This window comes from Lissotriton vulgaris, chromosome 4_1, assembly GCF_964263255.1.
Source record: "Lissotriton vulgaris chromosome 4_1, aLisVul1.2, whole genome shotgun sequence".
Classification (NCBI taxonomy): Eukaryota; Metazoa; Chordata; class Amphibia; order Caudata; family Salamandridae; genus Lissotriton; species Lissotriton vulgaris.
In genome coordinates, this window is record NC_141691.1 from 592,479,986 (window position 1) to 592,624,164 (window position 144,179).

Genomic DNA, 144,179 nt, shown 5'->3' on the forward strand with positions numbered 1-144,179 from the left:
ATCTTGATAAATCCAGGGATAGATCTGTATAAATGATTAATGTTTCAATGTTAGCCAAAAAATCGGGAACCAGGCATAAATGTAAAATGATACCATGGTATCACAAGACAACATGTAGAGATATCACGACAAAATCAGGCTTTACAGAGTCTAATTATGTGTTGTAAAGCCATGGAATAAAGTGGATCAAAAAATACGTTATTGCTACCTCATGAAACACACTATTCTAAATATTTTGGAATAGGGTGCTCACACATGTTGTATAGACGAGTTGTTCATGTGCGTGATAATGGTATCTAGGGGGAGAGGTGATTCCATCGTTTTAACTCCGATTTATTCACACGGATATAATAAAGCATCCAAAATTTGTGCAATGAAGCGTGCTACACTGTTTTGCATATACGACTATAATTTGTTAGCGCAGTATCCAGAACCTTACATACGATAGAGATTATCTATCAAGTCGGGATATCCCGCCGGACATCGCCCGAGAATGAAAAAACGTCCTGACAGCGACATAAGCCTTAGCCACGGCATGCACACATATTTCGGATGCGCCCCCCGTCTCCTCTTACCTCTTTCACAGCAACCAGGGCAGTGTATCGCGCCCAAGTGAAATCCAATACAAAAACGCAATGCCTGTTCCTGGCCCCAGTATAAGTACGTCATAATGTTACGTCCTAGCTATCGTCGACACAGAGGAAGGACTAGCTCGTATACATACCACGAGCGATTCAATGTAAATAGCCGCCATTGTTGAACGTGTATTTTAGAAGAAAGAATGTGTGATATAAGCTACCTGTTTGAGATATATACCAATTTAAAAAGAAGATAAGTGAGAAGGATAAGTATTAATTATTAACAGCTCCCTCCCGTTAATTTTGCAAAGGAAAATTGCTAAATTTGATTAGGTCACGTAAGAAGGGAATGTGGGTTAGATTAATTAATTCTACTCTTGGAGTTTAGAACCAATTGTGAAATAAGTTATAAAAATCTTTCTCACCATTGTATGTCGATCCTCAGGGATATTTTTCCACCAGCACAGAGGACGGAACCTGGGACTTCCTGTTCACCATTACAATCTATGTCTAAGTTGAAAAACAATTCTTTTTGACAAAACAAAGGACTCGAAGGAGAAAACATAGAAATAAGAGACATATCATACTAGCATATCTTCCCGACCTTGTCATCATTAATTCAAGTCCAATATGGTATACTACATGTGAATCATTTCCTTTGTATGTGTACATGTCACATCTACTCATATGTGATCCATAATTGTTGTTACACACCTGGAATACATACACTCCTAATCCATTATAATCACGTTTGACACTGATGCATATTCTTTGTTGCCAGAAATCCTGTTGGCATGAGTTCCAAACCATAGAGCCCTAATAGTTTTTGTTGTTTACAAGAATTCATATGTAATCCATGATTGTTGTTACACACCTGGAATATATATACTCCTAATCCATTATAATCACGTTTGACACTGATGCATATTCTTTGTTGCCAGAAATCCTGTTGGCATGAATTCCAAACCATAGAGCCCTAATAGTTTTTGTTGTTTACAAGAATTCATATGTAATCCATGATTGTTGTTACACACCTGGAATATATACACTCCTAATCCATTATACTCATGTTTGACACTGATACATATTCTTTTGTTGCCAGATATCCTGTTACCATGAATTCAAAACCCTAGAGCCCTAGTAGTTTTTGTTGTTTACAAGAATTCATGTAAATCCTTCACAATATTTACCCCACATTCCACTGCTCGTAGCTTAATGATCCATAAGCTCTCTTTTTTACGCAGGCATGCCAATTTGTCTCCACCTCTTGGACCCAAATTCGTGCTCTCAATTCCATGAAAGGTTACCTTGTGTAACTCATTTGAGCTGTGCGTTTGGTTGAAGTGTACTGCAAAAGGATATACAGTGTTGTTATTTCTAATTGCACGAATATGTTCTTGAATTCGTTCCTTAAGGGGTCTGATGGTACTCCCTATGTATATTTTCCCACATATACATATTAAACAGTACACCACATATTTTGTATTACAGTTTATGAAGCTGTTAATGGTGTACGTTTTTGCTGTGTTATATTTGAATTGACTTTTTCTATGTAATCCAAAACAGCAGATGTTACATTTTCCACAGCAGAAGAAGCCTTTCTGTGAGCAACGTGGCCAACCTTCATTACCAATGGGGGGTATGTAACTGGGGCATAGATGCTGTCTCAGTGTCCTACCTCTGGCATGAGTAATGACAGGATTGTTCCCTATCAACGATTTGATATCAGTGTCATGTATAAGCAGGTGCCAGTGTTTCTTTAAGATTTTATATACATCAGTACTGGCACTTGAGAAAGGTGTAACAAAATTAATATTTTTAAAGGTCTTCTTGTTCTTCTTGTCTTTCTTATTGATTAGAAGGGAAGATCGCTTGATTTGTTTCACTTTGTTTCTAGCCTGTTTTATAATGGCTAGTGGGTAACCCCTTTGAGTGAATCTATATTCCACATTATCAAGCTCCTCTTTTAAGACAGATTCCACACTGCAATTCCGTTTGATTCGAAGCATCTCACCAAACGGAATTGCATTAATCTGAGATTTGGGATGTGCACTACTTCCATGCAGTATGGCATTACATGCAGTTTCTTTTCTATATGGAGTAGTAACCAGTTTGTCCATATCCACACCGATTGTGATATCAAGAAAGTTAATTTGTTTCATACTGGACTCCATTGTAAATGATAGGTTAAATTCATTATCATTTAAAAATTCATAAAATGTGTCCAGATCTGATTTGGATTCTGCCCAGAACAAAAGAACATCGTCAATGTAGCGTCCAAAATAAAGAATGTGTTGTAAAAGGTGACCTGGGCAATTCTGCCAGATATGCAGCAGTTCGAAAAATCCCATATAGAGATTTGCATACGATGGAGAAAATTTTGCCCCCATCGCCACACCTCTTTTTTGGCGAAACCATTGGCCATTATGTAAAAAAACATTGTTATTCAGGACCAGATTGATAAGGTCCAATATCATTAGTGCGTGTTCATAACACTCAATTGGACGACAGTCCATGAAATGTTCTATTGCTTTGAGACCCATTGTTCCCGGTATACACGTATACAATGAACAAACGTCCATTGTTACTAAGAGATGGCCTTCAATCCATTCCACATCAGAGATCTTACTCAGCACATCCCGAGTGTCCCTGATGTAGGACGGAAGATTTATTACGTGTGGTTGTAGATACATATCAATGTATTCTGATATTTTCTCAGTAGGGGAATTAATACCAGAGATGATAGGTCTCCCTGGTGGAAATCTGCTTTGCTTGTGTACCTTGGGGAGGATGTAAATACAAGGATTAGTTGGCGTATCATTGAAGAGGTACTTAAATTCTGTGTCTGAGATTATACCTTTGCTTCTCCAATGTTTGAGATGTGTTTCAATAAGGGTTACCGTAGATCTGATAGGATTGCCTGGCAATAGTGTGTAAGTAGTCTCATCCGTTAGTTGTCTATTTATCTCACCCATATAATCAGTCTTATTCATTACTACAATGTTTCCTCCCTTGTCAGCCTCTCGTATGACAAGGGAGTTATTGTCGACAAGATTTTTCAAGGCAGCCTGTTCTTCCCGAGACAGGTTGTATTTATCTTTGTGATGTGAAAGTTTAAATCTATCCTCCAATTTGTATAAGTCCTCATAAACCAATTCCTGAAAGATGTCTATGCAGTTGTTGCTCGGTAGGTGTGGTGTGAAACGTGATCTAGGTCTGAGCCCACTGTCTGAGCCATCATACGTGTCCAGATTGAGTTCAGCTGCCAGACTCTCTAGTGATATGGAAGAATCTTGGTCGCCCATAGTCAATAATAAGTGTGTGGCTTTGATGTCTTTGATGGTCTGGGTTTGTCCTGATGCGTTGATTACAGACATGTGGGGTGCAGCTTGTGTTTGATCTTTAAAACATTTCTGTAACTTCAATTTCCTAGTGAATTTGAAGCAGCTTATGTGTAGTGATGTGAAATTAGGATATACAAATGGACAAAATCCCAGACCTCTGCTCAAAAGGTTTATTTCATTTTCGGACAAATCAAAGTCAGATAAATTGATCACATTCACACTGTCTTTCTCTTTGTCGACAGAGGTACATTTCATGGTTGTTGATTGCGTGTGGTTGATCTGGTTGTCATCCCTGTCCTTGGGTTTGCATTTCTGTCTACATTTCCCCCTCCTTGTTTTCTTGTGACTCGATCTTGTTGTAGAGCTTGCTTGTTCCCTTTGCGGAATCTTTGAAGCTCTAAAAAAAAGGGGTCATTACTGGTGCTAGGTGTAGGTTCAGACAAACTGGTTGACTCTACACTGGTGAAACTACTAACACTTGACTCTGCCGATAAACTTGGAGTTTCAATCGTAGCTGATCTAGCATCGTTGTTCACAGGTCCTGAAGTTCTAATATTATCGAACTTTTTTGCATAGGTATAAACTCTTCCGGTTTGATAATCCCTTTCATCTCGTCTTATTTTCTGCAATTTTTTCTCCTTCAAATATAGCTGATGTTTTTGTATCTCATCTTTGAGTATAACCAAATTCTTTTGTACTACCTCTGGAAGATTCATGTCATCAATTTCCTTCTCTAACACTGCAATTTCTGCTAAAAGTGTTTCTCTTTTCAGTTCTGCATCCCTAATTAGGATGTCTATCATACCCGCAGAGGAATTGGAAAGTAACTTCTCCCACTCTTTGAGATGCCCTCTATCTAGATCCTCAAATGATGGAAAAATCTGAATCCGTAACCCTCTCGGCACCTGTCCTTTAGCTATGTATTTGCGAAGTACACTTGCGTCCCACCATCTGGTTTTTAAGCCTCTCCAGACGTAGAAATTTTTGCTTCATTCCTTCATTACTACTTGTCCTAACATTGTCCATATTGGATGCAGGATTAGTATTAAATAGGTCATCCATAAGGGCATTCCTATTATCATCAAAGGAGGCCATGGTCCAAAATTTGGTTAACTCAAATAGGTGAGACAACCTCCCAAGTCTTCCACGTGATTTCAATGCACGGGATCTAATAATAAAGGACAATAGGGCTTGAGTCAATCACTGTGAGGGCGTCTGGAGCAGGGAGCCTGGTACATGGATTTGGTGGGAGGAGGCTAGTGGCTGGAACTTTCCACTAGGGGAGAGCATTCCATATTAGCGAAGTGCAGAGAGGCAGAGTGTTCAGTTGGTTTTTGGAATGGTAGAGTTCAGATGGTTGCTGGAGCTGGAGAGAGCAGTCAGATGATTTTGGAGCTGAAGAAAGCAGTCAGAAGCAGTTGTGGGCAGAAGCAGTTACTTGTCAGAAGTAGTTGTGATCAGTTGGAGCAGGCAGTTAACAGCTGGAGTTTGGAGTGATACCTTTTGGAAGAGACTGAAGTTATATTGTGGATTAGTCTGTGGGAGAAGCTTGAGTGAGTTGGACATTGGAGCTGGAACAATCAGACAGAGTGAAGAAGCTAGTGAAGCAGACGGTTATCAGAGCGGCAGAAACTGTATCATTAGACTGAAGTTGGAAGGTGAAGACAGTTCGTGGGAGAGAGGAATCCAGTGCAGAGTGATCAGCGCAGATGTGTGTCCAAGAGTGCAGGGGAGAATCTGAGATGAGCCAAGGCACAGACGAGAGAGGAACCCAGATGACAGCTAGAACAAGACTTCATAATAATCAGGTGACATCTGTCCTGTTATATTAGTGCCAGGGCCGGACTGGGAAGTGAAAGCAGCCCTGGCAAATTTTGCCAGACCAGCCCCCGTCCGGCGCGTAGCGAGCCGGCCCCCGTCTGGCGCTTAGCGAGCGAGCGTAGCGAGCGAGCCCGACGGCCACTAGGGGGGTTTGGGGGGAAAATTTTCAAAAACGACAGACCAAAATGGTGAATTTTACAGCACATTTTTCATTACATATTCAAATTGTATCAACTTTCAAAGCGCAGTAAACAGTAGATGATGACCTTAAAGAACATCAGGTTACCCACCCAGTCATATGTATCCATAGGCATTCTTTCAGAGAGCACCATAAATAGACACAAGTAGTGAATCAGAGAGAACAAAGTAAAAGTGAGACAAACCCCCACATGGTGTGTAGCGAGCAAGCGCCGTGAGCAACCACTAGGGTGAGTTTGGGGGGTTGAACTTCTACCCCCCAAGAAAATTTGGGAGACAAAAAATCCAAAACAAAGCGAGAGAGAGAGAGAGAGAGGGGGAGAGAGACAAAGAGCTAAGAGAGAGAGAGAGAGATAAAGAGTTGAGAGAGAGAGAGATAAGGAGCTGAGAGAGAGATAAAGAGCTGAGAGAGAGAGAGAGAGAGAGAGAGAGAGAGAGAGAGAGAGAGAGAGAGAGAGAGAGAGAGAGAGAGAGAGGAGAGAGAGAGGAGAGAGAGAGAAGAGAGAGAGGAGAGAGAGAGAAAAGAGAGAGAAGAGAGAGAGAAGAGAGAGAGGAGAGAGAGGAGAGAGGAGAGAGGGAGATAAAGAGCTAAGAGAGAGAGAGAGAGAGAGGGAGATAAAGAGCTAAGAGAGAGAGAGGGAGATAAAGAGCTAAAGACTTAAGAGAGAGAGAGAGATAAAGAGCTAAGAGAGAGAGAGAGATAAAGAGCTAAGAGAGAGAGAGAGATAAAGAGCTAAGAGAGAGAGAGAGATAAAGAGCTAAGAGAGAGAGAGAGAGAGATAAAGAGCTAAGAGAGAGAGAGAGGGAAAGATAAAGAGCTAAGAGAGACAGAGAGATAGATAAAGAGCTAAGAGAGAGAGAGAGAGAGAGATAGATAAAGAGCTAAGAGAGAGAGAAAGAGATAAAGATCTAAGAGAGAGAGAAAGAGAGATAAAGAGGAGAGAGAGAGAGATAAAGAGCTAAGAGATATATATATATATATATATATATATATATATATATATATATATATATATATATATATATATATATGTATATATATGTATATATATATATATATATATATATACATACATACATACATATATATATATATATATATATATATATATATATATATATATATATATATATATATATATATATATATATATATATATATATATATATATATATATATATAGAGAGAGAGAGAGAGAGAGAGGGAGATATAGAGATAGAGCTATATAGAGAGAGAGATAGAGATATAGAGAGAGGGAGATAGAGATATAGAGAGAGGGAGATATATATAGATATAGAGAGAGAGATAGAGGTCACCAAACCAGCAGCTTGATTATAACTTTAGAACTAACATGAAAACTCTCAACAATGCCTTCAAACCCATACACCTCACACGCCCACTTTTATAAGCATTCCAATAACACATAGGAAAGAACAGACACCCCCCATATTAACAAGATCTTCCAAGAACCCAAGCAGGTGGATCAGCAGACTCTACTAAAACAGGTTAGGTGGAAGATCAAATTATCCACACTCTACTGTGATATGTCTACAAGTACTAGAAGTGGGCGAGCAAAGAAATTAACAGGGAGAGCCGAGACAGAGCCAAGCCAAGGGTGGGCTCTGGCTGAAAAAGCTCATGCGCGAACTGAGCCCTGAAAATCATGCAAGAAACAACATATTAGAATATAGGTGGTCTTTAAAATTAAAAAAAGTGTTTCTTTAATATAGAGTGTTTAACCTTAGTCCATCAGATTGTATCTCTTCATCGAGAAGTATTTATTGCAAGCGAAAGGTTTTAAACAGAAATTCACAAATATTCCTGCCCACGCCATGCTAAAAATGCTATTAGTGAACTAAGAAGCAAGTGAGTTGTCATTTCTACCCTATATGTGGCCTAAATTCTTATCATACAGAGAGTAACATTAAATCAATCACAAAATAGGTTTTTGTACTGCACACAACCCAAACACACTTATTTGAAGGTGCTCTGATATGTGATAATGATGAAAAAGGAGGCTCTGAGGCAAAATATTGGCTCAGGATTACACTGTTTGGTCAACCACGGAAGCCTGGGTTGATAGCAGATTTTCGAGTTTCACACTGTGCAGTTCAGCCACTTGATGGGTATCTCTTTCTGACATCAATGATTAATGGTTTGTCCTTAATTCTTGGAAGAGGAGATTAGCGTGTGGGTGACAGTCACAATCCACATTTTATTTTCTGCGGTTTTAGATAGTGCGCACTTGTGAAAGCTTAACAACAGACAAAGACCACCTTGCATGCTGTTTTTTAAATGTTGCAGGTAGATTTGTCAGATTTACAGAATGCGGAGCTGAGGCCAGGATTTAAACCTTGTCCCCCCCCCCCATGTTACATGGTTGACAGCTGTAGCCACTAGGACACATAAACTTCATTCTTTTTGGGCTCAAGATGCTAAGATGAACCCGAGCTGAGCCAGAGCGGGCATTTACCTCAAGCCTGGTTTGAGCTTTCAGTGACTTGCTCCTGTCTAGCAAGTACAACCGTTAGGTAACAGAACATAAAATAACATTTGATCTCTAATTGAGTCATACCCTTCCATCAGTTGAGCGCTTGCTTTTTTTCAATTCAGATCCTTCTGCCACGGTTTTCTATGATCGACCCACCTCCACTGGTGTGAGTCATTCCTTGCTTGACTTGAATCTCATTTGCCGGTAGTTTGAGGTCTATACTTCCTCCGAGGAGTTTAATTCTCTCCTGGATTGAGTCCTATCTTCCTTCTTTTTAATTTTTATTTTTTTTATTTTATATAGCACAAACTCTACCCGAAGGTATAAGCCAAGTTACTTGAGCACCAGTTGTGTTACAGATGGACACATTCATTTTCTCAGGCAAAGGGAGATTAAGTGGTTTGCCCAGAACCACAGGATGTTGAGCGTCCCTGCTGAGACTCTAACCCAGTTTCCCAGCTTCGAAGTCGACTGCTCTAGCCGTTAGGCCACAACCTTGGTGGGGAGTTATACCATCTATAGACTAGTTGAATCTTATAAATTAAGTCGTCTCATGGTTAGAGTTCTATACCTCCACTAATTGAGGCCTATAATCCAAGGGGTCGAGTCCAAACCTTCATTGGTGGGAGTCCTACAGTCCCATGGCCTATCCTAGTCAAAGAATATAACCAGGATCTTGTCTCATGTCCTAGCAACAATAACCCTGGTGATGTACTCCTGAGGAGAAATGACCAGAAACCTTTACAATATGTGGCAAAGCAGCAAACCTCAGCCAGGCTTTAAAGATCACTGTGTATAAAACAGCATGTGTAAAGAGCTCTCAGGAATATTCATCATGTGCCTCGTGTCTGAGCCCAACCACTCCAGTAAGGTAGGGTTGTGAACTGGGAGCGTCAGCTACTGGGATCCATGTACAAAATAATTTATGGATGGAATAGATGGTGAACTGGGTCAACTCCCCGGTTCAGCTCTTCAATGTCTTTAAGAGAGAGTTGTTGTTGTGTATTAATGACATATAATTAAAGTTCCCATTCTGGTGAGCGCTATATGATGTAGACTTGGGCAAGCCACTGAAGCTCCAGCCAGGCTCGAGTCGAGACAGATGCCTGTCTCTGGATCAGCTCGAGGTCCTCTGGACCCCTCAAGACAAGAGGGAGCAGAGCTCTGCTCTGCCGGCCAAAGCAGAAGGGATACCAATACTGTGGCTTAGTTGTACAATGTGATACGTGGCATCAATCCCGGCTGAACACATTTTGTGGCGCTAGGCAATATTTTATTTCACCAAGCACCTTTTTCTTCATTATCACATCGAAAGTGCCTACAAACGCGCGAGCTCAGGCTGTGGACTGTACAAAAATATGATTTAATGGAATATGAAGTTGCTTAATTTCTGATATATGTTGCTGTCATCTTGCGAGAAAAACGTCAGTCATCATAAGTTCAGTGCGGCGATAATGTTAACGCCGTGCTTGATAATATGCCCCATAATTCCTGTTGTTTTGTCCCCTCCTAAAGGAACCGCTGGCCCATATACTATGCACCTGTCCATCTTTTGAATCAGAAAGATACTTTTCGCTAAAGCCACTATTTAGAGAACTGCAGGTGAGGTGGGTGGCTGTCAAGAGGCAGTTAACCAATGCTTCCAGGGTATGGATAGGAGGCTCACTGCCCGCTTTGTCAAATTTATTAACCAGTTTAAAGCAATACTGGAACACCTAATATCTATATAGGAAGTGAATTGCATTCCATAATTTTAAATTGTGTATGTGTCAAAAGAGCTGCATTGAACAATTTTTTTGTGCCTGTGCCTAATTTAAAAAAACTCTTTACTATAAATTAGGACAGGTAATGCTGAAGATTAGCATCCATTTTCTAATGATCATAAATATAATATTGTCATGTCGAGAGGGACCAAATTATTTTAATCAGAGCATTTTATTAAATCTCTTTAATCATTTTTCAGGAGCATTTTTATAAATGTTTTATTCTTTTAGGACTGCTCTAGGATGAATTTTATTGTATTGCTAGGCAATGGTTTTTATTAACTAAGCATATTATTTAAATACATATTTAATATTTCTTTTGTAAACACTGACAACCATGGGCAGTGCTGGACATGGGGACAGACTGCGTGTAGAAGTGTGTAGGAGCATGGTCAATGAGCAGAATATAATCTCCTCCATTACTAGCCTAGTATCTGGGAATAGTGAATGGGCACGCAGACCATCTCATCTGGGGGTTTCCCCTCTTCAGTGATATATGGCTGTGACCTTTGGAATTTCTCCAACTTTCATTAGTTTGTTCAAAGGGTCAATCTCCTCTGCACTGATCTCTTTGCACTATTGGATAATGTAGACATTCTACTGTATTCTTCGGGTACTGTCTTGGAAAGCAAGGACAATATATACAGAACAACCATCCCATAAATACAAAGACATCTGTTATTTTATATTTGGTCACTCATGGGTTTTACAGCATAGTACAACATTCTGGTTTAGCATATTTTTTGTTTGCATTTCCTGTGCATGTGCTCAGCCAACACGTGTTTCACCCTGCATGGAAAAATGTTTACAGCTTTCTCTAAGCTGAAAGTTATTGTTCACATACATCACGTTTAGGCTGTGAAGAGTGTAGCAGTGCTTAATTTGTGCCGGTGGTTTCCGGTGCTTGTCACTTAATTGTCAGCAATGGCTCTAGTTACAGTTCAGGTGTCAAGTTGGCACTGACATTGGCAGGGTATGTGTGGTGCATGCTTCAGTGGTCTTCTGAGAACTGGCCCTGGCACTTAATGTTTTACAAATTCGGCACTGGAGTGTATAAAACTCTTTTTGTTGTAAGGTTGTGCCATACAGTCCCCATAAGAAAGTCACCCGCCGGACCGCGAAGACTACGGGAAAACTATGTACAGGAGTGCTACCAACAGTTCTCAAGACTAGTCCTGCTAGGTTATAATTGAGCTCACAATGAGGTGCTCTGATGATCATGCCGTACAAAGTAATGACCGGTTACTCACCGGTAATATTCATTACTCCGAGTCGTAGCCCTCCCCGTCCCAGTCCTAACTACATGAGCATAGCTCCTCCCACCAGAAACTCCCAAGCAACTTGAAACCCATCCCTTCCCTCCAGGCCACACCCATACCCTGAGGCATATAACCCTGTGACCTGCCAATCAACAACCTGTACCCAACAAGCACAAGAAGCCGAAACAGGGAGGGAGGGATGGGAACCTGGACTGGGACGGGGAGGGCTACGACTCGGAGTAATGAATATTACCGGTGAGTAACCGGTCATTACCTCCTCGTCAGCCCTCCCCGTCCCAGTCCTAACTACATGAGCAGATACCAAAGCAATAATCGGCTTCACTCAGTAGCAAAAAACAGACTTTATTAAAGCACAGAAAGTCACACCACCGGAGTAGAACGCAACACAGCGTCCCCAAACCCAGCAAAATCAGTCCCCCCAACCACCAAACGATAATGGGACATAAAGGTGTGCGGAGAGCTCCAGGTAGCAGCCCTGCAGATTTCAGCCATGGAAGCCCCCTGAAAACAAGCCCAGGAAGCCGCCACCCCACGAGTCGACCTTCCCTGAACAGACCCTGGAGCCAACACACCACAGGCCTCATACGCAGCACCCACAGCCCATCGTAGCCAACGACTGAGGGTAGCCCCAGATGGCGTAAGACCCTGACCAGCCAGGCCAAAGGTCACAAAAAGGGATTCCACCTTACGAAACGGCCCAGTACGCAACAAATAGATCTCAAGAGCCCTCCGAACATCCAAACAGTGCAGCCGCACCTCAACCTCTGAAAGAGGATCAGGACATAAAACAGGCAAAACCAGATCCGCAGAGCAGTGAAAAGAGGAAGGGACCTTGGGAACAAAGGAAGGATCAGGCCGCAGTACCACCCGATCAGGAAAGAAACGTAAAAAAGGGGCCGAACGAAGCAAGGAGCCCAACTCCCCAATCCGCCTAGCCGACGTAATAGCCACCAGGAACAGCACCTTGATCGTCAGAAACCTCAAAGACACCTCCAGTAGAGGCTCAAAGGGAGCCCCCTGCAAAGCCCCCAAAACCAGAGGCAGATCCCAACTAGGAGCAAAGGACCGAATGACAGGCTTCTGAAGGAAGCAACTCCGCAACAAACGGGACACCAGGGGAACCACCGGGTCACAGACCGAACCCCGAAAGGCCCGAACAGAAGCCCACTGAGCCCTCAGGGAGGACACAGCCAGACCCAAGTCAAAGCCGTCCTTCAAAAAGTCCAAGACCAGTACCGGATCCACCTCCAATGCAGACCACCCACGCGCCGTACACCAAGACTGAAAAGAAACCCAATGCCGGGCATAGGATTTGAGAGTCGAAGGGCGCCTGGACCTCTGAATAAATTCCGCCACAGAAGGAGAACACCCCAACGCCACAAGGTTTATCCTCTCAACAGCCAACCCGCCAGTCTCAGGCGGACCAGACACTCCAGAGACAGAGGGGGAAATGACAAGGGACAAGGGACCACCGGCAACCTCCAGCAAGGCCCCGCTGCCAACTTCAACAACAGAGGGAACCAAGGCCGCCTGGACCAATCGGAGCCACAAGGATCACCGAAGCCCGATCCAATTTGACCTTCAGCAGAACACGCGGCAGCAGGGCAATAGGGGGAAAGGCATACATCAGGCCCCCCTCCCACCGGAAGGACAGGGCATCCACCCTCCAAACCTCGGCAGAGCGAACCAGAGAACAAAACGTCTCCCTCAAGGCGTTCCCCGGGGCCGCAAACAGGTCCACCACCGGGACCCCGAACCGGGCCATCGGGCAACGAAAGACTTCCTGAGACAGGCACATGTCCGACAGGGAGGGAAACACCCTGCTCAGGCGATCCGCCTCCGAGTTCAAAATCCCAGGCAGATGTAAAGCCCTCAGAGACAACAAGTGAGACTCCGCCCACAGGCCCATCCTCTGAGCCAACAAATTGAGGGAAGCCACCCTCGCGCTCCCCTGGCGGTTGATATAACACACCACCACCGTGTTGTCCGACCGCACCATCACATCCCTCTGGAGGACCCAAGGCAGAAAATGAGACAACGCCAACTGAACCGCCTTCAATTCCCGCCAATTTGAGGACATCTCCGCCTCCGGCACAGACCAAAGACCCTGCACAGACTCCTGACCCAAGACCGCACCCCAACCCAGTTCGCTGGCGTCGGTCGTCAGGACCAACCTCACTTGGGACACAAAGGGCGAGCCCTGTAAGAGGTTCCGATCCACCAGCCACCAGGACAACTCCCGGGCGATGGACACACTCCCCGGAACCAACAGCTCGTAATTCAGAGATGCCGGATCCCAATGCTCCAGAAGATGATTCACAAGGGGGTATAAGTGTAAGCGGGCCCAAGGAACAATCATCACAGTTGCTGACATCAGCCCCTGAACACGCAACCACTGGCGAGCTATGGAAGACCGAGCCCCCAACACCTTCTTCAGTTCGTGCACAAGAGTCAGTCTGCGGGGCTCCGACAGGAAGACCTTCCCCAACCTGGTGTTGAACACCCCCCAATGAACAACAGTTCCTGAGTGGGGTGAAGATGGGATTTTTCCAAGTTCAGAATCCATCCGAACCGTTGAAGGAGACTGCAAACCTCCCGGGAATGTGACTGAGCCTGAAGGAAAGAAGAGGAAGAAATCAGCCAATCGTCCAAGTAAGGGAAAACCTGTATACCCTTAGCATGCAACAAACCCACCAAGGGCGCCAACACTTTAGTAAACACCCTCGGAGAGGCAGACAGGCCAAAGGGCAATACCTGGAACTGGTAGTGATCCACCCCTACACAGAAACGCAGGAACCTCTGGGAATCTGCGTGCACTGGCACATGAAAATAGGCGTCCCGTAGATCGAGAGAAGCCAGGAAATCTCCCACCGACAGGAAGGGAAGAATCAACTGCAGAGTCACCATTTTGAAGGACCGATGAGGGATACACAAGTTCACCGCCTTCAGATCCAGGACCGGACGGAAGTCCCCATTTGGCTTTTGGATCAAAAACAGGATTGAGTAAACCCCCCGACCCTGTTGACTCACAGGCACCCTCACCACAGCACCCTTTGACACCAAGTCCCGAACTCCGTCCAATAGAGCACGACATCTTGCCAGAGACCTGGGAACAGGGGTAGCTTTGAACACATCCACTGGAGGAGTCCCAAATTCTATTCTGTAGCCCAGCCGTACCACCTGTAGAACCCACAGATCCCGAACGAACTCCTCCCAGACAGGTAAAAAAGAGTGAGGCGACCCCCAACCGGCACCTCCAAGGAATCCATCACATAGTCACGACTTGGAGGGACCTGCAGAAGAGGAAGCACCTTGTTGACCCCGGGACTTGTGGAAGGAAGGGACACCCCGGCCACGCCCCTACCACGAAAGGGCTGAGCAGCCATCTTAGATTGAAACGCCTGCCCAAAAGCCCGCTTATAACCCGCAAACTTCCCTTTCTGAGAAGAGCGGACCGGAGCCAACAATTTTTTGTCCTCAGCTGTCTTTTTAATCAAAGCTTCCAACGGCTCCCCAAACAGCTTAGAGCCCGTGAAGGGAATCTTCATCACGGCCGCCTTCTGAGCAGCTTCCGCCTTCCAAGACTCAAGCCACAACTGCCTCCTAGCAGCAACCGAGGCCCCAGCAGCCGCCGCCGCAGCACTAAGGGAGTCGAAGGACAAGTCAGCCATGAAACGCAACTGCTGTTCCAACATGGACAAAGTCTCAGAGGGATCCTCTTCCTGCATGAGCTGCGCAGAAATACCCTGACAGTCCTTAAGAAGCGACTGAACAAGATAGCTGGTGTAAGCAGCAGACCGAACAGCCAGATTGGAGGCTGCAAAGGACCGCTTCAAGGCCACCTCGACACGCTTGTCCCCAGGATCAGAAGGCACCGCATCTTCAGACACCACCAGGCTCTGAGACACCATACCAGCCAGCAGTGAATCCACTTTCACCATAGCCGGAAACTCCTCCGCGAAGCCCTGCAAGGGATACCTCTTAGCCAGAAACCGGGGAAAGGCATGCCTGTCAACATCCTTCCACTCCCCCTCCAGCACCTTCCTCACAGACGTATGAATGGGGAGGCTTTCCGGATCTTTCTTCAGGTAATTGGCGAAGAAGTCTTCAGACTCTCCACCCTCCACAGGATCAGGGAATCCCAGATTGTCTCGAACATGCTGCATAACACAGCGAAGGTCAGCCCCTTGGACAAAACGACCCCTCACTTCCTCATCAGAGTCAACGTCCGGATCTACCTCAGCCGAGGCATCCAATTTCGGTCTCTTAGGCCCCTTGGGATCATGAGCCACAAAGGCCGCCGCCACAGCAGCCTCAATCATTTTTTGAATATTCGCCATGGAAGGAGCAGTGGAAGAACCTGCGACCACCTCCCCATCCTCACAGCCGAGCTCACGCACGTCTGCACCTCTACCCTCCATGTTGTAAACAGGAGAACAGAAATCCAGACCCCAAGATATACCCAGACCAATCAAAGCAAAAATCCCCAAGGGCCAACCAGGGAAAGCCACCTAGACCTGGAGCCAATCCCTACACAGGACCGAAGGCCGGCCTTCAAACCGCCCTATCAGAGAAGACTACCAAACTACAAAAGGAAAAGACTGAACAGGGCCCAACTGTAAGGACACGAAGAAACCCAGAAGACCCTGTCCCAGGAACCAGTGAACCCAGAGGTAAGAACTCCCCAACGCCCCAGCAGAACTGCAGGAGAGCAGAGCCACCAAACCCCACATGACCCCCACAGACAACAGAAACAGGCCAAGGACAGGGAAAAACACCCTAGGGCCCCTCCACAGCAGAGCAGCAAGAGGCCAAGACACGAAATCAAGCCCCATGCAAATCCCTCCAGCAAAAAAGAAAAATGGACCGCCAGTAGAGGGAGCTCCAACAACAGAAACGCGGGGAAGAGAACACTAACCCAGGAAACAATCATCAAAGTCGGACTGAACCTAAATATCGGGCCCCCACGGACCAAACAAAGGCAGTCCCCCCCCCCCCCCCTCCCCGCAACCCCAGACTCCACCAAGGATTGCAGGAAGCATAAATAAAAAGGGGGAAAACACGGGCTCGAAGAAACGAGCACCGAGAGTATGTACAGACGAAGAAGCCAATCCGGCACGCCCTCGGCGCGCTGAAAAAGCCAGCCACACACCCCCCCTCCCTCCCCGGGTGTACCGGCTAGAGCAGGGAACGAACCCGGAAGAAGGGAGGCTGCAGCAGGGAGTCACCACCCCACAGCAGGCAGTCCGGACCCCCAACCCCACGGTCCCGCTACAGCAGGGACTCAAAGCAAATGCCTACAAGGTAAAAGAAAAACAGGCACAATAGGGGTTAAAAACGGGCGCTTAGCATCCCGTTCCACACTTACCAGATAGGAGGCCAATTCCAGTGCCCCCCTCGACGAAGACTATTCGGAAGTGATTCCGCAGAAAAAACAAACAGGTTGTTGATTGGCAGGTCACAGGGTTATATGCCTCAGGGTATGGGTGTGGCCTGGAGGGAAGGGATGGGTTTCAAGTTGCTTGGGAGTTTCTGGTGGGAGGAGCTATGCTCATGTAGTTAGGACTGGGACGGGGAGGGCTGACGAGGAGGTAATGGCTAAGTATCCTCCTCGCCTGTAATTGTGTGCGAGTCCTGGGTGCTACTACACACTGGGTAAAGCAATTTTTTAGACCTTCCAGGTGACTAGAATATTGCACTCCCTTGTATTTTGTGGTGAGGAGGAAAGAGTATTGTAATCCGAAATGCGTCCACTGTTAAGGAGCGAGGGTTGCATAAAAAAAAAGAAGTTGAAGAACAAACTGCATGAAGAGATAAGACATTAAAGTGAAATTGGCCTATACTGTGTAACTGGTTGGAATATTCTCACTCACGGTCAATCCGTCACGGACCACGGGTCAGGCTGTTGGTGGCAGACACAGGACAGGAGGGCTGCCTACTTCCAGGGGCGGGCAGCGTGCCAGCAGCCCCGGGCCTAGAATAGCCACCCCACCACAGTACAATAAATTAAATTATGGTGGCCGCTCGGCGCTCCGGTCCTCTCCTGGCTCTGGCTGGCTCTCGTGATCAGGGCCTGCAACCTGCTGTATGTAGTAGGGCGCACTGACAGTGCAGTTTTAATTGCCCCTATTGAATGCACATGCGCGAAAGACAGCACCCTAGGCGGCGCGCAGACGCGCCGGAGGAGGCAGGGCATAACTGCAAGCTGCGCACAGTCAGGCACCTCTCCCTCTCCTCCAACGTTACGCTTCCGCTTTTTTTTTAGGTTTTTTTTTTTAGGTTGCACCGCACGTCAGTGCAGAGGTCGACAATCAGGCTTCTTGCTGCCTGCTGCAGTGTATGGGCGGCGCAGCACTCTAAGACGTAGTGATTACAGTACTGTCTGGGTGGGGGGCCGGTTTTGGATCAGGGGGCCGGTTTTGTGAGTGGGGGCCGATTTTCGGTCCGACCCGACCGGTACAGCGTGTCAGTGTCAGACTGTCTGACACTGACAAGCTGTACCGGTCGGGTCGGACCGAAAATCGGCCCCCACTCACAAAACCGGCCCCCTGATCCAAAACCGGCCCCCCACCCCCTCCAGCCTAGCGGGGGATTGCCCGGTGCCCGAAAGCACCAGTCCGGCCCTGATTAGTGCCCATATATATATATATATATATACATTAATCTTGTCCTTTATTTCCTAAGCTACATTCCCTACTGCATTGTTACACTGAATAATCCCTTTTCTTTCAGTGGTGTGCAGTTTGTTATAATCAATTTCCCTTTTTAGCTATCTACAGTTCCTGCCAGCTATATGTGGATGTGTTAGTAATAAAGCTTTATGTATTGCTTAGATGTGTCTATTCCCCTTCACTTTTCAGGCTATGTCCAGATTGCTAGTTATTGTGATGTTATAATTTGCTATTGTGTAATAAAGGGACCCCAGTTCTTAGTGAACAGCTGTGCAAGTGTTATTATTCATGATAAGACTAACCTTTCTTCTAGCCAGATGCTGTAATGGTAACTAATGGATCAAAAGGGAGAAGGAGCGCCTAAATCAGAGAATAACCTTTGCATATAGTAATTACATTTGGTTGTTATCTTCTAGGACAGAGCTAACCCTTCTTTTTACCCATATGCTGACAGGAGAAGGATGTGACATTCCCTTCCCTGCAGATAATTGAGCATGGACGATTGTGTGTAGATCAGGTCGGGGATAACCTTTAAATGCTATAATTTGGCCATTCTTGTGTGAGAGGATTGAACTGTCTATCTACCACATAAAATATAACAATTGTGTATGAGATATTCCCAGTAGATATTAGATATATAGAGAAACTTCCCAACAGAGAGAGAGAGAGAGCTGAAGGTATTCATAGGACAGAGATTGCCGCTAGAGAGAGTGGCATTAGTGAGAGCATTGATTATGGTCAATGTGTATACCCACAGGATTGTGGCTAGTGTGAGAGAGTGAGAGCATTGATTGTGATCAATGTGTATACCCACAGGATTGTGGCTTGTGTGAGAGAGTAGGAGCATTGATTGTGATCAATGTGTATACCCACAGGATTGTGGCTTGTGTGAGCACTGATTGTGGTCATTGTGTAATGGTAAGTAATCAGAACTGCCCCCTTCACTATTAGTAGGAGGGTAGCATAGTCTGGGTCTGAGTTGCCGCGAGACTATAAGGTATGAGTGAGGTATAGAATATGGAATTCCTTAGTAAAAAGTGAGTATTCCTAGTAATCCTATAGATTTAGTGGTGTTTTTGATGATATGAGCTTGTATATTGCTAATTCCCCATCCTCAGGTGGGTACCCAGGTGCCTTGGTAAGTAGGTCCTGAGGAGGGAGGTGGTTACATTTCGGCTGGGTTGGTGGTGTCTTGGTGAGCTGATTCTATCTGGTCCGAAAATCCGGTCGTTACACACGCTCACTCGGGTGTCTGCAGTTTCCACTTGAATGTATTCATTTGTGTCCACTGTCTCCAGAAGAACTATGCTCACTTCTGATGCGCTGTCTAGCATTGTCTCGGCCAACTCTCTGTTTTTCAGTTGTGTCCTCAGGATTCTCTGCATGTTTTATTTTAATACTGGCTACCTTCTTTTTTGGGAAATTGTTTATTATTTTGATGAGCAGGTTCCTTGTCTTTGGACTTGACACGCTCTTCTTTGTGTTCTGACCGTCCTCTTCTTTCCGATTTCTTTGATGAAGTCTTAAAAGATCGAGAGGGGCGTGTATCAATATCTTGATATCTGTCAGGTTTTCTCAAATTGTCCCTATTTCTAAGGTTGTATATTTTTTCAGAGGGCTCCTTTTGGGGAGACTTGCCCCCTCCTTCTGGAGATCTATTTCTCCGTTGGGGAGACCTTCCTCTGGACTGATATTGTTTTTCTCTGGGAGTGGTTTGTTTATTACCCTCCCACTTCTTCTTTTGAGAACTGAGATTGTTTTTAATAAACGTTTTTTCAGGATTTTCAATTAGTTGGGGTTTTAGTCGGTAGGTTGTACTGTCAATTGTTAATTGAACTAAATCCCTAAATGCTCTTGTTAATTTTTTTATATTAACTAAGAGTTCTTCACTTGACATTTTTTCAATTTCGGGATCTGATGTGTAGCTGGCTTGAACCGTCCAAGAGGCTTCTGGTCCACCTAGTGGACCGAGCCTGGTAATGTGATTTTGATGTTTTAGGGCGCCATTAAATAAGAGCAGGTGCTCTTTGTATGTTAGTGGAATTTCAACTTCCTTGAAAGGAAAGTATTCCTCTGGAGATTCTGCTATTTTATAGTAGTGGAACTCACGTGTCACAGCATGTGCTGCTGGAAAAGTTATCCAGGAATAGAATACCTCTGTCTGCCGATATTCATGGGCCTCTACCACAAATACAACTGTACCACCTCTCGATGATACCCCATTTTCCATAAGTTTTATAGTTATGGTTTTTCTTATATTGACCGGGAAGAATATTGCATTCGGGTCATCATTTTCGATAACTGTGTCATCCGCTAAAAGTTGAGCTGCCAAAGCCTCTCTGTCTCTTTCCTCTTCACTTTCCGTCATTTTTACTGACCAAATGTTTGCAGATCAAGTTTCAAGGAAACAAAGATTAGGTGCACAATACTTTGGAACACTGTATCCTTCAACGTTGACTATACCGTAAACTAAGACATAGGATTCTCATCCTACTAAGTTTCGGCGGATATTACCCTTTCACCCACTCCAGACGTCTATTGGAGTTTTTACGGGAAAAGGGGTCTGTGTGAAAAAGCACAACTGAGTTACTCTAGTATCTTGCGTTAGATTATCGCCTTACCAAACGTTGGGCGCCATGTAGTGTAGTTCCTATTTTCCCAATAGGCTCTGCGCATTAGAATAACATAAACAATAGTTTAGACGTAGGACTGAGGTCGACTAAGTCTCTATTGAATATGTTAGACTTAATTTAGGTTTGCCAGCTAGCTCAGAGGTCACTAGAAACTTTCTCGAATGAACAGGGAGGAGTGAACTTCCTTTTTTAGACAAGAAGGGGTTCAGCTTCTGACAACCCCATAAACATGACAACTTTGCATCCCCAGAATAAGAAGTATATCTCCAGAGAATCGTGTGAAAACAATAGATAGATATTTCACTCAGTCAACTGTGCATACTTAGTTTCACCAGAGTGCAGAGAAATAGAGAGATGGGCGTTTTCAATAAAAGGTGTTATTTATTGAGCAGTCTTCTTTCTCATGCAAGAGAAATTAATTGCCACAATAGCAATACTTGTTATAAAGTAAAGTGCGTACAGAAAAAGGAGTATTATGAAATAATACTATAAAAGCATTGATATGGTTTCTGAGCCATATGATACTTAAAAGGTATAAAATATATACATTTACATACAATGATAAAAGTTTGACTAAACGTAATCAACTGGTGCTTCTAAATACGCCTACTCCGGTGTACCTAACCTAAGCCTAGTACGTGGGGAGGCGTAAATGAGCTGCAGTCTAAGTTAAGTTAGTTTTTGCCAAGAATCTTACTCAAGAATTCTCTAAGGATCTAATCAGCTCCGTACCTTGGTCTTAGAATGGAGGAGGTCTTGTATCTCGCTCTCAGGACTCGATCTCCCAGTAACCCGCGAGGGTGACTGGAAACACTGGAGCTGGATTTTCTCGGCAGGAGAAAAAGACAGCGTCTTTCTCAGTGTGTCAAATGGGAGGGACGGCTTCCTTCGGCACTCGCATCAGCTGGGCTTCGGATAAGTAGATAGCCGCTCTGCTCCACACCACTGTGTGTTGCTTAAGGCAAACGCTGGTATATTTATACCTGGAAGGTGCCGTGTTTGACGTAAGGTTTGACATAAGATGTCAATAAAAGATGTCACTAAGAACTGGCCATTCTTTTAGTGCTCGCAGGAGTTCGAGGACAAATCAAAACAAAAGCTTGGGGAATTCCCAGGTTGCTGGAGGTTTGGTTTGTTGAAAGAACTCGTTGTGCTCTCTAGGAGTCTAAGGAAGTAGCCTTGCCGTATTTGGTTTGCATTGGCTATTACTAAATATGGATTTGATTCTTATGCCTTTATTAGGGTATGATTTGTTATAACCACATAAGGGCATAAATCGGGAATATTTAATTAAGGTCTTAGATAAGATCACAACACGCTGTCACCCCAGCGGTACCCCCCCCAGAATGTCTCCCAGCCAAAGAACAATGCTTCCTGGATTAACTTCAGTCCTATTTCTGAAAGTGATATCCTTAGCATCATCTCCAAGTTAATACCAGAGATCCTATCCCAGCCCATCATGGTCAAGATCTAAAACACACCATCGCCCCATATTGGACCTCCATCATCAACTCCTCCCTAGCCACCGGTATGGTTCCTGCATCCCTCCAACTAGGTCAAATTACCCCCATTATTTAAAACGCATCAGCCGATCAAAACAACTTACCTACGCCCTATCTCTAACCTTTCTTTGTTATGCAGGGCCCTGGAATAATGCGCCCTGCGCCAGCTGGATAATCACATCAATGCATTCAACCTCTTAGATGCCTCTCAATCAGGTTTCCGAAAGGGCTGTGGCACTGAAACAGCCATGCTCAACATCCCTGACGACATCACTGACGACATCCATTGTTCCCTAGACAAAGATGAAGCCTCCCTTGTCATTCTTCTTGATCTCTCCACTGCCTTTGATACTGTTAACCATGCTGCCCTACTCAACACTTGCTGCCAGACTTATCACTGGCTGCAAACGATTTGACCACATCTCCCCTGTTCTCAAGGAGCTCAAATGGCTCCCGATTGAAGGCAGAACCACCTATAAAACTGCTTGCATTACCCACAAAGCCCTCCGTCAAAATTCCCCATCTTGTCTCTCCGACAAACTCCACAAAGCGGGCTGCACCAGACCACTGAGGAGCACTAACGCTCTTATCCCTCCTCTACTAAAAAAGAAAACTACACAATCTCACTCTTTCTCTGGAAATGCACCCTCTGTCTAGAATGCTCTCCCTAAAGAGCTACGCTGTAACCCCTTCTACCCCTGCTCCTTCTTAACAAATACTGGGGCTCTTAATTTTACTCTGACACTAATCCTCTACTCCCACTCTGCCTTACACTGCTCTACCCCATTCCATCACTCCCTCTCTACTATCTTCAATCTGCTGATTTAACCTTGATCTCCATGTTTTGCACCTTCCAAGTTCTGCACCACATGTGCAAATTACTGTTTTTATTATTCCAAGTACTCAATGCTATTTTTAAATGTATCTAATATGTATCTTGTAAAGCGCTCTGATACTCTTGGGTCCAGCCAGTGCTATATAAAACCATTAAAATAAATAAATAAAATAAAGATGTGGAAAATATTTTGGACAGAAATACAAATCAAAGGAAACATTTTATACAAAATGGCATTTTGGATTTCCATGTCCAGTAATTTCAAAAGGAAGAGTGAACAGTTTCATGTCAGTAGTAACACATACCATAACTCAAAAATCTCCAAAGAATACTTACAACATAAAAAGAACTGAAGATTCAAAGTATAATAATGACTATAATCCAGTGATTTTGACAATGTGGAATGTAAACATGGATACTCAGTATGCTGCAGATAGTTTGATTACTGTTGCTCGCTACGTTATGTGATATATATACCCAAATCTGAAAAGAGGGAGTTGAAAAAAATTTCACAAGAGAAGACTCATATTAACAAATTGTACAGCTTTAGTTTAAAGATGCTTTCCCGTCAAGAGTTTGGATTTGATGAATGTTTGGTTCGGTTTACAAACTGCAAACTGCAAGTTTATATTCTGTCTACAGCACGCATTATTGTTGGCTGTGCACATGCTGAATGCTTTTGATGTGGTTATGTGAATGCACTAGAACTGATGGAGCGTTTATGATATAATCTTTTTGTGTATTATTTCAGATCCATTGATTATGTGTCAGTATACCATAAGTTGTTGTTCTTTTACAATGGAATTATTTTTGTATTATTTCACATCTACTGTCCCTACCTTACTGCAGCATAAATTATTGAATCTTTTAACATTGAAGTACTGTGTGTGATCCAATGATTGCTGTGGTAGTTGATGCTACCAGCAATGATTCCCTGAAGTCTGGTTTACACTTACCACACACACATCCAGCACAGACGGCACTGGATATGTCACCATGGTAATAAAAAGGAGTCGAGTGTACGTGCCCTGATCCACTTCCACAATCTGTGTCGGTGTGTTAATTATGTATGCATGATACTGTCTCTGGGCCGTACTATATGACGTTTTGTTGTGGAGAGCGTATGCAACCATGTTACCTGTGGTATTGGAGAAAATGTCGATATTGTGACTTTTCGGTGTATGGCCATCATAGGTGGAAGGCGTCTTTACAGAACATGAATATTGATGAAAATGATGGTTCCATGTTGTGTAAGATATGTGTAAATTGCAAAAAGGTTAGCACAAAACTCTCTAAGCAGAAGAGGTGTGTCTTATGAAATGCAGTACAGATATTGACTAAAATGGGTGGCGTTTTTGAACTGTTACAATGGGAAATGTTATGAACTAATGAAATTTTTTTTTCAATGGTCCAATGGCAATCGGACAACCAGTGCGTAATGAGATCGCACCCGATGTGATTTTGAGAAAATATATTTACTATATTATAAGTTTATTAGAGTTAGAAATTTATAACTGTTTAAAATATTTTTAATTATCGCTTGCTCTCGTATAAACTTTAAAGTTTTTTAGATGTAGTTTTGAGACAAATAAAAGAGGAAATGGCATATGCGGCGCAACATCATACGTCTATGACGTAACACAGGGCATGGCAGTGTCCATTCGTCGCATTTGGAACGCGCAGAGGGGGGCCACCCCATACGTATATGACGTAACACGCTGCTTGGTAGTGCGTACCGGTCGAATACCACAGTAGCAGCTGGCGCGACCTCATACGTACCTGTTGTTAAGTGTGACACAATGTCACAAACCCGTCGGATACGAAATGCGCATCATTTCAATGTGGTAGATAGGATTCGCGAGTTGATCCAGCTTTGTAGACTACCGGTATGGGACTGTAGTTTTCTCAACAACAAAAAAAAGATAAACATATTTTGTGGGGAAGATATAAAAGATTGCATAGTTTGTAAAGTTTGAAAAAATGATGATTTAGCTACAAAATATTAAAAAACAATTTGAAAAAGTATAGGTTTTATAAATATTAAAGTATGAAATTAACATTCAAAAAACCTTAGAAATTCACTGAAAAAACCATAGGTTTCAGGGACGTTATAGTTAGTTGGACATTTGACTCATATAAAACCAGAGAAATTCGTCTGTTATAGTTAGTTGAGCTAACTATAACTCGCGCTCCTGCAATGCACTGCGGATGACGTCACATAATACATCACTTATGACATGGTCAGTGACATCACTCATGACATCTCAAATGACATCACTGATGACATCACTGATGACATCATCCAGTGAATGTGTGTTTCTGTAAAGTTTAAATAATTTTCATATATATCTATGCCAAGGACTATTCAAGAATAAGTCGATGTAAAAGTGCCTGAATACATTATTTAGTAGATACATGACTGACTCTATAAGTCACGGATTAAATGTATGGCACTGAATGCATGGATTAGAGAGTAGACTGTGTGAATATCTCTCTTAGTCTCTCACTTGGTGTGTAAGCAGGTGCATGGGTTGGTGAGTAGCTAGATCAGTGTGTATATGTGTTTTTCATTGATTGTATGAGTATCTGTATGAGGGTCTGAGTGTCTATGTGGGTGAAAGATCTTTTATGATACAGAGGAATAGTATGGAGAATCAAAAAGATTTCAAAAGAAGACAGAGAGAACTTTGATGAGAGTTGTAGTTCCCTCCTGTCTTCCAATATTAGAGTCTAATGTTACTTTTTTTCATTGTCTCTGGGGACGATTACGAGTCTGGCGGTCCTCCGACCCCCAGACTCGGGGTGGTGTGGAGGTCCAGCCACCACTACATCAGTGATCTAACTGCCCCATTATGACTTTGATGGTTTGACCACCATGGGACCACCTCTCCCACCATGAAACCAATGTTTCCTGACAGTGGTGCGGTGGTACTGAGGCCACAATATGCTTGCCAGCATATTATGAGTTTCCACTATGCCATAGTTTCATAGCGGTTCCACCAAGGAGGGCCCTGTGGTGCCTCACACCATGTGAGCGAACGCAGGGGGGCAAAAGATGTGACCCCCTATATGCAGGCATACCTGTTCCAGCACAGCATAGAATTTACAATCCATGCCATGCAGGAACTGTTTTTGGCATTCCCATTGCGGTATCCATTTTTTGAGGCTCAGCCATGGGAACACCAAAAATCAGCCTGCCACACAGGAGGAAACTCCTCATCTGGTGGATGGCCAGACCACGGCTTTGGTGTAGCGGAAGTGTGCTGGTGGCGTACTGCCCGCCCGCTCCTGCTGCACCAAAAGTCGTAATATTACCACTATCCTTCTTATAATGTGGTTCTGGCCAGACATACAAGAAATCTAAAGTCATTGAAAAGCAAAAGTGAGGCTTCTCAAGCTGATATTAATACTAATAGTGTACTTGGAGGATTACTGTAAATCCTCAGTCTATCTGTGCTAATATTGCTAAGTCAGTAATAGTTGTCTTTTTCTGCAAACAAATCTGCTAATAAATAGTACCCTTTAAATGTTTAAAAACATCTCAAAATATTTTGTAAAAGTTCCCTCTTGTCACTGATTACTTCATCTAACATTGATTTTTGGGATTTTGTAAGGAAGATCAATATAGTTTAAGCTATATAGGTGAAGTGTAACTCTTGTTAAGTGAAATCCATGGTCCCACAGGCATTGGTGAGTTCCTGGCCCCTCCTCAAGTGTCCCACTGTTGCTTGTAGAATCACATGGGGTGGGGCCTTACCAGGTGATTTTTATGGATGACCACTTTAGGATGTCAAATTGTTGGACAGTAATTTATTAGTAGGGGTAATTATGTTTCTTACCACTAGTAATAAGGCCAAAATCACAGTAAAATGTCCAGTCAAGGTCTCAGTAAATTATTCTCTTATCAACCCTTGGTAGCTGGCAATGAGCAGAAAGGCTTAAATTAGTAGGCAGGTGAGTAAAGCATTTAAAACACCAATACATTGATTCAATAAGACACAACACACAATTTATTCAAATAAGTTATATTTGTATGTACAAAAAGACACTGAAACAATAAAAATCCAAAGTAAGACACCAGAGATATACATTTTTGACAGAATAAAAGTAAAGCTAGAGATTAGAAGCACATGCACTCAAATAGTTAAAAAGGTTGTGCTGGGCCAGGAGAAAATCAGGAGTTCTTTACACTTACTTCCAGAATTGCTTCCTGATGCAGGAAATTGGTCTACAGCATAAGTCAAGGATTCAGAAACTCTAGTTTGCCTCTTTGGGTCTAAGACTACACCTCCCACAATGCACCAGGTCAACTTATGGAGCTTTTCAAAAAGGTGGCTCCAAAGCTCTCCAAACAACTGGAAGTTCTTCCTGAAGTTTCTCTTGTGGGTACAAAGTTTCCAAAACACCAATCCAAGGGTCTAGAAGCTCTGAGATGGTCCTTGGGATGTTTAGGGTACAATTCACACAACACACCTATCCAAATCCTCTAAAGTTCACTGGATGCAGTCCAGGCTGGGGACTTCCTGGGGGAGATAGTACAGGGGTGGAATGTTAACCTGTTGCTGTCAGGGAGTCCAATTCCTTAATCCTTTTGAAGTCAGACAAAGTCCTTAGGGCAGGTGCCGTCCTTCGGAGTGCAATCATTTGGCTGCTGATCAGGGTTCCAGCATGGAAGTCCTTCTCCTTCCTGTTGTTTCAGGCAGCAGATCACTTGTATCTCTTTTGTACCTGTTGCTTTCAGGGAGTCCTTGATTATCAACACAGCCAAAAGAATCACTGATGACATGCATAATCAAATTCACCCTAGTAAGAACAATTTGAACCCCACAGTTCTCATTACGGTATGCATAAAAAGACTTGATGAAATCAATAAAGACATAACACATGAGAAAGAATTCCTCACACAATCTAAGATAAACAAACTACAGAAGGACAATAAAAGTTCAGTCATGAAACCATTTACCCTTATGTGACAGATGAATACTACACAGAAGACCCTACTGATACACAACAGAAAAAGACCTGCAAAAGGAGCTATACATCACAAAACTGGTCCTTTAACTCTGTGAGTTAGACTAGTAATGATAACAGTGAGTATCCAACACCACAGATGGCAACACCACAAATGGGCCCAACAAATCCAGGCTTTCTGATGGGATTTTGGTCTCAAGCTTACCCTCAATTCCACCAAGGATTTCCCTTCCAGTGTGGTAGGCATTTTTTAGAGAGAAACTGCATGCAAGGCAAGAAGGACAAAGATTAAGAGGGTTGCCAAACATTCAATGGTTGGAACCCGACGTAAGAGTGACAAGGAGTATGTCCACAGATAACAATCAGGTGGGTCCGAGCACGAAGGCACCCCAATAGAGGTAGTGGATTTGTTGGTGGAGATTTAATGTTTCATTGTTTGCGACCCATTGGGGAAAATGTGAGTACCGTCATCGCGATCTCTGGAGCCACCGCAAAAAGATAAAATAGGTTTTAGGGATGGTTTTTATAGAAACTCTCCACAAAACATGACTTTAGAGAATAATGTAAGAAACTCCTAGTGTGTAAAATACTGAGGTATGTGTGGATACATGTGTTTTAGTCTTTATGGTAAAGGTGTCATCAGTGTGCTTAGCAACATCAATGTGATATCCTGAATATCAGTGGAAAAGGAAAATAGGTCTTAAAGATGGATTATGAAGCAACTTAGTAAAATAATTTGTCTAAACCTTTTTTATGAATTATGTACATGATAATATGTAAAGGGTAATGTTCCAAATAGATTTTTTTACATATTGTTTTTTGATGTGTTGGTGTTCATTGAAAGCCTGCTTTTGTTTTCCATTTTCACGACATGTCTACCGGGATCGCAACATCGTCAAGAAGGTCCCTAAAAACGAAAGTAAAAAAACACTTTAGAAAAAACTTCACAATATCACGGGTACTAGGGTGGCTCGGACAAGAGCCATTGCATTGGTTTTTTGTGTATTTGGCTGCTATACTGCAGAGTCTCAGGTTACTTAGAAACACCATGTTGCCTTCCTCTGTAAAGTGCTCTCCATCCTTTCTATAATTTTAATTCATGTCAAAACGCAGATTGTTGTTATAAATACAGCCTATGCGTTTGTCTCTGAGTAATGCAGAAAAAGTTTTATTAACATGTTGCCAGGCTTTGTCAATCTGTGAACCAAATTGATTTGATCACTTCCATATCTGTCTTTGGCATATATTATAATACAACAAGACAGGTGAGGGAAAAGCAACATCAGTTCTGCAGAGGTTTATTTTGTTAGGATTTCCAGCCCTCCACCAGTCAATGTGCCTAGGTTATTGAGAATCCATAATGGATTTGAGCAAAGCCAACAGCTGATGAAACTGTAACCCTTTCTTGCCAAAACTAAGTAATCTGCACATTTGGCAAACCCAAGTCCCTCAAAAATGCCTCTCTTTTTTGCAACCTCTTAAGCCCAATATTTTTGCTGTGGCCTACAATCCATACTCTAAGCATTTTGAATTGAAGGTGCAATAGTAGTCAGGAGAAGGCTGGAGCGTAATGAGGTAGTTTTCCAAAGGAAAAGCAATTAAAATGAAGGTGTTAATATATATATTTTTTAAATATATTTCATTGGATGCTGTCAGCATCAAAGTGATTAACATTAGGTACTGTGTTGAAGTACCTGCTGTATCTCATTTGGAAAAACAACAGGTGATGGACCGAATGTGGATCAATGTCACACATTCACCCCAGTCCAAAGATCTGGGCCCAAATCCATCGTTTTTTTGCACTCCACACCACCCTGGGTTAGACAATGGCGATATGCAAATCAGCTCTGACCCTGTGCTCCATGGGAACAGTCCAGTCCGAACTACAAAAGCCATGTCCTTCCGAGAACGGAATCAAGCATCCGAGGACCAGACCGGTTTCGAGGTAACACCTCTCATCAGTCCGGCTAGCTTGACTCCAAGTGGTGTGGAGTGCCTGGGACCCACGTCTGGGTATCTCATTTGGAAGCAGCATGTTCCTTCTAGAATGTGCTGTGAGTTTATTGGGGAAGGGTGTTAAGGAGATAAAATAATTTTTTTTTAAAGTTGAGGAGCAGTGACTCAATTTAAGTAAAGGTAAGCATTTATTTTAAAACACAGTACTATCAGCCAGATTCATCAAATTAAAATCGGCTCGCAAAGGGCCAGATTCTGAGAATCTGGCCCTTTGCGAGTGCTATTTTTGCATTATGGATTCATCATCCCAAATGCAAAAATTGCAATTCTAGAAATCGCTGAATTGCGATTAATTGCATTTAAGGAATCTCAATTTGAGATTCCTTACATGCAATTCATGAACCATGTTAAAATTGCGAATTCACAATCTGGGGCCTTTGGACATGTGTGTGCGCAACACCAGTGTACATTACCATTTCAGGAGTGCTACAGGGTGTCCTTTGGACACCCTGGCACCCTTGAAATTGCTTCCTTATTTGCGATTCGCTAATTGCTAATCGCAAATAAGGAATGACTCAACATTCATTCCTATGGGCCTTTAGATACTTACCATTCACAAGCAAGTGGAGATAGTGTAGTCTAAAATGAAATACATGATGTATTATGCTACCTTCCTCATGATCACAGCAAGTAAAGTTGAAGACGTTGCCATTTTATGGTTGCTTTGTATAAGAGTGGTGTACCATTCTTGTGCTTAGTTTTTATAAATCCTACAAGTGTCAAAACTATCCACAAAGAACTAAAACAACCATATAATGTACAAACTGAAATGTACAGAATGTTTTAATCAGCTGTGGCAACTGCAGGTAAAGTTGTGGGGCCGGCTGGAGGGGGGATTTCGAGAGACGACCACAAAGGAAAATTAAATAAATAATTAATTTTCCCTCTTGGTCGTCTCTCGAAATCCCCCCAGCTGCCCCATCACCCCACTACTCTTACCTGCAGCGGCCGTGGCTGGTTTTAACCCTCTATAAAAATTATGTTCCAAATGTACACATCCATTCAATCAGGCATTACCCATACACTTATCCAATCGCCCAGGTACTACCCATGCACTAATCCAATCACCCAGGCACAACCCATGCACTCATCCAATCACCCAGGAAGTACCCATGCGCTCATTCAATCACTTGGGCACTGCCCTTGCACTCATACATTCACTTAGAAACTACTCATGTACTCATCCAATCACTCAGGCAGTACCCATGCACTCATTCATTGACTCAGACACTACCCATGAACTCATCCATCACCCAGGCACTACCCATGCACTCATCCAATCACACAGGCACAACCCATGCACTCATGCAATCACCCAAGTACTAACTATGCAGTCATACATTCACTCAGGTACTACCCATGCAGTCATGCAATCTACCAGGTACTACCCATGCACTCATCAATCACTCAGGCACTGCCCTTGAACTCATCCATTCACGTAGACACTACTTATACACTCACCCAATCACTAAGGAAGTACTCATGCACTCATCCAATCACCCAGGCACTATCCATGTACTCACCCAGTCACCCAGGCACTACCCATGCATTCATACAACCAGCCAGGTACCATACATAAACTCATCCAATTACCCATGCACTACCCTTGCACTTATCCATTCAATGAGGTGCTACCCATGCACTTATCCAATCACCCAGGTGCTACTCTTGCACTCATCCACTCACACCGGCACTAACGACCCTATTCACAAAGGTAAACTGAGACAAACGTCTAAATTTAAGACTTTTGTTATTCAGAACGGACATTTATGTGTAGTAAAATTAGTCTTTTTTCTCTCAGTTTAACTGACGTTTGCAATTAGTTAGACTTAAGACCAAAACTTAAGTTAAACTGAGACAAAAGTCTAACTTACCGGCTTTTGGTATTCACAAAGGGCATTTACGAGTAGTAAAGTTAGACTTTTGTCTCATTTTACCTTTGTGAATCAAGCCCTACATATGCACTCATCCAATCCATTGGGTACTAACCTTCTATGCATCCATTCACTGATGGACTACCCAAGCAATCATCCAATTACCAGTGCATTACTCATGCACTCATCCAATCACCCAGGCACTACCCATGGACAGATGCAATCACCAAGGCACCATCCATGCATAACCCAATAACCCAGGTATTAACAATGCACACATTCAATCATCCAGGCTCTACCCTTGCACTCATCCATTCTTTCAGGTACTACCCTTGCACTCATCCATTCACTCAGGCATTACCCATGCACTCATCTATTCACCCAGGCACTACCCAGGCACACTTCCAATCACCAAGGAACTACCCAATCACTCATCAAAATACCCATGCACTATCCATGCATTCACTCAATCACACAGGCAATATCCTTGCACTAATCATTTCACTCAGGCACTACCCATGTACTCATCCATTTACACAGGCACTACTCATGCAGACATCAAATCACCCATGTACTTTCCATGCAATCTCCCACACACTATCTATGCACTCACCCATCACCCAGTCACTACCCTTGCACTCAGCCAATTACTCAGGTATTACCCTTACACTCATTCATTCACTCAGACAGTGCTAGTGCATGCATCCATTCAATGAGGCACTACCCATGTACTCATCCAATCACCCAGGCACTACCCATGCACTCATCCAATCACCCATGTACTATCCATGCATTCACCCAATCACCCAGGCACTATCCATGCACTCCCTCAGCCACACAGGCAGCAGCCTTGCTCTCATTCATTTACTCAGGCACTAATCTTGCACTCATCCATTTACTCAGGCACTACCCATGCACTCATCCATTTGCCCAGGCACTACCCCATGCACACATCCAATCACCCACTCACTACCCTTTCACTCATGTATTCACTCAGACACTATGCATGAGCTGGGAACTGTTGGGAATTGTTTGAGGGAACAATTGTTTTAACTATACTTCAGTTGTTTTAATGATTGCACCCACAATTTCCTGAACTGCTCTTTTAAAAAATGTTAGTCTTCAAAATCTTCAGCATATGAATGTGTTTTTAACTTTTGCGTGTTTGGCTGTTACTTTCTGCCTTCAGCTGTGCTCACAAGCTGATTGGTCGGCTGCCAGACAATCAATGAGCAGCCCGGTTGGAGCCTGTTGAGCCCCTGTGGCATTTAAAGATTGCCGCTGCGAGGACGCACGGCTAGGCTAAGCTGGGAACTGTTGGGAATTGTTTGGGGGAACGATTGTTTTAACTATACTTTAGTTGTTTTAATGATTGCACCCACAATTACCTGAAATGCTCTTTTAAAAAATGTTAGTATTCGAAATCTTCTGCATCTGAATTTGTTTTTATCTTTCGCTTGTGCCGCTTTTACTTCCTGTCTTCAGCATTGCTCGCAAGCTGATTGGTCAGCTCCCAGTCAATCAGTGCGCAGCTCGGGTGGAGCTTGTTGAGCCCAGTGGCATTTAATGATTGCCACGACTAGGACTTGCAGCGGACGTGCTGCTGGCATGCCGAAGGCACGCCTAAGGCAAGCCCTTCTGTGCCCGTCAGCTCCTGGTCGCCGCCTGGAGCCAGGGTCCCTACCTCTCCTAAGGCATTAAGATTAGATTATTCACGCAAACCCTTACTTGACCTACAAAAAGATGATGCTTGCGGGACTCATAACTGGGTCCCAGAGGAGTGCCCCACCCTCTGTGGACAGTGTAGCCTTAAGCTAATTCCACCTGGGCACCCTATATCCTTAGGTCCCAGGATTTTGATACACTCCATCCTGAGTATCAACTGCCGATTACTGCCCAAACACCATGCCGAGTGTTGGACTTGGCCCTTTTGGCATGTTCACCCCTGAAGTTTTTGCCTTGAACTCTGACATGATGTTGGTTGATTTCTGGTCTCTGCGCACTTTAGCACTGTGGCCCAGTGTGAAGTGCGTGCGCTCTCTGAGTGTGTGTGGTGAGATTGGCCTGCCCTCTCATAGGAATGCATGGGGGATATGTGTGTCCATGGTAGTTCCTGATGCATGGGGAGTGAAGGGTTGAGTTTGGTATGTGCGAACGCGTGAGAATAAATGCTGCGTGATGATTTGCGCAGATTTATTGTGTCTAGTGGGGAAGTGCCACAAAAAAAAACTTTTAGAAGTTGGCATGTCTGTGCAGTGAATGTGAATTTACTGGTTTGTGTTTGGCTGGAGCTGGCTGGTGTGCTGGACTCCAGGAGTCAGGATGGGTCTGCCTGGTAGTGAATGGAGAGATCTGCATGTTGATGGGAGGGAGGAGTTGTACCTGGGACCTAATTAGGGCTGGGCCTTCCCTCCACAATGCTATATCCGTCCCCTGTGGTGTGTCTGATGTCCCTGGCCTGTCCTGTGAATAGGGAGAGGAACTGAGCAAAACAAAGTGCTCAAGAACCAGTTGCATCTAGTTCGCCCCTTGCCGGCACCTTTGGAGACAAAGGAAATGTCTGTATAAAAGAGGGGCTGTGACCCCATGATTTTGGTTCTTGTGTTCAACTCGAATCCACTAGAGGTGTGCCTCCGTGGGCCCTGCCCAGCCCCTGGATGCCCTGGAGGACTTCTTTCTGGGACCCTTCTGCCTTGCCTAGGATAACCGGGGGACTTGCTTTGCAGGGAGCTGCCTGCTCCATTTCCTTGCCCTAGAAACCCTGAACTTTATTTTCGTTTAGCCCTGGGAGCACTGTGCTCCTTTTCCCTATGGCCCTGTAAGAGGGAATCCCCAGCATGGGGATTCCCCCCTTTAGCAGGTGCCAATGTTTATTTCAATCGCGCAAGTGCCCACCCCGCGACTATGCCCGTATTCCTATTTTTCAATCCAAGCGGTTGCCCACCCCATGTTTCACCGCAGCGGCCCGAGCTGCGCTCTAAACTGCCACCGAGCTGCCGGTGCTGCACTGGCCCGACCCGGAAGCCAGGCAGCCTTGCCTGACTGGGGGCGGGCCTAGTACGCATCATTTCCACTTCCCCCCTGGCTGGGGAGAAGCCACACCGAACCGGGAGGGCTCCATGACCAAGTCCTGGTCCCGAGACGAAGGACTGGGTGAAGATGCGCCTCTGCCCCTAGCGAGGCATTGTGTGTGGCCGAGAGTAGAGCGCCGTGCACAGCCCCAGGAAGCTCCGGTGAGTGGGGCTCCATGTGATGGTGCCTTTGAGGCACAGGACGAGTGGGATATTTTGAGCTGCCCCGTCTTGCAGCGGGCCACTATGACAGTGATGCCTCCTATCCTTTGCCAGAGCCCAGATGGCTCCAATGAGGCCCCCAGTTATTTTTAGAGTCCCCATGAGGTACTTGGGACACATTTAATTTAGAGCCCGTCTTGGCTCCAACCTGTGTCTTTCAAGAGCCTAGATGGCTCCAGCAGTTGGCCCTAAGTGTTTAAGGTGTCCAGAGGGGGCCCATGTTCTTGCCCACATTCTCGCCTCATGTTTCCAGAGCCATATGGCCCCCACATGCGCAGCATGTACCGTCAGAGCCCCGTGTGGCTCCAAAGTTGGGCACAATTTTTTCTGAGGGCCAGTGAGAGCCCATGCCGCAGATTTGACTTCACAGCTGCCCAGCAAGTCCCTCAGGACTCGGCGCTGAGCCCCACACTCTTCAATATATATATATATGAGTCCTCCGGCACGGCTGGTCAAAGCAAGGGGATTCTCCCTGGTGTCATACACTGACGACACCCAACTGGTGATCACCCTGTCCAACAATACCAGCCAGGACAGAGCAAAATTCAAAGAAGACATACTGGCCATATCAGAGTGGATGACAGCTAACTTCTTGCAACTGAACTCAGCAAAATCTGAGAACCTTCTGATTGGCAAAGACTCCCATCTCTGGAACAATCAATGGTGACCTCCAGCTTTTGGAGCCCCCTGTCCCCCAAACCTGCAGTGAAAAACCTGGGCATTATGCTTGACAAAGATCTTACCTTCGAGACACATGCCAAATCTGTGGCAGGGAAATGCTTTAGGCTGCTTCGCGGCCTCAAACCAATACTTGGTTTATTTAATGCCCACATGCAGCAGCTGATCATCCAAGCTTCCATACTGGCCCATTAGGATTACTGTAATGTGCTTCTCCTTGGCTCTAATAAATCTGTGCTGAACCGACTGCAATGGGTCCTGAACGCTGCAGCACACACCATTTTCTCCCTCCCCAAGTACAGCCATGTTACTAACCTCCTTTTCCGCATCCAGGGGCTGCCCCTTGAACACCATGCAAAGGGGCAGCCTTGCACCATGCACAAGATCCTGACAAGCACCTACCAACGCATTCTGATCGACATGTACTCCCTCTACTCCCCGCCACGTGCGCTGCGCTCGGCTAATCTTATCCTGGCACGAATCCCACGCTTTCAAAGGTCCAGATCTGGGGGCTGCTCCTTTAGGTGACTGGCCCCTACCTTATGGAATTCCCTTCCTCTACACATCTGCTGCATCGCTGATCACCAGGTCTTCAGACGCCTTGTGAAGACTTGGCTGTACTCTCAACTCTAATCCCTCCTCTGTCCTTCACTTTGCCTTGCATCAGCGCTGGGACGCCAATCACACAGGTACTACCGTTGCACTCATCCATTCTGTCTAGCAGTTCCCATGCACTCATCCAATCACCCACGCACTACCCATGCACATATCCAATCACCCAGTTACTACCTTTGCACTCATCCATTCTGTCCGGCAGTTCTCGTGCTGCTCGACCTCACTGCCGCATTCGACACCCTATCCCCCTCCATCTTAGTCGAACGTCTCAAGGAGATAGGAGTGGACAGACCGGCACTTAGCCTGCTGAAATCTTTCCTGGATGGCCGTGGACAGAGGGTCAAGCTGGGTGACTTTCTTTCCCCAGCCAAACCTGTGCAGTGCGGGGTGCCTCAGGGCTCGTCCCTGAGCCCCACGCTCTTCAACATTTATGTTACAGCCCTTGCCAGCCTTGTAAGATCATTTGGGCTGGAAGTTCTCTCCTACTCTGATGACACCTAGAGTATAGTCTCTCTTTCCCAAACTGCCGATATTACAGCCCGAAACTTCAAGAACTGCATGGAAGCGGTTTCAAATTGGATGGTGAGGAATTCCCTCAAACTGAATGGGGAAAAACGGAGGTGCTGATCTTCGGAGGCAAGGAGGAGATTTGGTCAATGGACTGGTGGCCTCCCGCCCTTGGAGCCTGTCCTTCACCCTCCCAGTCCGCTCGGAACTTGGGTGTTATTTTTGACACCAAGCTCTCCTTTGAAAAACAAGTTAGCAGGATGACCTCTACCTGCTGTGGGGTCCTTAGAACCTTCAGGAAATTAGCACACTATCTTTCCACCGATGCCCGTAAACAGGTTACAGTGGCCCTAATTTCCTCAACGTTAGATTACTGTAACGCGCTGTACCTTGGAATTAATAAATCGCAGATACAGCGTCTACAAACAGTACAAAACCCAGCAGCTCAGTTTGTTTCTGATGCCTCGAGGGTCGCCTCAGGCACCTCTATCAGGAAGGACCCTCACTGGCTTCCCATCCAAGCCAGCATAGAGTTTAAGGTCCTGTGTCTCACCCATCGTGCATTGCACGGGCTTGGCTCTGATGACATTTAACCCCTGGTGACCCCTTATGTCCCTGGCAGGACACTTCGCTCAGCCAACAAATATCTTTTGTCTGTTCCTAAAACCAACAAAGTCAGATGGGGCGACAGAGCCTTCAGCTCCCGTGCTCCTAAAATTTAGAATACTCTTCCGGCTGAGATCAAGGAACTCACCTCTCACTCTCCTTTCCGAAAGGCTCTGAAGACCTGGCTTTTTAGGGAAGCCTACCATTAACCAGCCTCCCCGCTCTCCCCTCACGCAGCTGCTTTTTCCATCCTCAGCGCCTTGACGCCTAAGGGCAAAGTAGCGCTATATAAATTTTCTCTCAACTCAACTCACTCATCCATTCACTCAGGCACTACCAATGCAACCATCCATTTACCCAGTCACTACCCTTGTACTCATCCATTGACTCATGCACTACACATGCGCTCATTCATTCACCCAGGCACTATTTATTCACTCATCCAATCACCCAGGCACTACACTTACACTCATCCATTCATCCAGGCACTAACCATGCACTCATCGACTTACCCAGACACTACCCATGCACTAATCCATTCAATGAGGGACTGTTCATGCATTTATACGATCACTCAGGCAACATACATGCACTCATCCAATTACCCAAACAGTACCCTTGCACTCATCCATTCAATGAGGTGCTACCCATGAATTCATCCAATCACCCAGGTGTTACTCTTGCACTCATCCACTCAAGCAGGCAATACGGACCCAATTCACAAAGGTAAACTGAGACGAAAGTCTAACTTTACGACTTTCAGTATTCAGAAAGGGCATTTACAAGTAGTAAAGTTAGACTTTTCTCTCAGTTTAATGTAAGTTTGCACTCAGTTAGACTTAAGACCAAAACTTAAGTTAAACTGAGACAAAAGTCTACCATTAAGACTTTTGATATTCACGAAGGGCATTTACGAGCAGTAAAGTTAGACTTTTTTCTCAGTTTAACATAAGTTTGCACTCAATTAGACGTAAGACCAAAGCTTAAGTTAAAGTGAGACAAAAGTCTTGCTTTAATACTCATAAATCCCATTTGTGAATCATAAAGTTAGACTTTTGTCTCACTTACATTTGTGAATCAGGCCCTACATAGGCACTACCTATACACTCATCTAATCACCCAGGCACTACCCATGGACAGATGCAATCACCCATGCACCATCCATGCATTCACCCAATCACCCAGACACTACCCATGCACACATCTAAACATCCAAGCACTACACTTGCACTCATCCATTCTTTTAGGATCAACCCTTGCACGCATCCATTCACTCAGGTACTACCCATGCACTCATCCATTCACCCAGGCAGTACCCATGCACACTTCCAATCACCCAGCCACGTTCCATGCACTCACCCAATCACCTGGCACTGTCCATGCACTCACTCATCACTCAGGCACTAACCTTGCACTTATCTAATCACTCATCCATGCACTCATTAATCACCCACACACGATCCATGCATTCACCCAATCACTAAGGCAATATCCATGCACTCGTCCATTTACTCAGGCACTACCCCTGCACTTATCCATTATACCCATGCACAAATCCAATCACCATCCACTTCCCATGCACTCACCTAATCACCCACGCATTACCCTTCAACTCATCCAATTACCCAGACACTACCTTGCACTTCTCCAATCACTCAGACATTACCCTTACACTCGTTCGATCACTCTGGCAGTACTCTTGTATGAATCCATTCAATGAAGCACTACCTGTGCACTCATCCAATCACCCTGGCACTACCCATGAAGTCATCCACCCAGTCACCCAGGCTAAACCATGCACTCATCCAATCACCCATGCACTATTAATGCAGTCATCCAGTCACCCAGGCACTTTCCATGCACTCACCCAACCACACAGGCAGCACCATGTCCCTCATTCATTTACTGAGGCACTATTCTTGCATCCATATATTCACTCAGGCACTACCCATGAGCTCATTCAATCACCCAGGCACTATCCATGCACTCATCCAATCACCCATGCACTACTTATGCACTCATCCAATCACTCAGGCACTGTCCATGCACTCAAACAATCACCCAGGCATTACCCTTGCACTCATCCATTCAATGACATGCTACCCATACACTCATCCAATCATCCAGGTACCACTGTTGTACTCATCCAGTCACCCAGGCTCTACCCGTACACTTATCCAATTACCCAAGTACTATCTATGCACTCACCCAATCACCCAGCCACTACCCGTGCACTCGTTCGTTCACTGTGATACTACTCTTGCCCTAATCCATTCACTCAGACACTACCTTTGCAGTCATCCAATCACTCAGGCACTACCCATAAATTCATTCAGCTTATCTTTTCTTAACCATCATAGGAAGATCTAAAAAGAGCCATTTTATGTTTTTTTTAAAAAAATTTATTTTGTTGTTTTTTTTTCAAAGAAATAGTAAAGATGGCATAAAAAACTAAAATAAGCTGCAGAAACAAGCTGCACAAATGAACGTTTGAAGAAATAAATGTACGTTTTCACTGACTTTGGTGTAAGTCTCATAGCTGCAACTAACTGCTCTCTTGCAGTGACTATGGTGGTACAGTCCATGCAATACTTTGTCATACAACGGAATTCTGGAACCTGATCTGCATGACGGCTCCCAATTTCAGATGGGAATTTTTGCCCTGGTACATGTGGTGCAGCTGAAGATGCTGATGCTCCTGTAGCTTCTATGTCTTTCTTTGCCCTTTTTAAAGCATTATTAATGAACGCTTCAAGATGACACAACATTGAAGTTTTACCACAGGAGTATTTCTTCTTTGAACATCTTGATAATGCTTTCTCACAAAGAGAGCACTTTACAAACTACAAACTGTCTTAGACTACCTAGATGGGATAGTGAAAAATTCCCAAGCTATAATGCTATTCTTCAGCTTGGGCTCTTCATCTTCTTCTTCTCTTCCTTCCACTCACTCAATATCCTGTTCTGTCTCCTGTTGGAGCTGGATCTCATTTGCACCTCCTGCTGACATTTTCTCTTAACAAATGAAAAAGGTGCCAACCTCCATAATGAGTTCCCCACTGCACTCACGCCTGCTCAGAATGATTCCTCAATGAATGGAACATTCAAGAAACAAATATGGATGGGGAATTCCTATTAATATAATTTGAAAACTGTTTTATCAAATCATAATCATTTCACATTCTTTCCAGGTGAAGTGATATTCACGACTTTGTACGTAATCTTGAACAGAAATAGAATATAAAAGTAGGTTTGAATAATGTAAATATAAAAGCATATTTTAAAAGCTGTGGTATATAAGCACCTACTGTCACACTTACTCTAAAATATGTGTATATATTTTTTTAATTTTAAAAAACACACCATTGTTGTGATTACAGACATAATCGCAAAGACCGGCGTAACCGCAAAATTAGAAAAATGGATTTCAACATTAGTTTTAAGCTAAATTACTACAACAATATATGTTTAAACGATATAGAAGTACACCTCAACTGTTAAACATACTGTAGAATGTGTCTATATATATGTTTTTTAACTTTGTACAAAACATGCACTCTTCACAACTACAGACGTCGGCGTGATGCATGGCATAATGACGAAAATGGAAACAGTCTTTGAAAACGATTTTTCTGGATATTCACTTCAAAAATATGAGTTCCAAAAGTACACTAATAAAGTTCTACAGCTAACAATAATGTAGAATGTGTTTATATATATGTTTTACACTTTGTACAAAACATGAGTTCTTCACGACTGCCGATGTCATTGCGATGCCGGTCATCACCACAAAAAACAGAAAATATTCTTCAAGAAGATTTTTCTGGAAACTCACTACAAAAATATGATTTTGAAAAGTACGCTAATGAAAATATACTGTTAAATATACTGTACAATATGTCTATATATTTATTTGACACTTTGTACAAACCACATGCTCTTCACAACTCCTATGTCCTTGCGATGACATCTACAAACGCGAATATTACATTTTTTTTGTAATGGTAGTTTTCTCCTTATTGAATACAGAAAGAAAAGTTAAAACAATATTGAACTAAACATCTAGACTTAAGCATTGGTTAAAAAATAACTTTAAGTGTATTTTTCAGTATGTGAAATGCATTTGCTGATCACACATTCTCCACAGTAATACAGTAATGTTATGTCAACTCAAGTAATTCTTAAAATGTATATTCTGATAAACACATACTAAATAAAAATGTGTGGTATATATATTTATAATGTAGAATATCTAATTATAGAAAGAAAATATGAAAATCTTAGAAGCTGACAAAAAAAATTGATGTTAATTTTAAAAAACCTTAAAAATTCACTGGAAAAAACAAAGGTTACAGGGACGTTATAGTTAAGAAACCTTAGAAATTCACCAAAAAAAACAAAAGGTAACAGGGCCAATATAGTTAGGAAATAGAGAAAAACCCAAGATATTCACTGAAAAAGACCAAGGTTACAGGGACGTTATAGTTAGGCTCTGAAATTCACCTGTACAAATTCAGCAGTTATAGTTAGCTGAGCTAACTATAACATATGCCCAGTGCTTAATTTGAGAAGGTGCTTTCAGGTGCTCAGCACCGGCACTTCTTTTACAGGGCTGGGGATACGATTTCTGGTCCTGCAGGTGCTGGTGTCAATATTAATTGCCCAATTTAAAATAAAAAGAACCACATACCTAGCATGGTGACGGGTTGGTATGTTTTCATAGGCAGACATACATCTGTTCAGGCAGGCATGATTGTGTATCATCACTTTAGTGATAATGTTGTCACGTCCGTCATGAAACTAAGAAGTCATCATTAACAAATGGCTTGCATTCTATTCCCCGAGTCTGCTGCACCCTGCCACTGACTGAGCCTAAGCCTCCCATTGGATACTTGTAGTGGGGGCCTGCAGCCCTGCATTGCTACTGTCCTCAACGTGCTTTATGTGACTGTGGCCCACCGCAACCTTTGTGCGCTATGGAGACACCTGCAGTTTCCGTGCGCTGCCTCCAAGCATGCTAATTGCTGAGTGTGCTTGAGACCATAAGTGCAACAGCCATACTCACATCTCACAGGTATTGCAGCATCGCGGCTGGGGGCAGTGCTTGTGATGTAGCAGGCAGGGCCCCAGCAAGCTGAGCAGTGGATGCCTATGCCGTCGTCATAACTGGACCATACTAATTACAGGCAGCACTAGCAGTGACATGACCTGCTGTGCTCAAGCAGCCTCCTGACCTGCAACAAACCCAGTCAGACGGCACTGATTAATATGTTAAAAATAAATCATTTTTATTTATTTTGTTTTCGCACTCATCTGTCGGTGTAGGTAAAGAAGTAAAACGCATGTCTTCGGGGACAGACAGTAGAGCATGGCTACAGGATAGAGACTGAGGCAGTGTGGGTGTTGAAAGTTGGGCACACCGGAGGTTGAAGCGAGCTGTAGCCTCCTTGGCAGCATTTTCAGCCCTGGCACTTCATTTTTTACAAGTTAAGCACTGCATACGCCTGCAATGCATTGCTTATGATCTCACATATTATATCACTCATGACATGGTCAGTGACTTCACTGATGACATCTTCAAGTGACTGTAAGTGAGTGTATGGGTTTTAAACTTATATACTAACCTACTACATAAGTTACATTAGTATACTAGGTACACTACTACTGAGTGGTACTACTTCTAACACATATTATATGAGTGGCTGTATGAATCCTTGTGTGTATGGGTGTGTAAGTGGCTGTATGGGTGTATACGTAGGTGTGGTCAATGAGATCACTGATGACATCTCAAATGACAACTTTGATGACATCACTTATAACATCATCCATAGAACCACTCATACACCCACTCACAACCCACAGAACCTCTTGTATGCCCATTCACACACCCAAACAACCACTCACCCATCCACAGATCCATACCGGTACTCTCACAATTACTCACTCTACCCTAGAGGCACTCACATTCCCACTCACTCACTCATACAGTCACTCACAAAACCATTTACTCACCGACATAGCCACTCATACAACCAGTCACTCAACCACACATCCAGTCACTTAGTCACACAGTCACACACCCACTTATTTACCTATACAATCAATCAAACACACACTCACTTACCCACACAGCCTCTCAACACAGCCACAAACTGACCCATACAAGCACTCATACACTCACAAACCCACACAACCACTTATATCCCATTATACATCCATACAGCCATTCAAAAAGACACTTAGGGGCTCATTATGATGTTGGTGGGTCCCTGATTGTAGTTAGAATAGTAAATCTGCCCCAAAGCCAACTGTCCAGCACCTGCCCTGAGGTTAGTCCTGACTGGAGTTAGAATGTTAAATCTGGCCCATTGCACAATGCCCAGCACCTGCCCTGAGGTTTGCCTTGACTGGAAGCAGAAAAGTAAATCTGCCCAATTCCCACTGTCAAGCACCTGTCCTGAGGATTTAACTGACCGGAAAATGAGTAGCAAATCATCCCAAAGCTCACTGTCCAGCCCCTGCCCTGAGGTTTGCTCTGACTGGAGTTAAAATAGTAAGTCAGCAGCACTTTTGGATACTACTGCTTTTGAAAAACTACTTCCCAGTCCACTGTTCAGCAACTCCAATAAAGTTTCTTGTTATTAACGTTAGTATGTATATGTATTTTGCTAATACACAGTTTTTCCGCGGTTTCTATTTATGTTAAACAGATGCTTAACAGTTTATTTCTTAAATAGCAAAGAAGAAAAATTATATATAATTGTCTGTGGAATAATATTGCTAGGGATGATTATCTTTTTTGGAATGTTGATTTTTAAAAGAGATGGTTTTGTTTTGTTTCTAAATGTGGAGCAGACAGAATGAGTTTGTCAAGTTTCTTTAACAACCAGAGTTAACTTCCGATCTGACAACAATACCAGAAATTAATATATGTATGCTCTTTGTCTCGATTAAAAGTTAGACCCATGTAGCAAAGCAGCTTATTTCTTACATTGTCTTCACAAATAACATTTCCAGCTGTGACTTTTGGCACATATTTGCATGCATGAAAATGTTGGATAAGTTTCTCTGAAATTAAACTTGTTTTTACATCTAGCTTCGCACATTATCACAATGTCCTGAACTTCATGTACAAGGTCTTGTTTCACACTATGGACAAATGTCATCACTCTCTTCATCCAGGGGGTGACAGAGCTATCTATATATCCATAACATCACTAATCTATGCGTACATCGCAAGGCTACTTTCTATTATAAAAGATGAGCATCCTGATAGATTAGTAGAGGAGATACTCCCGTTGACACAGAAGGCCCTTGCATGCTGAGAAATCACCACGCATCGGTCTGACATCTTGTGAGGGGGTGTCAAGTTCATGACCACCACGGAGCTCTTCTCTCTATCCCAACAGGTAATGAAGTTTAACCGTCCCTTGAGGGGATTCTTGCCTCTACAATTAAGGACACTATGGGTACACTTTGAGTAGGGTTCGCATCATAGGAGCACACTAGATTACTGCCTTGTTTATATGCCTGCATATATACATGTTTTAGCACCATGGTAGAACTATATCTACTATTTACTGTTTTGGTGCTTGTAATCACGTTTTTCTACTTCTGTCTTCTATTTATTGCAGCACACATATTTTATGCAAGAATAACGTTGGTTCAATAAATATTATTGAAAAACATCCCACAGTGTATATTTCTCTGAAAATAAGTGAGCATGAATAACTGAGCAAAAGGTTCTGTATTGTTTCTATGATCCCTGAGGTGTCGGAGTTGTCATGTACAGTGGTTGCCAGAAACCATTCAATCCCTGGTAGATTAGGGGGGCTTATGGCGGCTCTGTGAGATCTATAGGCCAACATATCCTGCAGGGGTGTCCAGAATCAGTCTTGACACCAAGCCTTTAGTTTATGTTGTCAAAACAATGCACAGGTCCTACAGATTGGTAGGAACAACACAGCATGGGGACGCCAACATTGTTTAGGCTCTTATTTAAGGGTCTACTCTGAGAGGTTCTGTCATGCATTCTCAGAGACCCCTACATTAATTTTTGCCAAGGGACATCCAAAGTGGAAAGGGCAACAAATCTGCCTCTGCTGAGTAGGTATACCCAATGTAATGGCTGTAGGTTAATCAAGCTTGCAGGATACAAAATTCTCACATTGTACAAAGACAATTTCCACAAAAATATCAGTTAAATACTACTGTTGTGAGACTGACCAATCAAGGTAAAAACATTGGAGAACAGATGGCAGGTCTAAATATTCAGAAAATTGCAGACAGGCAGCTACCATGACATTGTTACAACAAGGCCTCCTGGCAATGGGTGGAGATTTTACCTTCGTAGTTGAGGCACATGAAGCATTCAGAACAGAGGTATTCTATTCTTAGCTTAAAATCCCACCTACAGATGCACAAACATAGTTATTGCATGAAAACAGTGAAGATGAACTACCTGATGAGTATTTTCCATATGTGGACATAGAAGTTCTGTTAACCTACCAAGAGCACTTTAATTGGGCTGCCGCGGGGGAACATGACGGCCGGAAGCTAACGGCCATGACGGAGCTCCTCCCACTGTGAATGGCGCTCAAACTCCGCTAGCGGATTGCGGTATGCTGCGGATGTGGTGGCGTTGACTGCTCCCAGCCTTTTCTCTTCTGCCTCCCAAGCCTATCTTTTCTGAGTCAGTTATACGGCTCCCGGCTCTACTCGATATCGGCATCAGCATTTTTACCACAACACGGATGGTCTGTAAGGGAGAGGGCGGCGTGCTGACGGAGCCGGCGTGGTTCCGGGAGCTTGGTGCAGTGAGAGAGTGGCGGCGGAACCCCGAAAGACTGGTTCAGCATCTAGGAGGACGGACGATATACTCGTGTGTTAGTGTGGTAAGGCTGGTCCCCGGTAAGACGCCTGTAGCTGCGGGGCACTTTCGTTGTGGGGGCTGTAATAAGGAGTCCTTGATTGCTGTAGCTATTCCCACCCCCACAAACTCAAGGGGGGTAAGCCATTCCGGGAAACAGGACTGGGGGGAGCTTGTAAATGGTGGGGCTTCAGAGGAGACAGAAGCGCTTCAGAATTAGCCCTGATTGATGCTGCACAGGATTTTGGTGGTGAGGAGTGGGAGCCCTGTATGGAGAAAAGGGGTCACAACGCTGGTAGCCTACATCCTAGTGTCCACCCAAGTTATCTGGGCTGTCCTTCGATAATATCTTCTTCTGAGGTGGGGGTTAGTCGCTATACATTGCGAAACCGGGTTGCTAGCATAGCACCAGTGCCTCCTGAACAATCTATTTCCCCACCAGTTATACAAATTAAAGCTACCTCTCGGAAAGAGAAGGGGAACCATAGTGGCGCAGATACCCCCCCAGGGAAAGGTAGGAAAAAAGCAAAGTGTGGTGTATCTGTCGCACCAAGAGTTACTCCATCATTGAAGTCTTTCTATAAGGTTCTCTCCTTAGCCACTTCAGACAGAGCTAAAAGGATGGCCACAAATAGTATCACAAATAGTACGGTTGTTGAAGATATTACTTTGGTCGAGGCTCTTCCTGTGGCGTCAGTGACCAGTACCTCTCTCCCCTCCCAGCCCTGCCCGCTTCCTCAGCCTTTTTCGCCCCCTGAGCTAGATATGGTGCATCCTTCAGTAGAACTTTCAAACAGTTTTTCAGCTTTAGAAATTCAAGACACTGAGCAGGCTGAATTGAGAGATTTGAAGGATGATGCAAGTTGCTCTAGAGAAGAAGGTGCCCACCTAACCAACAACGGTACACCTACAGACAATATGATATCAACATTGTCTGTCCCGGGGACTTTGGCGGATATTTTGCTGGGGTAAAGGAGATATTGGGAAGCGATTTACAATATCGGAGACAAATCAGGTAGCCATCCAGGCATCAGGTGAGGCATTGGCCCTAAAAGTTGAGGAGGTTTCACTAAGGACTGATGCACTGCAAGTAAAACTACCTAAGATCAAGGTAGCATTAAGTACCTCCGTGGTCGCTATGGATAAGCTGGTTCAGCAGAATCGGGAGATGAAGGATGACATCGAGAGGCTTGAAAACCACTCAAGGAAGAATAACTTAAACATTTTTAACGTCCCATAAAGATCTTGAAGGGAACGACATTAAGGCATTCATGGTTGCGCTTCTTAAAACGACAATCCTGAAGGACTCTTCTGATGTCGATCTGGACCTATTAGGGGAAATCCAGAGGGTCCATTGTGACCCATATAGGAGGAACCCAGGGAAGGAGCACCCCAGGAAGATTTTGGTGAACTTCCTTACGTATGCTACCAAAGAAAGGATTTTGTCCCTGGCCCTAAAAACAGGCTCCATAAAGTCAACTTCCTTCTCCAGTCCCTTTGCCTTTACAACTCGCTCAGACCTTTCCCATATAACTGTCACAAGACAATGGGAGATGGGCAAGAGATTGGCAATATTTAATTCCTTGGAGGCCGTGCCCAGTTGAAATTTACTGCATCACTTCGCGAAATGTGGAACAATCACATGCATAATATACGCCAGATTGAGGAGGCAGATAGCCTGATTGAAAAGATCAGGGTAGGCCGCAAGGGGGGAAGTGGAGAGGGGATGCAAGTAGCTGGGCGGTAAGGATAGGTGAGGTACATGTTTAAAGAAACAACAGGGTTAGCAACTTGTTATATATAATATATAGTCTATACTACACAACCATCCACTATGCAGTAGCCATCACTGGCAAAGGCAATCTAGTGTTGTATTAACCATGCACTACACTTGATCATACACAGAAGGGAGGGTATCCATCCAAGAGCATATGCTCAGGAAGGAAGGGAGGGTTCCCCAGGGAGGAAGGGGTTTTCTGGGGTTACGGGGGGGCTGGAAGGGGGGCAAAGTGTGGTCGCAAGGGGAGAAAAGAAAAAATGGAGTCCTAATTTTTCTTCAATCCATAAGAATTTCCTACTGAACAGATGGGCGTATGGGCGTTTAGTTAAGGAGAGGGGGGATGGAGGTCACTTAATAAGATAAGATATTATTTATTTCCTGGAATGTTAATGGGCTTCGGTGTCCCCGGAGACGTAGATTGATATTGAAGTATCTGGAACAATCTCAGGCCCAAGTTATTCTTCTTCAAGAGACCCACTTAGTGAGAGTAAGGAGATTTTTGGGAAGCTCAGATGGATAGGATCATGTTGCTGTTCTGGGCAGGCAGTGGCTACTAAGGGGGTTGCAATTCTGATTAAGATTGGGACTGGAGGATCCATAAAGTCAATATCAACAGATCAGTCAGGAAGATGGGTCTTGGCGCAGGTTGACTTTAATGGAAGTCAACAGGCAATTGTATTTATTACGGGCCCAATACAGATGATCCTGCTTGTCTGCTCAGAGTCAAATTGGTGGAGGTCACTTCTCCTGTGGTTATAGGGGGTGACTTCAATGTCCTTCTTGACCCTCAAAAATATCGATCTAATTATAGTCAGCATATTGCTGCTCCACGATCCGGTCACGCCATGATCAATATGATTCATGAGCTAGGCCTAATAGATGCTTGGGAGGCCAAGAGGGGGGCGGTCCTGGCCTTTACCTATTTTTGTAAAAAACATGGGCATGCGTCAAGATTGGACTATATCCTAGTGGATAGGACATGTTCAGAGACTCTGGTCAATATTAAAATACTTCCAGGTATCTTATCAGATCACGCCCCTATTACGTTTACACTTTTGATTGGCAGGGCTCGGGGTATTTTAACATCTAGATGGACTCTGAAAAGGGCTATGCTATATAATCAGGACATAGTCACTTCGGTCAGCACATCTATTGATAACTATTTTTATGATAACATCGGTTCAGCTCCACCTGAGTTTGTTTGGGACGCTTATAAGGCCCATACTCGAGGACAGTTCCATAGCCTGACAAGCTCAAATAATAGGTAGGAGGCACTGAAATTTAGAAAACAGGAAGATAAAATCTCTTCTCTAGAGACCACAAGACTGAGCACTCATTTGGATAACTTGCCGCAGGTGCTAGCCGATCTGGAACGCCACCGCTCAGAATATAGAGCGATGTTAGACCTAAAAATCAAGGCGCAATGGGCTGTACATGGCATTGAGAACTATGAATATGGCAAAAAAGCCGGGGCAATTCTGGCTCCTAAGATCAGAGCAGACCGGGTGAGGAACAATATAAATAGTTTAATCATAGATGATCAGGGAACCATATCCTGTGACCAGGAGGATATGGAAAAACATTTGCTTTCCCTGTTCTCTAAACTATACGAGGAGGAGCCGTCTCCAAGCTCTGTTAATACCTTGAAATGGCTGGAGAGCAAGGCTCTACCTAGTTTAACAGATGAATGCCGAGATATGCTGAATAGCCCCTTTACGGAGAAAGAAATTAAATCTCATATTAAAAAAATAAAGAACAACAAAGCGGCAGGGCCAGATGCTCTTCCTGGTGAGGTATATAAAGTGTTTCAGGATGTGTTGACCCCAAGGCTTTGTGAACTCTTTAATTATGTTTACAGCCCGCCATCGTGGAAGTAGTCCATAATAGTGCTTATATTAAAACCATGGAAGGACCCTCTTAAGGCAGATTCCTTTAGGCCTATCTCCCTGTTAAACTCGGATTATAAGATCTTTACCAGCGTTTTGGCAGGGAGATTAGCTAAGCTTGCCCCACAACTCAATAATTCAGACCAGAAAGGCTTTGTACCTGGAAGATATATTCAAGAGTTGACTCTGCAATTGATTTGTAGCATAGATTTAGCGGTGGCACGGTCGGAGCCCTTGGCAGTGGCTACATATGACGCTGCGAAGGCCTTCGACCGTGTCAACTGGGACTTTCTATGGGAAGTATTGAGAACTATGGGTTTTGACACAACTTTTATCCAAACTTTGAGAGGGTGTTATGAGGGCGCTTCCGCTGCGGTACTAGTAAATTGTTCCCTGACACCGCCTTTCAACATAAAAAGGGGAACTAGGCAGGGGTGCCCTATTTCGCCCCTCCTGTTCGATCTTTATATCGAGCCTTTGGTGCAGGCGCTGAGGATCGACGATCTGATCACACCCTTTAGAGTTAAGGACTACAGCTTTAAGTTGGCCTTATATGCTGATGATTTGCTGGTTTACACCAGTAATCCAGCCGAGGTGTTCCCTAGAGTGGAGGAGGTAATGACTGATTTTGGCTTGTATTCTGGCTATCTGATCAACAATTCCAAAACCAAAGTAATGTGCTGGGGGGTTCATAACTGGGAGGGAGTTAGAAGCAGTCAGTTTAGGTATCTGGGGATAATAATAACACAAGATCTTAACAGCATAGCGCAGACTAACATAAACAAGGTAGTTAAGGATATTGCTCATCTTTTTTCGAGGTGGCAGAACCTCCCTCTGACAAAATATGGCCGCGTCAACTTGGTCAAGATGGTAATTTTGCCTAAGTTGACATACTTGTGCAGTACGATACCTCTGATTTTTCCTGATAAAATCTTGGGGAAAATCCAGGGGAAAATCGTCAGTTTCATCTGGGCAAAAAAAAACTCCAGGCTATCCTGGAAAAAGCTAAAAAGAAAATTGTAAAAGGTGTGACTTGCGCTTCCGGATGTCCTAAGGTATGTATTTTCCCTTCAGCTGAAAAATATCGGATGCCTCCTTTCCAGCCCCGACGATTCCAAATGGGGACAGATTTTGAATATATTGGTTGACCAAGAGGGGGGCGGTACTGGCTTTCTGTATAAGTTTGGGGCACCAAAATTCTACATAAAGGTACGTGTCATGGTATTAAAACTCGCTCTCTTAGTATGGAATAGAGTCAAAGGAAGATGGGGTATAAAATACTACTCCGACTTCGCCCCAATTTTGGAGTCTCCGGGCTTACCGATATGCCTTAGGGATAGTCTTTCTCTTCCCATTAGGAGAGCAGGGATAACAGTATGGTCGGACCTAGTGACATCAGAGGGGGTCCTCCCCTGGGAGGTGCTGAGATCAAAGATTGGGGACTCTTTCTCCAGATTCAAATATATCCAACTCTGTTCCTGGTTTTTAGCTGAGAAGGAGAACATCGGCGGTAATTGGGACATGGAGTTTGCTCTCCAATCCCCTGGCTCTAGGAAGAGAGAAGCAGGATTGTGGTATAGAAATATGCTTGAGGGGGAGGAACTACAGTCCCCCATTACATCAAGTCTGGAATTCCTCTAGGCTGGAGGGTGCCTCAGTTACTCTTTACGATACATCTCTCCAAATTTTGTATAAATTTGTTAGGTCTTTTAGGTCTGCCTCTCTTAAGAAAAAACACTTCTATGTTATTAATAGGCTCTACTATACACCAAAAGCAAAGTTTGTGAGCCCCTCCCCTTTGTGCCCTAGATGTGGACTTGTTGAGGCGGATGACATCCACATCTTCTATAATTGTCCTATCTTGGGTCCCTTTTGGGTTAATGTAGAGAAAGCTATGGAAAGTATTTTTAAAGCTAAATTAAGCCTGAATGTAGTTAGAGTTTTTTTTGGTTTGGATACTCATCTTATAAGTGGGTTAAGGGTGACACAAGTGGCTTTATTTTTTAGTTTAATTCTTATTGCCCACAGAGAGATCTACAAGTTATGGAAGGATGCTAGTCCTCCTCTCTACGAAAACTGGCTGCGAGCAGCATTGGGTACTGCACGTTTAGAATCTGGTATGGCACATAATGTAAACAGCACGGTTTGGGAACCTCTGATAAAATGGGGTAGAGAAATGAGGCTGGTCTAAGGCCCCGAAAGGTCCTATGATTACACCATGCCTCGGACAAGGGGCAGGCCAGGCCGGCTCCAGGTGAAAGCAAGAACATCAGCCCTGGGCGCCCAGGATGGAATTGGGTTGTAAGTGTTCATTTGCAGATGCCAATGGTGAAATGAGGACTATAAAAAATAAAATAAAAAAAGCACATTAATTGGTTTAAAGGAACCCTACCCGAGATACAGAATACAATAGACTTGGGCGGCTCAGCAGAGAAGGAGTTACTTGGTTGGTCCTAGCATCATACACTCCGCTTCCAGACATGTTTCCTTAACAGCAGCAGGAATGCGCAAACTTTACAGAGATCTATTAAAATTGTACAGAAATCTTACTCAGTAGGTAATAAGAACCTTTACAGTCCAATATGATGGGTCTGCTCAGGCTACACAACCACACATGGCTACTACAGGTATTACAGAATTTGATGCGGGTGGTGCACAACAATATGTATTCTGTAGTTTTAACTGTTTGCCGTGCTCCCCGGGCTCACTTCCCGCTCAGGAGTGTAGGTGAAAATACTGCAAGTTGCACCAGCACTAGGTTGTGTGGGTGTCCCCTGGGCACAGGCTCAATGTGCAGTTCTCACACTACCAAAAGAATTCTTCTTATGAAATAACGTTTTTAATCCATTTTCTTCAATAATGCTTTTTATTGAAATTCTTTGATTTTAATAATCAATTCATTATTCAACCAAAATATAAGATCCAAATTAGGTTCCTATTCGTGTATATCCATTAACTCAATCCCAATGCATTTTGGCAGTTTGCCTTTATCAGGGGTAATCTGTCAAGAAATAATATATTTCACTTCTAAACGTATCACTCTCTACCATTCATCATTAGAGACAATGCTTAAATGAATTAATAAACGCTAGTACATGAAACATTAAATTCAACAATGCATGATAAAATGTAGCAGCATAATGTGACATTCATAATAAATTCATTTGTGTAACATCATTGTGAACTTTAATCAAATGATTAAGGCCCTGTATTACATGTGAAGATAACAATGTGGCTCGCTTGTATTATGTAACAGCATTCAAACTATCAGAAACGGCGGGTCATGGACACAAATTACATCTGAATGCTGAACAACTATACACACAAGGCTTTAGATCGCGCTATATGTTAATGCAATTCCATGAAGATCATTAGGAATTCTTCACCTTAGTGTAATCGATGTTTTCTGTAACGTGTTTCGAAAACGCCGTAAAGGGGCAAGTGGGTCCCTGTATAGCGTCTATCATTACCTATGCAATTGTTTGGAGTTCGCATTAGCTAACACGCTAAGTTTATCTAATCGCGGGTATCGTGAATCGACTAACAAGGTTTACAAGCGCCGCTTACCATTAATCCGGACTCAACTATCTCGCATACACCATTTTGGGACTTTCCGCCATTGCTTGAGTCGGTGGCGTGTAATGCATATAGTCACGTGTATATGGGGCGGGGTTACATCTAGGTTCACGAGTGCTTGAAGCCACAGGTTATAATTGTGAACTAAGGGATGGTTGAATAAAGTTACATTCAAAATTAATACCACACTTTGCTCACGGGCTAACTAATAGCGATAAATTTTGTTATTTACAGTGTTGTGTAAATCACGAAAACCATATATCCAACAGACAGAATCTTCGACCTTACAGTATCCAACGTTCATACAAGGTTAAATAAAGTACAGCTAATGAAATTAACATCCAAATTCAGTACGATCATTAATCCCGTGGGGCTTGAGTGTCTGTAAAAAGTAACTCCAGTGATTTTCACGTTTCAGCAATAGTTTCTTATTGTCTTTTTCGTCATTTTTTTCTACTTTTTCCAAAACACACGCCTTAATTTGACTGATTTGATGTTTTGCTTCAATGAAGTGAGCCGCTACTACTTGTAGTATTTTTATCTAGGAACCTCAATCAAAATTACCATTTTATGCCCTTACACGGCTATAATCAATAAATACCCCTATAATGGCATAAGAAACAGATCCATATTTCATTAAATCGCCCTTGCAGCCCAAGGCATGGCAAAAGCTACTTCCTTAGATTCCTAGAAAGCACAACGAGTTCTTTCAACACACCAAACCTCCAGCAACCTGGGAAATCCCTGCTTGCTTTGTTTTGATTTGTAATAGAACTCCTGCGAGCACTGTAAGAACGGCCAGTTCTTAGTGACATCTTTATTGACGTCTTATGTCCAAACCTTACGTCAAACTCAGCACCTTTCAGGTATAAATATACCAACGTTGCCTTAAGCAAACACACGGTGGTGGTTCTGGAGCAGAGAAGCTAATCTACTTGCCGAAAGCCCAGCAGACGCAGGGAGCCCACGGACGCTGCCCCTCCTCTTTGACGCGCTGAGAAAGACGCTGTCTTTTCTCCTGCCGAGAAAATCCAGCTCCGGCATTTCTAGCCTACCCTTGCGGGTGACTGGGATATCGAGTACTGAGAGAGAGATACCAGACCTCCTACATTCTATTCCCAAGGTACCGTGCTGACTAAAACCTTAGAGAGAATTCTTCAGTCAGATTCTTGGCAAAAACCTACTTAACTCCAACTGCTACTTACTTACTCCTTCCCACGTATTAGGCTTAGGTCAGGTAAACCCGGGGTAGGCGTATTTTAGAAGCACCAGTTGAGCATGTTAGCCTATGTATATATGTATATATATTTTATCCATTTTAAAGTGTGTTATGGCTAAGAAACCATATCAATGCTTTTACAGTATTATTTCATAATACTCCTTTTACTGTACGTACTGTACTTTGCATTAAGTGTTGCAATTGTGGCAATGCATTTCTCTTGCATGAGAAGGAAGACTGCTCAATAAATAATACCTTTTATTGAAAACGCCCGTCTCTCTATTCTCTGCACTCTGGTGAAACTAAGAATGCACATCTGACTGAGTGAAATAACTTTCTATTGTTTCACACGACTCTAGAGATTGACTCCTATTTTGAGGGAGCAAAGTTGTCATGTTTATGCGGTTGTCGGAAGCTGAATCCCTTCTTGTCTGAGCCAGGGAAGCTGATCCCTTCCTATTCAGTCAAGAAAGTTTCCAGTGACCTCTGAGCTAGCTGGTGCAAACCTAAATTAGGTTTAACATAGTCAGTAGAGACCTAGATGACCTCAGTCCTCAGTCCTACGTCTACACTGCTGTTTATGTTATTCCAATGCGCAGGGCCTATAGGGAAAATAGGAACTACACTACATGGCGCCCAACGTTTGGTAAGGCGATAAAACTAACGCAAGACGTCAGAGTAACTCAGTCGTGCTTTTTCACGCAGACCCTTTCTCCCGTAAATACTCCAATAGACGCCTGGAGTGGGTGAAAGGTTAAAATCCGCCGGAACTTAGTAGGAAGAGATTCCTATGTAGAGTTTCTGGTTTAGTCAACGTTGAAGGATACAGTGTTCCAAAATATTGTGCACCTAATCTTTTGTTTCCTTGGAAACCTGCTCTGCAAACTTTCATTAAAACAATGTCAGAAAACGGCGATAACAATGAAACCGATGAAGCCGCAGTAGATGCGAATCAACGGGGTTTCGATGTTACAGGGTTTAATGAACCGGGTGCAATTATCATCCCGGCAAACATAAGACAAACTATAACTCTAAAGCGGCCTGACATCACGAGGTGGTACAGTCATTTTCGTGATAGAGGTACACAAATATCGGCAGACAGAGGTATTCTATTCATGGATAAACTTTCCAGCGGCAAACACTACAACACACAAATTCCACTATTACAAAATAGAGGAACCTCCGGAAGAATATACTCCTTTCGAGGATATTGAAATCCCACTAAATTACCAAGAGCACCTGCTCTGGTTGAAAGGCGCCCTAAAACATAATGATCACATCACCAGGCCCGGTCCACTAGGTAGACCAGGAGCAACGTGGCCGGTTCTAGCCAGCTACACACCACATTCTGACATTGATAAAATGTCAGACAAGGAACTTTTAGCCCAGCTAAAAGTACTAATTAAAATTCACAGACAGTTAGTCCAATATGTAATGTGGACTGCAACAGTCCAACCAGCTGTTAATATTCCACAGCTGACCCCTCATCAGGGGAACACAAATAAAATTACACCACAGAACATACAATCATGTCTGGGAAAAACACCCGCAAAACGAGAACAAATTCCATTCTGGCTAGCACAGAAAATAACTCAAATAGAGGCAGTATTCCCAAATACTACCCCTACTGAGAAACACAGAATTCTGACCATCTGCCTTCCAATGGGGGGTCGCACCACATGTGGAGGACTGTGACACTTGGGGTACAGTCTTTGTTTCCATTTACACAAAAACACATGGTGTTCCATCTCTGGCAGTAATACCAGATGTGCTAAAACAAATTCAGAATGAATACGGTCCAGAACCTGCTTCAACCCTTGGTATGAAATTACTTAAAGACTTCAAGCAGGTCTCGGCTATATTATTAGCCAACATAAAAGGAGAAGCAGCATTTGTGGCGATCCGCCAAAAATTGAAAGAAACAGATATAAAAGATCAACCAATTGAGCTTGCCAGAATCATAGAAATATCCTATGAAGAACTAGGTAGAGGTAGTTTGGGTGGGAAACCGGTAAAACCCCAACTACTTGAAAATCCTGAAAAGATATTTATTAAAAATAATCTAAACATTCCAAAAAAGAGCTGGGATGGAAATAAACCATCCACTCCCAAAGAAAAAGGTTTCCAGTCCAGAGGAAGGTCTCCTCAGCGGAGAGAAAGAGCTCCGAGCTGAGAACACCAGTCTCCCCAAAGGGAGCCCTCTGAAAAAGATAAACCTTAGAAATAGGGATAATTTGAAAAAGCCTGATAGATATCAAGATATTGATACACGTCCCTCTTGATCTTTTTCGCAGAAATCGGAAAGAAGAGGACGGTCAGAACACAGGGAAGAGCACGTCAAGTCCAAAGACAAGGAACCTGCTCAAAGTAAAAAATTACAATTTCCAAAAAAGAAGGTAGTCAGTATTAAAATAATCGAACATGCCGAGGATACTGAGGACACAGCTGAAAAACGGAGAGTGGGCACAGACAATTCTAGACAGCGCAGCAGAAATCACCATAGCTCGCAAGATCCTGATGAATCATCTGGAGGCAGTGGACACGAATGAATACATTCAGGTGGAAACTGCAGATACCAGAATTAGCGAACCTCATAAAATATACGAAATAACATTGCGTATAGAGGGAGATAAGACTAGGAAGGTAAGGGGTCTGTTTTGGGATAACCTCTCAAAAGGCTACGACATCCTGTTAGCCGAGAAAGATTGGCCCCCAGAGTTTGTCCGGGAGTGCCCTCATGGCGAAGAAATGATTATGCCTGCCTTCTCAAATCATATTCCAATACATAGAGAATATATATATGCCAGAAAATGGGCAGTAGCTCAAGCACCTGCATTATATAAGAATCATGTAGGATGGGATGAGGACTCTCCTCCTCACAAAATCCAATTAAAAAGTCAACCAACTGCACAAAGGCAGTACCCAATTAAGCAAGAAGCTAAAAAACAGGTCACGGAGATCTTAGATCAACTTGAATACCAAGGGGTGATTGAAACATGCACCTCTCAAATGAACAATGCTTTGTTTCCTGTCTCCAAACCAGACGATTCATATCGTCTAGTCTTGGACTACAGACACCTTAACTCATGTTGCAAAACATTTGCGGTACAAAATTATCACAGTGCAGCACTAATGAATAACATAGTTCGCAAAAAAATACCAAACAACATTAGACATCTCTAATGGATTCTTTTGTCAAAATATCGCACCAGAAAGCAGGTATTTAACCGCTTTCTCAATAATGGGGTCACAGAAAAATTTCTGTCAACTCCCACAGGGTTTCAAGAATAGCCCAGGATTATTCTCAGCAAGAGTAACAGAGTTACTACAAATGTATGATGATGAGGCATTATCTTATGTCGATGACATCTATCTCACAGACGACAATTTGGATACTCACTTGAAAAGAGTGAACACCATAATACTTGGGTTTGCAGCAGAGGGTTACAAATTCAACTTTAAAAAGTCACGAATTGCCCATCTAACTGTCCTTTTTTTAGGATACGAATTATCAAGTGAAGGCAAAAGCCTAGCGGACAACTTCTTAGAGAAGTGGGCTGTACTCCAAGCACCAAAAACGCTGAAGAACTTACAATCGATACTAGGCTTCCTGAATTTCGGAAGAACTTACATTCTAAATTATGCAGAGAGGGTTAAACCTCTCTACGAATTAATAAAACCTGATTTCAAACCAATAAATTGGACTCAAAAACACACAGAAATTTTGAGATCACTGCAAACAGACATTTTAGCTAACACAAAATTAGTAACACGCGACAATACACGCAATCTTGTAATCCGAGTCATCCCAGGAAGATGCGGATTCACGTACCTGACCTCTAATGAGGGAGAAACGGTACCCATAGCTTACAAATCACACTTGTACACAAAATCTGAAATAAAATTCAGTTCAACGGAAAAAATTCTAACTGCGGTTCAGACTGCTGTAGCAAAAGATTGGGCCCTAGCACAAGGTAAACGAATAATATTCGTTACACCGATTCCAGCCCTAGAAGCGGTAACAAAAGCAAGCATTCCAAATGCTCAAGCTATGCATACGAGATGGATCCAATGGGTTAATTATCTTGCTGCAACAGACGTAGTATATGAATTTGATCCTAATCTTACAACACAAGAATTTCTACAATATGAATATGAATGTCCTCTGCCAACCGAAATCCTGCCTCTCGAACACTACGGATGTAATATACAGACGGATTAGCACAACCAGCAGTTGTGGGTAAACAAGCTTACAGTGCTGCGTGTGCGATTGTTAAAGGTCGTTGGCACAAAGGAAAATTTAGACCACTGGTCACTAAAACACAATCTCTAGGAGATTGTACAGCTCAGCAAGCTGAACTACTAGCATTCAAGATGGCGCTTGAAAATACCGATCGCGAATTCCCCACACTTATAGTGTGCGATTCATATTATTGCGTTCAATCTCATAATGAATACTTGCAGAATTGGGTTGGAAACGGGTTCAAAGATGCAAAAGGTGGCACAATAAAGCATAAAATGCTTTGGGAACAAGTAGTTCTTTTACAGAAAGAACTACAAAAGACTCACGTGATACAGACATTGAGTCATCAACGTGATGGCGTTCACGTTGCGGGGAATTCATTGGCTGATGAAGCCGCGAAGGCAGCTGTGCAAATGGCTTCCGTAGCTGCTATCACCCGGTCAAAAACAAAAATAGACAGTGACATACTACAAGCTGTCAGTGCGTCAGTAAAAGATGACAGAAAAACACTCCCAAAAGGCTTTCCAGAAAAGTACTCATACATAACCAATGTGAATAATGTTCCTTTTGCTCGAATCCCTGGAGTGGGGGATAGAGTAATTCCAAACATGGAACACAGGTTAGGACTAATTACAGCGGCACACGAAGGGCTCGCTTCTGCACATGCCGGTGTTTCCGCCACAATATCATTATTAAAAAAGAGATATTGGTGGCCACGAATGAGAATACAAACTAAGAAATATGTGCTAGAATATGAAATATGCCAAAGAATGAAAGTATCAACAGTGAAACGACCGGTGCAGACACCCCTTCTAATCTCAGATAAACCATTAGCATGTATTTACCTGGACCACTGCGGACCCTTACAAAGGGATGGCAACTATAAATATATCATGGTTGCAGTGGATTCCTGTACGAGATTCATTTGGATGTGGCCCCAGCGCTCGGCTGACGCCAGAACTGTTATAAAAGTTTTGCGAGTCTTTATCGGCACATACGCAATTGCCATGCTACATTCTGACCAGGGTCCTTTTAGCTTTTAGCTCTCGAGCTTATAAGGAGGCCATGACCAGTATGGGCATTGGGTTGCGGTACTCTTGTCCCCTCCATCCTGAGGGAAACAGGATTGTGGAAAGAAAAAACCGAGACATAAAGCAATCTATAACGGCAAAGGTACTAGGTTCGGGTGATGGGTGGGTCCAGCATTTAATAAGTGTCCAACGTAGTCTTAACAATCTGCCAAGAAATTCTCTAAAAGGTTTCAGCCCGTACGAACTATTGTTCGGAACTAGAATGTATATTCAGGATTTAGATAGTCTAACTTCAGTGGTAGAAGATAAGAAAAAATGCTTTGACATCAAAGATCGTTTGGCTGTTTTACAGGACTGAAAGGAAACAAGAAAAGCCCTGAGCAACATAAAGTTAAAACAGCTGCCAACAACCACTGAAGACACACCACCTGTCCCAGCAAAACCTGTCTGGATTCCAAACCAAAGATGGGGGATCTGGTCAGAGAGAAAATAGCGGTGAAGAAGGAATTTGGGCCTTCTTACAGAAAAGCAGTACCTGTCTTAGCAGTCAACGGAACAAGATCAGTTGTACTACAGCCCCTTGCTGGTAAAAAGGAGAACCGAGTTGTATCCATCGACCTGGTAAAACCACAATCATGTGGCCAATAATAAATAGTAGGCCAAGTGGACTTCCAAGAAGTAGCAGAATACCAAAATTTGCTACTGTCCAAGAGGTTCAAACTGAGAGACTAATCACATTTGATAAACCTGCAGTGAATTCAAAAGGACTGTGCAACAATGTCATGGAACTTGTGCCTCTTGAAACCCAAATTGATACAGTTCGTCAAGAAACACCAGTCTATAACGATGTAGCCTCAGACTGTGCTAATGAAAGACAAATTGAAAAAACAATCCCAACAATTGACAGAACTGCATCTGGCTACTTCATCAATTTCGATAACTTTTCTGAAGATCAAAGTGACCCTGAAGTAACGCTAGCAACAAAAACATTTAAAGACAAAGTAACAGAACTCTTTCATCAACTCAAAGAAACTTATCTTGTTTCTCCATGGTTAGAATTTTGGATTGTGCTAGGTGTACTTTTCCTCCTACTTTGGCTCATCATGGTACTTTGTTTGGGAAAATTCATTGAGGGAAAATGCAGTACAATGGACCCAGCAAGTCAGAATATCAACTTGGTCCTAAAGCCATACAAGTCATCTCACATCGAGAAAAGAGAACTGTCATCAGTGAATGTAACAGTCATTCCAATATCCGGCGCGGTAGTTTGGGACAAAACGGATTACGAAATATATGGACCGGTCGAACTCTTGAAATATCCTCATCAGTTTAAGGTTTCATTAAGTGACTTTGTAAAACCAAGTACATTCTCTGATGATTGGGACTTTGAAAGCATAAATCATATGATGTCAGATTTAGTAATGTCAGCAAAATTTACAGAATATGATTATTTACAAGGTTCGTCGGATTATGAACAGATGTATTGCTATAACCACTATGCAGACCACTATTTGCATAAATCTGCTCAACCTAGAAATGTTTTTAAATACAATCAATGGGAACCTTGTGCTACTCCACCTAAATGCAGTTCAAAAACATTCTATGAGAAATTCCCATACTTCTCAGGGTTTAACACAAGTGATGCAGAAACATTTTATTACAAACTGTTAGATAAAACAGGGAAAAAACCATGCTGACAAATACTAAATTGATCTATTCAGAAACATTTTATGAAAAAATGACTACATTTGGTTTTGATTTTTGGAAAAACAACATTGAAACAAAAACCATCTGGGGTACAAAAGAATGGCAGGTACAAGGCCTAGACGCATTATTTTGAGCCTGCATGATCCCAGAACAAATATTGTTCTTGAATGACACCATTCAACAAACTACCTGTTTTGGCCTAGCCAAGATCAAAGACTTAAACAAACCGTCTATTCCAAAACCAATACCTGATAACACAAGCACAGATATTGAGATAGACGTATCCCAAATTTTACATCAAAATAGAACACATCCTGATTGGAAAAAGTGGTTAATCTGGCCAACAGACACAAATAAATGTCAAGATAGATTCCTGAACAAAATACAGGGGTTAAAAATGACCAGACCAGACCCTAGATACTCCCAGAGACAATATCCAGGGATAGTAACAACATACAGTGTAGGGAAACTATGCCTTGAATGGCTACAAACATCGACACTGTCAGAAATTAAGCAACTGACTTTACTTAAAGACAGTGCTGACTTGCGCGATTTCATAATGGGACCACGCAAACAGCGTCAAAAACGTTTCATAGTGGCCAGTATATACGCTGCATACAACGAAGCAGGGAAAGTGACTCAAATTGAGACAGCAGAGAAAATACGAGAAATTGATCGTATTAATTTGGAAAAATCACTTTCTGTTGTGGACAATGGGTTAATGACTCTGTCCTCCAGAATATATTCACTGGACAGTATTGTATCATCTGCTATAGATTTAATAGATCAGGACTTGCTAATGTTATAACATGGTCAGTCCCAATTACGTTCTATTGTACAGCTAGGCTGGACGTTGCAAAATCTGCATTCAGGCTATGTGCCTTGGCGTTTAATCAACACAACGTCATTGTTCTCTATCTTTAACCTTACTGATAAACAAATCAGTTTGGCACAAAAAGGAGCAGACTATACGATTCTGAGCATTGAAAAACTTGAGAGATTACCATTGACAATGTCAGAAAGACCTGTCATTGAATGGATAATACACGGAATTATCACAATTCCGATAAAAACTTTCCAATTTAAAAAATGCCAAGAGTATATACCAGCAGGCAAGTATGAAAGGTTGGGTAAAGGGTACATTAAGTCATCATAGAAATTACCTTATACACACACATGTTATAGTGACAAAAACCAGAATGTATTTCTTAGTGGTAATAATTGTAAACAATCACTAAGCGGTATACTTCTGAGCCAAGGTATTAATTTACATGGGGCCTGTGAGGGGACTTCAAATAACCTTTCATGCCACCAGCACGGCACACCTGCAACACAAATAGAGCCATTCTTTAGACAACTTTCTAATGGGAGATACGTTCTAATAACGGACCACAGCTGTTGTGGCATGGTGCCAGGGAAAGCATATCTTGTAAGCGTTAGTTCCATGGTCACTTGCTGTATGCAAGCATTGTATCCAACCATCCCTACTGATACCAAGGTGACGATTTGGCCTCCGTTGAATATCTCTTCTATACAAATTGATGCTTTAAGCAGAATGAAGTCTGTGCTTTTACAGACAACAGTGCCTATTTCGTCATCAAAAGAAACGTATGATCTTCAAGTTGCAAGGACAACGTCAGAGATACATACACTTTTATCAACTAATTGCCCGGTGCATTTCGTAGAAATGCTAAGCCAAATCCTAAATATGTCAGATGCCAGTGGTATCGCACATGTATTTAAGACAATTTTTTCGGGACTGTTAACACCCTTCGAAGCAGTCCTGGGCATCTTTCCCAATTTTGTCCATTCGGTCTTTGGCGGCCTACCACTACTTTTGGGACTCATGGCAAGAATCCTATTTTTGACCCTTCTGCTCCGATATGGAAAGCCAAAACGCAGACATGACTCCAGCAAGAATGGAAGAAACGATCTTAGCAAAACCGTATAACTAAAGTCCTTGGATTAGCCCTACTAAGAGATCTGAATATGACCTGGTTTCTTTCGTTCAGACCTATATGGCAGAACTGCATCTTACCTGTGCTTCGATGTATGCTATGCGGAGAAGAATGCATGTTGGACACCTGTCTTACACTACAATCAGCAGTACCAATGGATATCGATACATTGCTAAGTCCTGTAACGGCTCATGCATCGTGTTGTCCCCAGCGGTTACCAATCTTGATGACGGCATTCGTTGAGACTTCTCCACTACGATTAGGTGGTGGCAGTGAAGCAAGAAATGAGAGCAACATCACCCAGGTACGACCTTCTGTGAGCATTGCTGATCCCGACACCGATGATAGCAAACATTCTCACGACTGCCCAGTTACAGCATTATCATCCTTGGTCGAACTTTCACCTGAAGCTATAGACTGTTTTTTTGCACATCTATCTGAAGTAATGTTCTCCCCTGAACCAAAAGAATAACTTTTAAGCAAACCGGCACACAGCGTTCCCATGAACTCTGAATTCGGCCTTCAGCTTTGAAAAACAAAAGCTACTGAAAACATTTGGAACTATTTTTTTTCCTCAAAACGAAATTATTTTTTCTAAATTCCAAAATATTTACCTTTTTTTGGCACATGTACTCTGCTTACCGTAGAACTATTCATAAAGAACAGAGCTTCTATTTTTAGCAAATCTAGAGACAATATGTTACCGCAGCCTCTAGCACACTCACAAGCAATTTCATTTATATGTGATGAAATAGTCTCGACCTTCTTTTCTGTAATTAAGAGACATTTCATGTGAAATTTTCGCAAATCGTTCAGCTAAAGATATATGCAATTTTTTTGAATGATTACACTGCTTAAAAACGTACAGTACCTATAACGTTCCGTGTATTTTGCATGCACCATTTCAAATGCAAAATGTATTTTGGGGTGGGTTGGAATACACATGCATCTTTATTGCTTAGTTTTTAGTAATTGATGGACATAAAATCGTGGAGTGGGTGTAGTGTTTTTATCTAGGAACCTGAATCAATATTACCATTTTATGCCCTTACACGGCTATAATCAATAAATACCCCTATAATGGCATAAGAAACAGATACATATTTCAGTAAATCACCCTTGCAGCCCAAGGCATGGCAAAAGCTACTTCCTTAGATTCCTAGAAAGCACAACGAGTTCTTTCAACACGCCAAACCTCCAGTAACCTGGGAAATCCCCGCTTGCTTTGTTTTGATTTGTAATAGAACTCTGGTGAGCACTGTAAAAATGGCCAGTTCTTAGTGACATGTTTATTGACGTCTTATGTCCAAACCTTACGTCAAACTCGGCACCTTTCAGGTATAAATATACCAACGTTGCCTTAAGCAAACACACAGTGGTGGTTCTGGAGCAGAGCAGCTAATCTACTTGCCGAGAGCCCAGCAGACGCAGAGAGCCCACGGACGCTGCCCCTCCTCTTTGACGTGCTGAGAAAGACGCTGTCTTTTCTCCTGCCGAGAAAATCCAGCTCCGGCGTTTCCAGCCTACCCTTGCGGGTGACTGGGATATCGAGTCCTGAGAGAGAGATACCAGACCTCCTACATTCTATTCCCAAGGTACAGTGCTGCCAAAACCCTTAGAGAGAATTCTTGAGTCAGATTCTTGGCAAAAACTACTTAACTCAAACTGCTACTTACTTACTCCTTCCCACGTATTAGGCTTAGGTCAGGTACACCGGGGTAGGCGTATTTTAGAAGCACCAGTTGAGCACGTTAGCCTATGTATATATGTATATATATTTTATCCATTTTAAAGTGTCTTATGGCTAAGAAACCATATCAATGCTTTTACAGTATTAGTTCATAATACTCCTTTTACTGTACGTACTTTACTTTGCATTAAGTATTGCAATTGTGGCAATTCATGTCTCTTGCATGAGAAGGAAGCCTGCTCAATAAATAATACCTTTTATTGAAAACGCCTGTCTCTCTATTCTCTGCACTCTGGTGAAACTAAGAATGCACATCTGACTGAGTGAAATAACTGTCTATTGTTTCACACGACTCTAGAGATTGACTCTTATTCTGAGGGAGCAAAGTAGTCATATTTATGCGGTTGTCGGAAGCTGAATCCCTTCTTGTCTGAGCCAGGGAAGCTGATCCCTACCTATTCAGTCAAGAAAGTTTCCAGTGACCTCTGAGCTAGCTGGCGCAAACCTAAATTAAGTCTAACATAGTCAGTAGAGACCTAGATGACCTCAGTCCTACGTCTACACTGCTGTTTATGTTATTCCAATGCGCAGGGCCTATAGGGAAAATAGGAACTACACTACATACTGATTTGATGACTTTTGTCCTGATGTTACTCTTGTGTTCATTAAGTCTTGTTTTCAATTTCCTCTCTGTTTGTCCTATGTATAGTTTACCACAGGAACATTTGATCATGTATATTATGTTGGTAGAATCACACGTAGCATTCACTCTTAATTTAATTCGGTGACCTCTCATTGGATGGGTAATCCTGTTACCCTGTTGTATATTGTTACAATTGTTACAATTTCAACATGGAATAGTGCCTTTATAGAGCTCAACTGGTGATGTCTTGGAAGGAGTTTTAATGATTTCACCTACATTTTTTGCTCTGTTAAATGCAAAGATGGGAACTTGTTGAAAAGTTTTATTGAAATCAGGTTCAACTTGTAGTAACGGCCAGTGTTTTTAATGATGGTTTTAAATTGTTTAGAAGCTGTAGAATATTTACTCACACATGTGATTTTGTACTCTTTATTTATTCTTGTGGCTTGTAATAGTTGTTTTCTATCTTTCTCTTTGACTCGATTATGGGCTTGTTGAATAATGGTGCTTGGGTACCCTCTGTCCTTGAATTTTTAAACCATCTTTTGTGTTTGATTTTTGTATTCCATCGGGTCTGAGACGATCCTTTTAACCCTTAACAGTTGGTAATAAGGTAAATGTTGTCTTAGTGCCAATGGATGGAAACTTTGGTAGGTTAACATGTTGTTCCGATCCGTTGATTTTATGAACAGTGTAGTCTCAAATTTGTTGTCTTTTTTGACAATCGTTACATCCAGGTAATTGATACTCTCACGTTGGGTTTCAAAAGTGAATTGAATGCGTTCATCAATGTCATTAAGCTCCTGCATATTGTTTACAAATTCATCTTCTCCACCTTTCCATATGATAAAAATGTCATCAATATAACAAAGGTTTGAACCCAAGTGATTCTGCCATTTAGAGGTTTTCATAATGTGGGTATTCTCAAATTCATGCATGAAAATGTTCGCGTTGGTGGGCGCCATGCAATTGCCCATAGAAGTTCCACTCTTCTGTAAAAACCATTGGTCTTCCCATCTAAAATAGCTGTGCATTAATGTGAATGTGAGGAGTTCTAGCAAAAATACCTTCATGTGCTCTTCGTAATCTATTTCAAGCAGCGCTTTTTCTACTGCTTCAATACCCAAAGAGTGTGGTATTGAGGTGTACAAGGCCTTTACATCAATGCTACACATTAGTATGCTTTGACCTTCTTCACATTTCCAATCAGCCAATTTCGTGAGAAAATCAGCAGTGTCTTTAGTGAATGATCCCATTTTCTGGACGAATGGTTGTAGGTATTTGTCAAGTAGTTTACCTACTGGCTCATGCAGACTTCCACATGTAGATACTATTGGGCGAAAGGGAGGCTTACTGAGGTTCTTATGAACTTTAGGTGTCATATACAAATGCGGACTCTTGACATATTGGGTTGTTAAGAATTTCTTAACTTTGATGTCTATCGTGACATTTTGTACAGCATTCTCCACTATTTTGAGCAATGTTTGTTGAATCTCCATTGTAGTGGTATTTTCTAGCCGCATGTAGATGTTTTCATCCTGAAGGTGTAACAATGTTTGTTCTCTGTAGTAAGACCTATTCAAAATTACCAGGGCTCCACCCTTATCGGCTTTTTGGCATATTATCCTCGTGTCGTTGGCTATATTTTGTAAGGCTGCAAATTCTTTGTGTGTTAAATTCTGTTCTTTCTTGAACATAGAATGATTGATCTTTGATAAGTCTTGTTTTACTAGCTGTTCAAACAAATCAAGCATTTCATGGCTCACTGGGGCCATATATGTACTGGTAGTAGGTAATCCTTTCAATGCATCACGTTCGTTAATCCTAGGTTCAGTCATTATGTTTTCAAAAAAATGTTTCAATCGCAACTTTCTCATTAGTTTAAAGAAACTGATGTTTAACTCCAAGTTGTTTGTCCCCAACGCACATACAAACAACTTGGAGTTAAACATCAGTTTCTTTAAACTAATGAGAAAGTTTATTTCATAAGAAGAATTATTTTGGCAGTGTGAGAACTGCACATTGAGCCTGTGCCCAGGGGACACCCACACAACCTAGTGCTGGTGCAACTTGCAGTACTACAGGTATTACCCCATAAACACTAAATGCCATTATGGGAAAGGTTCCCACTAGCAGGAAGCAAATTCAGTTCTGGGTAGCAGAAAAAATAGCACAACTTGAAGCATTTTCCCCATACAGGCCTACAGGAAAAACACAGAATACTGGTAATTTGCTTGCCAATGGGGATGGCTCCCCTGTGAGAAGACTGTCATTTGGGGTACAATTTTCACTGCTTTATATAACCCTCTGAAAGCAGTCATACCAGATGTACTGCAGGAAATACGGAATGAGTACAGGGCAGAGTCTGATTTAGATCTAGCGATGAAGCTGATGGGTAATTTTGCCCAGGCATCAGCCATTATGTTGAGTAACATAAAAGGGGAGACAGCAGTGGTAGCTATACGGCAACGCCTGATGGAATTCACTCCTGCAAAGATGGAGCAAGAATTGCCTAAGATTATCGAGGATACATATACTTTGCTTGGTAGAGATAATCTGGGAGGCAGACCTGGGAAACCAATAGTTAAGAGTAATTCGGAAAAGGATAACTCTAAGCAAGTACCTGATTCTTCAAATAAGAAATGGGATAATAAACAAAAAAATAAAACAAAACATAGTCACAGGGTGGGTCTCCTCAAAAGGAACACTCCGAATGAAAATGGAATCTGAAAAATCGTGACAATATTAGAAAACCTGACTTGTATAAGGATACTGATACACGTTCATCTTGTTCCTTTCAGGAGACATACAAAAAACGTACAGAGAGACCTGGATGGTCAGAGTACAGATCAGATGAGTGAGTCAAGTCAAAATGGGAGACTCATCACACTTAGGACTACATCATTAAACAGGAAGACAAACAAAAGACCTCATTTAAAAAGAAGAAGGTAGCTGGGATTAAAGTTAGACATGCCCAGGCTACCGAGGACTCTGCTTCTGAACGGGGATTGGGCAGTGACGATGCTGGCAAGCACGGTAGAAGTCACAATAGCTCACAAGAAGCTGATGAATTATCTGGCGGTAGTAGTGCTGAGTGAACATATCACAGTGGAAACACCTGATACAAAGGTATGTGTCCCACATCGTGTATATAAAATAATGCTCCAAATGGAGGGGGACATACCCAGGAAGGTAAAGGGTCTGTTTTAGGAGAACCTGACATACAGTTTTCTGACTTGGTACAAGAATCAGTTAAAACTTCATACTCGCAGAAGTGGGCTTTAGCGCTAGCTCCCGCACTTAACTGCAATCATGTTGGGTGGCATGATGGGTCATCTCATCACGAAATCCCATTAAAATTAATTCCTCAACCATACAGACAATACCTGATTAAACATGAGGCAAAGAAACATGTCAGGGAGATATTAGATCAACTTGAGTATCAGGGTGTGATTGAGAATTGCACTTCACATATGAAGAATTCTTTGTTTCCGGTATTTAAATCCCAAAATTCATATTGTCTGGTCTTAGATTACAGACATTTAAATGCATTCGTATTCACATTTGCAGTACAGAAGGCACACAGTACAGCACTAATGAATAACATTGCGTGGAAACAAAACAAAGAATTTCTGCCAAAATATAGCACCTGGGATCAGATACTCGACACCATTCTCAGCGCTAGGCTCTCAATGTCAATTTTTGTCAATTACCCCAGGGGTATAGGAATAGCCTCAGGCTGTATTCAGCCAGGACAACAGAGTTACTTCAAAATTTTGATGAGGAGGCACTGTCCAATGTAGATGATTTTTATCTGACGGACGATGAATTAATGTCTAGGGTGAACCACATAAAACCTTGGGTTCACCCACCTGGGATAAAAAATGTATTTAAAAAAATCTAAAATTGCCCATCTCAGTTCTATTTTTAGGACACAAATTGCCAAGTGAAGGCAAAAGCCTGCGGCACAATTTTTTTACAAATATGCACTGCTCCAAGCTTCAATGACTACAATCCTTTCTAGGATTCTTGAATTTTGACAGGACATACATTTCAGATTACGCAGGAAGGGTGAAACCTTTATACAACTTCAAAACCTGATTCTTCAGTGCATTATTAGACACAGGAACATACTGATATCCTACGTTCCATACAAGCTGACACAATAGCTTCTGAACCTTTACATACATGTGTCAACACAATTAACCTGGTGATCTACGTGGTCGCTAGACCTACTGGGTACACCTACATCACTTCTAATGAAGGCAATACAGTACCTATTGCTTACAAATCACATTTCTACACAAACACTGAGATGGGTTTTGCGCCAACAGAAAAAATACTCACACCAGTACAGACTACTGCAGTGAGAGAGAGAGAGCACCAGCACAGGGGAATCGCATAATTGTTGAGAACCCAGTACCATCCGTAGAGACTGTTACAAAGGATGGAATCTGAATGCTAAAGCATTACATGCAAGATTGTTTCAATGGGCTAACTCTCTCACTACTAAAGATGTAGATTACCGATTTGATTCTACATTACAAACACAAGCATTCCTGCAGTGCGAACAAGAATTTCCACTGCCGAAAGAAACAATGCCTCAAGATCGATATGAATCTATCATTTGTCTGAAAGGCTGGCATGGAAACCCTGCAGGAAACCGTGCATTGTAATCCAGATGGCATAAACAGCCGTCCATATTGATTACAGGCCAGTCTCCGACCGCAGACGGGCTCCTTGAATCCCACCAGAAACAAGGCGGAATGACCAGCCAGTTTCAATTCTGATTGGCTGTATCGTAATCAGACGGTCGGAGGTGATTCTCTAGGAGACTGTACAGCGCAGCTGGGGGAACTAAAAGCCCTGAAACTGGCACTATAAAATGTGGATCATGAATAACCTATACTCATAGTGTGTGATTCATTTTACTATGTCCAGTCCTACAACCAATATTTACAATATTGGGGCCAGAATGGATTTAGGGATTCCAAAGGTTGCACAGTCAAGCACAAGTTGCTGAAAGAAGGCCTGCCCCATGCTCATGTTATACATACATTGAGTCATCAACGTGTTGCCGTTCACGTTGATCAGAATTCAATGGCCAATGATGCCGCCAAGGCTACAGTGCATACTGCTGCCGTTGCTGCAATGACTTGCTCTAGCACAAGGATAGACGGAACAACTATGATAGCTGTCAATGCCACATGCAACAGCTCAGGCCTGCCCAAAGTCTTTCTTCTAATGTATTCCTACAAGTTAAATGCACAAAACATTCTGTACGCTAGATTCCTGGAGTGGGGGATAAAGTAGTCCCAAACACTGATTGCAGATTGGGATTGATACTAGCTGCACACAAAGGTTGGGTTAAGATCATGCAGGGATTTCTGCTGCAGTTTCGCTACTAAAGCAGCGCTATTGGTAACCAGGTCTTACTAAACAGACGAAGGACTTTGTCCTCAAATGCAGCATCTGCCAGCATATGACCTGGCTGCATGTGCAGTAACGCCCCTTTCACAGACCTCGGCAGCAGCGCTTGAAGCTGAAATACATATCGAGGAAGTCATCTTCGCGATCTCGCAGTTGAAACTGGCCCAATCCCCGGTACCGGACGTCTTCTCTGCCATTTTTTATAAGAAGTTTTGTGTGTAGTTGGCACCCTTTTTAACTCGCCTTTTTAATGCCTTCCTGGAAACAGGAGAGTTGACCCCTTCCATGTCGGAGGCCTTGATTATAGTTATCCCCAAGGCAGGGAAGGACCCCATGGAGTGTGGATCATATCGCCCGATCTTTCTCCTCAATATCGACGCAAAGCTTTTCGCTAGCATTCTGGCTGCCCGTCTCAGCCCACTCATGGAGGGCATCATAGAACAGGACCAGGTGGGGTTCATACCGACGCGGCAAGGGGGGGAAAACACGAAGAGACTTCTGCACCTCATGGACTCTGTGCATCGCTCTCGCACACAGGCCCTCTTCTTATCAATAGACGCGGATAAGGCCATCGACCGCGTTGACTGGACGTATTTGTTTGCGGTCTTGAAAGCTTTCGGACTGGGGGATAACTTCTTAGGATGGGTGCGCTGCCTTTACGTGGCACCGACAGTGGTGGTCCGGGTGAACGGCTGCAGATCTGCCCCTTTCCCCATCACCCGTGGGACGAGGCAGGGATGTCTCCTATCGCCGCTGCTCTACGCGCTCTATATGGAGCCTTTTGCTCAGAGAGTGCGGTCCAATGGAGGCATTGAGGGGATCCGGTTTGGCGCAGACGACCACAAAATAAGCCTCTACGCCGATGACGTGATCCTCTCGCTTACGTGCCCTCACACCTCCTTGCAGCACTCGTCCATGGAATTGCGCGATTTTGGTGACGTTGCCGGTTTTAAGGTTAAATTCTCTAAGTCCCAGGTCCTCAACGTGTCGGTCCCAGCTACTGACGTGCAAGACCTTCAAAAGGACTTTGCCTTCCAGTGGGTTCACTCCAACATCCCGTACCTGTGGATCCGCCTTGACCCCACTATAGCACAGATAGTCTCTCTTAACTACAAGATCTTAGTTGAGCAAACAACCAAATCGCTGTCTGACTGGTCCCGTTTACAACTCACCTTGTTTGGTAGGCTGGCTGCAGTCAAAATGACGATCCTTCCGCGCATTTTATACCTTTTCCAAATGTTGCCTCTGAGCCCCCCGCCGGGTGCCATACAGAAGCTCCAGGGTCTGCTTTCCAAATTCCTATGGAATCACAAACGTCCACGGCTTACCTCCTCGTTGATTACGGCCCCTAGGGCCAGCGGTGGACTGGGCTTTCCCTCACTGTACGCGTATTACCAGGCGACTTGTCTGCGATTTATTCTTGAATGTGTTTATGGATCAGGCGGTGGCGGGCTGCAATATTTGGCGCGAGTTATGGCTCCCTCGAAAACATAGAGCATGGGGTCTATATTCGTCCCCGGTGACGTCGCCGACTATCAAGGCGTGGGATAACTTGGCACAGCGTAAGGGCTGGAGCACTTTCCCCTCACCCATGATGCCCATTGTCGATAACCCGGACTTCCCGCCTGGCTGCTCATCCCCGGTCTTCCAGCGCTGGAGGGAGGAGGGCTGCAAGAGGGTGGGCCACCTATTTGACCTTGAAGGCTCAATCTTGTTCTCCTCACTCTGCCGGGACCACTTTTTCCTCTCCAAATCCAATGCCTTTGCCTATTTGCGCACTGGGTCACTCAAAATCCAAATATCGCTGATATGTCTTGCCCTCTGACGACCCTAGAACGCTGGGTGGTTTGCAAAAAAGATGACTGCAAACTTATATCTTACCTATATGCCTTGATCATTGCGCGCCCTAAAGCGCCGCGTACTACAGCGCAAGTTCGTTGGGAGACGGAGCTGAGCCGCCTGCTGTCGCATAAGGAGTGGGAGAAGGTGTTCTATTGAGCGCAGCACACCGCGGCCAATGTGGCAGGCGCTGAATCGGGCTACAAGGCGGTGTCATACTGGTACCATACCCCAGCACGTATTAAGGCTTGGGATCCAAAATGCTCAGGTGTATGCTGGCAGGGCTGTGGTGCTCCAAGCACCTTGACGCACCTGCTCTGGCACTGCCCGAAACTAGAGTGCTACTGGAAGGCGGTCCTTGATGATATAGATGAGGCATTTCCCAGGGTTCCTGAGTATGTGCTGCTAGGGCTCCCGTATCCAAAAGCGTTCCCTTTGCGCTCCATGAGGGGTAAGCAATTAGCTCTGGCCTTGCTAGCAGCGCGCTTAGTTATCCTAACGCAATGGCGATCCACTGATTCCCCTGACACAAGGGACTTGATTAGGCGGCTGTGGCAGTTGTTGGCAATGGAACAACTCTCTTTGTGTGTGGAGGGCAGGGGAGCGGATAATGCAGAGCTGGTGGAACAATTTATCCATCTCTTATCGTATGACCTGCGCAAGGTAATGTGTCCAAAGTACCTGCAGATCCTGCAACTTATCCCGGTGGTCCTCCAGGAGGGTCGGAGTGTGCTGGGAGGCGGGTGGGACTTAGCGTGCACACGGGGAGTAGATGAGACTGATACGGAGGAGGGAGGTGGGAGGGGGGTGGGGTGGTGGTGGGGGGTGGGGTGGTGGGTGGGGCTTCTATTTTGTTTCACTGTTCCTGTTCTTATTCGTAAACGCAGTAAAAGCTAAAAGTTATGGCTGTTCCTCCTGGCATTTCATGTGTCCTCGCCGGGTCGCCCCCCGGGGTGTAGACCCAAAGGCTATGTTTTATATTGCTGGATCGTGCTCTGCCGGCCGGTGGATGTAGGCAGCTGAGCCGTGTTATGTGATGTTATACTGCTCAATAAAAACGATTGATTCTAAACTTGTATGCTGGCTTTTTAGATCGTTTTTAGATATTGACCCTTAGTATGAGAAGTGGGTAATTATATTCCTGAGTTAGGCCCATTTAGCAAAGCAGCTTATTTCTTACATTGTCCTCACAGATAAAAATTCCACTGTGACCTTTGGCACACATTTGCTCGCACAACAATGTTGGATTAGTTTCTCTGAAACTAAACTTGTTTTTACATCAAGTTTGCACAACATTATCACATCATCTTCCACGTCTTGTTTCGCATTACGTACAAATATCATCACTATTTTCATCCATGGGGTGACAGGGCTATCTATATATCCATAACATCACTAATCAATGCGTTTATCACAAGGTTGTGTTCTATTATGAAAGATGAGCATCCTGATAGAATAGTAGAGCAGGTACTTCTGCTGACACCAAGGATCCTTTCATGCTGAGAAATCCCAAAGCAGCAAATTGACATCTTGAGAAGGCCGTCCAGTTCATGACCACAACAGGGTCCTTCAATCTATCCCAACAGGTACTGGGGTTGGGTTGTCTCTTTGGGGATTTCTTGGCTCTATTCCTACACACACTCTGGGTACACTTAGAATAGGGTTTGAATTGTAGGAGTATACTAGATTACTACCATGTTACCTGCATATATACATTGTTTAGCACCATGGTAGAACTATATCTACTATTCACGCTTTTGGTCCTTGTAATCACGTTTACCTGCTTCTGTCTTCTAATTATTGCAGCACACTTATTTTATGCTAGAATAACGTTGGTTCAATAAGTATTATGTAAAAACGTCCCACTTTGTATTCTATGTATATTTCTCTGAGAATAAGTGAGCACGAGTGACTGAGCGAAATGTTCTGTACTATTTCCATATCCCTGAGGGTTAGGGTTGTCATGTACAGTGATTGCCAAAAACCATTCGCTCCTTGGTAAATAAGGGGGGCTTACAGTGGCACAGTGAGCTAGATAGCCTATAGGCCAACATATCCCACGGTGGTGTCCGTAATCACTCTTGACACCAAGCCCATAGTTTATGTTGTCCAAACAATGTGCAGGTCCTATTGATTGGTAGGAACTACACGACAGAACCGTTGTTTAGGTTAGTATTTATTGAAGTTCGATTATTACATTTGCCATCTTCCCGTTCTCCTGTAGCTGTCTCGAAATGTCCTTTTATTGCAGTTAGTGTAGAAATGCTGCACTCTTTTCAATTTCCTGCACCTTACATAAAATTAGTCCACACTGAACAATAATAATAGTGTACCTTATCTTCCATAAATCCCAATATCTAGCACCTTCCCAGAGGATATCTATGACTGCAGTATGAACAGTGCATGTTTACATGTTCCACTGTCTAGCACAATTTTTGATGTTAGCCCCAACTGAAGTAACATTAGTAAATTTTCCGGAAAAATAACACTGTTTATCACCTTATCTCTGTTTAGTCATGAGTGGATTGAGAACAGTAAATCAGCACTTATTTACATTGTCTCAAATTTTCTTTTTTGTGATCTCCCTTTGAACTTAGCGTAGTGAGACAGCCTTTGCATTTCTTACAAGATACTTTTTTGGAAGTTGTTTTTAAACCTAATTTGAACTAAATCTTTGTTCAGATGGTTTGTTTTTGTAAAATATTGAGCAATGTTTACATTTTTTTAGTCTTTCTTTTTGTAAGATGCTTTTCCTTTTGAATCTACAGCAAGGTGAAGCTTTATTTAATGTGGTGAAACACTGTGGGCCCTGTGTTGATCTGGAAAGAACAAGAAAATTACTTATTTTTCCAATTTTCCTCTGGTAATTTCGCATTATGTTTTATTTTTTTTTACTTTCAGCTTTCCTAAGGATAGACTGGACTAAAGATTAAAATAGTTAGCCCCGACGACCATTTTCTACTGCACTTTTACTGAAATGAGGCTAGTCTATAATCATGATAGATTTTTCCCACTGTCCACATTGTATACTTTTTCCTAGGGTCACCAGTAATATTATTTACTTTATTTGTTATTTTTATCTTTTGAATTCTTTCTATGTGAATTTTCTGTACTTATTTTTTAAATAGAATAAACTTGTAAGCAAAATAAATGTCATTTAAAAAAATATATCTATATATAAATATATATACATATATATAAAAAAAAAGAAATATATATATATAAATATATTACCTACTCGCGGTCGCCAGTAGGTAGTTATAGTTAGGATTGTTTTCTATAGGAAATCCGCAACATTCTATTGGGAATAACTTTGGCGCCGGTTGAGGAATCTGCCTGTAATTTTCTTTAAATTTGCCTCGCTGCGCTCCGCTCTTTCCCTGAAAGATTGGGAGGATTCGTCAAGCGGGGGCCGAGATAAAAGGTGGGCCCCAAAACGTGTTTTCCCCATGTTAATTTCCATAGGGCGGTTGGACTCACATTTAGCCCGAACGGCTGAATGGATTTCCACAAAACTTGGCAAAGTTGTAGGGACTGGTAGCCCGATGTGCCTTTGCTATGTCTCAAGATATGTGCTCCAGTGGATTTTGAGTAATTTAGGTTCAAAAAAAATATATGTATCTGGGCGGAGCCTAACCACAGATCTGATCTGATTGGCTGTCAGCACTTCATCCGAGAAGTGTTGGCAGCCATCTTTGGACCAATATACATGATAGCACCTCATTAAAAAGCATTGTAGTTAATAGAGGGTTTTAGGACGTTAGTTACATTATAAATCATTTGTTAATGGTACCATACTCATTTTAGGAATTGTGGTGTGTTCTAAGGTGATTTTACCATGTGAAAAAGCCTTCTGATGGGATATCATGAATCATGTTTGAAAGAAAACTAATCTCATGATTTTCCCACAGTGGTTTGGAAGGGGATCTATAAGCTAAACTGAAAGCATATTTTCTGTAAATTCACATTATCTCGCTCAGTCATGTGAGAATGAAGTCTGACATTCTCAGTAAAACATGTACATCCAACAAGGACAGAGACTGTCAGTTGATTCCTTTGTGTTGTACTGCAGCCTCCTAGAGTGTTCTAAAGAACAACTAGAGCGCTAGCAGTCCTACTTATTACAAAGGTATAGCACACCTGAAGCCATTGTGATGGGAATAAAGTGGTAACTCTTAAAACATTTAATTTAAAAAGGAACAAAATGAGGGGGTATATTATGCCATATAAAGTATTATTAGTGCTGCAGAAAGAAAAATTAGGACACATTTTGAGTGACTTCTCAAATCCTCTTCTATTTCATTTAAAAATTCTGACATGCAGTCTCCCAAGATGGCCACCAGAGACAAAAGAGCCAAATGTAGCCCAAATATCACCCAGATGTAGCCCAAGCATAGCCCAATGACAGAACGTCCCAGAGTGTTCTAAAGAAAAACTAGAGCGCTAACAGTCCTACTTATTACAAAGGTATGGCACACCTGAAGCCATCTTGATTGGAATGAAGTGGTAACTCTTAAAACATTTAATTTAAAAAGGAACAAAATTAGGGGTAAGCATGGGCGAATTTTGCGAATCTCGCGTTCGCGAATTTTGCGGATTTGCGGACTCGCAATTCGCAAAATCCGCGAATTCTCGCGAATTTGCGGATTTTTTTTTTGGTGTGTTCGCGCGGGTTTCTGCCAATTCGCGAGGGTTTTGTACAATTTCGCAAACGCGAACTTACCTGTCGGCTCGCAAGTTTTGCGAACTTGTTGTTTCTACGTGTCCAGCCTGTTTGGGACACTTCTTCATCACTGCCACTCTCTGTCACCACTGCCACTCTCTGACTACTCATGCCACCCTCTGGCCCACCCATGCCACCCTCTGTTTCATCACAGCACCCTCTGGTTGTCCAGTCAGTGTACATTATTGTGGCAAAGCAAAGCACACCTTCCCTGCCTCAAGTGACCTGAATTAATTTGGGGCTGATTAATGTGTCACAGAATATTTTTTTAGCTGGCACCTGCTTCCTTAGTGCTTCCTGATTAGTGATCTTTTGCACTTGCTAAGTGCTTTCATTGTTGCAAAATTAGTTACAACACCTGCCCTGCCACAACTGACAATAATGAATTAGGGGCTGATTAATGGATTTGAACTTCCAGCCTGGCTCCTGCTTGTCTCCCTTAGCTGTAATTCAGGACCTTTGTGGCATATGTGTAACTATTCTGAGGTTCAGAGCAGGGTTACATAATAGTTGCAAGTAGGCAACTGAACTCTGGAGGGGCCCCTCAGGAAGCACTACAGGAAATGGCTACTAATGATGAGCCTGAACTTTTGAACCTGGTAAGTAGTTTCAGTTTTGCTAAGATCGTATTTCTGCAATTTAGCGCTTATTCGCGGGGCGTGAAGTTGTACTGGGAAGCCGCGAACTCACGCAAACAGTGCGAGCAAAATCCGCTGCTCGCGGATTTGCGGATTTTGCGGGAGATTCGCGAATCTCGCGGATTGCGAATTTACCGAAAATCCGCAAAATCCGCGAGCGAAACGGATTTTCCGCCCATGCTTAATTAGGGGGTATATTTTGCCATAGAAAGTATGATTAGTGCTGCAGAAAGAAAAATTAGGGCACATTTTGAGTGACTTCTCAAATCCTCTTCAATTTCATTAACAAATTCTGACATACAGTCTCCCAAGATGGCCACCAGAGACAAAAGAGCCTAAATGTAGCCCAAATATCACCCAGATGTAGCCCAAGTATAGCCCAATGACAGAATGTCCCAGAGTGTTCTAAAGAACAACTAGAGCGCTAACAGTCTTACTTATGACAAAAGTATGGCACACCAGAAGCCATCTTGATTGGAATGAAGTGGTAAGTCGGAAAACATTTAATTTAAAAAGGAACAAAATGAGGGGGTTCATTTTGCCATAGAAAGTATGATTAGTGCATCAGAAAGAAAAATTAGGGATCATTTTGAGTGACTTCTCAAATCCTCTTCTATTTCATAAAAAAAATTCTGACATGCAGACTGAAACATGCACTTTGAATACCAGCAGCAGACTTCCTGGTGAGCAGTAGCTTTACTGCAGTGATCTAATGAGCAACTAGAGGGCCAACATTCAGAATTTATGGCAAATGTGTGACACATCTGAATGCCTTCTTGATGGAACCAAAGTAAACAAGCATTGAAAATGCAATAGATCTCACCCTCGTTTAAGTTAAAGCCATTCTGTTTGTAATGAGGTGGCGTTTTAGCTTTGCTTTTATTAGTGTTTTTTAAACTTTCATGTAAATAACATGCATCTGTATGCAGATATGTATATGCATGCATGCATTTATATATGTATTTATATAGATATACAGATTATATATGTTTATATATGTATGTATATATATATATATATACATACACATACATATATATATATATAAATGCATATGCATATATATGCATATATATATATGTGTATATGTGTGCGTGTAGAGAGAGGTAGAGAGGTAGAGGTAGAGAGGTAGAGGTAGAGAGGTAGCGGTAGAGAGGTAGAGACTAGCAGAGAGAGCAGTAGAGAGAGGTAGAGAGGTAGAGAGTAGAGAGTGAGTAGTAGAAAATAGTAGAGAGCAGTAGAGAGAGTAGCAGAGAGTGAATAGTAGAGAGTAGTAGAGTGAATAGTAGAGTGAATAGTAGAGTAAATAGTAGAGTGAGTAGTAGAGAGTAGTAGAGAGTGAGTAGTACAGAGTGAGTAGTACAGAGTGAGTAGTAGAGAGTAGTAGAGAGTGAGTAGTAGAGAGTAGTAGAGAGTGAGTAGTAGAGAGTAGTAGAGAGTAAGTAGTAGAGTGAGTAGTAGAGAGCAGTAAAGAGTGAGTAGTAGAGAGTAGTAAAGAGTGAGTAGTAGAGAGTAGTAGAGAGTGAGTAGTAGAGAGTGAGTAGTAAAGAGTGAGTAGCAGAGAGTGAGTAGCAGAGAATGAGCAGCATAGAGAGAGATTAGTAGAGTGAGTAGTAGTGTGCGTAGTAGAGAGTGAGTAGTAGAGAGTAGTAGAGAGTGAGTAGTAGAGAGTGAGTAGTAGAAAGAGAGTAGTAGAGAGAGTAGTAGAGAGTGAGTAGTAGAGAGTAGTAGAGAGTGAGAAGTAGAGAGTGAGTATTAGAGAGTAGTAAAGAGTGAGTAGTAGAGATTGAGTAGTAAAGAGTGAGTAGTAGAGAGTGAGTAGTAGAAAGTGAGTAGTAGAGAGTAGTAGATAGTGAGTAGTAGGGAGTGAGTAGTAGAGAGAGAGTAGTAGAGAGTAGTAGAGTAGGAGAGAGTAAGTAGTAGAGAGTAGTGGAGAATATTCCAAAGTTTGGCACAGCACCACTTGCACAATGGGTCCAATCAAATCATATCACTTAGAGTCCTTATTGAAGCGCTGAATCTTGGTGTATATTCAAATGCTTTTATTTTCCTTAAGTTTATGTACCACAGCCAGCCAAAACGTTTTGTTCTGTACAACAGAACTTCTTCAGGGCGTTCTTATTTCCTTCAAGTTATGTCGGTATCCTGTTGTCATATACCTAGATATTTCTTCCAAATGTTAGACGAGACATAAGTACATTCTTATTCAAAGTGACTAGGTATCACTTTTACCCACACAATTCGGGCAGACTTGAGTAATTTATAGCATCCTCAAAGTCAGTCTTTCAAAAATTCCAAAGTATAGGACATGATAATCCAAATCCAAATGTTTCTCAAGAAAAGTCATTTTCAATCGTTCGGAATATCGGTGTTTGGGCAGATATAACCCAGGGACCCCCAGTATGCAAGGGGAATTAGTCCCCCCCTCTGCAAACGCGCCAGTGGCCTGCGTTGCAGAGAGGTGTAAAAAGGGGCATAGCCTCATTACACCTCTGTGCAATGCAGCCCCCTGGTGCAAACTGAAGGTTCCAGGTGGAGTAGTTGGCCCCCAGGGACCCCTAGTATGCAAGGGAATTTTGTTCCCCCTCTTCAGACATGCACGGGGGCTGCGTTGCAGAGAGGTGTACAAAAGGGTGTGGCCTCATTACACCTCTCTGCAATTTATTCATTTATTTATTTATTTATTTCGATTTATATATCGCGTTATAACCCAGGGTCCTCTAAGCGCTTTGTCAGGTATGCACAACAGACATTCAGAGGGTCATTCGGGAATTTACAGCCCCATCCAGGCTTGTTTGAAAAGCACAGTTTTTAACTTCTTCCGGAAGCACCGCAATGCAGCCCCCTGTCGCATACTGGAGGCTCCTGGTGGGCTAGTTGGCCCTCAGGGACCCCCAGTATGCAAGGGGAATTAGTTCCCCCTCTGCAAACGCGGCAGGGGGCTGCGTTGCAGAGAGGTGTAACAAGGGGCATAGCCTCGTTACACTTCTGCAATGCAGCCCCCTAGCGCATACTGGAGTTTCCTGGTGGGCTTTCAGTCTTATATAGTTAGGAATTAGCATTAAAAAAACCTCTGAAATTCACTGAAAAAAACATAGGTTTCAGGCCTTATATAGTTAGGAATTAGCATTTAAAAAACCTATGAAATTCACTGAAAAAACCATAAGTTTCACACCAGTTATAGTTAGGAATTAGCATTTAAAAAACCTATTAAATTCACTGAAAAAACCATAGGTTTCACACCAGTTATAGTTAGCTGGAAATTTTACTGACATAAAACCATTGAAATTCCCACGTTATAGTTAGTTGGACTCACTATAACATGCGCGCCTGCAATGCACTGCTGATGACGTCACATATTACATCTCTCATGACATGGTCAGTGACATCACTCATGACATCACTGATGACACCATCCTTGTGACAGTGACAGACTTCCTTTCAGTGTAATGTAACCCTTGAAACACATATTCAAAAATAGAAACTAAAATTTAAAAAAAAATAGAGATACCCATAGCAGTTACAACAACCAATTCAGTAATACCACCGTCTATATACACATCCACTCATTCACCAACAGTTTTATATAGTCACTCATACATATATTCACTCATCATATGTAGTGAAACACCTATACATCCTGTTACACACCGACAGTCATCCAAAAGTTACTCACACACATAATCACACATGCAAATAAACTATTGAACATCCATTTATTTGCATATACAGCTATACACACACTACCACCTTACTTCTAAGGAAACTTACACATACTTACTCTCTTAAACAATCACTTATAGAAACACATACTTATTTAAACAAGAACTCTTTCAATCTCTCACTCTCACATATACTCACTTATATACATCAATACTCACATATACTAGATTAAAACATATGTAGTTACTGATGAAGACACTAGTGGGACAGTCATTCACTCACTAACACACACATATACACACTCATCCACCCATACAGTCCTGCACATATGCTGTCTTCAAAACACATACAAACAGTGAGTCAGTCATTGATGCATCTATGTGCTAAGTAACACCCCCACCAAACCATACAGACACTCATACTGATACTAAAAAAACATCTAATAACCCATATACACACACATGTAGCTACTCACCAACCCATGCAGCCACTTATACACAAAGTGAAACACTGATACAAACATTTAAATATTTAAACAATACTCGCTAATATATGTATTCACTAAGATACACTTAATAAGCCAGTTAACCAATCAATTTTTTTTTTAAAAAACATCCATTAAGACACTTATTTAAACATTTATTTTTCCATCGACCTTTACATATACACATATAAAACATATTTATTTTTCAGAAAGACACACATTCACTGGATGGTGTCATCAGTGAAGTCATGAGTGATGTCACTGACCATGTCATGAGTGATGTAATATGTGACGTCATCAGCAGTGCATTTCAGGCGCGCAAGTTATAGTGAGTCCAACTAACTATAACGTGGGAATTTCAATGGTTTTATGTCAGTAAAATTATATATATATATATATATATATATATATATATATATATATATATATATATATATATATATATATATATATATATATATATATATATATATATATATATATATATATATATATATATATATATTCAATGAAAAAACCATTGGTTTTAGGCCATATATAGTTAGGGATTTGCATTTACAAAACCTTATTTTACTCGCATAAAACCATTGAAATTCCATATATAGTTATAAGCGCTAACTATATATCGCGCACCCGCAATCCACTGCTGATGATGTCACATATTACATCATTCATGACATGGTTAGTGACATCACTGATGACATCACTGATGACATCTCAAATGACATCACTGATGACATCACTGATGACAACATGCAGTGACTGTATGTTTCTGTAAAGTTAAAATATCTCTTACATATTGAAGAATGAGTGGATATATAAGTGTCTGGATGAAGGATTTAGTAGGTGCATGACTGACTGTATGAGTGAGTGATTAAATGTGTCTCACTGAGTGAATGGTTAGTGACTAAACTGTCTTAATTTGTGCATCATTATGTCTGTTGTTCTGTAAACTGTTGCATGTGTTGATAAGTAGCTATATGAGTAACTATATGGGTTATTGATTGGTTGCCCAAGTATTTGTATGGGATACTGAGTGTGTGTGTAGGTGGCTGGGAGGTGTATGACTCTGTGCATAGATGTGTGAGCAGTTGATTCACTAGATGTATGGTTTCAAAAGTGCATGTGGAAACAGCTGTATGGGCGGTTGACTGTGTGCATGAGTGCATTGGTGAGTGAATGGATATCTCAGTGCTACATGTCAAAGTAAGTACATATGTAAAACACAGCACATGTGAGAGTTGACATATATAAATAACTGTGCATAAGAGCCAGTGAATGTGTGAGTGGCTGTATGGATTATTGTGAACTTGTATCAGGGATTGTATAAGAGAGTAAATATGTGTTAGTATATGTTTGAATAAGTAAAGTTTGTATAACTGTATAGTTGAGGAAATGGAGGTGTGATTGATTCTTTGCATGACTGACTAGGTGTGTGAGTAACTCCATGGATGAGTGACAGTCTGTGAGTCTCTGTTTACACTGATTGTATCTAAGGTTATATTAGAGTCTGAAGAGGTTCATCGTATTATCACATGAATGATATCATCAGTGATGTTATCAGTCATGTCAAATGAGATGTTTTCAGTGATGTCATCAGTGATGTCATTTGAGATGTCATCAGTGATGTCATCAGTGATGTCACTAACCATGTCATGAATGATGTAATATGTGACATCATCAGCAGTGGATTGCGGGTGCGCGATATATAGTTAGCGCTTATAACTATATATGGAATTTCAATGGTTTTATGTGAGTAAAATAAGGTTTTGTAAATGCAAATCCCTAACTATATATGGCCTAAAACCAATGGTTTTTTCATTGAATTTTCAAGGTTTTGTAAATGCAAATTCCTAACTATATATCCACTATAACCTATGGTTTTTTCTGTGAATTTCATTGGTTTTTTAATAGCAAATATGAAAAGCTTTAAAATGTCAAGTACGTGATAGATAAAAACATTTTCGTATTTATGCACGCTGATGTGCTTTGAACGCTGCACCCTCCCCCCTCCCCTCTTTTGTCTTAGTAGTACTCTCTCTTTGCAGATAGTGAACGGTAGTTAACGCAAGCCTTTGCCCCCGTTGTAATCCGTCGTGCCTGCTTGTCTCTCCATTTGATTGATTGTTGTCCAAGCATTTACTGTTTTAGAATTGGTTCTCTTTGTATCATTCTCTATTTACAAACAAGCACAAAGTCGCAATACTCTGTTTAGTCTTTGCAGATAGTGAAAAATCGTGTAAAAAAAATAAAAGTAATCGAGCAAAATCAGTAGGCCACTAATTGGATCTCTTTTTGACCTCGCTAAAATAGAAATATTAGGAACAACCCTTCATGAGAAATACGAAAATAGTGAGATGAACTGAGCTCCACACCATGAGGGCTGCAAGACAGCTCGGCTCCATCACCCATCCCGCACAAAATAACGACAAACCCTATGCAAATATTAAAAATATAGACAACACACCAGCAAAGAAACAGGGTAAAACATTTTATTAAAAAACTATTTACATAACGTTGGTTTATAAGATGATGTCAGTAGTGGACCGATGTGTGAATAGATCGAAAGCAGCACAAGGCTCCAAGATCCGGATGGCAAGCTCCTGGATGTTGGGTGCCATAGTTTAGAGTTCTGAATTTGACCCTTTTTAAATTCCTGTGCTTTGTTGAATCAAAATGGCGGCTTGACACAAAGCTGACTCAAGCGTTGCTACTGATGCTATGCAGACCAAAACTGGTTTTCAGTTTGTACATTTTTCTAGATTTTTCAATCCAAGTTTGGTTGACTTTGTAGAACGATGGCTTCAAATTTTCAACATACGGTGTGGTGGCGCTGACTGGGAGGGGGCGCTTCGCTCCTGCCCCCTCCCCAAGTAAGATTTTCATACGTGAAAGTACGTTAATGGTTTTGGTCCCTGAGATGCTTCGATGTCACTGCCATTCTCAAATAGCATAAGTTCTGGATGTTGGGTGCCATAGTTAAGAGTTCTGAGCAGTGCTTGTAACACTGTCTGAAGCTTATTTCCACCTACTGCAGCTTCACTATTCTCAAAGTAAGTGAGTGTCGTTTGTGGATCTGACTGCATTAGAAAACAATGTGATATGTTAGCTTCCTAAACAGCTTGACGGAGGCCCCTGAGGGGCGGTGTGATGGCCATGGACTCGGAGAAGACGCTTGGCTCCGACACCCTCCCCAAGTCTTATAGCACTGGTGTAGCCTGAGATCGCCCCCGACATAGGCGGCCGGCTCCCGGGGTCCGGCGGAACTTTTTGCCTTTTGATGACTCTTCAATTCTGGACCTTGTCCCACAATCTGTTTGACCTGAAGACAAGCTGTAGTGGGGCGCCCCTTTACCGTTTTAGTTGCCATTCCGCCCGCTTTTGCTACACTGTGCCTCTTCCGCCATTCAGCTGTTTACCGCCCGCTCTTGCGACTACAGCGTCTCGCTCATCATGTAGTTGAGTTGCTCCCGCTCTTGCGGTGCAGCGATAGGCGGCTGCCACAGGACTCTCAAAATGGCGGCCGGCTCTTCGGTTTTGGGCCTGGTCCACTAAAATGGCCCTGGGACACCTTGGAACTCGGACGCTTCCCTGATAGGGCTTGGGTCCCATTCTCGAAAAGCGTCCCCTCAGCCGTGAAGATTCTACAAAAGTCTTGGGGGCCTCCGACTCCCGCAGGCTTCTGGTGGGGAGCGGCTGCCTTGATTGCTCGTGGAATGGCCACGACGGAGCTACGAGATGGTAGTGGTCTCATGCTGACGCCAGCTTTAGTCTGAAACATCCAGAAACACTGTAGACTACCAATTCGATCAGTTCCGGTAGCGCCCCAACATGACCCGGAAGAGAAGAACTTGCCCTCCCCTCTTTGACTGATGGTTCTTGTTGCCTGTCCCCTCTGTTGTCATTTAACATAACTTTTTGGACTGCTGAAAGGGGTTGTGTTCTGAACGCTGGTTGGTGGAGACATTTTGACTATATTCTTGACCTACGTTGTCGCGTAATGCGTTGTATGACACGCCGCGTTAGCGCACCCGGAAGTGATCCGAGGCGCGGCGCGCAGCGCGTAACGTAAGCATAACAAGTCATGTGACTTGTTAATAAAACTTTTCATTGGTTCATTTTACTTTTGTTAATTTAATGATGAAAAGCTTGGTCATATGACCTAAAAATTACGCTTTTTATTGTTTTCGAACAATATATTTTTTTCAAACATATGTTATAATATTCCAGGCTAATGTACTTTCCCGGAAAATTTACAACTGTCTTGCAAGTAAAATATATTCCTTTTTCGAGAAAAAGGGCGTTTCTTCCTTCCATGACGGAGCCGTTGAGTAAAAGAGATTCGGCCTGCTGTCTTAGTCGCCGATACGCCTGATTATCAGATTCTTATCGATCACTTTATGTTGCAGACATGAAAAACACAACTGCCCTTGACCATTTATCTTTACTGCGTTCCTACATATTATACCTTTTATCCGTCATGTAATTGGACTGCTTTATTTCACTTGCCTTTTACTGATTCGAAAACAGTGACTAAAAGTAAAAACTTTACCAATGTAAATACTACTACCGTGTTTTGTTTTAAAAACCTTTATTGTGAAAATGTCAGTATACAAATACGGGCCTATAACCACGTGGGCCGGCCACGGAGCAAACTGAAATCGTATATGATGAGGAGACATTTACACTGTAGAGGAACGTAACGAGCGGGCCATTAGGTTGCAAGAACTAAGGTGTCTAACAGTTGCGGAATCGGTGGACATACATTTTGTAATTAAAATAGGACAGGGCCACTTACAATAACATTTTCTAGATATACATTTGCGGGCAAGGAGTTACGAGTCCCATTTATACCGGCGCCATTTTGGGCGAGGCCGGGCAGGTCCAAGATATAGTCAAAATGTCTCCACCAACCATCGGCCAGACCAGAACCCCTTTCGGCCCTTTCTGCTACAAGATGGTGTCTTCCATTCAGAAAATATTGTTGGCAGCATTTTGAAAGGAAACAGAAACAGCCGTTCTCCTAGTGAGTTTCACATTGTTACATTTAGGAAGAATGTTGAAGAGTAGTATGTGGAAAATCTGAAGCCATTTTTCTACAAACTCTGAATCAGACTTGGATGGAAAAATAAACCTGAAGAATGTACAAACTGAAAACCAATTTTTGTCTGTATAGCATCAACAGTAACGCTTGAGTCAGCTTTGTATCAAGCCGCCATTTTCATTCAATCAATAGCGTCCCCCTGCACACATTCAGGGACCTGGTCGTGTCTTCAGATGAAACGGATTGTAGGAAAAGAAGCAGAAAGGAAAAGGAAAAAAGTTCCGCCGGACCTAGTGAAGCTGCAGCAGGTGCAAATAAGCTTCAGACAGTCTTACAAGCACTGCTCAGAACTCTCAACTGAGGCACTCAACATCCAGGACTTGCCATTCGGATCTTGGCGCCTTGTGCTGGTTCCGACCTATTCACACATCGGTCCACTACTGACATCACCTCATAAGCCAACGGGGCACCCCACGCCGACTTTCGGCGCAGCATTGTAGGATGGCCACACCAGTGCGGCAACTTGCTGGACACAACATCGGGGCCATCCAGATCTCGGCGCGTTCGACTCACTGTACCGCAACAGTGACCGCAACTCAGCTGGACACGCCATCTTTCGGCGCAGCATTGTAGGATGGCCACACCAGTGCGGCAATTTGCTGGACACCACCTCGGTGCCATCCGGATCTCGGCGCGTTCGAGTCACTGTACCGCAACAGTGACCGCAATTCAGCTGGACACGCCGTCTTTCGGCGCAGCATTGTAGGATGGCCACACCAGTGCGGCAATTTGCTGGACACCACCTCGGTGCCATCCGGATCTCGGCACGTTCGAGTCACTGTACCGCAACAGTGACCGCAACTCAGCTGGACACGCCGTCTTTCGGCGCAGCATTGTAGGATGGCCACACCAGTGCGGCAATTTGCTGGACACCACCTCGGTGCCATCCGGATCTCGGCGCGTTCGAGTCACTGTACCGCAACAGTGACCGCAACTCAGCTGGACACGCCGTCTTTCGGCGCAGCATTGTAGGATGGCCACACCAGTGCGGCAATTTGCTGGACACCACCTCGGTACCATCCGGATCTCGGCCCGTTGTGCTGCCTTCGGCCTATTCGCACATCGGTCCGCTACTGACGCCGCCTCACGTGCCAACGGATTTTCTACGCTTTTTGTAGCCCTATGCCGCATAACAGGTCATGTGACTTGTTTATAAAACTTTTCATTGGTTCATTTTACTTTTGGTTTCCTAAAGATGGAAGGCTTGGTCATATGACCTCAAAATAACACTTTTCATTGGTTTAGAACATTTTTTTTTCCCAAACGATGAAAGCCCCACCTTGTTTCTGGATCATTCAGACTGAAGCTGGCGTCAGCATGAGAGCACCACCATCTCGTGGCTCCGTCGTGGTCATTCCGCGAGCAATCATGGCAGCCGCTCCCCACCGGAAGCCTGCGGGAGTCGGGGGCCCCCAAGACTTTTGTAGAATCTTCACGGCTGAGGAGACGCTTTTCGAGAATGGAGCCCAAGCCCTAGCAGGCAAGCGTCCGAGTTCCAAAGTGTCCCAGGGCCATTTCAGTGGACCAGGCCCAAAACCGAGGAGCCGTCCGCCATTTTAAGAGCCATGTGGCAGCCGCCTATCGCTGCACTGCAAGAGTGGGAGCAACTCAACAACATGGTGAGCGAGACGCTGTAGCCGCAAGAGCGGGCGCAACTCAGCTAGATGGCCGCCACCTGGGGAGGCCCGTTCACGCCGCCTCCCCCACCCCCGGGCCGCCGCACGCCAATTTTCGGAGCAGCATTGTAGGATACCAAAACCAGTGCGGCAGTTTACTGGACATCACCTGGGTGCCTGTCGTACATGTTGTGTCAGCCATGTGACACTGGACACAGACCGCTACTGACGAGGCCTCCCCCCGCACCACCTGGGACGCCCCACGCTGTTTTTCTGTGCTGCATTGTAGGATCCCTAAACCAGTGCGGCACCCAGGCGACATCACCTGGGTGCCGTCCAGAACTCTGCACGTTGTGCTGCCTTGGGACTATTCGCACAAAAGACAGCTTCTAACCATTGTTGCTTTTTGTGTTGAAAAATGTTTAAATGTTTTTAGTTTTTGTTCCGTTCGTTAAAGTTAATAGTTAATAAAGTTTTATAATCTTACTTTGTTGGAGTGTTATCTATTTTATTAAAAACGGGTGAATGGGGCCTTGAATCGGGTTATTGTCATGTGTGGGCTTTGGAAGTGTGCTGCTGCAGGATCGGACATTTCAAACTCAAATGCACGTACTTTTTCTTACCTTTCCGAAGCATGGAGCGCAATAGCAGGCAGAGAAAGGGTGATGCACGTGTTGAACACTACCTGACCTGGCAAGTTGCTGGCAGTGCCCCCCCGCCCGCTCCTGAAAGAGGGCACACACACACACCGCCGCTCCGAGTACTTCACAAATCTTTAAAAGACCATGCGCTTGTTCATGAGGCTTAAATGGTTTATCACCTCTTCTAGAACCCCTGCATCGACCCTCTGACGTTTCCTGGAAAAATTACCATGTAACACAATACCAAGCCCTGTCAGCTGAAACCCCCAAGGAATCGTGGGGCATATTATCAAGGGGGTTTATCTCCACTTTTTTGGCTTTAAAAGCCATGAAAGCGGAGATAAAATTATCTCCCTATTACCAAGCTGTCGCTAACACCAGTTAGTGACAGCTAAAAGGAGATAGCGACCATCTTGGGCCCCGCTTTGCATGTCAGTGATACTTATCACTAATGACATGCAAAGTGGCGTGCCAAGATGTTAGCGACTGGAAACAGTCCCTAACATCGCTATCTTCTATTACCAACTTTTGGAGATATTCGCGCTAAGCGCGAATATCTCCAAAATCTAACACCTGCCCTGAGCAGTTCTTAGCCATGTTATCCAATGGGAGGTGGATAACATGGCTAAGAGCATTTGCTCGATAATACATGAATATCGCTGACTTTTCTGCGATAATAGCAAGGTTTATCTACGATAAAAATCGCCGATGTGCGGCCATAATTTTTGTCTCTAAACAAGTTAGAGACAAAAATTATCGCTAGTTGTTCGTAATATGCCCCCGGGTTTTTGCTTGCAGAAATCGGGAGGCGGGAGACTAGCACTGAAATCAGTAGTCACACGCCTGAATCGGGAGGATTGGCATGTCTGAATTCTCTACAGCTGGGGCCATAAACTACATCCGCAGGGGTAGGTGATAGCCTGGGACCAGCCTGGCATCTAAAATGGCTGCCGTGCACGACAAAATTGTGGCATTGGAAAAAAGGCAAGATGGCGCAGCCGCTGGAAGAGATGTATCAACATATATCAGCCTCCTCAGCCACCCTCAGGAAACATAGGGGATTAGGATACGTCTCCCGCACCCCCTTATACCTAGTACTTTAATTAACGAAGCACAAAATGGCGAATTCCCGTTTCGCTACCAGTTTGCGGCCCAGTTCGCGGCCCGTGAAGCGCTTCTACCGTGAAAAATCATTTTCTTTTCTTTTCCCCACGGGACCCTTTAATAACCCCAACAACATTCCTAGGGGGTCAAAAGGGGGATACCTTGCCCCCTTTCATTAAATTCCCCCTTAGTTTTTCACCTCTTCTTCTCTCTCGATCCTACCGAGAGACAAGATGGCGGCCGCTCCGGGCTGTTTAGAATGTTGACAGACACCGGAGAGCCAATCAGCTTTCCGAAACGCGAAAAGTAAGCGGACCGGATCGCTGCCCGGAGCGCTGTTACAGATATATATCTTGATTTAAACGTTAATTTCTCAAAATCCACTGAAGCACATATATTGAGACCTAGCAAAGGCACATCGGGCTAACAGTCCCTACAATTTTGCCAAGTTTCGTGCAAATCCATTCAGCCGTTCGAGCTAAAAGTGAGTCCAACCGCCCTATGGAAAACTCAATGCAAAAAACGTGTTTTGGGACCCCCCTTTTTTCTCAGCCCCCCCTTGACGAAACCCCACCAAATTTTCAGGGGCTGCTCAGAAACAAAATGTGCCATTTTCCTGAAAATTTCAGCCGATTCCATCCACAAACGCCAAAGTTATTAGACATAGAATTTTCAGAAATCCCATAGGGAATTAATCCTAACTATATATACCTACTGGCGATAGCCAGTAGGTAATATATATATATATATATATATATATATATATATATATATATATATATATATATATATATATATATATATTCACTGAAAAAACCATAGGTTATAGACCATATATAGTTAGGAATTTGCATTTACAAAACCTTGAAAATTCACTGAAAAAACCATAGGTTAGAGACCATATATAGTTAGCTGCACATTTTATTGATATAAAACCAATGAAATTCCCTATATAGTTAGTGGCACTAACTATATATTTCGCGCATCCGCAATCCAATGCTGATGATGTCACATATTACATCATTCATGACATGGTCAGTGACATCACTGATGACATCACTGATGACATCTCAAATGACATCACTGATGACATCATCCAGTGACTGTGTGTTTTTTAAAATTTTAAATAGGTTTTACATATTGAAGAATGAGTGGATGTACAAGAGTATGGATGAAGGATTTGATTGTATCATTGAGTAAGTATGTGTTACTATAAGTGTGAAAATGTAAGGTGTTCTGTGTTTAACTGTATAGATGAAGAAATCAAAGTGTGATTGATTCTTTACAGGACTGACTAGGTGTGTGAGTAACTCCATGGAGGAGTGGCAGTGTGTGAGTGTCTGCATAGGTGTATGAGTGAATATGATAGTGTTGTAATGATGAGTGACTGTATGTACGAATGATTGTATGGGTGAATGAGTGAATGTGTGGGTACACGTAGGAATCAGTAAGTGCGTATGCAGTAAATGTTATTCGTGTGTCAATGGTTTCAAAAATGATACTCTGTATTTTACACTAGGTGTAACAGAGGTTATATTAGAGTTTAAGGAGGTGCATTGTATTATCACATGAAGTATATCATCAGTGGTGTGATCATTGAAGTTAAATGACATGTCATCAGTGATGTCATCATTGATGTCATTTGAGATGTCATCAGTGATGTCATCAGTGATGTCACTGACCATGTCATGAATGATGTAATATGTGACATCAACAGCATTGGATTGCGGATGCGCGAAATATATAGTTAGTGCAACTAACTATATAGGGAATTTCATTGGTTTTATATCAATAAAATGTGCAGCTAACTATATATGGTCTCTAACCTATGGTTTTTTCAGTGAATTTTCAAGGTTTTGTAAATGCAAATTCCTAACTATATATGGTCTATAACCTATGGTTTTTTCAGTGAATTTCATTGTTTTTTTAAAAGCTAATATCAATAGCTGTAAAATATATTCTTTATTACGTGACGTATCACGTAGCCACGTGAGACGCCTCATGGGTGAAAGAAATCTCATCAGACGCGTTTCGGGCACGTCCGTGCCTTTGCTCCCTGTGTGTGTGTGTGTGTGTGTGTGGAGGGTGAGTTAGCCTTACTGTGAATGGTATTAGGACAGGTATGTTTTGGCTCCGGTGTTTACTTTGGCAGACTGGTGTACTTCATACCTGAAATTATAGTCCATTACCTAGGTCACTCAAATACGTGTCCATTGTGCTTCCTTCTAAGTATTGCTTAGTGAGAGGATCCAAAATTTCATATGGCTCAGTCACTGCTCCCAAAATCAGTTTCCACCCTGTGATGATAATCTCCCAAAACCGTTTTAGGAGTATGTCTCCCTTAAGAAGCAGCATTCATTCAACTTTTGTGACTGTATGTAAAACAGTGCTTTTCAATCATGCTGCACAGGCAGTTGTCAGGGCTGCGCATGCCATTGACTTCAGTGTACAGAAGACTTACGCTTAGCAGAGCTGTTTGTTTTCAGTGGATATCGTTACTCACCGGCTGTATCCTACTGTATACCAGTAGTATCCTACTGAGTTATCTACATAAAAAAATCTCTAAACTACATGTTGCATGCTATGCTTTCCAGCAGGCACAATGACCCTCGATGCAATTTTATTATGAGTTGAACCTTGAATGCACACATATTTTTCTAGCAAACGCATTAACCACTAGAGTTATCCACTTTCTTGCTACTTATGGTGCCCCAATCTTACGAAAGGCACTGGCTTCCTGTGTCATATGATTAGTAAATGCTTAGCTGCAAAAAAGCTAGCAATTTGTCAGACACTCTGCGTGTCGACCTCACAGGGTCTTTTCCACAGCGTCCAATATTAGGAAATTTATTGGAAACCAGGTACGAAATATATGCAAGGGCCCATAAAACGGCTTGCAAAGATTGTCAACTATTTGGCCCATGATAATGGACTGTAAAATTTGAAACGCGTTGACCCATTGCATATATTTTGTATCTGGTTTGCCAATAAATTATCTACTATTGGATGCCTGGAATGGGAGTGCGTCTCTATTCTTTGTGGTAACGTTGTGTATTTGAATATAAATATATAAAGAGTGTGGTGCTAGAGTCTAGAAAGCAACAGTACTTACACAAAACCAATGAATACCATTCTGAGAGATAATTTGGTATTCAACATGTTATTAATACATTTTGGAACTGTTTGCACTGACTAATTTGACCAGGTTTGGCCGAGTGCATTTTTCCCCGCTACAACTTGCAGTAATTCTGCATGTGGCAATTCCACGTGTCTCATAATACTGATTAAAGTTATATACTAAACTCCTGTTTCTACCCAAATTGGTATTAGGAGCCCATTTGTAATATGTCCCAAACCTTCAGGAGAAATCCTCTTGCCAGACCCATCCTTTCCTCCTTCGGGTGAAAGGCGCTAGGTCCACCACGTCCTATAGATATGCACACATTTTGTCCTTTGTGCTTTTATCGTGACCCTGCTCAGTAAACAGGATGTTCAGTGGTGTCCAGATAAGATAGCAGTAAAAGGCAGAAGCAGCAGCATACTTCTTGGAAGTTGTCAGTAGGTGCGTCAAAGTGAAAACCAACATACGAGTTATTTATGCTTGGTGCAGGCAGGGCGTACTGACCACACACAAATCGTTCTAGGCATGGAGAAGAGCAGAGCTGTAGACATGGTGATTTGCATGCAATATTACCCTCAATTAAAGTTGAGGATTGTCAATAGTAATCTACCAGACCCTACTGCTCAGGCAGTAACACCCGTGTGTTAAAAACACCTACGTTAAACAGCGTGTTCTTTTCGTTCACAGAAATATGAACAAGTCTGCAGGCGAGTAATTAAAAAAAAACGTTCAAACGAGACTGAAAATAAGTGTCGGGGTGTTGATAAACATGATTTCTGGAGATTCAAAAATCGGTTCAAAGAAATGGTAGAACATGCAAATGAGCGAAAGCAGCGCATGGTCAATTTAGAAAAGTCCCTTTATTATTTAAATGAGCTTCAGCACTGTCCAAAGCTTCCATCGCCTTTCATGCAACTTTTATGCGTACTTTTAGTACATCTAATACCAAGCACGCCTGCGGATTTGTCAAGCTGTTTCATTGGTAACACCCGGCACGCAGATTTTAAGGATCCTCGTGTTTTTTATACCCCGCAGGTTTTTACTCTACACAATACGTGCGCGAATAAACATTCGTGACATTGCACTTGGTGGTTATTCTCTTCTCCAATTAAAGAAATGTATTGTGAAAAAATGGCAAAGGCTCTGGGTCGAAAATGCAGAGCATCCCAGTGTCTATTTTTTGCTTTGTAAAGTTTTTTTAGGAGTATGCAAAATCCGTGAAATCTCTTTTCGGTTAATTCTGCGGAATGTTGGTAAAATCATGCATCAATATGCAAAACGCAAATTTGGCATTTTCCGCTAATTTTTTAATTTTTTTTATCGCATACATGTGTCCAAAATTGATGCGAAGTTCCATTTGATGCGAAACAAGGCACAGAAACACAAGTCCCACAAGCAAGAGCCGCTTGTTTCTATTCACGTTGTTCCGGTATTGTTGCGAAACGATTTATTATCACACCGACCGCCATTTATGCAGTGTGGCCTTACAACATAATTGAACACAATGTTGCCTAAAAAGGATATTATGAAATGTCGGAAATTACGAAAATGACTCCGGTGTAACTGAAATTTATCAAGGGTCGTATGTTTTTCTTGGCTTTGAACAATTTCATATTAGTTTCCAATGCATACTTTTTATGCGGAGAGACAATATTACTTCCATGGTTACCACAGAGCCATCAATGTAGGCCGTTTTTGCACTGACCCTAAATTCTCGCTGTGTTTTCTTTGCAACACTGTGGATAATTTATCATTGAAGCATTAAAAAAAAAGCAAAGGGTCCATCTCAGCAGTCGTGAAGTGACATCCAGTGACCAGATCTTTAAATTTCAACGGGTCCTGCCTTCACTAAAAATTGGATTAAAAGGACCTCCTTTCTCTAAATAGTACAAGAGCCTGACTTGTGCCCTGCGCCAACCCTAACACAGAATAACAATACATTTGCACTTAGTATTGACCAAATGTCCGTATTCCGTGGTAAACAGGAAAGCAATAAGCTGTTGCCTGGCATGAAATGGTGTGCAATGCTTAAACCACATAACACTGCTCTCCACAGGGGCAAAAACATGCACAGAGTCAAAATTCACCAGACAAAATGCTCGGAAACCTTGGCAGCTATGAGCTCATCGGAGCCCTCCCCAGCCTGCGTTACTCACCGGCTGCTCTGCGGGCGGGCTCCTCGCTTCCCCGGGCGGCAGCTGGACTGCGGCGGGGGCGGGCACCGACAATGTGCCCCGTGCCCCCTCCGCCACTGCTCCAGCCTCCCTCTCGGTCTCCGGGGCTCCCTCGGTACAGGGGAGCCCCGCACCTGTCCGTCCCGCCTCCTCTTCGTCCTGGTGCCGGCGGCTTCCTTCTCTCCTCGGGGCTCCCTCAGCACACGGAAGCCCCAGCCGCAGACGACACTTCTCTTCCAGGTGGCAGGGCTCCCTCCCATCACAGGAGCCCTGCAGAGTCAGCCGCCATCTTCCTTCTTCCCCCTCACGGCGGGGGCGGGCATTTCTGGCCGGTCACGCTGGGATTGGCCGGCCGGCCCCAGCACTTCCGGGTCGCCGGGGGCAGCGCGGCGGCCCGATTTCAGGCAGGCAGGCGGGGACAGTGCGCGCACCTGTGAGCGTCGATAGATATATAATTGAATTTGAATGCAAATTTCACAGGAAATACTGGACGGATTTACACCAATTAAAGAAAAGCGTAATCTGCGAACCGGTCTCTTCAACTTTGCCAAATTTCAAATAATTCCGTTCAGCCGTTCGGGCTGTAGCTGTGTCTAAAGGTCCTATGGAAATTTGCATGGGGAAAACACGTTTTGGGACCCCCCCTTTTATCTCAGCCCACACTTGACGAACCCCCCTCAAACTTTCAGGGAAGGAGCGGAGCGTAACGGGCCATCTTCTTCGAGAAATTCACGTAGATTCATTAACTGGCACCAAAGTTATTCCCAATACAATCTTATCTTATCTTATCTTATTGTTTTGGTAAAGCGCTACAGCTGCCCCAGCAATGAGGAATCCCGGCGCTGAAACCCAGATCAGATCCTGAGCGTGGAGAGTCCATGGACAGAGGAAGGATTACAGGCAAGGGAATAGAAAAGTTTTCACTGCTTTCCGGAAAGCAGATAAGTTGTCTATCGAGCGAATATGATGTGGTAGTTCATTCCACATCTTGGCTCCCAGGAACCTAAAGGAGCGGCCGCCCATGCGGCAGAGTTTTATGCGTGGGACGCAAAGAAGGTTTTGGTTGGAAGATCTTAGGTTCCGTGACGGCGCATAGGGAGTGAGAAGGGGTTGAAGCAGAGGGGGGGTGTTGAGTTTGAGAATTTTGAAGGTCATGATGAGGGTCTTGAACTTGATTCTGGAGTCAACGGGGAGCCAGTGCAATTTTCTGATGGTCGCTCTGGCTGAGCATCTGCGGGGAAGGCCGACCAAAGTTCTAGCGGCCGAGTTCTGCGCGCGTTGGAGTCGTGCTAACTCACATTTGTTGGCACCAAGAAGGAGCACATTGGCATAGTCTAGACGCGAGAGGATGGTGGCTTGGATGATGAGTTGGCGGGTCTTTGCGTCGAAGAAGCCTAGTATGTGGCTAAGGCTTCTCAGTAAGCCAATGCAGGTGCCGGCAACTTTTTTGGTGTGGGCTCGAAAGTTGAGTGAGTCATCCATCCAGACACCCAAGTTTTTCACTAGGGTTTTGGGGGGAGGGATGGTACCAAGAGAGGACGGCCACCAGTGCTCATTCCAAAGGCTGGTGTTTTTGCCAAGGAGAAGCACCTCTGTTTTTCCGCCATTAAGTTGTAAACAGTTCGTAGTCATCCATTGGGCGACCGCAGAGAGTCCGTTTTTGAAATTAGAGGAAAAGTTGGAAGGACTATCTGAGAGGGCGATGGCCAGTTGTGTATCGTCAGCGTACAATACTAATGTCAAGCCCCATTCTTTGGCCACTGCCGCCAGAGGCTGAACATAGAGATTAAAAAGAGAGGGGCTTAACGCAGAGCCCTGCGGGACTCCCTGTTCAATAGGGTGGGGTTTAGATAGAAAGGGGGGGGCAGAAACTCGAAAGGACCTGCTCTCGAGGAAGGATCTGAACCACTCCAAGGCATGACCAGTTACTCCAAAAGTCTCCAGACGTTTAAGAAGGATGACATGGGATACCGTGTCAAATGCCGCGCTGAGATCCAGAAGGATCAGCGCAGCACTTTGACCGGCATCTAAGATCGTCCGGAGGTGCTCTGTGGTGGCTAAGAGAGCAGACTCAGTGCTATGGCCTGGTCTGAACCCGTTTTGTGATGGGTCCAGAATGTTGTTTTTGACCATATGCTGGGATAGAGTGCTGTTGACATGCGCTTCAGCGAGTTTGGAAAGCCATGGAAGCAGGGAGATTGGTCGAAAATTCTCCGGTTTAGATGGATCTAGGGTGGGTTTCTTGATGATAGGCGAAACCCACGCTTGCTTCCAGGCAGATGGTACATACGCTGAAGTAAAGGAGAGGTTCAGGATGACGGTTAACGCTGGTAGGAAGAAGTTGAGTGACTCTAGGAATTGAGCCGGGCGCATGGGGTCTGCGGGGGAGCCAGATTTGACTTTATTGCATAGTCTGATGAGGATGTCTTTGGAGATTTCTGGGATGTAGGTCAAGGTCGAGTAGCTAGGAGAAGCAGAAGGATTGCTGATAGTATTAGGGTCGTGCTGGGGGAAGGAGGTGTAGATTTTCTGTACCTTGTCAACGAAGAACCTGGCAAGTTCTTCGCATTGTTGCTCGGAGGAAATGGTAGGGAGGGGTGTTTTGCTGCTCTGTAGTTCTTGTACGAGTTTGAAGATTTCTTTAGCGGGGGCGGGACTAGATTCAATTTTGTCGGCCTAGAAGGCGGTCCGTGCAGCACGGATGGCTTTGTGATACGTTTTCTGTAACAGAAGGTATTTAGCTTTGTCTTCTTTGTTGTATTCCCTACGCCAGAGGCGTTCTGCCTTTTTGCACTCTTTCCGTAGATTTTGGAAAGGGGCGACCACTCGGTCCCCCCGAACGTATGGCTGAGTGCCTCGATCCCCCCGGGAAGCCATTTTTGGGCGGGAGGCGCGTCTCGGCTGGTATGCCCGAAGCGGCGTAGCCGGGGCGCGCTTTTTCCCGCCCTAGAGTGGGCTGGCCTAGACACCGACGCAGCCAGCCACGCCCTCGGGGCAGGCAGGGGCGGGTTTTCGCCCGCCCTGAAGACGGATAAAAGAAGGCGCAAGACCAGAAGACGTCCTCTTGTTCTTGTGCTCCGAAGCTGCACCTCCTCGCTACACGTGAGCTCGGGACGGAACGAAGAGCCAATTTTGAGCGTTTTGATCTTTTTCTTTGTCTTACAGATACTTCCTCGGAGAGATGCCCAAGAAAGGCGCAAAAAGAATGACGACCGACCAGATGGTGCGGGCCCTTTGCAAAGAGGTGTCCGACATAAAGAAACGGTTGGCGGAACGAGATGGGGAGGGGGGTTCGGGCCCTGCGCCGGCTGGAGGGAGACCTAAGAGGCCGAGAAGGGTTCCAGCCGGTGGAGACGCCCCGGTTCCCTCTGCCCCGCTCGAGGCGCCGACCCCAGTACCGATCGAGGGGAATCCAATCCCCGTTGTCGTCACCCCGACATCCAAGGAGGACATGCCCCCCGAGCTGGCAGCACAGCTAGCAGCATGGTTGGGGGATAGCAGTGATGGCGCCACGGCTGCCGAGGCACAGGCGCTGATAAAAGGGCTTCGTGAGAAGAAAGAGGCAGCTAGAGTGGCTGCACCGTTGGCGGGGATAGACAAGCCGCAAGCGGCAGAAGCTGCGTCCGGTTCAGGTAAGCGGCCATTGCCGATTGCACGGGACGAGTCAGCACCCTCTCGTAGAGAGAGATTGGGACAACATGTGCCTTTAGCTATAAAGGAAAAGATCTGGGCAGGGGAATACGTGAATATATTTTCCTTGCTTGTTGATCATTATGATGTGGAGCATGTAAAAAGTCAGAAAGACCTAATGCATCCGAGTGTTTGGCGCGCAAAAATGGCCGCCTTTAAGGTAAATGAGAACATTGGCAACTGGGGCAATGCGTGGGGTATTTTTACATCGATTTTGGGGGAACGTAGGCCCGAGTTGCTTCCTGAGTTTCCCGTTTACCAATCACGGATTATGGGTTACTCGACAGCGTATCAAGGTAACCATTGGTTTTGTTATGATAATCTGTTCAGGAAAGAAAAGGAACATAACAAGAGTTTGACTTGGGATTGTTACGATTCTTTAACATGGGATAAAATGAAAGAATCGGGAATGTTAAGAACGCCATTGGTCGGGAGCAATGTTGTTGATTACTCCCGCCAAAATGTGGGGTCGCCCTTTCGACCAAGTACGAGCACCGACGACCAGTCGAGGCCCGCAGGCAATACAGGGAAAAAGGGTTTCTGTTATAACTTCAACAGAGGGAAATGTACCAGACCTCCGGGATCGTGTAAATTTAGACACGAATGTAGTACGTGTGGGTCATCCCATCCTGAGTCATCGTGCAGAGCCAGAACAGGTGAGAATGGGGGTAAGGGAGGCGCCAAACAGGTCTAAGCTAGGCCGAGGGGCGCCTTTACCGACTCCGATTGATACCTTGGCAATGATTCCCTGGCTCAGCGAATACCCGGATCGGACTTCTGCCGGGGTGCTGCGGAACGGTTTTACACATGGTTTCCGCATCCCGGTAGGGGACTTTCAGGGTGTAGGGATGTGCAAAAATCAACTTTCCGTTTTACAACATACATCCGTAGTGCAAGAGAAAATTCAGAAAGAGGTTAGCCGGGGACGGGTCGCCGGCCCGTTTAGTGTACCCCCGGTACCGGATTTTGTTTGTTCTCCGTTAGGGGTGGTCCCCAAGAAGGACCCAGGTGAGTTTCGTTTGATTCATAATCTGTCTGCTCCACATGGTCTTTCAGTGAACGACGCAATTGATCCAGGAGTTTGTTCGGTGCGATACGCATCGTTTGATGAGGCAGTAGCCATCTTGAATCGCCTGGGGCCCGGGACGTTGATGGCGAAATCAGATATCGAGTCAGCGTTCCGGTTGCTCCCGGTACACCCAGACGATCAGCGTCTTTTGGGATTCGGGTTCCAGGGATCATTTTACATGGATAGGTGTATTCCAATGGGATGCTCTATATCATGTGCTTATTTTGAGCAATTCAGTACTTTCCTGCAATGGGTGTTCACTATGAAAACGGGTTTTCGAAATGTGATGCACTACCTTGACGACTTTTTGTTCCTTGGTCCCGCCGGAAATCCCGAATGTGCCCAGGCCTTAGATGAATTCTGTGTGTTGATGGGTCATTTTGGCGTGCCGTTGGCACCGGGTAAGACTATGGGTCCCACGACTTGCCTCGAGTTTTTGGGGATCGAGTTGGACTCAGGGGAGGGGTGTTTCCGTTTACCAGCTAGCAAAGTGTTGAAATTCAGGACAGCCCTCCGAGTATGTTTGAATACACCCAAGGTTACACTGCATCAGTTGCAACAATTAGTGGGGAAGTTGAACTTTGCCTTGAGAGTAATCCCAATGGCTCGCCCCTTTTCCCGCTCCATTGCCCAAGCGATGGTTGGCCTAAAGGAGGGTCATCATCGCACGAGGTTATCGGCTGAGGTCCGCCAGGACATGCGGATATGGTTAGCATTCTTGGCGGACTTCAATGGCCGAGTCGTCTGGAACAAGCCAGCCGTGTCCTCGGAAGAGCTTGGGCTATGGACAGATTCAGCAGGAAGCATAGGTTTTGGCGCCATCTTCGGCACGAACTGGTCTGCTCAAAGATGGCCCTTATGGTGGCACGAGAAGGGGCTAACGAGTAATATTGCTTTCCTTGAATTATTTCCCATTCTCGTGGCCCTGAAAACCTGGCCAGAAGGTTTCAGAGATCATTCTGTCATTTTTTGGTCCGACAATATGACCGTGGTAGAATGCATCAATAGTCAGTCAGCCCATTGTAAATTGATTTTGAGGCTGCTTAAAGAAATCGTCCTATTATGTATGCAACTGAACGTGGTATTCAGAGCAAAACATGTCCCAGGGGTGATGAATCAGGCTGCTGACGCATTGTCTCGTTTTCATATGCAGGCTTTCTCGGGTTTCCTTCCTTCAGCGGACCCGGAGCCGGCACCCTTCCCCGAAGCTCTCTGGTCTCTCGGTGCCCCGAACTTCGTCACCTCGTGGGAGAGAGTCTAGCACCCAGGACAAGGAAGGCATATGAAGGGGCGTTCCAGGCCTATTTAGCCTTTTTGGGGGCAGAGAGAGGGGGTCTTTGGGGTCAGGAAGAGTGGGTAGTACTCTTTCTTATGTCTTTACATAGGGCTGGGAAATCGGTGGCTACGGCCCAAAGGCATCGTGCCGCCATTTCCTTTGTTGCCAGGGCCCATGGCATCCGGGACCCAACAGCGTCTTTCACAGTACAGAAAGCGCTGCGTGGGTGGCAACGCCTAGAGGGTCGCAGAGTAGACGTGAGACGACCGATAGGTCTTGACAGGTTGTCCCAGTTACTGGCCACACTCCCGAACACGTGCTCGTCCCCTTTTGAGACCTGTCTGTTCCGGACTGCATTTACGCTGGCGTTTCACGGGGCTATGAGAGTTAGTGAGCTGGTTGCAAGGAACAAACAGGATGTGACGGGGGGCTTGTGCAGGGAACATGTTCAGATCAGGGGGGATGCGATGATTGTCTCCTTTCTCAGGTCTAAGACTGACCAAGTTGGGAGAGGGGACTGCACGATCATTCGCAGGAACCCCGAGTCATCCATGTGTCCGGTACAGTGCTTAGAAGATTACCTAGCACAGAGAGTGGCATCATGGGGAGGGACATTGTTGAGGCATGCAGACGCCACCCCGCTGACGAGGTTTCAGTTTCAACGGGTGCTTGCAATGGCCATTGCCGCAGCGGGCTTGGACCCGGGCGAATTTGGGACCCACTCCTTTCGTATAGGGGCTGCCACTGAAGCTACAGCCAGGGGTCTTAATGTGGAACAGGTGAAACGTGTGGGGCGCTGGTCCTCCAATTGTTATAAGAGGTACGTGCGATTGCACATGTTGTGAAGCTGTAATCATGTACTCACGCCTCTTGTCTTTTGTTTGTTTGCAGTTGCACAAGCCTACGCGGCAGGGCAGACTGAGCAGTCAACCCAACACCAGGCCAGCGGTCGCACGTCACCGGCTGTGAGGAAGGAGGTGTGGGTCGTGGGCCACTCATACGTGAGACGGGCCGCAGACGTATTCAAAGCAGGTGACATGATTCACGTACCTGAGGAATACGGGTACAGAGTGTCCTTCTACGGAAGGGGCGGTCTCTGTATTGACCAGTTTCAGGAATTTTTTGAGGGCTTGTTAGAGCGGATGAGGTCACCGCCGTCCATAGTCATAGTGCATTTGGGGGGCAATGATTTGGTCACCACCGGTAGACGACTTCTCCTGGAGGCTATGCTTTCCACGGTAAGTTGGTTAGCGAGGAGAGTTCCGGGGTGCCTAATTGCGTGGTCTCATATGATCCCACGAAAAGTGTGGCGGGGGGCTATCTCGATCCCTGCCTTGAATCATTCTGTTAGAAAATTGAATAACAAAGTGAGTAGGTTGTTCCGTTCCAAGACATTGCATTCGATCTCGCATAATTGTATTAATGATGACAGTATGTATCTGGGGGATGGTGTGCATTTGTCGAGGGCGGGGAATGAGTTACTCATAGGAGACTTCCTAGCCTGGTTAAAATCTTTAAAACATGACCTTTAGGTAGGAGTCTTGTGGGGGGTCCGGATAGCCGGTCAACTATCCGGACCTGTGGCGGTAAGGTCATGATCGGTGAGCACTAATTGGTAGATCCCTATGAGTGGGCGTCACCCAACACGGATGGGAGCGCTCGGGAGAGGTGGCCATTGGCCCCTCAGTGGGGAGGCGGTCCCGTCTAAGGGCGGGACGCCGGAAGTAAAGGAAAGGCGGTCAAGGCCCCTTCCTTTGTAGGAGGGGTTACAGCCCCCTCCTGGGGAATTTCCCGGGGCCAGTGTCATCTGCGACGGCAGATGCGGTAAGTTGTGTGGGGTGGGGAGAGGTCAACGATACCTTCTAGATACCACACACAAGTGTTCGAACGACCTTTAAATGGCGTCGAGTCTTAAGTGCCCCCGTCAAGTCAAGGGAAATTGTTAGTAGTAGCACTTGAGGTAAGCCTCTGTGCTGTCGCCCCTCCCAAGTGGGAGGGGTAAGTCTGGTTAGGGATCTTGACACCGGTTATGACCTTGCCGTTGGCCCTTAAACGTTAGGATGTACAATTTCAGTGTTCTTAGAGAATGTTTTTGTAGGATGCTAGTTCGGCTAGGAGAACCTCTGTATTAGAGATTATGTTAAGGTTAGCCAAACTCGTAATGTGATAATGAAATTGTACATAACATGAAAACGTTTAATGTTTTAATTTTTTGTTTTAATAAATACGGCCGGGATGGTCACTCCATCCCACATCCAAAAACTTTAAGAACTGTTTCCGGTTTCCCTCCTTTTGGGGATTGTGTTGAGAGGGGGTGGCGGGTATCTCAGCCATATGGAAAGGGGCGACCACTCGGTCCCCCCGAACGTATGGCTGAGTGCCTCGATCCCCCCGGGAAGCCATTTTTGGGCGGGAGGCGCGTCTCGGCTGGTATGCCCGAAGCGGCGTAGCCGGGGCGCGCTCTTTCCCGCCCTAGAGTGGGCTGGCCTAGACACCGACGCAGCCAGCCACGCCCTCGGGGCAGGCAGGGGCGGGTTTTCGCCCGCCCTGAAGACGGATAAAAGAAGGCGCAAGACCAGAAGACGTCCTCTTGTTCTTGTGCTCCGAAGCTGCACCTCCTCGCTACACGTGAGCTCGGGACGGAACGAAGAGCCAATTTTGACCCACCCACCAGCCCCTGAGGACAGCAAGTTGTTGTGTAATAAAGTGAATTTATAAGTTTGTTTTTTCCATTTCGTTTACAGGCTGTGACAGTATCAGTTTGTGGTTAATCATAATAAAGTATGGTGAATATCGTCTAGGTTGTTACGATTAAAATGATTTGATGTAGTGTTGCATTTCTAGCATGTTCTTTCGGTCGTAGCGACCAATGTTTTCTAGGTTTGAGTAAGAATTGTCGTATTTATTTTTGGTAGGCGGTAAGGTCATGATCGGTGAGCACTAATTGGTAGATCCCTATGAGTGGGCGTCACCCAACACGGATGGGAGCGCTCGGGAGAGGTGGCCATTGGCCCCTCAGTGGGGAGGCGGTCCCGTCTAAGGGCGGGACGCCGGAAGTAAAGGAAAGGCGGTCAAGGCCCCTTCCTTTGTAGGAGGGGTTACAGCCCCCTCCTGGGGAATTTCCCGGGGCCAGTGTCATCTGCGACGGCAGATGCGGTAAGTTGTGTGGGGTGGGGAGAGGTCAACGATACCTTCTAGATACCACACACAAGTGTTCGAACGACCTTTAAATGGCGTCGAGTCTTAAGTGCCCCCGTCAAGTCAAGGGAAATTGTTAGTAGTAGCACTTGAGGTAAGCCTCTGTGCTGTCGCCCCTCCCAAGTGGGAGGGGTAAGTCTGGTTAGGGATCTTGACACCGGTTATGACCTTGCCGTTGGCCCTTAAACGTTAGGATGTACAATTTCAGTGTTCTTAGAGAATGTTTTTGTAGGATGCTAGTTCGGCTAGGAGAACCTCTGTATTAGAGATTATGTTAAGGTTAGCCAAACTCGTAATGTGATAATGAAATTGTACATAACATGAAAACGTTTAATGTTTTAATTTTTTGTTTTAATAAATACGGCCGGGATGGTCACTCCATCCCACATCCAAAAACTTTAAGAACTGTTTCCGGTTTCCCTCCTTTTGGGGATTGTGTTGAGAGGGGGTGGCGGGTATCTCAGCCATATTGAGTGTGTCGTTGTACCAGGGGTTAGATGGCGAGTTACGACCTTTTGTCCATTTTGCATTTTCCAATGTTGGTGATTTCCTATGGAAACTAGGTCCTAACTATATATACCTACTGGCTACCCCCAGTAGGTAATATATATATATGTAGTATAACAATGTTTTAGGGTTTATCGAATACTTATGTTGGTTTTGGTAATATTACTTATGTTTATCATTAGGTGACATTGTTACACTGTAACTAAAACTTTGGTACTGGTTAGCATGTCTGATCTACTCAGAGGGTGAAATACAATGGATATAAAATGGAGGACGGGGAATTTATAGTGTTGGTGGGGAATAACTACTTTTTAAAATAAAATAACTATCTGAAATGCTTTTTATTTTTTTAAAGTATGACTGTACCATAAATTTACGTTATATTTGGGGTTTTTTCAGAACACAAGGGGTTTTCTCTGTATGTGAGCTCCTCTATCTTTATGGTAGCATTTTTTAAATATGTCAAATATCAAATGAAGACCATATTTTGTACTTTGATTTATGGAGTAATTGAACGTTTGTGATCTAATCAACATTGCAAAATGAATGTACCCATATATTTAGTATTTAAAAAACAAATGGAAGTAGTGGTATGCATTGTAAAAGTGGGCAGCTCGGTGGATTGCATGGTAAATGTATTTTTAATTTGTGCAAATGTAAATGCATGATAAAGGTATGCATGGTAAAATCTGCGTTGTTAAAACTTGCATGGTAAGGTACCCATGGAAATGTCAAACAACCCTCCATAGAAGCTTAAGGTGCTGATTGATTCTGACGTTACAATAATTTTCTTTACATTTACAGAACTCAATCACTAGGTAAACCAATATGTAGAAAGTATCACTCAGTAATGGGTGCATAGTTCATACTGAATCTCTGGAACCATTTCAAAGTGCATCCTCTCAATGGGCACCTTTACCCTGCGACATTCAGCGTAACAATAAACGTGTTGACGGCACAAATTATAGAATAAAAGTAGAAGTGCACTGCCTCTTACAGCGAGGAAGAAAATAGTGCTATGATAAAAGATATTGCTATGCCGACTCTGTCTGACAAAGACAAGAAGTATTTAGACTCCCCTTTCACTGACGACGAAATTGCGCAGGCCATAAGAGGCACGAAGTCCGGAAAAGCCCCTGGCCCTAACGGGATACCGATTGAGCTGTACAAACTACATGCCCAGAGACTCGCGCCCTACATGCGTGCGATGTTTTTGGAGAGTAGGAAAAAGGGTGAACTCCCCTATGACCAACGAGTTGCTAACATAGTTGTCATTCATAAGCCAGGGAAATCCAAGACGCACTGCTCCTCATACAGGCCTATCTGCCTCCTTAATGCGGAGCTTAAAGTCCTCGCTAAATTGCTGGCTGTGAGGTTGGTTAAGGTGGTTTCCACTTTGATACACCCTGACCAATCGGGATTTATACCGCGCTGTAACACTGCGCTAAACCTGCGTCGACTTCATGGGATCCTCGGTCGTTCGTCAACCTTGCAGGAGCCTGCGGTTTTGGTATCACTCGATGCCACCATGGCGTTTGACAGAGTAGAGTGGTCTTATTTGTTCGCGGTGCTGGCAAAGTTGGGTTTTGGGGGGGAATTCATAGAGTGGGTGAGACTTCTCTATGCTAAGCCCTTAGCAAGAGTGACGATCAACAACCGTAAATCGGCTGACTATTATTACAGAGAGGCACGAGACAGGGGTGCCCCTTGTCCCCGTTACTCTTTGCACTGGCGCTGGAGCCTTTGGCGGCATGGGTCCAATGGGACCTAACAATACGCACGCTGAGATGGACGTGGGAGTGGGAAGACAAGATCTCACTTCACGCAGATGATATTATACCGTACCTCACCAGGCCCAGAGCGTCACTGAAGTGTTTTTTGGACGTCCTGTCAATGTTTGGTAGATACTCTAGATTTATGATTAACTGGTAGAAATCTGTACTCTTTGTCTTGTATGGGGAGCCACCAGTGATCCCGCAGTCGTGTCCTCTTCAGATAGAGAAGGTGGGATTTACTTACTTAGGCATATATATAACGTTTGATGCAAAGCTTAGATTTGAACGTAATCTAGGTTCCCCTCTGAGCCGATTGAAAAGCGATGAGGTGCGCTGGAGGGCTCTTCCACTCTCATTGCTCGGAAGAGCGAAGTTGTTCAAAATGATGTCCCTTCCTGGATTTCTGTATGCACTGCAAAATGCGATGGACCCTGTCCTCGTGTCTTACTTTAAAGAAATAAAAGGACTACACAGGGAGCTTCTATGGGAGGGTAGACCTAGGATAGCTTTTCTGAAGTTGACCCTTCCCTGGTACTACGGGGGCATCGGACTCCCTGATCTGAGGAAGTACTACTGGGCTTCCCAACTGGCGTCCATCAATCAAATTGTACACGAACTCTTAAGAGACCCGGGATATGCCATGGATAGGGAACAGGCACCAGGGGAAGATATCGGTAGGGCGTTATACGCTAGGATGGGAAGATTTCATTTAACGGGTCCCACCGCCCATGCGGTAGAAACCTGGCACATTGCGAATAAGTCTTTGGGTTGGGAGGGTAAACTGACACTAGCAACGCCTTTGATCAACTCCGAGCAATTAGGGAGCTTGTGGAAATCAAGGCGATTTGATGAATGGGAGTTGATTGGTATCTCCCAGGTGAAGGATGTCTGGAAAGGGATGGAGATGCACACGTTTGAGTCACTGAAAGCAAAATATGAACTGAATGATAGTGAGCACTTCTGCTACCGCCAGGTCCGACATGCTCCGATGGCTCGAGTCCCGAGGGGTGAGGTGTCCCCAGAGGCATTGCCTCTGGAAGACCGGGTGCTCGATGGCCACCTTCCAGAAAAAACTATTTCCCTAATATATAGGAAGCTTGTCAATCATATGGAGGATCCTTTAAAGAGGCTACGTGAAAAGTGGAGTGAGGATGGTCTGATATTGGATGATGAAGACTGGGTTGAAGCAGTCTCCTCCCCAAAGGTAGTAGCCATCCAGATGAGACTCCGGCTGATTCAATTTAAAATCCTACACCGGATTTACATCACCGGGCCTCGATTGGTTAAGATGGGACGGGGAGAGAATGGTGATTGTAAGAGAGGTTGTGGTGAGCTAGGAACCTTCCTCCATGTACTGTGGCATTGTGAGTATGTTAGTGTGTATTGGCTCAAGATCCATGAGGTGATGACATAGGTGATGGGAATAGAGGTTCCTTTGGAGGCCCGTAGGGGCTTGTTGAATGTGTGGGAGCCAACCGACCTGAATTCCTCACAGAAGCAATGGGTGACCCTGGCATGTATGGTTGCAAAGCGGAATATTGCACAACTGTGGGGAGCCGCTCGAGCCCCGGACCTCTCCAAATGGTCTGAGGACCTGGATTGGTGCATGATGCATGAAAAGAACGTATATGTTGCATGGGGTTGTCCTGGCAAGTGGGGGAAGGTCTGGGGGCTCTGGATCACGTACAGGGGTGACCTTTGCGAGCCATCGGCAGCCGCACCTACATCAGAAATGTCTGACTCCCATTTATCCTAAATGTGATTATTACTGTAATGTATCCTGCGACGCGACGAAAACCCTCAAGCTATGTGACTCACCCGGCGTGCACAGAATGTTAAATCATGTTTTCTTTTGTTCAATAAAAACATTTTAAAAAAAGTAGAAGTGCAATGACTAGCATAATTGAGGTTTAACTGAAAACCAGATTGTTGAGATTAAACTTTGCATATGGTCAGCAAATGTGTGCTTGCTAATGAGAAACAATGAAATTATCAGCGAGTTCATGTTTTAAGCACTAGACATGAGCACTCACATTTTCATAATATTGATATGGTAAAAGGAATTTGACTTTTTGGTCATGAGGTAATAACAAATGATTTTTTTTTAAAAAGAGAATAATATTTTCTCCATCCATTTATCTCTCCATCTTTCCTTTGTGGCCAAACAGAACTAGAAGCAGGACCTATTTTGTAGAAATATGGATGTTATTAATGAAGCCAATTCAGCAATGTATGACTGATGGATTCTTTTATAAATTCTTTATAGATAGTGGAATATTTCTCTCCAAAATGAAGAACTTTGAGTATGTATTTATTTTTTAGCAAGCAAGAAGGATGTCGCAAATTGGTATTCACGACACCTAATTTAGTTTCTTTTGGATTAGGTCAGTCTGATACAATTTTATAGGAAACTGGGAATTTCAGATTCCTACCATTTTAAAAGAATATGTAAATTGGTTGAATGATTGAATAGGTTGAATGGAAAATGGCAGTATGAACTACCTTATCTCTTTAAAAAAAAGAAAAGAAAATGCCACTTGGACTCAGCAACTGTTTGCAATATCAGTTGGTTCACAGCTGTATGCAAAACAGAATACATTTGCCTCCTTTGTTGATCCTTGTAGGGCTTAGAACAAAGGTAAAACTTGTTTTGAGATGCCCACATGTATGGCAAGGACAAAGTCTGTTTCTTCTACAGGGAAATTCAAATGGACATAAGAAAAGTGAAATCTACACTCACTCAGCTTTCCCAAAAGAGTGTTAAGTACATGAAAACCCGATGTACAAAAACTCAACAAGCACAGTACCTGGGTGGAAATACACAGCTTTGTGTTGTGCAAAAAACAGGATTTTCTATAGCAATCTATTTATCAGGTGTAGGACACCGATTATGTCATCAGCCATGCTTGTGCTAAAATAGCTGTGTTAGAGTGATGTGCTGCAAAGATGAACTAGTAATGACTTGTCTGAGATTTATCCTCAAGACACAGTTTGCAGTACAACATTCTATGTGGAGTCAATTTACTTTTCAGGAACAGTAGTGAGCTGAAAGATGCAGCACTGAGGTCTCTCCTCAAAACAGCTGAGTAAACCCGAATTTGTAGTTCGGCTGATTTTGGAGGAATTTTTAAAGTTCCAAAACTCCACACTTAAAAAAATGTCTAAGTGAAACATGTCAATGTTAGCTTATGGAAGGAAATTCAAGTTACTGTAACTACGATTAGAATCTTTTTTCAGGATCAGTAGTGGTCTCTCTTGATAACAGGTGAGTAAATTGGAATTCGTAGTTCGGCTGATTTTAGAGGAATTTTTTAAAGTTCCAAAACTCCACACTTAGAAGTATTTCCAAGTAAAACATGTCCATGTTAGCCTATAGAAGGAAATTCAAGTTACTGTAAGTATGGTTACATTTACTTTTCAGGGTCCGTCCTGGGCTCAAAGATGCAGCACTGACGTCTCTCGTGATAACAGGTGAGTAAATCGGAATTCGTAGTTCCACTGATTTTAGAGGAATTTTTTAAACTTCCAAAACTACACACTTAGAAAAATTTCCATGTGAAACCAGTCAATGTTAGCCTATGGAAGGAAATTAAAGTTACTGTAACTACGATTAGAATCTTTTATCAGGATCAGTAGTGGGCTGAAAGATGCAGCACTGATGTCTCTCCTGATAACAGGTGAGTAAATTGGAATTTGTAGTTCGGCTGATTTTAGAGGAATTTTTTTAAGTTCCAAAGCTCCACACTTAGAAGAATTTCCAAGTAAAACATGTTAATGTTAGTCTAGGGAAGGAAATTCAAGTTACTGTAAGTATGGTTACATTTACTTTTCAGGGTCCGTCCTGGGCTGAAAGATGCAGCACTGACGTCTCTCGTGATAACAGATGAGTAAATCGGAATTCGTAATTCGGCTGATTTTAGAGGAATTTTTGAAAGTTTCAAAACTCCACACTTAGAAAAATGTCCATGTGAAACCAGTCAATGTTTGCCTATGGAAGGAAATTCAAGTTACTGTAAGCATGGTTACATTTACTTTTCAGGGTCGGTCCTGGGCTCAAAGATGCAGCACTGACGTCTCTCGGGATAACAGGTGAGTAAATCAAAATTCGTACTTTGGCTGATTTTAGAGGAATATTTTGTTCAATAGTGAAGGAAGGGGACAAGGCCTGAGGACACATGTGTGCAAACACGCCCTGTGGCGCGTTTTAGGTTGGGGAATATATTCCTCTTCAATCCTGAGGTCAACTGTGAGCCAACTAGCCCATCAGGTACCTCAAGTTTGCGCCATGGAGCTGCGTTGTAGAGAGGTGTTCAGAGGGCACGCCCCCTTTTTACAACACTCTGCAACGCAGCTCCGTGGCACTTACTAGAGGTACCCGTTGGACTAGTTGGCCCCTAGGGGACCTCTGGATTGAAGAGGAATATATTCCCCAACCTAAAACGCGCCACAAGGCATGTTTGCACACATGTCACCTCAAGTCCCGCACCCTACCTTCACCACTGTGCAAACATGCCCCATAATGCGTTCTAAGTTGGGGGATTAAGTCCCCTTCCATACTGGGGGTCCCTAGGGGCCAACTAACACACCAGGAACCTCCAGTATGTGCCAGGGGGCTGCATTGCAGAGAGGTGTAAAAAGGGGCGTGGCCTTACTACACCTCTGTGCAACGCAGCCCCTTGGCGCGTTTGCAGAGGGAGAACTAATTCCCCTTGCATACTGGGGGTCCCTGTGGGTCAACTAGCCCACCAGGAACCTCCAGTGTTCGCCAGGGGGCTGCTTTGCAGAGAGGTGTAAAGAGGCCACACCCCTTTTTACACCTCTCTGCAACACAGCCCCCTGGCGCTTTTTCAGAGGGGGGACTAGTTCCCCATTGCATACTGGGGGTCCCTGGGGGCCAACTAGCCCACCAGGAACCTCCAGTATGCACCGGGGGCTGGGTTGCAGAGAGGTGGAATGAGGCCATGCCCCTTTTTACACCTCTCTGCAACGCAGCTCCCTGGCGCGTTTGCAGAGGGAGAACTAATTCCCCTCGCATACTGGGGGTCCCTGTGGGCCAACTAGCCCACCAGGACCTCCAGTGTTCGCCAGGGGGCTGCGTTGCAGAGAGATGTAAAGAGGCCATGTCCCTTTTTACATCTCTCTGCAACGCAGCCCCCTGGCGCTTTTTCAGAGGGGGAACTAACTCCCCTTGCATACTGGGGGTCCCTGGGGGCCAACTAGCCCACCAGGAACCTCCAATGTGCACCAGGGGGCTGCATTGCAGAGAGGAGTAAAGAGGCCACGCCCCTTGTTACACCTCTCTGCAACGCAGCCCCCTGGTACTTTTTCAGAGGGGGAACTAATTCCCCTTGCATACTGGGGGTCCCTGGGGCCAACTAGCCCACCAGCAACCTCCAGTATGTGCCAGGGGGCTCCGTTGCAGAGACAAAAAAAAACATTGTTTGAAAAAGTTGTGGGGGGTCCTTGTGGGACACCCTGAGCAGGCCTAGGGGGTCAGGCTGCTTCTACCCTGCCCCCATTTTGAGTTCTACACATTTGTTTTTTTGCTTTCCTGTACCTCCCTCTGCCGAGGTACAAGATGGCTGCCGACAATTTCTGTTTTAGAGTGTTGACAGACAGTGGCAGCCAATCAGCATGCAGCTCGTGCACGTAGGGGTACGCGCACGTACGTGTACTGTACGCGCACGTACGTGTACTGTACGCGTACGGTACGCATACCGGTAAGCTTAGGAGTAAGCTTAGAGTGAGCTCATATAAATATATATGTGTTTTTGAAGTTAAATTTCATAAAAACCACTGGAGAAATTTTCACCAAACATAGCAAAGGCACATCTCCGTACCAGTCCCTACAATTTAGCCAAATTTGGTGTAATTCCGTTCAGCAGTTCGGGCTGTAGACTTGTCAGACCGTCCTATGGAAATTAACATGGGGAAAACATGTTTTGGGACCCCCCTTTTTTCTCAACCCCCACTTCACGAATCCCCCCAAAACTTTCAGGGAAGGAGCGCAGCGGAGCTGGCCAAAATTTTGGAAAAATACATGCAAATTCCTCAACAGGTGCCAAAATTATTCCCAATAGAATGTTGCGGATTTCCTATGGTAGCTAGGTCCTAACTATATACACCTACTGGCTATCACCAGTAGGTTATATATATATATATATATATATATATACATTCACTGAAAAAACCATAGGTTTTACAGACGTTATAGTTAGAAATTAGCCTTTAGGAAACCTGTTAAATTTTCAGAAAAAACTATAGGATTCAGGGACGGTATAGTTAAGAATTAACTTTTAAAAAACCATTTAAATTCACTGAAAAAACTATAAGTTTCAGGAACATTAGATTTAGGTGGACATTTTACTTCTACAAAACCAGAGAAATTCCGCCGTTATAGTTAGTTCAGCTAATTATAACTTGCGCCCCCGCAATACACTGCTGATGACATCACATATTACATCATTCATGACATGGTCAGTGAAATCACTGATGACATCTCATATGACATCACTGATGACATCATCTACGTGAAATTTCTGCTCCACCTCCTCACACTCTAATATAACCTTTGATACACCCAGTGTAAAATGCAAACTATCATTTTCGAAATCATTGACACACCAATACCAGTTATTACATACATGCTCGAAGTGGAAGAGGGAGAGCTTGATTGATAAGGATGAGTACAATTTTTTAAGAACAGAGCACCCAATTACTCCAACCTTATATTTACTCCCTAAAGTACATAAACAGAAAACTCCAGTACCAGGACGTCCAATTATTTCGGCTCAAGGTAGCCTGCTCGAATCAATGTCTAAGTACATTGATTTTTTTCTTCATGACTATGTAGCTGACTTGCCTTTTTTTTATTCGTGAAACAGGCCATTTTCTAGAAAAACTTAAAGATGTAATCTGGGAGGATGGCTATCACTTCTTAGTGATGGACATCTGTTCCTTATATACGAGTATTAACCATCAAGATGGCTTGAAAGCTATTAAATTCTTCCTGTCCAACAGAAATATCTGTTATAATGAACACAACAAAATGTTACTCCATATGACGGAAATGTGTTTGACAAATAATTTCTTTATTTTTAACAAGGAAGTGTTTCATTAACTTAGAGGGGTGGCTATGGGGGCGTGCTTCTCTCCCAACTATGCGTGCTTGCACGTTGGCTGGTGGGAGAAGCACGTCCTCATGCAGACCCACATAGATGATTTTTCGGAACACGTCATCAAATGGTGGCGTTTCATCGACGACATGTTCGTCGTATGGAAGGGCTCAAAGGAATCTGCATTGGAATTTGTCAGGAAGATAAATAGCAATTCCCTTAACTTGGAATTTACAGCACAAGTCAGCGATTCTAGGGTAGAATTTTTAGATTTGGAGGTGTTTGTTGACAAAATGATTATTTGTACAAAATTACATCATAAAGTCACAGCTGGAAATTCCATCCTTCATGCCAGCAGTGCTCACCCTAGGCACCTCATAAAAAGTATTCCTTACGGTGAGTTTTTACGTATTAAGAGGATCTGTAACAGAAAAGAGGATTTAGACATCTGTTTAAATGAATCTAAGGAGAGATTCTTAAATAGAGGATATAAGGAGAAAGATCTGCAATGGGCGCTTGACAAATTAAATACATGTGTCCCAATAGATGTTAGTGAGGTAATTGATGAGACTCCTGCTGAAATAACCGTTCCACCACCAGTAAGGTTAATTACTACTTTCAGTAGTCAGGAGCAGGCCATTAGGAAAATCGTCAGCAGACACTGGCCCATCCTACATACTGACATTACTCTGTCCCCGGAACTACTAAATCAGCTTACTGTCACCTTCAGAAGAGCACCGTCAATGAGAGATGCTTTAGTAAAAACTAGTCCTGAGGTGATTGACAAAAGAAATTGGTTGACTGACAAGAGGGGTTTTGTAAAATGCTTTTCTTGTCGGGCTTGTAAGTTCGGAATCAACAAACAGTCTTTTTTGGATCCTTTCTCAGGCATGCCCAATAAGATAAACAGTTATTATACTTGCAAAACTGACTGTGCGGTATATGTTTTGGAATGTACGTGTCATCTTTCATATATCGGCAGTACCAAACTCCCTGTGTTCAATAGGATCCTCCAGCACTTGCGGGCAATCATGAATTCTGATCCATCATATTCGGTTGCCCGCCATTTCAAACTTGTGCATCAAAATAAATTGGAGGACTTAAAGTACTATGTAATTGACTCTGTTCCTAAATCAATACATGGTGGAGCTAGAGAGAAAAAACTTCGCCAGTTAGAGAGTCAATACATAGTTAGACTCAACACCAAAATACCTAATGGTCTAAATACAGGGGAAGATTTGGTCCACTTTCTATGAACATACAAATAGTGTTGGTTTTGTATAGATATATGATTATGTGTATAGATGATATTGGGCTTAATATCACATAACTATCCTCTTTTTGGATCTATACTTATGATATGATTAAATGTGGTCTTCGAATACAAGTTGTGTGTATATATATATATGAATTTAGGTTTTAAATTATGGGTATTATATTTATTGACAATAATGGATTTTTAATATAACCTTTTATTCTGTGTTATTTTATTGTTTTTTCTAGCTTGTTCTAGTTTGGCTGATGGACTTTCTGGCGAAGGGTTATCAATCCATTGTAAATATTTGTATATATTTGATGAAATGCAATGTACTCAATAATGATCCCACAGAAATTGCCTAGTTTTATTTATATATTTATTCGTACAACGCTAAGATCTGATCTTTTTAACTTTTCATATTAGAACCTATGTTATTTGGGGTAAGCTAAATAACTTATGTTTCACTTTGTTCTGCAAAACTTGCTTGATGATTGCATCTGCATACTTGTTTGATTTTAATTATCTTATTGATGTATGGCTGTTAATCCAGCTACATTTCGTGATTTGCACATTGGGTATTTTTACTATGAGCATTTTTTTTGTTAAATTGTGCAACAGCTGTAGTCCTTTTATTGAATTAGGATTTGGGCACTTGTCCCGGATTTTTCCTGATTATAATGAAATATTTTTGTAAATTCCCTTTTCCATTTATTTGTAGAAATATTTAAATCATGTTTAACAATGTATAATTTTAATTGTTGAACCTCAGTTTTTGATAAGATTTTAGGACATGATGATGCACGATTGTACTATACACTTTCTAAATGACTGTTAGTCTTTTTACTCTTTCCATGCAAAAAATGGGAGGGTTTTAAAATGCCTCATAGTATTTATGGGTGGTGTTTTTTCCTGGCACGTCATGTGATCAAGGCCGGGGTAACCCGGCTGAAACGCGTCATGTTGTGAGAAGGCTATATAAACTGCACTGAACTTTAAACCTTTTGTGGTGGTCCGTTCCTGGTGAAGGAAGTTTGCTTTATTCAACCCAGGATTTGATTTTCATATATATATATATTCACAGAAAAAACCATAGGTTATAGTGGATATATAGTTAGAAATTTGCATTTAGAAAACCTTGAAAATTCAATGAAAAAACCATTGGTTTTAGGCCATATATAGTTAGGAATTAGCATTTACAAAACCTTATTTTACTCGCATAAAACCATTGAAATTCCATATATAGTTAGAAGCGCTAACTATATATCGCGCACCCGCAATCCACTGCTGATGATGTCACATATTACATCATTCATGACATGGTCAGTGACATCACTGATGACATCACTGATGACATCTCAAATGACATCACTGATGACATCACTGATGACAACATCCAGTGACTGTATGTTTCTGTAAAGTTAAAATATGTCTTACATATTGAAGAATGAGTGGATGTATAAGTGTCTGGATGAAGGATTTAGTAGGTGCATGACTGACTGTATGAGTGAGTGATTAAATGTGTCTCACTGAGTGCATGGGTTAGTGACTAAACTGTCTTAATTTGTGCATCATTATGTCTGTTGTTCTGTAAACTGCTGCATGTGTTGATCAGTAGCTATATGAGTAACTATATGGGTTATTGATTGATTGTCGAAGTATTTGTATGGGAGACTGAGTGTGTGTGTGGCTGGCTGGGAGATGTATGACTCTGTGGAGATCAATGTGTTCTTGTTTCAATGATTGTATAAGAGAGTAAGTATGTGTTAGTATATGTTTGAAAATGTAAGGTACTCTATGTTTAACTGTATTGATTAGAAAATGGAAGTGTGATTGATTCTTTACAGGACTGACTAGGTGTGTGAGTAACTCCATGGATGAATGCCAGAGTGTGAGTGTCTGTATAGGTGTATGAGTGCATATGATAGTGTTGTAAAGATGAGTGATTGTATGTATGAATGATTGTATGGGTGAATGAGTGAATCTGTGTGTAGACATTGGAATCAGTGAGTGTGTATGTAGTAACTAGTATTGGTGTGTCAATGGTTTAAAAAATTATATTCTGTATTTTGCACTGGATGTAACAAAGGTTATATTAAAGTGTGAGGAGATGCATTGTATTGTCACATGAATGATATCATCAGTGATGTCATCAGTGATGTCGTTTGAGATGTCATCAGTGATGTCATCAGTGATGTCATTTGAGATGTTATCAGTGATGTCATTTGAGATATCACCAGTGATGTCATCAGTGATGTCATTTGAGATGTCATCAGTGATGTCATCAGTGATGTCACTGACCATGTCATGAATGATGTAATATGTGACATCATCAGCAGTGGATTGCGGGTGCGCGATATATAGTTAGCGCTTCTAACTATATATGGAATTTCAATGGTTTTATGCGAGTAAAATAAGGTTTTGTAAATGCTAATTCCTAACTATATATGGCCTAAAACCAATGGTTTTTTCATTGAATTTTCAAGGTTTTCTAAATGCAAATTTCTAACTATATATCCACTATAACCTATGGTTTTTTCTGTGAATTTCATTGGTTTTTTAATAGCAAATATGAAAAGCTTTAAAATGTCAAGTACGTGATAGATAAAAACATTTTCGTATTTATGCACGCTGATGTGCTTTGAACGCTGCAACCCCCCCCCCCCTCCCCTCTTTTGTCTTATTAGTACTCTCTCTTTGCAGATACTGAAGGGTAGTTAACGCAGGCCTTTACCCCCGTTGTAATCCGTCGTGCCTCCTTGTCTCTCCATTTGATTGATTGTTGTCCAAGCATTTACTGTTTTAGAATTGGTTCTCTTTGGATCATTCTCTATTTACAAACAAGCACAAAGTCGCAATACTCTGTTTAGTCTTTGCAGATAGTGAAAAATCGTGTAAAATAATAAAAGTAATCGAGCAAAATCAGTAGGCCACTAATTGGATCTCTTTTTGACCTCGCTAAAATAGAAATATTAGGAACAACCCTTCATGAGAAATACGAAAATAGTGAGATGAACTGAGCTCCACACCATGAGGACTGCAAGACAGCTCGGCTCCATCACCCATACCGCACAAAATAACGACAAACCCTATGCAAATATTAAAAATATAGACAACACACCAGCAAAGAAACAGGGTAAAACATTTTATTAAAAAACTATTTACATAACGTTGGTTTATAAGATGATGTCAGTAGTGGACCGATGTGTGAATAGATCGAAAACAGCACAAGGCTCCAAGATCCAGATGGCAAGCTCCTGGATGTTGGGTGCCATAGTTTAGAGTTCTGAATTTCAGCCTTTTTCAATGCCTGTGCTTTGTTGAATCAAAATGGCGGCTTGACACAAAGCTGACTCAAGCGTTGCTACTGATGCTATGCAGACCAAAACTGGTTTTCAGTTTGTACATTTTTCTAGATTTTTCAATCCAAGTTTGGTTGACTTTGTAGAACGATGGCTTCAGATTTTCAACATACGGTGTGGTGGCGCTGACTGGGAGGGGGCGCTTCGCTCCTGCCCCCTCCCCAAGTAAGATTTTCATACGTGAAAGTACGTTAATGGTTTTGGTCCCTGAGATGCTTCGATGTCACTACCATTCTCAAATAGCATAAGTTCTGGATGTTGGGTGCCATAGTTAAGAGTTCTGAGCAGTACTTGTAACACTGTCTGAAGCTTATTTCCACCTACTGCAGCTTCACTATTCTCAAAGTAAGTGAGTGTCGTTTGTGGACCTGACTGCATTAGAAAACAATGTGATATGTTACCTTCCTAAACAGCTTGACGGAGGCCCCTGAGGGGCGGTGTGATGGCCATGGACTCGGAGAAGACGCTTGGCTCCGACACCCTCCCCAAGTCTTATAGCACTGGTGTAGCCTGAGATCGCCCCCGACATAGGCGGCCGGCTCCCGGGGTCCGGCGGAACTTTTTGCCTTTTGATGACTCTTCAATTCTGGACCTTGTCCCACAATCCGTTTGACCTGAAGACAAGCTGTAGTGGGGCGCCCCTTTATCGTTTTAGTTGCCATTCCGCCCGCTTTTGCTACACTGTGCCTCTTCCGCCATTCAGCTGTTTACCGCCCGCTCTTGCGACTACAGCGTCTCGCTCACCATGTAGTTTAGATGCGCCCGCTCTTGCGGTGCAGCGATAGGCGGCTGCCACAGGACTCTCAAAATGGCGGCCGGCTCTTCGGTTTTGGGCCTGGTCCACTAAAATGGCCCTGGGACACCTTGGAACTCGGACGCTTGTCTGCTAGGGCTTGGGTCCCATTCTCGAAAAGCGTCCCCTCAGCCGTGAAGATTCTACAAAAGTCTTGGGGGCCTCCGACTCCCGCAGGCTTCTGGTGGGGAGCGGCTGCCATGATTGCTCGTGGAATGGCCACGACGGAGCTACGAGATGGTAGTGGTCTCATGCTGACGCCAGCTTTAGTCTGAAACATCCAGAAACACTATAGACTACCAATTCGATCAGTTCCGGTAGCGCCCCAACATGACCCGGAAGAGAAGAACTTGCCCTCCCCTCTTTGACTGATGGTTCTTGTTGCCTGTCCCCTCTGTTGTCATTTAACAGAACTTTTTGGACTGCTGAAAGGGGTTGTGTTCTGAACGCTGGTTGGTGGAGACATTTTGACTATATTCTTGACCTACGTTGTCGCGTAATGCGTTTTATGACACGCCGCGTTAGCGCACCCGGAAGTGATCCGAGGCGCGGCGCGCAGCGCGTAACGTAAGCATAACAGGTCATGTGACTTGTTAATAAAACTTTTCATTGGTTCATTTTACTTTTGTTAATTTAATGATGAAAAGCTTGGTCATATGACCTAAAAATTACGCTTTTTATTATTTTCGAACAATATTTTTTTTTCAAACATATGTTATAATATTCCAGGCTAATGTACTTTCCCGGAAAATTTACAACTGTCTTGCAAGTAAAATATATTCCTTTTTCGAGAAAAAGGGCGTTTCTTCCTTCCATGACGGAGCCGTTGAGTAAAAGAGATTCGGCCTGCTGTCTTAGTCGCCGATACGCCGATTTACAACTGTCTTGCAAGTAAAATATATTCCTTTTTCGAGAAAAAGGGCGTTTCTTCCTTCCATGACGGAGCCGTTGAGTAAAAGAGATTCGGCCTGCTGTCTTAGTCGCCGATACGCCTGATTATCAGATTCTTATCGATCACTTTATGTTGCAGGAGTGGAAAACACAACTGCCCTTGACCATTTATCTTTACTGCGTTCCTACATATTATACCTTTTATCCGTCATGTAATTGGACTGCTTTATTTCACTTGCCTTTTACTGATTCGAAAACAGTCACTAAAAGTAAAAACTTTACAAATGTAAATACTACTACCGAGTTTTGTTTTAAAAACCTTTATTGTGAAAATGTCAGTATACAAATACGGGCCTATAACCACGTGGGCCGGCCACGGAGCAAACTGAAATCGTATATGATGAGGAGACATTTACACTGTAGAAGAACGTAACGAGCGAGCCATTAGGTGACAAGAACAAAGGTGTCTAACAGTTGCGGAATCGGTGGACGTACATTTTGTAATTAAAATACGACAGGGCCACTTACAATAACATTTTCTAGATATACATTTGCGGGCAAGGAGTTACGAGTCCCATTTATACTGGCGCCATTTTGGGCGAGGCCGGGCAGGTCCAAGATATAGTCAAAATGTCTCCACCAACCATCGGCCAGACCAGAACCCCTTTCGGCCCTTTATGCTACAAGATGGTGTCTTCCATTCAGAAAATATTGGTGGCAGCATTTTGAAAGGAAACAGAAACAGCCGTTCTCGAGTTTCACATTGTTACATTTAGGAAGAATGTTGAAGAGTAGTATGTGGAAAATCTGAAGCCATTTTTCTACAAACTCTCAATCAGACTTGGATGGAAAAAAAAAACCTGAAGAATGTACAAACTGAAAACCAATTTTTGTCTGTATAGCACCAACAGTAACGCTTGAGTCAGCTTTGTGTCAAGCCGCCATTTTCATTCAATCAATAGCGTCCCCCTGCACACATTCAGGGACCTGGTCGTGTCTTCAGATGAAACGCATTGTAGGAAAAGAAGCAGAAAAGAAAAGGCAAAAAGTTCCGCCGGACCTAGTGAAGCTGCAGCAGGTGCAAATAAGCTTCAGACAGTCTTACAAGCACTGCTCAGAACTCTCAACTGAGGCACTCAACATCCAGGACTTGCCATTCGGATCTTAGCGCCTTGTATTTTTGTTTTGTTTTTGATGGAGGGGAAACAACAAAAAACAGGCATTGAAAAAGGCTCAACAGTGCAGTGCGCCTTGTGCTGGTTCCGACCTATTCACACATCGGTCCACTACTGACATCACCTCATAAACCAACGGGGCACCCCACGCCGACTTTCGGCGCACCATTGTAGGATGGCCACACCAGTGCGGCAACTTGCTGGACACAACATCGGGGCCATCCAGATCTCGGCGCGTTCGACTCACTGTACCGCAACAGTGACCGCAACTCAGCTGGACACGCCGTCTTTCGGCGCAGCATTGTAGGATGGCCACACCAGTGCGGCAATTTGCTAGACACCACCTCGGTGCCATCCGGATCTCGGCGCGTTCGAGTCACTGTACCGCAACAGTGACCGCAACTCAGCTGGACACGCCGTCTTTCGGCGCAGCATTGTAGGATGGCCACACCAGTGCGGCAATTTGCTGGACACCACCTCGGTGCCATCCGGATCTCGGCGCGTTCGAGTCACTGTACCGCAACAGTGACCGCAATTCAGCTGGACACGCCGTCTTTCGGCGCAGCATTGTAGGATGGCCACACCAGTGCGGCAATTTGCTGGACACCACCTCGGTGCCATCCGGATCTCGGCGCGTTCGAGTCACTGTACCGCAACAGTGACCGCAACTCAGCTGGACACGCCGTCTTTCGGCGCAGCATTGTAGGATGGCCACACCAGTGCGGCAATTTGCTGGACACCACCTCAGTGCCATCCGGATCTCGACGCGTTGTGCTGCCTTCGGCCTATTCGCACATCGGTCCGCTACTGACAGTGACCGCAACTCAGCTGGACACGCCGTCTTTCGGCGCAGCATTGTAGGATGGCCACACCAGTGCGGCAATTTGCTGGACACCACCTCGGTGCCATCCGGATCTCGACGCGTTGTGCTGCCTTCGGCCTATTCGCACATCGGTCCGCTACTGACGCCGCCTCACGTGCCAACGGATTTTCTACGCTTTTTGTAGCCCTATGCTGCAGAACAGGTCATGTGACTTGTTTATAAAACTTTTCATTGGTTCATTTTACTTTTGGTTTCCTAAAGATGGAAGGCTTGGTCATATGACCTAAAAATAACACTTTTCATTGGTTTAGAACATTTTTTTTCCCAAACGATGAAAGCCCCACCTTGTTTCTGGATCATTCAGACTGAAGCTGGCGTCAGCATGAGAGCACCACCATCTCGTGGCTCCGTCGTGGTCATTCCGCGAGCAATCATGGCAGCCGCTCCCCACCGGAAGCCTGCGGGAGTCGGGGGCCCCCAAGACTTTTATACAATCTTCACGGCTGAGGGGACGCTTTTCGAGAATGGAGCCCAAGCCCTAGCAGGCAAGCGTCCGAGTTCCAAGGTGTCCCAGGGCCATTTCAGTGGACCAGGCCCAAAACCGAGGAGCCGTCCGCCATTTTGACAGCCATGTGGCAGCCGCCTATTGCTGCACTGCAAGAGTGGGAGCAACTCCACAACATGGTGAGCGAGACGCTGTGGCCGCAAGAGCGAGCGCAACTCAGCTAGATGGCCGCCACCTGGGGAGGCCCGTTCACTCCGCCTCCCCCCCCCCCCGGGCCGCCGCACGCCAATTTTCGGAGCAGCATTGTAGGATACCAAAACCAGTGCGGCAGTTTACTGGACATCACCTGGGTGCCTGTCGTACATGTTGTGTCAGCCATGTGACACTGGACACAGACCGCTACTGACGAGGCCTCCCCCCGCACCACCCGGGACGCCCCACGCTGTTTTTCTGTGCTGCATTGTAGGATCCCTAAACCAGTGCGGCACCCAGGCGACATCACCTGGGTGCCGTCCAGAACTCTGCACGTTGTGCTGCCTTGGGACTATTCGCACAACAGACCGCTACTGACGAGGCCTCCCCCCGCCCCACCCGGGACGCCCCACGCCAATTTTCGGAGCAGCATTGTAGGATCCCTAAACCAGTGCGGCACCCAGGCGACATCACCTGGGTGCCGTCCAGAACTCTGCACGTTGTGCTGCCTTGGGACTATTCGCACAAAAGACAGCTTCTAACCATTGTTGCTTTTTGTGTTAAATGTTTAAATGTTTTTAGTTTTTGTTCCGTTCGTTAAAGTTAGTAGTTAATAAAGTTTTATAACCTTAATTTGTTGGAGTGTTATCTATTTTTTGAAAAACGGGTGAATGGGGCCTTGAATCGGGTTATTGTCATGTGTGGGCTTTGGAAGTGTGCTGCTGCAGGATCGGACATTTCAAACTCAAATGCACGTTCTTTTTCTTACCTTTCCGAAGCATGGAGCGCAATAGCAGGCAGAGAAAGGGTGATGCACGTGTTGAACACTACCTGACCTGGCAAGTTGCTGGCAGTGCCCCCCCGCCCGCTCCTGAAAGAGGGCACACACACACCGCCGCCCCGAGTACTTCACAAATCTTTAAAAGACCATGCGCTTGTTCATGAGGCTTAAATGGTTTATCACCTCTTCTAGAACCCCTGCATCGACCCTCTGACGTTTAATGGAAAAATTACCATGTAACACAATACCAAGCCCTGTCGGCTGAAACCCCCAAGGAATCGTGGGGCATATTATCAAGGGGGTTTATCTCCGCTTTTTTGGCTTTAAAAGCCATGAAAGCGGAGATAAAATTTTCCCCCTATTACCAAGCTGTCGCTAACACCAGTTAGTGACAGCTAAAAGGAGATAGCGACCATCTTGGGCCCCGCTTTGCATGTCAGTGATATTTATCACTAATGACATGCAAAGTGGCGTGCCAAGATGTTAGCGACTGGAAACAGTCCCTAACATCGCTACCTTCTATTACCAACTTTTGGAGATATTCGCGCTAAGCGCGAATATCTCAAAAATCTAACACCTGCCCTGAGCAGTTCTTAGCCATGTTATCCAATGGGAGGTGGATAACATGGCTAAGAGCATTAGGTCAATAATACATGAATATCGCTGACTTTTCTGCGATAATAGCAAGGTTTATCTGCGATAAAAATCGCCGATGTGCGGCGATAATTTTTGTCTCTAAACAAGTTAGAGACAAAAATTATCGCTAGTTGTTCGTAATATGCCCCCGGGTTTTTGCTTGCAGAAATCGGGAGGCGGGAGACTAGCACTGAAATCAGTAGTCACACGCCTGAATCAGGAGGATTGGCATGTCTGAATTCTCTACAGCTGGGGCCATAAACTACATCCGCAGGGTTAGGTGATATCCTGGGACCAGCCTGGCATCTAAAATGGCTGCCGTGCACGACAAAATTGTGGCATTCGAAAAAAAGGCAAGATGGCGCAGCCGCTGGAAGAGATGTATCAACATATATCAGCCTCCTCAGCCACCCTCAGGAAACATAGGGGATTAGGATACGTCTCCCGCACCCCCTTATACCTAGTAATTTAATTAACGAAGCACAAAATGGCGAATTCCCGTTTCGCTACCAGTTTGCGGCCCAGTTCGCGGCCCGTGAAGCGCTTCTACCGTGAAAAATCATTTTTTTTTTTATTTTCCCCACGGGACCCTTTAATAACCCCAACAACATTCCTAGGGGGTGAAGAGGGGGATACCTTGCCCCCTTTCATTAAATTCCCCCTTAGTTTTTCACCTTTTCTTCTCTCTCGATCCTACCGAGAGACAAGATGGCGGCCGCTCCGGACTGTCACGCAGCAAAAAAAAAAAAAAAAGCTCACGCACAGCCGCTGGAAGAGATGTATCAACATATATCAGCCTTCTCAGCCACCCTCAGGAAACATAGGGGATTAGGATACGTCTCCCGCACCCACTTATAACTAGTAATTTAATTAACGAAGCTCAAAATGGCGAATTCCCGTTTCGCTACCAGTTCGCGGCCGCGCTTCTACCGTGAAAAATCATTTTTTTTTTATTTTCCCCACGGGACCCTTTAATAACCCCCACAACATTCCTAGGGGGTCAAGAGGGGGATACCTTGCCCCCTTTCATTAAATTCCCCTTTCGTTTTCCACCTCTTCTTCTCTCTCGATCCTACCGAGAGACAAGATGGCGTCCGCTCCGGACTGTTTAGAATGTTGACAGACACCGGAGAGCCAATCAGCTTTCTGCGCGCAAAGTTCCGATAAGCGAAAAGTAAGCGGACCGGATCGCTGCCCAGAGCGCTGTTACAGATATATATCTTGGTTTGAACGTTAATTTCGCAAAAACTACTGGAGCACATATATTGAGACCTAGCAAAGGCACATCGGGCTAACAGTCCCTACAATTTTGCCAAGTTTCGTGCAAATCCATTCAGCCGTTAGAGCTAAAAGTGAGTCCAACCGCCCTATGGAAAACTCAATGTAAAAAACGCGTTTTGGGACCCCCCTTTTTTCTCAGCCCCCCCTTGACGAAACCCCACCAAATTTTCGGGGGCTGCTCAGAAACAAAATGTGCCATTTTCCTGAAAATTTCAGCCGATTTCGTCCACAAACGCCAAAGTTATTAGACATAGAATTTTCAAAAGTTCCATAGACAAAAAATCCTAACTATATATACCTACTGGCGATAGCCAGTAGGTAATATATATATATATATATATATATATATATATATATATATATATATATATATATATATATATATATATATATATATATATATATATATATATATATATATATATATATATTCAATAAACAAAGTGCCCCGAAGCTTAGGAGAGCACTCAACAGCGCATCCACCATCCGGTGCTTGTCGTCAGACCCTCTGCATGAAGCCATTAGTCATATTTTGCCTGACGCGTTTCAGGGTTTAAAACCCCTTTCTCAAAGGCTTTTTTTCTTCAAGGAATGGCGCTGACACATTATCTTGTTAGCTGGTGTTCTTTTATTGGATGCTGGCCCCCAATAAGCTTCGGGGCACTTTGTTTATTGGATATATATATATATATATATATATATATATATATATATATATATATATATATATATATATATTCAATGAAAAAACCATTGGTTATAGAACATATATAGTTAGGAATTTGCATTTACAAAACCTTATTTTACTCGCATAAAACCATTGAAATTCCATATATAGTTAGATGCGCTAACTATATATCGCGCACCCGCAATCCACTGCTGATGATGTCACATATTACATCATTCATGACATGGTCAGTGACATCACTGATGACATCACTGATGACATCTCAAATGACATCACTGATGACATCTCAAATGACATCACTGATGACATCTCAAATGACATCACTGATGACATCACTGGTGACATCTCATTTGACATTACTGATCACATCACTGATGATATCATTCATGTGATAATACAATGAACCTCTTCAGACTCTAATGTAACCTTACATACACTCAGTATAAACAGACACTCACAGACTGTCACTCATCCATGGAGTTACTCACACACCTAGTCAGTCATGCAAAGAATCAATCACACCTCCATTTCCTCAGTTATACACACCTTACTTATTCAAACATATTCTAACACATATTTACTCTCTTATACAATCCCTGATACAAGCTCACAGTGATCCATACAGCCACTCACACATTCACTGGCTCTTATCCACAGTTATTTATATATGTCAACTCTCACATGTATTGTGTTTTACATACGTCTTTACTTGCACATGTAGCACTGAGATATCCATTCACTCACCAACACACCTATGCACAGTCAACCGCCCATATAGCTGTTTGCACATGCACTCTTGAACTCATACACCTAGTGAATCAACTGCTTACACATCTATGCACAGAGTCACACACCTCCCAGCCACCCACACACACACTCAGCCTCCCATTCAAATACTTGGGCAACCAATCAATAACCCATATAGCCACTCTTATAGCTACTGATCAACACATGCAGCAGCTTACACAACAACAAACATACTGATGCACAAATTAAGACAGTTTAGTCACTAACCCATGCACTCAGTGAGACACATTTAATCACTCACTCATACAGTCAGTCATGCACCTACTAAATTCTTCATCCAGACACTTATACATCCACTCATTCTTCAATATGTAAAACATATTTAAACTTTACAGAAACATACAGTCACTGGATGTTGTCATCAGTGATGTCATTTGAGATGTCATCAGTGATGTCATCAGTGATGTCACTGACCATGTCATGAATGATGTAATATGTGACATCATCAGCAGTGGATTGCGGGTGCGCGATATATAGTTAGCGCATCTAACTATATATGGAATTTCAATGGTTTTATGCGAGTAAAATAAGGTTTTGTAAATGCAAATTCCTAACTATATATGTTCTATAACCAATGGTTTTTTCATTGAATTTTCAAGGTTTTGTAAATGCAAATTCCTAACTATATATGGTCTATAACCTATGGTATATATATATATATATATATATATATATATATATATATATATATATATATATATATATATATATATATATATATATATTCACAGAAAAACCATAGGTTATAGTGGATATATAGTTAGAAATTTGCATTTAGAAAACCTTGAAAATTCAATGAAAAAACCATTGGTTTTAGGCCATATATAGTTAGGAATTAGCATTTACAAAACCTTATTTTACTCGCATAAAACCATTGAAATTCCATATATAGTTAGAAGCGCTAACTATATATCGCGCACCCGCAATCCACTGCTGATGATGTCACATATTACATCATTCATGACATGGTCAGTGACATCACTGATGACATCTGATGACATCTCAAATGACATCACTGATGACATCACTGATGACAACATCCAGTGACTGTATGTTTCTGTAAAGTTAAAATATGTCTTACATATTGAAGAATGAGTGGATGTATAAGTGTCTGGATGAAGGATTTAGTAGGTGCATGACTGACTGTATGAGTGAGTGATTAAATGTGTCTCACTGAGTGCATGGGTTAGTGACTAAACTGTCTTAATTTGTGCATCATTATGTCTGTTGTTCTGTAAACTGCTGCATGTGTTGATCAGTAGCTATATGAGTAACTATATGGGTTATTGATTGATTGTCGAAGTATTTGTATGGGAGACTGAGTGTGTGTGTGGCTGGCTGGGAGATGTATGACTCTGTGGAGATCAATGTGTTCTTGTTTCAATGATTGTATAAGAGAGTAAGTATGTGTTAGTATATGTTTGAAAATGTAAGGTACTCTATGTTTAACTGTATTGATTAGAAAATGGAAGTGTGATTGATTCTTTACAGGACTGACTAGGTGTGTGAGTAACTCCATGGATGAATGCCAGAGTGTGAGTGTCTGTATAGGTGTATGAGTGCATATGATAGTGTTGTAAAGATGAGTGATTGTATGTATGAATGATTGTATGGGTGAATGAGTGAATCTGTGTGTAGACATTGGAATCAGTGAGTGTGTATGTAGTAACTAGTATTGGTGTGTCAATGGTTTAAAAAATTATATTCTGTATTTTGCACTGGATGTAACAAAGGTTATATTAAAGTGTGAGGAGATGCATTGTATTGTCACATGAATGATATCATCAGTGATGTCATCAGTGATGTCGTTTGAGATGTCATCAGTGATGTCATCAGTGATGTCATTTGAGATGTTATCAGTGATGTCATTTGAGATATCACCAGTGATGTCATCAGTGATGTCATTTGAGATGTCATCAGTGATGTCATCAGTGATGTCACTGACCATGTCATGAATGATGTAATATGTGACATCATCAGCAGTGGATTGCGGGTGCGCGATATATAGTTAGCGCTTCTAACTATATATGGAATTTCAATGGTTTTATGCGAGTAAAATAAGGTTTTGTAAATGCTAATTCCTAACTATATATGGCCTAAAACCAATGGTTTTTTCATTGAATTTTCAAGGTTTTCTAAATGCAAATTTCTAACTATATATCCACTATAACCTATGGTTTTTTCTGTGAATTTCATTGGTTTTTTAATAGCAAATATGAAAAGCTTTAAAATGTCAAGTACGTGATAGATAAAAACATTTTCGTATTTATGCACGCTGATGTGCTTTGAACGCTGCAACCCCCCCCCCCTCCCCTCTTTTGTCTTATTAGTACTCTCTCTTTGCAGATACTGAAGGGTAGTTAACGCAGGCCTTTACCCCCGTTGTAATCCGTCGTGCCTCCTTGTCTCTCCATTTGATTGATTGTTGTCCAAGCATTTACTGTTTTAGAATTGGTTCTCTTTGGATCATTCTCTATTTACAAACAAGCACAAAGTCGCAATACTCTGTTTAGTCTTTGCAGATAGTGAAAAATCGTGTAAAATAATAAAAGTAATCGAGCAAAATCAGTAGGCCACTAATTGGATCTCTTTTTGACCTCGCTAAAATAGAAATATTAGGAACAACCCTTCATGAGAAATACGAAAATAGTGAGATGAACTGAGCTCCACACCATGAGGACTGCAAGACAGCTCGGCTCCATCACCCATACCGCACAAAATAACGACAAACCCTATGCAAATATTAAAAATATAGACAACACACCAGCAAAGAAACAGGGTAAAACATTTTATTAAAAAACTATTTACATAACGTTGGTTTATAAGATGATGTCAGTAGTGGACCGATGTGTGAATAGATCGAAAACAGCACAAGGCTCCAAGATCCAGATGGCAAGCTCCTGGATGTTGGGTGCCATAGTTTAGAGTTCTGAATTTCAGCCTTTTTCAATGCCTGTGCTTTGTTGAATCAAAATGGCGGCTTGACACAAAGCTGACTCAAGCGTTGCTACTGATGCTATGCAGACCAAAACTGGTTTTCAGTTTGTACATTTTTCTAGATTTTTCAATCCAAGTTTGGTTGACTTTGTAGAACGATGGCTTCAGATTTTCAACATACGGTGTGGTGGCGCTGACTGGGAGGGGGCGCTTCGCTCCTGCCCCCTCCCCAAGTAAGATTTTCATACGTGAAAGTACGTTAATGGTTTTGGTCCCTGAGATGCTTCGATGTCACTACCATTCTCAAATAGCATAAGTTCTGGATGTTGGGTGCCATAGTTAAGAGTTCTGAGCAGTACTTGTAACACTGTCTGAAGCTTATTTCCACCTACTGCAGCTTCACTATTCTCAAAGTGTCGTTTGTGGACCTGACTGCATTAGAAAACAATGTGATATGTTACCTTCCTAAACAGCTTGACGGAGGCCCCTGAGGGGCGGTGTGATGGCCATGGACTCGGAGAAGACGCTTGGCTCCGACACCCTCCCCAAGTCTTATAGCACTGGTGTAGCCTGAGATCGCCCCCGACATAGGCGGCCGGCTCCCGGGGTCCGGCGGAACTTTTTGCCTTTTGAAGACTCTTCAATTCTGGACCTTGTCCCACAATCCGTTTGACCTGAAGACAAGCTGTAGTGGGGCGCCCCTTTATTGTTTTAGTTGCCATTCCGCCCGCTTTTGCTACACTGTGCCTCTTCCGCCATTCAGCTGTTTACCGCCCGCTCTTGCGACTACAGCGTCTCGCTCACCATGTAGTTTAGATGCGCCCGCTCTTGCGGTGCAGCGATAGGCGGCTGCCACAGGACTCTCAAAATGGCGGCCGGCTCTTCGGTTTTGGGCCTGGTCCACTAAAATGGCCCTGGGACACCTTTGAACTCGGACGCTTCCCTGATAGGGCTTGGGTCCCATTCTCGAAAGCGTCCCCTCAGCCGTGAAGATTCTACAAAAGTCTTGGGGGCCTCCGACTCCCGCAGGCTTCTGGTGGGGAGCGGCTGCCATGATTGCTCGTGGAATGGCCACGACGGAGCTACGAGATGGTAGTGGTCTCATGCTGACGCCAGCTTTAGTCTGAAACATCCAGAAACACTATAGACTACCAATTCGATCAGTTCCGGTAGCGCCCCAACATGACCCGGAAGAGAAGAACTTGCCCTCCCCTCTTTGACTGATGGTTCTTGTTGCCTGTCCCCTCTGTTGTCATTTAACATAACTTTTTGGACTGCTGAAAGGGGTTGTGTTCTGAACGCTGGTTGGTGGAGACATTTTGACTATATTCTTGACCTACGTTGTCGCGTAATGCGTTTTATGACACGCCGCGTTAGCGCACCCGGAAGTGATCCGAGGCGCGGCGCGCAGCGCGTAACGTAAGCATAACAGGTCATGTGACTTGTTAATAAAACTTTTCATTGGTTCATTTTACTTTTGTTAATTTAATGATGAGAAGCTTGGTCATGTACTTTCCCGGAAAATTTACAACTGTCCTGCAAGTAAAATATATTCCTTTTTCGAGAAAAAGGGCGTTTCTTCGTTCCATGACGGAGCCGTTGAGTAAAAGAGACTCGGCCTGCTGTCTTAGTCGCCGATACGCCTGATTATCAAATTCTTATCGATCACTTTATGTTGCAGAAATGAAAAACACAACAGCCCTTGACCATTTATCTTTACTGCGTTCCTACATATTATACCTTTTATCCGTCATGTAATTGGACCACTTTATTTCACTTGCCTTTTACTGATTCGAAAACAGTGACTAAAAGTAAAAACTTTACCAATGTAAATACTACTACCATGTTTTGTTTTAAAAACCTTTATTGTGAAAATGTCAGTATACAAATACGGGCCTATAACCACGTGGGCCGGCCACGGAGCAAACTGAAATCGTATATGATGAGGAGACATTTACACTGTAGAGGAACGTAACGAGCGGGCCATTAGGTTGCAAGAACTAAGGTGTCTAACAGTTGCGGAATCGGTGGACGTACATTTTGTAATTAAAATAAGACAGGGCCACTTACAATAACATTTTCTAGATATACATTTGCGGGCAAAGAGTTACGAGTCCCATTTATACCGGCGCCATTTTGGGCGAGGCCGGGCAGGTCCAAGATATAGTCAAAATGTCTCCACCAACCATCGGCCAGACCAGAACCCCTTTCGGCCCTTTATGCTACAAGATGGTGTCTTCCATTCAGAAAATATTGGTGGCAGCATTTTGAAAGGAAACAGAAACAGCCGTTCTCCTAGTGAGTTTCACATTGTTACATTTAGGAAGAATGTTGAAGAGTAGTATGTGGAAAATCTGAAGCCATTTTTCTACAAACTCTCAATCAGACTTGGATGGAAAAAAAAAACCTGAAGAATGTACAAACTGAAAACCAATTTTTGTCTGTATAGCACCAACAGTAACGCTTGAGTCAGCTTTGTGTCAAGCCGCCATTTTCATTCAATCAATAGCGTCCCCCTGCACACATTCAGGGACCTGGTCGTGTCTTCAAATGAAACGCATTGTAGGAAAAGAAGCAGAAAGGAAAAGGCAAAAAGTTGCGCCGGACCTAGTGAAGCTGCAGCAGGTGCAAATAAGCTTCAGACAGTCTTACAAGCACTGTTCAGAACTCTCAACTGAGGCACTCAACATCCAGGACTTGCCATTCGGATCTTGGTGCCTTGTGCTGGTTCCGACCTATTCACACATCGGTCCACTACTGACATCACCTCATAAGCCAACGGGGCACCCCACGCCGACTTTCGGCGCAGCATTGTAGGATCCCTAAACCAGTGCGGCACCCAGGCGACATCACCTGGGTGCCGTCCAGAACTCTGCACGTTGTGCTGCCTTGGGACTATTCGCACAAAAGACAGCTTCTAACCATTGTTGCTTTTTGTGTTGAGAAATGTTTAAATGTTTTTAGTTTTTGTTCCGTTCGTTAAAGTTAGTAGTTAATAAAGTTTTATAACCTTACTTTGTTGGAGTGTTATCTATTTTTTTTTAAACGGGTGAATGGGGCCTTGAATCGGGTTATTGTCATGTGTGGGCTTTGGAAGTGTGCTGCTGCAGGATCGGACATTTCAAACTCAAATGCACGTTCTTTTTCTTACCTTTCCGAAGCATGGAGCGCAATAGCAAGCAGAGAAAGGGTGATGCACGTGTTGAACACTACCTGACCTGGCAAGTTGCTGGCAGTGCCCCCCCGCCCGCTCCTGAAAGAGGGCACACACACACACCGCCGCTCCGACTACTTCACAAATCTTTAAAAGACCATGCGCTTGTTCATGAGGCTTAAATGGTTTATCACCTCTTCTAGAACCCCTGCATCGACCCTCTGACGTTTCATGGAAAAATTACCATGTATCACAATACCAAGCCCTGTCAGCTGAAACCCCCAAGGAATCGTGGGGCATATTATCAAGGGGGTTTATCTCCGCTTTTTTGGCTTTAAAAGCCATGAAAGCGGAGATAAAATTATCTCCCTATTACCAAGCTGTCGCTAACACCAGTTAGTGACAGCTAAAAGGAGATAGCGACCATCTTGGGCCCCGCTTTGCATGTCAGTGATATTTATCACTAATGACATGCAAAGTGGCGTGCCAAGATGTTAGCGACTGGAAACAGTCCCTAACATCGCTACCTTCTATTACCAACTTTTGGAGATATTGCCCTGAGCAGTTCTTAGCCATGTTATCCAATGGGAGGTGGATAACATGGCTAAGAGCATTAGGTCGATAATACATGAATATCGCTGACTTTTCTGCGATAATAGCAAGGTTTATCTGCGATAAAAATCGCCGATGTGCGGCGATAACTTTTGTCTCTAAACAAGTTAGAGACAAAAATTATCGCTAGTTGTTCGTAATATGCCCCCGGGTTTTTGCTTGCAGAAATCGGGAGGCGGGAGACTAGCACTGAAATCAGTAGTCACACGCCTGAATCAGGAGGATTGGCATGTCTGAATTCTCTACAGCTGGGGCCATAAACTACATCCGCAGGGTTAGGTGATAGCCTGGGACCAGCCTGGCACCTAAAATGGCTGCCGTGCACGACAAAATTGTGGCATTCGAAAAAAGGCAAGATGGCGCAACCGCTGGAAGAGATGTATCAACATATATCAGCCTCCTCAGCCACCCTCAAGAAACATAGGGGATTAGGATACGTCTCCCGCACCCCCTTATACCTAGTACTTTAATTAACGAAGCACAAAATGGCGAATTCCCGTTTCGCTACCAGTTTGCGGCCCAGTTCGCGGCCCGTGAAGCGCTTCTACCGTGAAAAATCATTTTTTTTTTATTTTCCCCACGGGACCCTTTAATAACCCCAACAACATTCCTAGGGGGTCAAGAGGGGGATACCTTGCCCCCTTTCATTAAATTCCCCTTTCGTTTTTCACCTCTTCTTCTCTCTCGATCCTACCGAGAGACAAGATGGCGGCCGCTCCGGACTGTCACGCAGCAAAAAAAAAACAAAAGCTCACGCACAGCCGCTGGAAGAGATGTATCAACATATATCAGCCTCCTCAGCCACCCTCAGGAAACATAGGGGATTAGGATACGTCTCCCGCACCCCCTTATACCTAGTAATTTAATTAACGAAGCACAAAATGGCGAATTCCCGTTCGCTACCAGTTTGCGGCCCAGTTCGCGGCCCGTGAAGCGCTTCTACCGTGAAAAATCTTTTTTTTTTTTCTTTTCCCCACGGGACCCTTTAATAACCCCAACAACATTCCTATGGGGTCAAGAGGGGGATACCTTGCCCCCTTTCATTAAATTCCCCTTTCGTTTTTCACCTCTTCTTCTCTCTCGATCCTACCGAGAGACAAGATGGCGTCCGCTCCGGACTGTTTAGAATGTTGACAGACACCGGAGAGCCAATCAGCTTTCTGCGCGCAAAGTTCCGATAAGCGAAAAGTAAGCGGACCGGATCGCTGCCCGGAGCGCTGTTACAGATATATATCTTGATTTAAACGTTAATTTCTCAAAATCCACTGAAGCACATATATTGAGACCTAGCAAAGGCACATCGGGCTAACAGTCCCTACAATTTTGCCAAGTTTCGTGCAAATCCATTCAGCCGTTCGAGCTAAAAGTGAGTCCAACCGCCCTATGGAAAACTCAATGCAAAAAATGCGTTTTGGGACCCCCCTTTTTTCTCAGCCCCCCCTTGACGAAACCCCACCAAATTTTCAGGGGCTGCTCAGAAACAAAATGTGCCATTTTCCTGAAAATTTCAGCCGATTCCGTCCACAAACGCAAAAGTTATTAGACATAGAATTTTCAGAAATCCCATAGGGAATTAATCCTAACTATATATACCTACTGGCTATTGCCAGTAGGTAATATATATATATATATATATATATATATATATATATATATATATATATATATATATATATATATATATATATATCTGCAAATACCTCGCAGCAGCGCTCCTTTCCAAAGGAAACTCGAGGCAAGGACCAACTTTTTTCAGCATTCTTTATTTAGCCAACAGGTGGTCTGTCATGACGCGTTTCAGCCGTCAAAGCGGCCTTGGTCACATGGCGATACAGATTGCTTTTTGCCCATTTAAAGTGATAGCATGTGGTCACATGTTAGACAATGGTGGACATAGAAAGAATACTACATGTATAAATACAATATTATATACATTTTCTCACACTGCCATTATTCAAACTTAGAAAATACCTGTATAAATACATAAATAAATCATAAAAATGCATAGTTTGTAAGTTGATTTAAAATTATGCATATACTGTGCTTTCAAATTTAATGTGCAAAGAGTATTTCCAATTCGATAAAAAATTGGTGTTAAATGCATGAATGCCTATTTTACTCTTGCCGATGGCATTGAAAAAGAGATATACCAGGTTGTCCATCACAATCTAACTCTAATTGTTGTGCATTAAAAAATATGTGCTCACCCTAGTGAATTGGGGTATAATACACCATTATACAACTGTTCACTACTCTTGTTGTGATAGTAGTGATAAAGTGAATCCAACAAAAACAGGGGGAAGAAAATTATTCTATTATTGTGGATCTCTTTTGTTAAAAAAATGGGGGGAGAAGGAACACTAAGAAATGAATTCCAAACGTCAAGAATACCAGCCACAGAAGCTCAAAAGGGGAAAGAAAGATTGTGGTGCCTAAACATACATACGGCTCCATTATAACATTCATAACTTTTGGCTGGACTATTGCACTTATATATTTAAAGTGCACTCGTGTCTTAAAGGGGAAAATTACTGTTAATTGCAATTCCTTCCTCTAAAGTGACAATGTGCGATCAATAAAGTGCAATTACAAATAAGGTGGCTGGTGCTGGAGGTAATACAGTACTGGGATACGAGAGGAAGGGGAGTCTAGGCCCTGTAAGGACAGAGCCTGGCTTCCTATTATCAAAACAAGTTAATTTATATACATCATCAATATTGCACATGTAAGGATAATCTTCACACCATAAAAACAATCTAAAAAGGAGGGAATCGGTAACATGACTAAAATCAGTCGCCATATCAAAAACCAGGATAAAAAACGAACTATCCCAATATCTAAAACGACGGCTAAAATCAATCAATTAATATATATACACACACCTAATATATACACTCAACATATAAATTATACATAGTATAGTACAGTATAAACACAATATGTAAACAAAGTGCATGGTGCGGACCAACTCCTATAGTTTTTCAGACTGCGATCTTATCATGGTGTTAATTATATTGTGAGGGTGGCCTGATCCCAAAGTGGTCAAAGGTATGTGTGGAGGTCCTCCGTGGTGTTAAGACCCCCCGGCCACTTAGAGTTGAATTCCAAGATATATTTGGTTTCCAACCTGCGCATGCATGCCTCCCTGTCACCTCCTCTTCTGGTAAGTGCCACAGACTCAATAGCAAAATATTTCAGACACTGAGGCTTACTGTTGTGACACGCCTCGAAGTGTCTGGCCACTGGATAACTTTGATCTTTATTTACAATGGCGCGTAGATGTTGCAAAATACGCTTATGTATTTGTAGTTTGCTGCTGCCAATGTATTTGAGTTTACAGTCGCACTCTAAAATATATACACAGTATTCTGTCCTACAGGTTAAATGCTGTTTTATTTCCCTGGTGGTTTTGGGGATCACTGTTGTGTATCTTTTAGTATTGACACCATGTTGGCATGCTTTGCATGCCAAGCACTTGTAAAAGCCCCTGCTGATTGGTCTCCAGGGCTCCTTGCCTATGTAATCTTGACTATTTTTGGAGAGGATAGAGCCCATACACAAACCTTTTCGAAAGGTAATAGATGGATTAGGGGGCATCACATCACCAATTGTGGGATCATCCTTTACAAAGTGCCAATTTCTTCTGACCATACTCCTAAGTTCTTTCTCCTGTTTGGAGTATGTCAGGATGAGTCTGACCTCATTGGTATTGTTACTTTCTTTTACTCTCCTGTTCAGCAGGTCGCCCCTATCTTTAACCCTTGATTTCTTAATAGCAGTGTTAACTAGATCGGCAGTATATCCCCTATCTACAAATCTAACAAAGCTTTCCTGTTGTTTTGCAAACATATCTTCTTGGTTGCTACAAATCCTGCGGATGCGAAGCATCTCGCCATAGGGTATAGACTTGATTAGATGTTGGGGATGAGCACTCGTAGCGTGTAAAAGAGTGTTACCTGCCGTCGGCTTTCTAAAAAGAGTACTGGAAATCACATTGTTACATATAAAAACCTGTACATCTAAAAATGTTACCGATTCCCTGCTAATGTCAGAAGTAAAATGCAGATTAAGATCGTTGTTATTGATGTCATGTATAAAAGTTAAAACACTTTCTTCAGAACCTCGCCACACAATAAACAAATCGTCAATAAACCTGAACCAACAGGTAACATTAGTAGTCCAATAATCTTCAAATTTTCGCTGGAGGACCAGTTCCTCCCACCACCCCATAAAGAGGCAGGCATAACTGGGGGAGAAACTGGCCCCCATTGCTACACCCTGAACCTGTTGGTACATTTGTCCATTAAAACTGAAGAAGTTGTTGTCGAGACAGAACTTTAGCATATCCATGAGCATTTTGGTGTGTTGGGTCAGTTCAATAGGCCTGCGGCTAAGATAGTACTCACATGCCCGCAGGCCATCCTTGTGCTTAATACAAGTGTATAGTGAACTGACGTCCAACGTTACCAACAACAGGTCGGGGCTCCATGGAACATCATTCAATTTGCGCAGAAAGTCACTTGAATCTTGTATATATGACATTAGGGACTTCATGTGTGGCTGCAAGAAGTAATCAATGTATCTTGAAAGATTTTCCAAAGGGCCCCCACAGGCTGCGATTATTGGCCTTCCTGGGGGTTTGGAAATATTCTTGTGGACTTTTGGTATGAAATAAATATAGGGTGTCAGTGGATGATCTTTTTTGATGAACTTAAACTCATCTCCACTAAGCATACCAAAGCCCTTCCATGCCACCAGGTTCTTAAATAGAGCCTCCAACATCGCCCTGTATTTCTGGGGGGTGCTCTTGGAATAGCATTGTGGGTCATCAAGTTGCCTGTGGGCCTCCTCTAGATATTCTGTGGCTGGCCATAAAACAATGTTCCCACCTTTGTCCGAGTTTCGAACAACTACATCAGCATTTTTCAATTTGATGGACAGTTGATTAATTTGTCTCTCTTTGTTCGTAAATTGACGCTTTTTGTCAGTCTTTAGTGCCATCTTTTTCACTTGTTGCACCATGACGTCACTGAATGAGTCCAGGCCATCACGTGCCGCCAGGGGAATATATCTTGACTTAGGCTTGAATGGGGTAGTTGGTTTCCTTTGACCACTGGACGCCACTATGTCCTGTGTCCCCAAGGCTTCATCGATTCCCAACTGGCAGACATCACGGTACAGGTTTAGGTCACTGACTGCCAAATCTGAGGTACCTGCGATTAGTTGTGTTGGGGCATTTGCTGTGCCGGCTGCTTTGTTAAGGAATTGTTTTTTCAATTTTAGTTTCCTAATATATCTATATATGTCTGCCCTCGTGGTGGTATATGAAAAGTTGGACTCAGGGCAGAAGCTTAAACCTAAGCTCAATAGTTGTTGTTCCGCAGCTGATAATTCCGTTGTGCTGAGGTTAATTATGGATTTGGTCTGATTTGTCTCGCTGGATCGATCTCCATCACAGCTTACCGATATTAAAGACTCCATGATGTTGTTTTCAGTCAGATCTGGGGTTTCTTGCTCCGTCCCCGGCCCCGTCCTCGACCCCGCTTGGGTGGCTCGCCTTTGTTTGGCTGCTTTTCTCCTGCCCCTCCTGCGTTGGGACTTGGTTGGGCCTGTTTTCCCTGGAAGTGCGATCTTAGGGTTGTCTTTCTGCCATCTTTCAAGACCGCCAACTCTTCCCCCATCGTGAGAACAACATTGCCTCTTGCTCCTTCATTATCTGAGCCACTCTCTGCAGCTGAGCTGTATGTAGATACTTCATCAGTTTCGGCCGGCATTGCCCCCGCACCTGCTGTACCTCTCTTATTTACTGTGGCTTTTCTTAAATTGTCATATCGACGTGCAAACGTGAATATTTGGCCATTTGCGTAGTCGTCCCGGTCTCTTTTAAATTTATAGATTTTTCTTGTTTTGATTTTTTCTTCCTCTTTTGAAAGTCTGCTTAGCATTTCACTCCTCATTTTGGTGATTTGCGAAGTTTCCTTATCACCCTGCAGTGCCTTTATTTTCTCTTCAATACTATCTATTTTAGTCTGAAGTTCCTCCCCGTCAATCTCAGCAAACTTCACTAGGATCTGCATTAGTTTGCGCGAGGACTCAAGATTGCACTGACCCCATTCTTCCATCATTAAGGGGTTCGGGTTTTCGTAGCTGGGGGCCAACATGATGCGTAGTCCTCTAGGGACTCTCCCAACATCTAGATATCTCTTGAGTGAGCGTGCTTCCCACCATTTTGACTGTTCGTTTCTTTTAAGTTTTTCTAACTCCTTGAACAAGTCTCTGGCGGTACTCGTTGTTGCACCCTCAGGCCCCCCTGCCCCGACTTCCTTCCCAGTAGTCTCCTCCTGCTCTATGTCGTCTGAAAACATCGCTTGTGCAGCGAGCTCACGGGCCCTCCGTACATCGCCCGACATTCTCTCACTGATGGCCAATATTACCAAGTGCTGAATAACGTGCACTTTTAACCGCTATTATCCGCGCTAAAATAGTCAGTGTCAGCAGCCGCTGACTTGGGCGGTTAAGCACGTACCTCCACACTCCGAGCGCCTCCGTATGTGCTTGTCCCTTCTAAGCGCCTCCGGTTGTCTCTACGAACGCAGGTCGGAACCAGCTGCTTGTCTTAATGGTCGGCGCCGCCTGGCACCACAACGCACGGTGATTCCTCCGCATACGCTCCTTCTGTCACAACCTCACGGCAAGGGCTCTCTTGGCGTTCTCCCTGCGTCTCGTTCACGCACGGTGTAGGCTCGGATGGCTCCACTCCTTCCCGGTAACGGGATCTTTGAAGTGCCCCTGGGGTCCCCGCCAACTCTCCTCCACGAGGAAGGAGCTCAGAGGGTTGCCAGGCAGCGATGGACTGCTCACAGTGGAGCCGGCTTTTCGTGGAGGGGGTCCCGATCGGCAGCAATCCTATGCCGATAAAAATCTGCAAATACCTCGCAGCAGCGCTCCTTTCCAAAGGAAACTCGAGGCAAGGACCAACTTTTTTCAGCATTCTTTATTTAGTCAACAGGTGGTCTGTCATGACGCGTTTCAGCCGTCAAAGCGGCCTTGGTCACATGGCGATACAGATTGCTTTTTGCCCATTTAAAGTGATAGCATGTGGTCACATGTTAGACAATGGTGGACATAGAAAGAATACTACATGTATAAATACAATATTATATACATTTTCTCACACTGCTATATATATATATATATATATATATATATATATGGAGCAATTTCTGTTCCCAGTTGAAACCACAGAAGTAACGGACCACCACACGACTTGCAGAGTGTCACAGCGAACTTTTATTATCCATTTTGTCAGCAGTTCAGGTAGGCATGACGCGTTTCGGGCAGGGACTGCCCTTGATCACATAACGGAAATGCAGTTAGTGTCACTTTAAATAGAGCACACACTTGTTTTTTTCTTTCTATGGTAACACCACGTGTTCTAGTAATCAAAAACATAGAAAACAGACTTTTTAACGTGTAGGGTGTTTTACATGTGCACAGAAAATTGGTAACTTTGCCAGCATGGCTATAAATTTTAGCAGCATAATTCATATTGCACTAAAAATAGAATTTTTTCAATGTAGTTCAATTTGCAACGAACATATGACCACTTAAATGCGTATTGACTTGTGCAAGTTTAGACCAGCAGCATAATACTCAAAAACCACACAATACAACTATCATATCTTATACATAGTAATACAGTTTGTAAAACCTTTGCAATCAATAAATAACATATAAATATGTTAAAATAGTAAAAAGTACCTTCAATCAATGAATAAAAGGTCAATTAATGATTTACATAAATAAATATTATGTTTAAAATGATTGTGCAAATGGCAATTTACCAAACAACTGGCTATAATAATAATGTAGCTGATATGTGATTACATTTTTCACACTGGCTCATAGAAATGTCACGCCTTAATGTCACGTTGCTTGTAAAAAAATATGCTATTTATAAAGTGCTAATGCTGAACTAATACAAGAAGGATAGAGCCTCTACCCTTAAGCCACTGGTTCCTAAAGAAATGGATGACCAGATGTGTTGAAAGTCAACTTCCAATTATAAAGTGCTGAGTGAAATAAGTGCAACCAAAGTAATGTGAGAGGTTTAAAAACATAGTGATACTGGGGAGAGATAAAAATACCATAGGTTTTACAGACGTTATAGTTAGAAATTAGCATTTAGGAAACCTGTTAAATTTTCAGAAAAAACTATAGGATTCAGGGACGCATAGTTCAGAATTAACTTTTAACTAAAAAACCATAAGTTTCAGAGACGTTAAATTTCAGTGGACATTTTCCTTCTACAAAACCAGAGAAATTCCGCCGTTATAGTTAGTTCAGCTAATTATAACTTGCGCCCCCGCAATACACTGCTGATGACATCACAAATGACATCACTGATAACATCATCTATGTGAAAATCTGCTCCACCTCCTCACACTCTAATATAACCTTTGATACACGCACTGTAAAATGCAAACTATCATTTTCGAAATCATCGACACACCAATACCAGTTATTACATACGTACTCACTGATTCCTAGGTCTACTAACACATCCACTTTTTCACCCATATAATTACTCTTACATGTAGTCACTCATCAATACAACATTATCATAAGCACTCATACACCCTTACAGACACTCAGACACCACCACTCATCCAAAGTTACTCACACACCTAGTCAGTCATGCAAGCAATCAATCACTCATCCATTTACTGACCTATACAGTTATACACACACCATATCACTTATTCAAGCACAAACAAATGTATACTTAATCTTTTCTATAATCACAGATACAAATACACACTTATCCATACTGCCACTCTC